This window comes from Equus asinus, chromosome 7, assembly GCF_041296235.1.
Source record: "Equus asinus isolate D_3611 breed Donkey chromosome 7, EquAss-T2T_v2, whole genome shotgun sequence".
Taxonomy (NCBI): Eukaryota; Metazoa; Chordata; class Mammalia; order Perissodactyla; family Equidae; genus Equus; species Equus asinus.
In genome coordinates, this window is record NC_091796.1 from 91123823 (window position 1) to 91268001 (window position 144179).

Consider the following 144179-nt stretch of genomic DNA (forward strand, 5'->3'; position numbering starts at 1 on the left):
ATTTCCCTAAGCCATAAGGAGTCATTTTGAAAATTCCATTTTCTTTTAAGATGTAAATAAAAGACTAACTAAAGTTGTCAAACCAGGCTATTGCCAAGAACGTTTTCTAATATGATATATTTAAGAAGTGTGAGAGCGAGTAATAAAATTCCTTACTTTTATTTTTGAAAGGTCTGGGAAAAATTATATCCCAAATTCATATTTTGGTCATTATTTATGAAAACTAAGAAATGAGATCTATTTTCTTTTCTAGTTGTAAATGCAAGCACACATATTCCGTTACATAAAGTTACGGTGTCTAAACACAAAACTTTAAAATATGCATTGGAATCAATTTATAATAATTAGGAGTTTGAGTAGGAAGCAATGTCTTTCTGGTGTCGTTTTTCTGAAAATACCAGTCTTTTTTATTATTTAATCATAACCACAAGTTGTTTGATTTTCAGGGTAAAGTACCCAGTATTATTTTGCTCCCTGTGTGAATGTTCTCCAAGTTTATTTATTCTTGTCCTAACTTTCACCCTAATGAATGCATTATCTGTTCTTTCCTAATCCTGCTGCACGGAAGAGTAAAGGGTATCCGGCATGAGGGCCTTTTGACCTTAATCTTAAGTGCATTGCAACATTCCTGAAAGTCAAACCAGCGTGCCTTTTCACTTCTCCGTTCCTGAAATCTCATACTTAAAGTGTGTTGTGTTTGTCTGCTTTATTTGCCTCAGGACAGAAATCCTGACCTTCTGGGCCATTCACTCTACCATGTCCCTTTGTGGTTCCTGAAAGCTATTTTACTCTGGGGAAAATTAGATAGAGCAAGAAAAATGAGAACACAGATTATTTTATGAATGAAGGAAAGGCAGATTGATAAGACTCAATCATTCAGGCTATCTTTGAATTTTTCTATCTCTCTCTATATATGTGTTTTTTAATCCTTAATATTTATATTTGTATATATTTATATATTTTGCATATTTATATACCATTTCTCATGTAAGTTTCTATTGACGCCTATATTAAGACAAGGAGTTGGTGCTATGACCAGGTCACATGATTAAAAAGCCAAATCTGGATGCATCATGATGGATAAATACTACAAGCATAATATAGAGCCAAAGGAGTTAGAGGTAAAAGAGTACATTAGTTATGATCCCATTTTGCACCAATGTATGCTGTTGGGGGTCATGCTAGTAGTTAGCTTTGGCAAGGCAGTAATAATTGGACAAGAGTATGAGAGGTATTTCTAGATATGGGTCCTTGGATATGCGTGTGGTCACTGTGAAAATTCATCAAGTTGTACCATTATGGCATAGTCCTTTATGTACATTTCAATTTAACAAAATGTTATAGAAAGTATTTCATCTAGAGAATCAAATGTACAACTCTCATTCATAGAGGTGCAGGTTTTTTTTATTTTACCTCTTTTGAAAGGCACAGACAATTGCATTTTATGAAAAGACCATTTCAATACGATATAAGGTAAGGGAACAAGATTTAGCATAAAACAATGAAAAATTCCTAATTATTCTTCAAATGTTTCTTAATATTTGGTATTTGTATAACAATATCCTGCCAGGTTTGGGAAACACAGAAGTGCATAAAAGGGAGTCCTTCCTGCAAGGAGCTTCTAATCTAGTGGAAAAGACAAGAGTACAAACCAAGGGGGAATTAATACTTTTAGTATGATACAACTAATAAGATTGTATTGCATGTGGCAATATTGGAATTGTGAGGAGAAACACATAGAGCTGCACACAAATAAGCCTGAGTGGAACAAAAACATTTCAAAAAGAGCTGATCTTTGAGTTGCCTGTTGGAAAGAGTCTGAGTTAGCCAAGCAGACAAAGGGCGCTCTAAACATCCTGCAGGTATCCAATTGGTAACACGTGATAGATATCTAAATACAGTCCCCAAAAGGCATTACTCTCAATATTTTCTCCATTGAACTCCAGATAGGAGCCTAATGAGTCTTCCTAAAGATAAGGACAAAAAAAGAGAATGTGTGTGCCTTCTCGGTGTCCCAAATGATGGTGACCAGTAGGACATGAGTGTGAGAGAAGGATAAAATGAAGAGCCCCAAGGAAGGTATTTTAAAGGCAATTAATTCCTACCCTAATGGAAGCATACTGTGGCACATGTGGAATGGAATATCAAGGAATGGGGAGGGGGGCAGAAGAGCCGCTCCTCAAAGAGCCATTCTTCTACATATTCCAGTCATGAAGTTTCTAGCATTTGGATCAACACCATCACCAGTATATAGGAATCTCAATTCACCATCTACATGTACCTAACATAAAACTAGCTCAGACCCTCGAAGTAATTGAGACAGCAGGAATTCTAAAGCATGACACTTGAAGCTAAGAATTTTAGCTTTTCAGCCTTGGCTATTGGCCAAATTAGGATCAGAGTGACTCATTAGCAGAGTTTCAGAAGTAGCCTCAAAAAATGTTTCTTCTTTTCTAGGCAAACACAAAGAAAACCTGTCAATACTTGTGGTACGTGAGAAAAAATTTAAAAGCAAACAAACTAACTAAACGAAAAAACTTCTCTGGAGAGACGTGTTTCAAAAATACTCAGTATTATGCCAGGGCTTCAACAGGTAGATACACATGTTTAAATCAACTCCCTAAAAAAATTATCACTGGAAGTAGGACTTTCCTTGAGGGTCCAGTGGGCTGAAAGTTTAGTTGAATAATTAGAAGAGCAGTTCTCATGAAAATGTTTTAGTTAATCTTAAATTATATCACACTGCAAATATACCAGCTCCCTCCAGAAGGCTTCCATTTGTATACATAACAAAGTGAAACTTTTTATTATGGCATGCAGAAATCTTCATCATCTGAATCCTGTCTGTCCAGCCTGTATTTTCCCTATCCCCCAACACTAATTTAGTATATTTCCACTGTGGTGACCCCCTTGAAATTCCAAATTCATTGAGCTTTGTCATATGTCCACATCTTTAAATATGCTCTTTGCTTTACCAAGAATGGTGATCTCAATAGAGATAATACATCCCAACACATTCACAGTGCCCAACACAATGAAAGCTTTCCATAAACATTGGTGAAATGGAAAAATGAGACAGCATTAGATTTTATTTGTGAGTTTAAGGGTGTTGTTGAAGGTCATTAAAAGATGCCAAATTTAAATAATCCCTGGACTTGCAGTCATGACTGCCTCCTCCGCTGTGCTGAATCTTCATCAGACACAGCTCATTTATTCTCCCTGGGGGCCTAATAAGAGAAAGTTTCAGGAGAGGAGAGCCTGAGGTGAAATGTAGTAGATCTTGCTAACAGTTTTCAGACAGAGACTTTACGTCTGGGGTGAAGTGGAAGTATATATATTTTTTTCCTAATTTGGAGCTTGAAGTTGCAAACTTCTCACTTTCTATTCCAATTGTCTATGCTTATTGTCTATTCCAATATCACTGCATATTTGTAAAATTTTCTTGACTGTAACAATAGTAACAGATCGAAATTATCAGAATTTTACAGTATGCCAGGTACTGACATATACTATCTCATTTAGTATTTCCAAAAATGCCAACAATTAGGTTCTAATAGATGCACACTTTATAGATGAGGAAGTTAAGGCAAGAGGTTTTAAATTTATTGCCCAAGAGCATGCATCTGATAAGAGATGGAATCAGGATTTTGAAGCAAGAAGAGCCCAGAGTCCTTGTTCTTAGTTACTGTGGCAATAATATTTCTATGTTTCTACTGTACTAATATCTATATACCACTGTGCACGAGGCTCAAAACCCAGTAATTTCTATTAATATTACCTCATTTGAAGTTTACTAGAATTTTGTTTACTATATAAACGTTAAAAACACAACTCAGATTGAAAAAGACCCTTGCCCTAAATCATGAAATTATTTAGTTAATTGTCAAAATTAAATTTCAGATCTATTTACTCTAATTTAGAAAACAAAATAAATTAAAGATTATGCTTTGGAAGAAGGAGCAAGTTATTTCAAAAATGCTTTTAAATATGACAATAGCATGGGAATACAAAAATAACAAAGAAAAAGCTAAAGAAACATGGGGAAAACAGGAGTACCTTCAAGGAGTTATGATGACAGGCGGATGCCCTGATAGCTTCTATGCACTTTTCACTACTTAGGTTAAAAAGATTAGGGCTTTACCAAAAGTGCGAAGACAACTATGGACCTAGAATGCCTTCAACCATTTATAATGTGATTTTAGAAGGATGATCACACATTGCCCTGCCCTCTAAGGAGATTCTTCCATTTTACATGCAAAACATGTCTGTCTTCTTTCTCCTCATCCCTGTTTATATTGTCCCTCATCATGGACCATGCTTATTTTGAATACTATATGAGATTACAGGAAAGCCTTTGACTGTGTGGATAATGAAAAGCTCTGGGCTGCTTTGAAAGAAATGGTTGTGCCTCAGCACTTGATTCTCCTGATGTATAACCTGTATTGTGGACAAGAAGCCACTGTCAGGACAGACTATGAAGAGAACGAATGTTTTCCTACAGGCAAAGGCTTCAGACAGGGATGCATTTTATCTCCCTCCTTTTCGAATCTGTGCACAGAATGCATCATACGAAAAACTCAGGTTCGATTCAGATAAAGAAGGAGTGAGAATTGGTGGAAGAAATATCAACAATCCAAGATATGCAGATGACACCATCTTACTGGCAAAAAGCAGCAACGACGTGAAACTTCTGAGGAAAGTGAAAGAAGAAAGTCCAAAGCAGGACTGCAGTTGAATATCAAGAAGACAAAAATCATGACCACATAAGAACTACACAACTTTAATGTAAACAATGAAGACATTGACATCTTTAAAGATTTCGTTTACCTTGGTTGAGTCATCAGTCTAAATGAAGACTGCAGCTAAGAAATCAAAAGAAGACTGAAACTTGGAGGGGTAGCACCGAGAGAATTGGAAAGATCAACAAGAGCAAGGAAGTGTCATTAGAGACTAAGGTCAAGATTGTCCACAACTTCATATTCCCAATTACTATGCACGGATGTGAAAGCTGGATAGTGAAGAAGGTAGATGGCAAAAAATTTGATTTATTTGAAATATGGATACCCTGGACTGCCAGAAAGATGAACAAATGGGTCCTAGATCAAATTAAGCCTAAGCTGTCACTGGGGACAAAAATGATAACACTGAGGCTGTCCTACTTTGGGCACATTATGAGAAGGCAGGATTCTTTGGAAAAGACAATAATGCTGGGAAAAGTAGAAGGCAGCAGGAAAAGAGGAAGATGAAATATGAGATGGATTGACTCCATAAAGGAAGCCACAGGCATGAGTCTACGGGAGCTGAGTAGGGCTGTTGAGGACAGGACATTGTGGAACTCACTCATTTATAGGGTCACCAGGAGTCAGAGTCAACTTGATGGCACATAACAACAATATGAGAATATGGAATTATGACTCCAAACACCACCAAGTTAGTGGCATTGACAGTTTAAGTACCCAGATCTTCCAATTCATTCCTTTCAATGAATGCCAATATATGCAATTTAATTTTTATTAATTCATTCTCCGGACTCAGGGCAAAACCACCGCTCCTACAGAAAAGAGTTCACTGTCAATAGAAGAAAGAAAATTGAAAATAGTGGTAAGATACAAGATAGGTTAAATAATGTAGATATGAAGCACTTTGAGCCCACAAGAGTAAATTAATAATTTAGCCCAAAGAAATCAAGAAAGACTTTGTAGCATTGGAGCTGTCACCAGTGCCCTTCTGGAGGTTTAGGGTAGGACATCTGGACCTGTGACTGTTAATACTTCGCTTTTAAAATTTGCCATGTAATTACTCATTTCATTTTAAATTTAATGCAGCAGCTTTCCTATTATCGATAATTTATATGTATTTCACTTCAGGTATAAAATTATCTAAATCCTCTAGTAAAATTAGGAGACCAAGAAGAAGGGCTGTCATATATACACTCAAGTTTGAAAATCAAAGCTGAAGTAGAAGATTGCACCCAGGTAAGCGGAGGCCTGTGTGTGGGCAGAGGCCCAACAGGACGTGGCTCAGGTGTGCAAGAGCCTCAGATTACAGAAAGCTAAGAGGGCTCGTGTGTTTGGTGAACGGTAGGAAGTTCAGGAAGGTGAATGTACAGGGCGAGCAAACGGTGAATTCTACCAGCAGTGTGAGTTGTCATTAGCTTTCTGGGTGTTGGATAAAATAGGAATAATTAAAAATTACTATTGGGAGATGTTATCAGGCATTTTTACCGTATGTTGTGTTCCCAGATAGCTTCTACAACAGGCTGTCCTCTTTTGTTCTGTGATGTCTTTTGCTATTGGGAAGGAGAAGGGAGAGCTATGCTTTAAGTTCATGCACTAACCTCATCCTCAATTTCCACTCTATTCATTCATCAGGCCACAGAAAAGCAGAAAGTAATGCCTGGAATTTCGTTCATCAAATACTAGTATCTAAACACTGGTGGAATATGAAACACAAAGTTTTTGTGAGAGGAACTTTAGTGATGTTATTATTGTTTTTTAATTTTAATTATCACTTTCAATTATTATTATGACATTTTTCTAGAAGATAACTCATTCTACATTTCCTGCTTAAACCTCTTGCTTATTTATAAAGTTTTCTGTCACTGAAAAGTCAGTGCTCCATATAGAAATATGTTACCCACTTTTTTATGTGCTAAATTAAACTCCTGCGTTCACCCTTCCCTGAGAAGCCAACACCGCCTCGCACAGACATGCACTTCAGGTCTTTAGATCATTCTCTTCATTTAAAGTCATTGCTCTGACGTATTGCAGGCTGTAATTGCTTCTAGCAATATAATGCCTCACCCCACTAACATAATCATAATACAGTTACTAAATATTTTTTACATGGCAGTATCTGTCTTTGGGTAACTATTATGTTGGGTATTATTATAACTCTCTCTTTATACCATTGTAGTTTGAAAATATGTAGAATAGAACTGGCTTCTATTTGCTGAGCTATAAATGAAATATTTAAAACAGGATAGCCTATCAATGAAGCCTGACTGTTTACTTGCTGAATTAGTGTTCACCAGAAAAGGTGCAGCCCTGAGTGCTCTAGGAAAGGACACATTTCATCTAAAATAATGCAGGCAGCATACATCCTTCTTGAGGTCTGAAACTCAACTTCCTCTGTTATTAGAAGGTGACCATAGGACAGCCAATCCAGCAAAGTTTGACTGCATAAGAAAATGAGAAAGCATATCAAAACATCACCTCTTCAGCTCACACTAGAATGATAATAAAAACTGGCATTTAGATTATGACTTTCATCCCAAGACCTCAGCCCATGCAGAAATCATTTCTCCCTTTTCTCTAATATGATCATCATCACTGGAGTAGGAGTCAATTACCTTTACGGAGCCCAGCCACTTAGCCAAATATATTTGTACTGTATTCTCATTCATCTAACAATCCGTAGGTGTATAATATAATCAACAAATAAGGATTGTTCCAAGATCTGAAGTTCCTTTCCAGTCTTCTTTTTATAAGACTTGTGCTAACTAAAATGATTATGAGTTCTATTTTCACATCTTAACTTATCATGGTCCAATATTGGTCATTAGGGTAATACACCCCAAAAATTATCATGGAAAGATGTCACCAAGTTTCTATCTACATTTCCTTGAGATGAAATAAGACACTTATCTGTCTTAGATAGCCCGATCTAAGTATATTTCTCCCTTTCTGAATTCTTATAGCATTCATATCAATTTCTTGTCTCTTTATGTGTTGTCATGAGCTTTATTTATTTTAATCTCCCACTAAGAATAAAACTGTTTGAGATATAAGACTGCATCCCTTTCACTTCGCACCTATGAGAGTTTAGAATTTAGTAGGTTTTCAATTGATAATCAAAATTAATAAATTAGATGCTCTGAGGAAGTGTGCTATACCAGATGGCTTTCCTATTCCTTTGAAATATATTATTCTATTTTTGTATTTCAAGGCATAGCAAATGTGGGTTATTTCGAAAAAGAATGTGTTTCTCTGGAAGTGATGGACTCTTCAGATTAAATCATATATGTGGGCTACTTGAATTTAAGACTTCTGGATAACCATAGTTTATTCCACACTGTAGTTGCTTTATGACTGGGTAGGCAAAATTTAATTCAAAAGACCTCTAGACCAAATTCATTTATTTTAGGAGTGGAGCCAAATGTACCTGTAAAATCGAGAGTAGTAAAACTAAATAAATTTGTAAAGTTAAATAGAGAATTATCTACAGCAAAAGAATATAATTTCTCTTCCAGTGACTTTGCTGTCATGGAATTGAACCTAATCTTTGTTGCAAAGGTAAGACCCCAACTTTCACATCCAGACTGTTATGATGGCAGACAGGAGGAAAGAGAGAGAGGGTGAATCATTAGTAACAGTTGTTAAATTTAAGCAAATTAATCCTGCCACCTTAGACCAAAAAATAAACAAGGTTTTGAGGGAAAGGTAAGTGCTTCTTAAATTATTTAAGTCTGTACCATAATTAATACACAATGCTATTGATTTAATTAAACTAAGTTGCCTCCTTACCAAGAAAGGCCCAAAGTTAATTAGCACCATAGCCCTAAGCATTTCAAATACACTGAGAAAGTAATTTAGTGGTAAAATGTGTGTTTGTTTATTGTAATTTCAAAGACCTTACCTACGGGAACGATCTCTTATCATGAGCAGCTTTTTTTGCCTCCCCACTGTATTCCTCTTCTATCTAGCTATACTAAGTTAGGGTGTATTATAAACATCATCTACACCAAGAGTAATGCCAATTCTACAGACATGTCCACTTAATATGATTTTAGAGCTCCATGGAGAATTGGCAGGACTTTCTTTTTTTTCTTTTTAAAGATTTTATTTTTTTCCTTTTTCTCCCCAAAGACCCCCAGTACATAGTTGTATATTGTTTGTTGTAGGTCCTTCTAGTTGTGGCATGTGGGACGCTGCCTCAGCGTGTTTTGATGAGCAGTGCCATGTCCGTGCCCAGGACTCGAACCAACGAAACACTGGGCTGCCTGCAGCGGAGCTCGTGAATTTAACCACTCGGCCACGAGGCCAGGCCCTGGCAGGACTTTCTAAGTTCAACATCCCTGGGGATGAAAAGGATTCTTCTGCCCACTCTCCTCCTTTTTATCTTCCACATTTATTGAGCCTCTACTTATTGAAAGGTAGCAAGAACATAACAGGCAACCTAAATGTGAGAACTGAGAGCTATCTGCCATTCTTCATCCTCCTACGTCCAAGAAATAATCATTAATTACTAATTCTGCCTCCTAAAGACCATCATTATAGGCACAAGTGAAGAAAAAGATTCCAGAACAGACTTTTCTAAAAACATGCTCTTTCTCTACCTGAAGCTCCATTCACTTGGACTGCTACTCTTGCTTTCTAACCAACCTGCCTTCACAACCCATTGTTAATTCTTCATGCAGTTTATTTCTTAAAACCAATCTGTCCAAGTGACTCCCTTCCCCTGCTTAATCACTCCAACGACTTCTCATTGTATATGAAGTAAAATCCAAACTCCTTAATATGGAAACCAAAAGTCTCGCTTATAAGTGAAAATGAATCTGCAACACATCCTGGCTTGCAGGTTACACATTTGGAATAGTTAATTGCAATAGTTAATTACTTGCAATCTCTTGTGCTTTTCTCAATGTGTTCTGTCAGCCTGGGTTGCCCTCTCCACTGCCCACCTCTCTTTCACCACACTGACTCATTTTATTCAGTGGTCACCAATCTCATTCCTCAGCCTACCCTGAATCTCCCTCACTGAGTCACGTGAGTTTTTGAGACTCCATAATACGTTATTAATACCTCTGACCTTGTTCTTTGACACAATGGTGCATACCTGTGTAAGGTGTGTCTGCCTCACTAGACAATGAGCTTTTTGAGAAGAGAGAATGTGCTTAATTTGTTTTTATATCTGTAGTGTCTAACACATTGACTGGCTCATCACATGGTTTTAAGAAATGCATTGTTCACATACTTAAGAGGATAAGATATATTCGAGATACATAATAATAACCTGTTATTGTATACTGTCTAAACACTAGGCACCTTGCATGTATTACTGCATATAATTTTCCAAGTCATCATGAAATATTTATTGTACATGACACCTAGGAAATTAAAGTTCAGAAGGTTTCAGAGACTTAACTATGTGTTTAGAGTGGAAGTTTGAACTCAGGCAGTCCATGGTTCCTGAGTAATGCTCTTAATCACTACCCTGTAAAAAGAGGTAACCTGGATGATATAACTTAACAGTCTGGGCTGTTATTGGCTTACCACACAGAAATACAGTTAATATTCAAAGGATCAAAGCTACACTACAGCCCGGAGGCTCAGGTGATATTTCATGAGAGAGTTTAGGCTTGAGTCTGATTTTTACTTCTAGGTCCAGATTTTCTCTTAGTTCTCCCAACTGACTCCTTCTACCCCTCTCCATGCAGTGTTAACTTACCCTTTTATGGCTCCATTGTGGGTATTCTCTTATGCAGCAAACATCTGAGTGTTTTCTTTTTACATCTCTTTGCATATAATCTTTGAAGATAGAAATGGCTTGATCTTCAAAGATGCGGAAAATTTTGGTGACCTTGACCTCACTCTGAGAGTATGCATTATCTTTTGGAGAAAATTAACCAGATAAACATATGTTCTCATAAAATCAATAGCTGACATATCACATCTTATAGTGTCTTGTCAAAAGGAACAGCTACTATAAATCCAAGCATCTGTAAAATGTAAATTTAAAGGACATAAAAAGCCTGTATGATAATATAAAGCAGAATCTAGTCAAAGGCATATAGGGAAGATAGAAGGGATTTATGCACTAACTATAAACTTGAATACACTAAGAGTAAAGCACCTGATTAAAGTACTGCTTCCTCTCTCCTTTGTTTATTGTCTAGTACATCTTTTAAAGGCAAGCAAAAGCAAATGAATGATGTTTGTTTAGAAATTGGAAAGGCCCTTCATATCTTGCCTACAATTGGTGCATGAAAGGGCAAAATGTACTTTTTTCTACTCTCAGGATCTGGGATCCAGAAAACCTCAACTCCTTTCTTCTCCCTGACAAGATTCAGTGTCCTCCCTCTCCATTAGAATGCACTGAAGAGAAATCTTACACTTATCTGTATCTCAGTGTTAGTATTTAGGTATTTTATCGCTTAGATGGGTGTTTGCCTTTCTAGGCTACTCTCTCAGCTGAGTAGGAAAATGTATTCCCAGTGTCCAGCTTCTCCACATATATTATTCTAGAAATGCTTTCAAAATCAGTTGTGCCTTATTGTCAAATCCAATATTTAGTTATTTCTTTTCTTACGGAAATTCTCTAGCCTTATTCGTTGTTGGCTGAATTCTTTTCTTTCTTTCTTCTTCTTTTTTAATTCTGGTACTCTTGTATGTTTAATAATTTCCACTCTGATTTCTTCCTGTGATTCTGTTCCTCAGCTTACTCCTCCTAAACATCAGGGTCTCTCAGGCATCTTTTCTCAGATGTTTTATCATTCTATACATTTCCTTTGGATGATGTTGTCTAAGTATATGCTGTCTATCAGTATCTGTGTTATCAATGATCCTAAAATATAAATCCCTATCCCAAACTCTTCTCTTTATCTGCAGATACGCATGCCTCCTGGACTTGCTAGTCCAATTTTCTGTACCTATTCCAGCTGTTCCAGCTGAATGTCACCAGAGTGTAACACATGGTCACCCGCCAATTCCTTCTCACCCTATTGTATTTTCTGACCCAGGAAGGTGACTCATCTCTCTCCAGGCTTTCAAAAAAAGGCTGTTCTGTAACTTATACATTATAGACTTTATGTTGAACTTCCCCAACATTTGAAGCTCTCTCAGAGAAACAGCACCAAGATATTCGGGTCAACATTGTAGACACCCGAGGGGCACAAAGTTCTTTGATAAAACACACAACTGCTCAAACTTGCAGTGGTTTAGCTCTTATGTGGAGGCTGCCAAAATCAACTTGGCAGCCCTTCTGACTGAATGACCCCAAGTGAAATACAAGAGAGTCACCTAATAATAAGAATTCTTATGGAGCCAAGAGATGTTTACTTTTCAAGGCAAATGAGAGGACATCCTTGGAGTTTGAAGTTGCATTTCACTATAGCGTCTAAACACATTTAACTGAAAGTCTTTAGGTATACTGAACACCAGAGAGACAGAAAGATTGACAAAGAAAGGAAGGGAGAATTGACTCTGCCTACACAGCTGGCACCATGGGGATTTCTTGTGTGCATTTTTGAATATATTCCAAGGCTTTAAAATGGGATTTCCTGAATCTAAAATGCCAGGTGCCTATAAACCATTTTGTTTGTCAGAGTTTAATGGCCTCCCTCTGTGTGAAGGTAAGGTAAAGGAAGTGAGCTCTCTGAACTTTTGATCGTTCATTTTGAGTTGGCTCCCCTTATTATGGCCTTGCCCTTTCTGAAATACCTGCCCTGACAGCTCCATGGCCCCTAACATGCAGAAGTAACGCTAGGGATTTACAGTGTGCCTTCTTTTGGTATTGCTCTGGGGATTGGAAGGCAAGCAGCAGGTAAGTAGAATAAAGGGAGTTTTCTACGACCCCAGACTTGTTGTATGTTCTCAAATTTATAAAGAAGTTATATAAAATGGCCCTTGGCTCTTTCCCTACATTATAGAAGTCCCAGTGCCTGCCTAGATCAGCTATGGATCATTTAAAGTTATTTTTTGAAGCCCACTGTGTTAAATACCATACCTAAGCAGAACTAAAAGTTTTTGATTCCTTTTAATTAAAATCCAGATTTATAAATTATTTACTGATCAAGGGTGATATTTACAAAGTTTAATGAGAGACGTTGATCTTCAAACAGTAGTCTCCTATTAAGTTGATTCATTATCTAACATTTAAAAGATTCCACTATTATTTACCTTACCAGCAGACTGTATCATCCTCAGTTAGCCCTAAAATAAAAGGTAAGAGCAAGAATATTTAAAAAACATTTTAATAATGGTTTAATATAGAAACTAGCAGAATACTTCAGCTATGCTACTAGCTATTGAATGTCTAAGCATAGTGGGAACTGCTGAGGAATTTTTAAGTATGGAAGGCTGGTGTGCCAACTTAGGATGGCACAGATGTTGTCAGGTCCAGTTATTACATGCATTCTTTATTTTGATGAAACTATGGTTCTTATACCATTTGTTTTCCACCACTGTGTTCAGACTGTTTGAGGCTGGGTTTTGAATTCCACTGTCTTCTCATTTCAGAAGTTGTTTCATTAGCGATTCTTTTTTTACTATTACCGCTTCTAAACACCTGTCTGTACTTATTTTATCCATCCATTCAGCTATACTCCTCTTACCGGGATGGGGAGGGAAAAACCCCAAATGTGATGCTTAATTAGTTCTGCATTCCTTCCAGTGTTATTCCTAACTTAAAACACCATAAAAAGTAATTTCTTGTCAGATTGCATTTTTATTGAATTTCCTCCTATGTTTAACTTCAGTGGCAATGCCTAATCTCAGAGTCTTGCTTCAATGTCTACTCACTCGCACCAATTATTTGTATTGCATTTCAGGAAACCATCGGTGGAGCTCTCTTGCCTCCTTCGATTAGAGAGTCAAATCTGTGAGCCAGATCTTAAGTGCTAGGGCTGTACAAATAGATGTTGCATTTTTGGTAAGTGAAACATACATTTCTTGTATCGGATGCTGTCTTCATTTCATTCCTTCGCTTCAGTTTTAAAGAAGTGCAGGAAATTGTGTTTCTGGAGGGTAACCTTCGTAGGGCTTTGATGCTGTTACTTTGAAATAAAGACGTCTATAGACTGTTCGTAAACATCTGATTCTCCATAATTACTACCAGAGAAGGGAAAACAAGATCCTGTTTATATAGTAGATAAAATAAATATTAAGTGCTTCTGAGGCCAATATCAAGTTGTTTACAATTCATCAACCAGGACATCCACATCTTATGTCAATAGATCAATCCTGCTATTAAATAACACATCAAATCATACTTAAATGACTGCGCTTTCTAAATATCTCAAAATAATCTTCTAAAACTAGATTAGAAATAATACCACTAGCTAATTGAGACCTAATAGGAAGAGTCTGTTTTTCTGAGGCTCGCTTATGTTTGAATTGTACCGGTCACCCCTTCTCTGTTTTTAAGACATAGCTAGCTGTGAGTATACAAAGCAAAGCGACTATATGATGTCAAAGATTTTTGATAATTCCTTCCATCCTGATTATTTGACCATAAGAGTGTGTAGTTTATTGAAATAGGTGTTTTGATTATTCAATATTATTAATGTTTAATTTAATTAATAGGATATTTCAATAAACTCTTACCTTTCTGATTCAGGGGTCTGAGAATGTTTAAATATATTATGATAAGTCAATGAAAAACACAATTATAAGAACAAGTAAAACTAGGAATATGTAATTGCTTGGATTAAGCAAATATGCCAAGTATATTGTACAAACTATCAGAAATCTGAAGGAACTAAAAGATGGGGTCATTTCTGCCTCAAAGAAGTCAAAATGGTGTAAAAATAAAAACTTGACAAAATAGGAAAGTACAAGAGAGAAATATAGCATAGTATAGTATCACATGGGGACATATTTTCGGCACCACACTTCAGAGGAGAAAGAGAGCTGCAGTCACTCGGGGGAATCTTCTCCCACAATGGCTTTCAAGGATGGTAGGATATTGACAGTCAGAGAGGTAAGGGAAAACCATTCCTGATTGGAAGGATTTATAAGCAAGAGAATGAAGTCAGGGCTAAGCCTTGTACTTAGATGGCAAGAAGGACACTGGAACAGAGAATTAGGATGCATGACCGTGGGTTCTACACTCAATGCCAGATTATGGAAGAACTTCATTGTTACATCACTATCGTACATAAAAATAGGAATAAAATTCAATAAACATTTTACACTCAGAACCACTGCATTATATAATTTGGAAAAATCAGAAGACAAAACAAATAAACAAAAACACCTTAGCATAATATGTTAGTTGCAGAGTCTTGACTTGAAAACTCCAGAAATGTGTGCTTTAAATATTTACCTCCCTCTCTACTCCACTGATGCTTTTACTCCCAGTTCTTTCCTGGTCTGCCCATCCTGACTACTTAGTAAACTCTGAATCACTGAGGCAGCATTTTATAAAGGATTTCAATGGTTTCCTTCAGTGCTCAGGGCCACTCTTGTCCTAAATTAGCTTGTGGAGCTTCAAAAAGCAGTGTGCAATGTCTTAAGAGCCTTTTCTCGGCCATTTTTCTCAGCCTCACCACACTTGCTTGGTAAAATGCGGATTTGTGGTAAAGTGGTAAAATGCAGCTGTGTCTCCAGAGATTCTGATTCAATGAATCCACTATGGAACCTAGGAAACTGCTTAAAATCAAAATGGGACAGAGTCCACTTTCTTACCCACACCCTTTCTGTTTGGTTATTCTTTGTCCCTTACAGCTAATTTACCAAAATGTAAGTGCGTTATCATTGCCGAGTTGGAAATGACTTGAGACATCTCTTAGAAAAAGGAAAAAGTCAATAAGATCCTGCTAATATGTTCTGAGTTTGTTTAAGATGTGGTAACAGTGTCTTGCCTGCTCATACAATGCCTGGCACACGAGCAACCACTGCATAAAAAGGCATCAAATCAATGATTGCATCAATAATTTATATTTTTCCACATTAATGTTAATGACACTAAAAAATAAAGAAGGATACTTGGTATCCCCATTCATCAAAACTCTTTTATAGCTGAAAACACCAGTCCCACTGGCATCTTTCCAGAATAAAGTTTAATTCTTAGATAAAGTGGTTTGCGGATCAATAATCCTTATCATCCTATTATGCCTAGTGAGATTATTGGTCTAGACTCACTTTTTAAAGACGGTAGAATAGTATTATGAAAATAAAACTAATATATATTAATACATTGTGGATCCTGTGATGCTTAATTCCTGGCCTCATTGAGTCCTTGGCCTAAGGGGAAAGACAGATATTAATCAAATAATCACAATCACAAATATGAAATTATATAATTATGAAAGAGATATTATTCTCATTTCATGGGCACTCCCATATGTCCACTCACATCCCCCAAGTCCTCCTCATCTCCATCTTTTCATGAGGAAATTTTTTCACAATGAAGACTTTTCTATGTGCATTGCATTCATGGGGCTTGTCCCTAGTATGGATTCCCTCATTTTAGAAAAGCTGCTTCTTTTGATTTAGGGCTTACCCGTTTTCATGGCATTCATAACATTTATCCCCAGTACGGATCCTCTGATGTTGTAAGGCATGAATTCTTGGTGAGAGAGTTCCCACATTCATTATTTCCACGCAATTTTGCCTACATAGATGCTCTGATGTTTAGTTTGACATGAAATGTGTTTAACGTGCTTTTCCATGTGTCTCACATATGTAGGACTTCTTTCTTGTAGCAACTGTCTCCTTTGTAAGAGAAATTGATCTGACTCTGAAATTGATCTCATGTTTCCAAAGGTTTCTTTCTTCTGGGGAATTGCGATTTGCTTCAAGTTTATGAGCAATAAGCACATCCCCAGAATTCTCCTAATCTAAAGAACTCACTTTGTGAATATTTCCCCTAGTGCTCATTTTCCAGAAATTCCATACTTTGTTAAGAGTGTCTTAGTTTCAGATAACTTCTTGTTATGAAATGGAATGATTGCATTTAACTTTCAGCTGAGATCTGAGGATTCAATAGTTGTGGATACCAAATTTAGGTGCCAGAACAAAATACAAATATTCAAAGCAAAAGACACATTAATGGCTTCAAATATATTAATGCCTCTTGATCACCTGAAAAATATACAAAAAAGTCTGATAAATTTGTGACTGTTATCTTCTGGAAGAAAATTCTTCTTCCAAAAGAAGGAGAGGATGACATATCTACTATTGCAACGTAAGCCTGGTGATTGGACCTTCATTATAAGGATTAGGAAAATTAATAGATTTTTGCACTTGACAAGACATAGGACATTTTAATTATTGCATGGAACTAGGCATTCCAATAGAGACTTTAATTGCAATTGAAAGTCCACTTAAATCTTTACCAGAGAATGTGCAGAACAAATGTGAGTCTTTGGGTTTTCATCTAGCAAACGAAAAGAATACCCTTAATAAGGGAAAATTTCAGAGGACTGGTAAGAAAGAAAATAAAATTGCATATTGATCACCTCTTTTACGTTTTTCATGATCAATAAATGTTCTGTGAATTTCGGATGCATCTTTTTTCATCATCTGTAACAATGTCTTGCTGTGATTTGATGATAAAATCCGTCATCAGGGAAATGTACAAAGTCTATTAAGCAGACTGCACATGGCTCTTCTTCCTGGGTGAATTCCACAGACAGATTTTAACAATACTGAGTTTCAAAACTTACCAGCATGCTTCTCTTTTCTGTACTAGGTCTTAAGGTTTTACTTGTAGAGAAGGAAATCTTAAGACATCCAGGAGAAAAAATCAACCCAAAGTATTTTGCTGCCCTTTTATCTTTGAAAATGCAAGGTAAATGTTAACGCTTATAGATTCTAGACTCTGCCTAAAAACTGAAGTCTTAATTGGTTCTGTGAAGACTGGTTTTTTATCCCAGTTCTAATTCCATTCTTTTAGTCGTCAAGGGCAGTGTGCAGAATGGGGGTCCATATCTGCCTATTTGTAACCAGTCTCTACCAGGTCAAGTGGCAGTATTCACCGAAACATTGTTTCATTTTGAACTTGAGGGACAATTACTTTCCTGTTATTACTGAAGCATAGGAAATAAGCCATATAATTTTCTAACCAAAGAGAAACTTCATAGGATATGTTTTCCTTTGTTACTACAAATATACAAAATCCCTTCGCAGAAAAGATCCACAAAAACTTGTAGCGCATATTGAACAAGAATAAGAGATAGTAACAGTCTGTTAATTCCTTCTGTTTCCTCTGAGCAAGGAAGACATGAGTACATGTTGCTACCAGAGGATTTTCAGATTTAGTGATCATTTTCTCTTTCTCTTTTTTCTTCATAGGAAAAGTTGGCTTCCTGAAAAGATCTCCATCTTCAGATATTGTCGTCAAAACTTGTGCTCAGGATAACCACATCTTCATTGTACTCTGAGTATTTTGACTTTATCCAATCCTGTATAGTCCTGGTCTGATGGTCAAAATCTATGGTATAATACGAGCTGGGAGAAATTGCCTATGTTATAGGAATAGATATATGATACAGTGCTGCAAATTGCACCATCTATTTGTTGAAATTAAGTTTGTGAGAACTAATCTTTATGTCTGCTCTACTGCATGAATATCAGTCGAGTCATTAAAAGTAAAACTACTGATGTCATTTCATATTTCAAAGGCCAAATAACTTCCAAAAATTGAAAAGTTGCCCAAGTATATTAAAATAGTGTTATTAGCCAAAGCTCGGTTTCAGGAGGATTTCTGGCTTCCTGGGTCACAGCCTTACAAATCATCTCGTTCAAACCACCTTTTTACCCAAACATGAATCTGAGGAGATAGAGCTATGTTCAAGAGCAGGTCCTGAAAATGAGGATTTCTGCTGGACTTGAGAACACGATCTCCATCAGGAAGTCAAATACCTTTAAATTAAATTGGAAGATGACTTTGTCTAAACCTATCAATAGTGTTAAGAGATTCTGTTTCATAAACTCATTATATTAGTCAGGGTTCTCCAGAAAAACAGAACCGATAGGATATTGGGATAGTTAATTTTATGTGTCAACTTGACTGGATCACAGAATGCCTAGATATCTAGTTAACATTATTTCCGGGTGCATATGAAATCAGTAAACAGATTAAAGAGGATTGCCTTCCCTGCTGTGGATGGGCATCATCCAATCTGTAGAGGACCTGAACAGAACAAAAAGGTCGGGGAAGGGAGGATTCTTTTACTCTCTGCCTAACTACTTGAGCTGAAACACCAATCTCTTCTTGCCCCAGCACTTCTGGTGCTCAGGATTTCAGAATAGACTGGAATCTATACCATTGTTTCTCTAACTCTCAGAACTTCAAACAACACTGCTGGCTTTCATGGGTCTCCAGCTTTCAGAGAGCAGATTGTAGGACTTCTCAGCCTCCATAATCACGATACTTTATAATAAATCTCATAAATCTCATATATACTATAATTATATATATTACTTATATATATTATATATGATATATTATATAAGCATATATATATATATATATACATATATAAGTATACTAGAAACCAAGTAGAACCAATGTTCCAATTCTAGTCCAAAGAATGGAAAGATGGAGAACTCCATCTTGCTCTAGATGGTCTATATTTTTAGGCCATCAACTGATTGGATGTGACCCACCCACATTATGGAGGGCAATTTGCTTTATCCAGAGTTCACTGATTTAAATGCTTATTTTGTCCCAAAACACCCTTCAAATTGACAAATAAAATTAGCTATCACACTTAACAGAGACAGAAAATTATCATTAGAACATAAAACAGAAAAATACATGGAAAAATTTGAGAGTAGAAAAACTAAATTTTCATGCACAGGATCTGTGACTATTGTTAATTTTGTTTATTGTTTAAGGAGAAATTTGAATTGAATGATTAGTAAAATCTTTTTCAGCTCTAAAATTCTGAATGGTAATAAGTTCAGTGACTATAAATAATATAACAGTAGGAAAAAATACAGAAGATAATTTTCATATAGTCAACATTGAATTACTTGGGAACTAGTGATTCAATTTGCAAATTATACAAAATGCTTCCTTTCTACCTTTTGAATATGGTAGACAATATCTGAAAAAGATCTTGACCAACTTTCAGTCCTTTCTTATAAATGAAGAATTGGCTGAGAGGTAAAATTATAATCAATCAATTTTTCTGTTGATGATTTTTTATGTTGTCTATGGATTTCAATTACACAATCTTGAGTTCCCCATTATCATAGACAATCAGTGGTTTATATAATCTACAGGGAGTGCAGAAAATGTTGAATTCCAGAAACTATGAGAATATCAAAGACATTGACACTATCTAGTGATTCAAAAATGTTAGATAATGAATCTGTTTTTTTTAAGGCTTGGATGATTGGCAAAGAAAAGGCTCTTGTACTTTCCATTTCCAGCAATATTCATTCATTTTCAGTATAAAACGTTTTTATGAACCATATTAGTATTGCAGTAGGATATTAGATAGCCTAAAGGAGACAATTTTGATTTATACCTGAGTACTCACTTTGACTAATGTGTCCTTTTGGAACATTTGAGTAAATCTTGAAAATAATAGATACTAATGCAGAAAGAGCCCATAAACCAATTTTTTTTCTTATTTTCTTGGAAGCTCCCCTGTGCTGAATAAATCTTAAAAGCGATGGCAGTTTCAGCCTGCTGTTCCTTAACTGATGGAATTTCTAGCTTGTACTTGTTAACTATTATTTTATAAATTAATTATTACTTTCCAGATTACATAAAATACAGTTTCATAGAACAGAGATAGTTACTGATTTCATCAATATGTTAAGATAAAACTGCAACAGCAACAACTAATCTGGCGTTCCTTGATCAATAAAACAGCTAAAGTCTAAAAGTACATTGTATATAATTCCTTTTAAAATATATTTTGGTTATTTTTGCTGATTCGCAGTTAATGTTCAGCAAGTTAGATAAGATGTTAAGGAGGGGGAGCATGATTTATTAATATCACAAGACATACAAAATAATCAGTAAATATTTAGAAATTCATGTACAAAAGGACACATTTCAAAATCTTCTAAAATTTATTTTCAAATATGATTTAACTAAATATACAGACATATTCCAATCATAGCTGAAGATTTTAACAAACCATCTCTCAGTAACTGATATAAAAAGTGGACAAAAAAATGAGTAATGCTATCAGATATGTAAACAATAACCACCTTGACTGTTTAACATGTTCGAACATTACATCCAACCACTGAAGAGTACATATTCTTTCCAAGTGCACATGGAACATTCCCTAAGATAGACAGACCATATGCTGGGCCACAAAATGTCTCAAAATTAATTTAGATATCAATGACAATAAGATATTAAAAGGAGATGAGGATATTTGAAATTTTAATAACGCTTCTAAGTAGCTGATGACACAGTCATATCACAAGGGAAGTTCTGAACTGTAGTATAATGTAGATATGACATACACAATTTTTTAGGCACGGGTAATTTAGGGAAAATTATAACCTCAAAATGTCTATATTAGAAAAGAAAAGACATTAAAATCAATTATTTAAACTTCTATTCTAAAAAGCCAGAAAAAATTTTAGAATAACTAAAACCAAAGTAAGTAGAAGATGGAAAATAACAAAATAAAAGCGGAAATCAATGAAATCTAGAGTAAACAATACAGAAAATTAACAAAACTCACAATTCATTTTTCACTCACAATTTTGAAAATTTTCAAAATTAGGAAACCCTACCAGACCAATTAAAGAAAAGAAGGAAGAACGGAAAGAAGAAAGGGAAAGAAAGAAAAAAGTGTTACCATATCAGGAGTCAAAGAGGAAGTGTCATTATATCATCTTCAGAAATTAAAGAGTAAGTAAATAGTATTAGCAACTTTATTCCAATTATTTCAACAATTCTGATGAAATGGACATTTGTTTAAAAGCTTAAGTTACCAAAACTAACTCAAGACAAAATATCTAATCTGAATAGCTCCTATATTATACAAAAATGATTTGCAGTCAATAACCTTTTGATAAAAAACACTCTAGGTCTAGCTGGTTTTGCTTGTAAATTCTGTCAAACATTTAAGTGTAAAATAATACCCCCCAAAAAAAGAGGAGATAATATTTCATGATTTATTTCTTTAGCTAGAATAACTGTGACTCCAAAACCTGACAAAGATGTAAGTACAGACCAATAAAACTGAATGCACACACCTTTAAAAAAATATTAGACTACAATAAACTTCTGTTCTTTTGAAATAATATTGAAAAGTGATCTGTCTTCCTTTGATGAAGGTCATCAAGGTCTTGCTCTGTACCTCATTAATTGTGAATCTCAGTGTCTAATTAGCAGCCTTCCAAATCATCATGGATTAGCATGGAATTAATCTTTACTGACTCAATCATTTCTCCTGATGGTACTTCCTTGAATGTATTGCTTTTATTTCATTGTTTACTCAACATTCCAACCTACTACACTGAAATGACATGACAAAAATCAGTTGGAACTTCCCAACTTTCAAGATCCCAGAGAGATAGGAAATTCTATTAATTTTAACCAGACATGATTTTGCTACATAATGAGACTCTTATTTTCCAGTTGAAGTCAGAATCGTTATTTTTACTTCTCAAGTTTAGATTGAACTCCATGGACTTAAGTCAATGTTCAGGTTGACTAGGAATGAAGGCAATTCATATTTAAATGACCTTCTTTTATTTTCTTAAAGATTGGCACCTAAGCTAACAACTGTTGCCAATCTCCTTTTTCTTTTTTCTGCTTTATCACCCCAAATCCCCCCCACCCCCGTACATAGTTGTATATCTTGGTTGCAGTTTTTTCTGGTTGTGGCATGTAGGATGCCTGACGAGCGGTGCCATTTCTGCACCCAGGACCCGAATCAGCAAAACCCTGGGCCGCTGCAACGGAGCATGACGACCTAACCACTCAACCACGGGGCCAGCCCCTAAATGATCTTCTATAAGCGATAGTTAATAAGGAAGTCAACTCTCTAGATGCCTTGGGACTCACATTTCTTCCAGAATGGAACAAAGATAATGAGAATACTTTGCTATGTGTCATTCCTCTTTGGGTCAAATGAACAGAGATGTTTAATTAGTAAAGAAATAGAGAATTATTTTCAATTAATTTTTGACAAAAGTTAACAATTGTTATCTGTTTCATGGAGTTAGAAACTGTCAGAGAATTTGAATAACAACACTCCCTTCACACAATGCACAAATGCACACAGATGAAATAAAATGAAGATCATTTCAGGCATCCTGAAGTTCATCCATGGAAGAGCCCAAACCCTCAAATTAAGACGTAGTAATCTAGGGCTTCCTTTCCACATTTTGAAAGGCTATTAATATAGGGTTTTAATTGAAGTAAACAGTAAAAATAAAGATTACATTTCCAAGAAATACTATGACTCAAGAACTTAAAGCCAATTCTCAGTTTGATTAGGAAATGATCAGAACAGTAAACTTAGGAAAATAACATTTTGATAGCAGACCTAGTCCAAGTACAAGTTTGCTGTGTGACCTTGGACAAAGTGTTCATCCTGTTCAAGGCTGTTTCTGAATCTTTAGCTCAGAAAACAGCAATGCCACCTCTCACACAGTGTTGTTATAAGAAATGAGTGACAAAATTCTCCTGAAACATCTCGCACTCTGACTGGCATGATGACTATTTCCATAAATATTCGTGGAACCCACATAAAGCAGATTAGAGGGCTCAGGTGGTAATGGTCAACAATTCTCCAGGAGAGCTGCCTTCAAGTTCACAATTTGACTCTCAGAGAAGTCCCTCAAGGAACTCTCTCAGAGGTGCTGACACATTGCATCACTGAAACAAGAAGAAGTGCAAAAGTGTAAACAAACAAAGCTAAGGCCCATGAAATTTAAGAAACCCAATAGACTTATATAATCATTTTCAAACCTACCCACGCCCAAAGCACAAAATTCTCTGGTCGCATACTGAAAACATTTGGAAACAGAACCTAAAGGTTACAACTGATCAATAGAGCTGAGGAAAACGTGTACCCATGATTGTGGTGCCCACCCCACCAGACATTCAATGATTTAGAGCCAAGACATGGCTGTGTTTCCTACAAAAACATTTTGATGGCCCTACAGTTTCCAGATGCTTCTTCTTTACATATTAGTAGTCAAAATTCAGGAGATATACCAGTTTAAATCCCCATCGAGCATCTTGGGTTCTGATAGTGGTTACTTCTTTGATCCTTTGCTATTTATCCTCTGAACGATATGCTGGGGCTGGCCATGTCTCTGAGCTGATTTCACCTATTCTGCTTGGGAAAGCAAAGTAAGAGATACTTTAAAAAGAACAGTGATCTGCTTTCCTTTTATCTATATAAAGTGATTTATGCCAGGCCAGTTCTTTGCTACTGCCTGTTAAGATTTTCCCATTTTCCTTGTGATTCTGGTAGAAGCATGTTGCCACATGCTGGCAAATTATAAGCCTCTCGCCTCCACCCTCAGCTGTACACATACACACAAGTACAGGCTTCACGTTACTCCTCAGTCTGATTCCCTTTAGAAAGCACCAGGCACTATGCTAAGCATTTTACAAACATTGCCCAATTTATTTTTTTCAGACATTGCTGACATTTTACTGAGGAAGAAAGTATCTTTGTTTCTTTCCCAATATCACGTCCTATATAGTGGTAGAGTCACAATAATTTTTAATATCAAAGCCCCAAGCTTTTCATCATGAAGTTACACACATCCCCACACACCTAGAATACCTGTGTGTGGACACACACAGGTGTTTCACAAACCTGGAACTCTATACAATTCAGGAACACATGGACTTTGATAAATAGCTTCAACAAAACCAGCACTGAATTACTCAAAAGGAGCAATGTTCTCTGTTTTCTCAAAAGTTTGGTGCAACTCTCAGCTGGGTGATAGCAATGCAGGAGAGACGGCCTGCTAGAGGACAAAGCTAAATATTTAAGTCATTACGGTCAAGGACCCATGATAGTTCAAATTCTTTCCTGTCCAGCCAATCATCCCTTCACCTCTCCTGATGTCCCAAGGAATCCAAATGCAAAGAACAATGGCAAAACAAGAAACCGAGAGCTGCTTCATTACTAGCTGTAGAGCTCGGATACCAGGTTTCTTAATGCTACGCCTGATGTTCCAGCCTAAATGGGTGTCAAACTTCACCCTGACCCCAGTCCCAATTCTAACCTTTTCCTTAGCCCCAATCTAAACACTTGTTAAGACTTAGAATAAGTGTAGTGCCTGAAGGTTAGTGCTCAAGTACACTCACCTTCATAATGACATGGAATCAACAGAGACAAAGAAAAGAGGATCCAAAGAGCCTCTGATCCATCTGACTTATTAGTGCATACAATGCATGAGGAAGTGAGAAAGAGCGAAGATTCCCCCTTAATAATAATCTGTTATTTAATATGTCAAGTTCTGGCCAATCCTGATATCAAGAATTCCTCTTTTGCATGTACCTTGGGCATGTGAAGAGGTATCTGGCAGAGGTGGTATAAGCTCCCTTATAAAGAGAGAGAAGCCTGAAAATACCTCCCCACACAGACACACTCTATAGTTTACTTATTTATTCACTCTACAAATATTTATATGACAGGCACTGTTTGAGTTCCTATGGATATTTCAGTGAACAAGACAGGCACATGTCATGCCATCATCAAGATTACATCTTAATGGAGATGTGGGGGCAACAGACATTATGATATAAAAAGTAATTTCACAGAACGATAATTGCTATTAAAACAAAAATGGAAATTCAACAAAATTTTACCCAGTGAGGGAAGAACACAGGCTTTGAAGTCAAAAAGCCTTAGTTGTTCAGATACACATTATCACTCAATGTGTTGTTGCAAAATTGATGTAGGCTCCTTCATATTTTCATCTGTAAAATGGAGAAATCAAAATTATGTGAAAGCATAATATTCATGAGAAACAAATATAAATTATACCTAATACCAGTTGAATTCTTATTTCGTGTAGGCACTGCTCTAAACACATTACTGTGATATTAATTTTAATGCTTACAGCAATCCTAGGAGGTAAATGCTATCGCTATGCCTATCTCACAAATGATAAAACTGAAGAAGAGAGAAGTGAGATAATGTACCCAAGAGCGTGTATCTAGAAGCTGAAGTTTCAGAAATTGAACCAAGGTAATCTTCTGTTAAATTTGAGCATACTAGAATACTACAGTTGCTTTTGTTCTTAAAAAATCTATGAAACTGTATAAGATGATTCTCGAAATTGCTGTATTTGATTAATTTTATGGAGGCAATTATTTTTCTCCAGGGCAGGAGAAGTCCAAGTGGAGATCCATGAAGTCTCAGGGTAGTTATAAGTCCTTGTCTCTCTTAGCAAAGATTCTCTTATCTAGTAGATTCAAGAGTTGGTCCCTAAATATGTAAATGTATTTTCCTTAGGACATCAATCCTACCGGGATGAGAGGATGGTAAGTAAAGTCAACACATTTCAAAGTTTTGTTGCTGCTTTTTTCTCCTTACATTTTCCCCTGGTTAAAAATCTGCTTTTAATGATATGGAATTTGAAGTCATTGCATGCTGTAGAGAATCGAGACAAAGACACGGGGGGATATTAGGAGACAGAAAAGAAAATCAACACTTGATAATGTTGGCCTAAGGGTTTCCCAGTTACCAGGAGTATATAAAGTGTAGTGTGGGAATATGAAAATCAGAAAAGGCAGACACTGCTTTTCAAGGAGACTCAGTCTTGTTGCAGAGACCAAGCATGGATATAAAACCCATGGTCCTATCATAAGTAGAGAGCTTCATGGGATTAAATACACGAAGAGTGAAAACGACATTCTAGAATTTAGAGAAGGGAGATAGCTGAGTTGAAGTTGTCAACTTTACATACTTTTATTTGCCTTCTTACTTAGCCCTTCCAGGTTAACATACAGTAACACCACCAGGTTAACATTCCAAAGGGGGGCATGGTGGTTATAGATCAGTGCAAGGAATGCCAGGGAACACCATCAGTGTCATGTTAGAAATAATCTTTGGGGCCATCTAACAAAACTCACACTGACTGCAGGAATATTATAAAGGAGCAACATGAGATGGAGAGGCAAGGATGAGAAACTGTGAGGTGAAAGGAATAATGATAAAGTCACATGGAGTAGGGGATTCTGGGTGAGAGAGACACAAAGTGTAGTTGGACAGATTGTGAAGGGCTTTAAATTCCAGACAAAGTAGCATCAACCCTAGTCTCATCATCTGCAGTCCTTGCCTTGGCCAAAATGAACATCTTCCAAGAGAGGTGAGCTCAGCATCTGGGCATAACAGCACCGTGTTGTTTTGCCTTGCCTTAGATACTTCCCTAGCCCTGTACTGAGTCAAGTTAAGGGACTTACAGTCTTAGTTTTATAGACAGTGCTATCATTAAGAGGCAAAGCACCACAGAGATTTAAAATGAACAGATTTAACATGCCTGTCACTCAGCCCGGCTGTGTGTGGTGGCTAATGCGGACGGCTCCGCTCTATTTGAGCCGCGTCTCTTGGGAACAATTTAAAAAGTGTGACTTAAATGGAGTCACTGTAAATGAGTCTGTACAGGGCAGGCTCTGAATATGTCATACGGGAATCAGGCTGTTTGTGTCAGAGAATAGATGACAACCTGAGAGCTGGAGGGAATGTTGCATTTTAAAAGGAGGGCATTCAGTCTTTAAAGCGTTTAACATTCCTCAGCAACACTTCAGAAGTGAAAGTAGCCTCTACTTCCAAGACTGAAGATATTTTTATATTAAATCTATGTTCTAATTTCCAACATTCGTTATGTATCTCATTTAGAAATACGGAAGAAAACTTACAAACGCATGGGAAAAAGAAGTGGGAAGGTAAATCTTGTAGCCCTAGGTTCTGGAGTAACCTTTATATATGGCACGAGCGCAAAGTAATGAACTTTCAAAAAGTGAACTTGCCAGAACATCTATATATGTAAATAAGCTCTTGTTACATCTTAAACAGCAAGTATGATAAAAAAATGAGTTCATGATTTGGAATCAGATAGTCCTGAATTCCAACATCAAAGGCTGTCATGGGCCAACATGTACAACCTTCAACAAACCATTTCACTTTTATAAACCTTAGTTTATATTTAGTATTATATAAACCTTAGTTTATATCTAGTATTACTAAATAATTATAATAATACATACCTGCAATGTTACTGAGAGGATTAAATAAGAAAGCACGTGGAGCAACAGTCAGTGGTACATGATAGGTCCACATCAAATAACTCTTAGTATATCTGCTTATTCCAATGAGCTGTCATTACTTTAACCTCATTTTGAAATTTTCCTAATCTAGGTCTTTCTCAAAGAAAAGACCTCAGTATAATAAATCAGGAAATGACTTACCAAATTTATTGCCTAAATAATAATCTTCTTCTTAAACTGTAGTCAGATTATATGTTTGAAAAAAGAAATTTACCATTAGTATACGCAACAAGTCAATTAAAAATCTCAGCACATCTTTCCTGAGCCCTTCTTCTATACAGGTGAATGTTCTTAGAATTGATTGCTCACCTTATTCCACAGCCTTTACTCCTAATGATTTTTCACCACCTCCCAAATTCAAATCTCAGACACAAATCACAGGCAGGCAGGTTGTCAAATCTGTCACCCCATTTATGGCCAGGCTTGACTTGAATGATCCATCCACTAAGTGGATATTACCTTCCTACATGACGACTCAACAGGCATCCCTCCTAAAGATGCAGGATCTAAAACGCTGATCTTGATGATCTGTTCAGAAAGGGGAGGTGACACAGCCCATCAATAGTTTGCAGCAGGTAGCTGACCTCTGCCAGAGTCTCCAAACACTTATGAAAGCCTATTTATAGGGGAAAATTAAATTTAACTTTGAAGAACAGAGATCAGACATGATGACAGAGATCCATATAAGTGTAGTCCCCAAGATCTGAGGGAAATATCAAAAACTGAATCCTGGAAATATTTCAGGCAGTGACAACAGCCATTCCCAGGGAAATGCTTAGCCTCACAAGTGATTGTAAGGGACAATTTTTATCTGATTCACTATTTTTTGTTGCTGTTGTTGTTGTTGAGAAATAATCTTCCTCTCTTTGCTTGTGAAAGATTGTTGCTGAGCTAACATCCATGCCAATCCTCCTCTACTTTGCATGTGGGATGCTGCCACAGTGTGGCTGGATAAGTCGTATGTAGGTCAGTGCCCGGGATCTGAACCTGTGAACCCCTGTCTGCCAAAATGGAGCACGGGAACTTAACCACAACACCACAAGGCCAGTCCTTATTCAGTAATTTTTGAATCCCAAACTCCTAGTACCTGCTTGGTCCATTGCTGAGACCATTGTAATGAGTCAATAAACATCTAGGTGAAATAATTTGGATTTGCAGTTTTCTGTTTGGCTGGTTTTTTTTTAATTGCATGCCATTGCTTTGAAACCATAGATCTCCTAGGATTCTTTTGAATCACGGCATATTGCACGAAGATTACTGTATAGAGTCTGCTTCCAAAGTCACTGATAGGAACACATTGTAACCAAGAAATGTTTGGAATGCTAACTTCAACCATCTGAGGCTAAGATGCAGTAAGAATATTTCCATAAATTTTAATAAACATTCACTATTGTCACATCTGTGATAGAACGCCCGACTTGAACAACTATTTAGTTGATCCAATTTGTAATCCAGATTTTCAGATTTGTTTTTACATTTTAGGAAAACCAAATATATCTCATTACTTAGAAGTTTTTAATTGTGAGATTCCTTCCAGCATTGTTTCTAAGCAGCCCATTGAAAATAAAGTCAACTTTACCCTCACTATAATAAAGATAACTATAAAAATATCCAATTACATCATCGTTGAGCACAGGTGTTGCATGAATGGAAGTGAAGCTGAGTGGAAAGAAAACAGGCTGGTGTCAGGAATTGCGATCCCACCTGTACCCTTGATTAGCTTAGGACCTTGTCCAGGATGCCTAACATCTTTTGGCTCCAGTTTCTCTTTGCATAAAACTATATGCAATAATTTATACCTCCAGGGATTGTTGCAATGATTATGTGATACCAAATAAGTGATTACATATTAAAGGTCTTGGTACATAGTCATTCTCAAATCAATGTATAGCCACAGGGGGTTAGTAGGAGTGGACCTCAGATTATAATGTAGGGTTATTTAGAGGGATGGGCTATTTAGGGAATTTTAAAGGGTCTTAAAAGATGAGCTAAAGCCAAATTCGATATGCATTCTTATCCAAGTCTATATATGAAATATTTATGTCAGATAAAATCCCTGGACATCTATATAAAAAGAAATTTTAAAGCGGGATAGTTATTTTGAGAAGACGGACTTGGATTTGGTACCTAGGAGTTAATGCGTGTGCAGATGACTTGATTCAAAATGTTGTCATGAAAAAAGGGTCACCGAACACTCCCAGGCAGGATTTGGATCCATTTAGCAAACTCTTAATGTAAGAGCTCCCCAGAGTGCATACTATCATTCTATTTTAAGGGGAATTCCTGATGAAGGGAAGAGAACCATGCAAATCTTTGCTAAATTCAAGAATTTCAATAAAGTTCAAGTTCTCTCCCTCCAATAAAGGAATATGGTAAAAATGTTGCTTTTGCTAGATCATCACAAAATGGCAGTAACTCTGAAAATGAAGCACTGCTTTTCAGCAAGGGTCTTGGAGGTAGATGCGAGGCTTTCCCTTTGGAACAAGGGGTTATCACTATCAAGAACAACAGAAGAGAAAGTCAGTGCCAAGCTTTCCTGTCTTGGCTGGTAAAGATACCAGCTATTTTTACATTGAGATAGTTCCTCACCTACTGTTAAGGGAAGAATACACAAAGGTGCCAGCTTCCCAGTCTTCGTGCCACCTACCTAAAAGGAAGACACGGGATGACCACAGTGTGAGATATGGGATATATGCCTCTGCTAAGAAGCCACATCTAGACTGCAGCTAAGTGGGTTATATATCCTGCAGTTCTATTCTGAGGGAGGTGAGGTAGAAAACCCCTTACTCATCAGTACCCAGGAGCCAATGAGAAAGTATCATACCACGCTGCCCAGGGGAGACAGGGAGGCGAGTAGCAGATGGCTCCTCACAAGCGTCCCATGCTTTCGAGATCTGGAAGGATCACAAGGATTTCCTCCAAGACTTTCCAGATAAGCTGCCCTTCCAGTCTTTGCCTGGGTGCTCTGTGTGAATGTGTGCAAGGTCACTAGGGCACAATGGCAGAGATATTCTTCCACAATCACACTTGTCTCAATCTTTCACAGTAAGAGAAATACATTATTTTGCATTCCCCACCCAAAATATCAAAAGTAACTAATATCAGGAATAAAGGTTAAAATCATAGAATTTTCACAAAAAGTTTCTAATCCATAATTTGACTCTCATAGGCTAGGAATGAAAGCTGAAAATTTTAGAATTTCAAAAATGCGCTAAAATAGTTTTCATTTTTGTCACTGTAAAACTTTATTTCCTTATAAAGCCATGCTTCCTGATCCACATCACAATTCATCTTGAAATCTAACTGCAAGAAGCAGGGAGAGAATAAAACCTCCAAAACTCTCAAGCAAGGTTGACCTACGAGGTCCAAACATGAGGACAAATAAGTCATATGAGAATCATTGGGAGTTAATTAGGAGTAAGTTCTAGGCTTTTATCCATGTGCCTAGGAGCTACTCTTCGTCATTCTGCTCATCCAGCTACAACTTTGGTAAGGTAGGGCAGGAGAAAGTAGAGTAACCCTAACTCAGATCTGACTGAGTCCTCTTCAACATTTATTTACATGGGCCACCCCATGATGAGAAGCAGCCTTATGTGGGGAAGAATTTCAGTTTCCAGAAGGAGAAAACCTCTGATATTTCTTAGCTTTGTAATAGCAGATAAATTGATAAGAATACCTCTGCCTGGGTTTTCTTATCAGCCAAACTACTGTGATGAATTTCAAGAAAATATTATTGACCAGCATTCCTCATGGGGAGAGCATGACATTTGTTTGAAAAATTCTTTTGGTGAGGAAATAAACTCCAAATGAACTCAGAAAAAAGTAATTTAAAAAAAGGGAGATAGCATTAAATCTGATAGCATGAGTAAAAAGAAGTTATTCTGTTTTAGAGAAATAGGGGGATCAAATCAATAAAGAGAAGAACTGGGAAGAAGGGAGAGGAGAGGAAAAAAGAGATCAGAGTTTCTATACCTTCCACAATATGACCCTGCTAATGACTTCCAAATTTTCATTTAAATATTTTAAGCTCACAAAGTGTTCGCTGTGAAAGACTGCTTTTTTAACTCATATAAGGGGTATGTTATGTTTAGATATCAATCTTACTCTTTTAATAAGTTAAAAAATAAATCTCATGGCTGTCCCGGTGGTCCAGTGGTTAAGTGCACACATTCCGCTTCAGTGGCCCGGGGTTCACTGGTTTGGATTCCGGGTGCAGAAATGGCACCACTTGGCAAGTTATGCTGGGTTAGGAGTCCCACACATAAAGTAGAGGAAGATGGGCACGGATGTTAGCTCTGGGCCAGTCTTCCTCAGCAAAAAGAAGAGGATTGGCAGCAGATGTTAGCTCAGGGCTAGTCTTCTGCAAAAAAACAAACAAACAAACAAAACCTTTCACGCTAAACATACCTCATCAGACTCATCAGAACCCAGGAGGCAGTAAGAAAGTACCCATATCATCATCCAGATGCTCTCTATATTTACTTCTACATGCTGACATTGTACACACTTACAACCTGTGCCAGAAGGAATTTTACTGGCTTCAGGGACATTGTCAACCAGTGTGTACAGTGGACTGAAAGTTTGGGAGAGTTAATACCTTTGGAAGTAGCCCAGGGTCTTAGCCGTCTTATCATTCACTGGAATGTCAACTCTTAGGCATATTCTAAATGTGTCCAAGGGTTCCCCAGAAGAACTGAGCTCCAGTTGTCCACAGTGGTAACTGGTTTGATTTCATAAACTTTATTGGCTTTTTCCTTCCCTGCCTTATTTTTTCACTCCTTTACCAGTGTTCTCTTAGAAAAACTCCCGCATAAATTATTTGCACTTAGACTCTTGTCTCATCGTCTGCTTCTGGGAAAATCTAAACCAAGATATGAGTTCATAAGGTGAAACTCGGAAAATAATATATACACGCCAAGAGTCCAGGATTCAAATGCCACCATAGGTGAATAAGTTGCTTGGAATTTTCAGAAAATTAGAAGCCAAGCTTTGTGCTTACACAAGATATACAAATTAGTGGCTTCTTAGCAAGTTACAACTAGGTTTATGGGTGGAGTACCCCTCATGTCACTTATATTTGTATAATAAGCCCTATCAAATTAGGTGGTCATGAGGTTTAAAATAAATGGGATAATACACGTTTAACTGTGCTGTAAACAATTAAGTTCATGAGAAATGTATATCATTTCTCAAGCTTGTGATTTTGATATATCAGTGAAATTAATTTTGATCAGATATACTGTATAGCTTTGACCTGCTTTGTCAAGTTCACTTATCTTTATCACAGGTCAGAAAGAGAACACTCATTGTGACTCCTTCTCCTCCTGATTCCCAGTCGACAGTCTATCTTTTCTCTTATCAGATGAGATCTGCAGCTACAGCAGTTTTGTGTGAAATCCCTGTGCTAAAGTATTCAGATTGGGGATAGGTCACATAGGTGATTCTTTGCATAGTGAAAGTGGAATGTTCCAGAATCTAACAGAAGACTGATCTCCGGCCTGAATAGTTGTGAAAGAGAAAAGTTTGACTTTGTCATGCATATTGTGTGTGATAGGGTTTAGTTCTCTGAACCAGTCTTGGCACAGTCAGACTCTTAATACTGTTTGTATTTATTAGTTTTGTTACCTGAGCCATATTTCTTCATTGATGACTGCTGTCCTTTGGTGTTCAAGCCTCATGGTATGGACGTGCTAATGCTACACAGTAATCTTGCTTTTTGACATTGAGACTCTTGGAGTATCATGGTGAGAGCAGGATTTTGTTACAAAAACAACTTGCAAACTTGTTCAAGGAGTACGAATGACAGCTTTGAGACATATATATTGTGGATCTTTTTTCAGAGGTATTGTGGACCCATCACTCTAGACATCCAAAATAATTCCAGGTCAGGATGAAAAAGGAGGGATTTGTTGCTACCACGATTCACTTTTATCACTGCCTAGCTCACCACAGCTTTGTTATTTGTTGATTGGCAGCATTGTCCAGAGCATTTTCACAAACTTAAAAGAAAATCATCGCTAAAAAGAATATCCAGTGGGTAAATGCCTGAGTTATCAGATTTAAGCCAGGCCATCATACAGAATGTGACCCAGAGAGTTCACATAGATGTTAGAAAAAGGTTTGTCCCTTGACTCATTTCAATTCCCAAAAAGGAAAGATGAGAATTGAGATCTTGGCCTTTCGATATTTTGTTGTATAAATTCACTGTTGCACGTGGACTTCTATAAGAGAGCTCATGTGCTGGTCAGTATCAGAAGTGCATTCACTAGGATGCTCTCCCAGGAGCACAGGGGAAATGGAAGAATGGCACCAGGCTGAACTCACTCACTCTGCCCCTCGTGTGAATAACAGCTGCTGAAGTTGAGGATCCGAGAATTGCTAATTGACCATAAAACATCGAAATCATGACACCCTACACACTACACTAACCAATTGACACACCTGGGTCACACGTGTACAAAAAGAAAGAAACAAACAAATGGAGTGAAAGAGCCATTAAGAAGAATTAGATTGCTACAGTAGAGTCTAGTACAGTTCCTTGAATAATGCTTGTGTAATTATTCAATAAGTAATAAATACTTAAATAATGCTGCTTCTGTGAAGTATGTTGGAGTAGAAAAAACGTGGGTTTAGGATTAAGACAACGTTTGAGTTCCCGCTAAGTGATACCTTTGGTTTCAACACCTGTAAAACAGGAATGTCTGCTATCTACCTACAATTTATTTACTTGTTTACTTTTTTTACATAAAACACTAAATCGGAAAAGTTGCAATAATTAAAGTCTATGTTTGAAAAGTGTTTACCAGAATATCTAGAAAAAGAGAGATCCTGCATCCATGGTGAATATCAGTATGATTGCTCAATGTTTCTCAATGAAGGAAATCTAAATTGTTCTCTAAATTGTTTACATTTTCATAAAGTCACCTCTTAGGCACCATGTTGTTGTAGAAATAGAAGTGTAAATAATCTAAAACTTCAAATAAACTAGAAGTCATGTGTTTGCAAAAGCTATACAGTGCTGATTTTGATATGAGTCTGTGCTTATGAACCTGAATTCAAAATGAATATGGCGGAGAATGAAGAAGTGTAAAGGAATCGGGTTTTTATCCCTAATAACTGAGCCTAAATAATAACAATGCTATCAACACCCCAATATCACCATAGCTCTCTTATAATATACTTTGTAACTTTGAATATTTCCATAGATGACGTTGCACAAAGACATTCATTAGCTGATTTCAGCCTTAATTTCTTCATCAGGTAATGAAGATGTTGAATAAGACACTTGGTACATGCCAAATCTAAAATTGCATGATTGTAGAAAATTCAATAATTTTGTGAACTAAAAAATGATTTTCCTGAATCATAAACCAGCACTTTTTTTCAAAGAAGTGCCTAGATTTAGAAATTTATTCAAAGTTAAATTTAGAATACATTATATATTGAGACATTGAATATCACCACTGCGAAGTTTTAGTTTAGGTGGTCACTACCTTGACACTCTCTGTATTTTTGCTTCTCAATCTCCACCTTGAGGTCAGGGCGTGACGTTGGACTGGGAGGGAAAAGAGAAGTGGAGATGCCTACTCTGCTGAACACTGGGAATTTAAATTTGCCACAGATTATCCAAAAGATAAATATTCCATAGGCCAATTATAGTAAAGAAGGATACAGAAAAATATAGATATGCTATGCTAAGGAGAAACGACTGAAATTTCCTTCTCCTGACTATTCTAAAGAGTGAATTCAAAATTACAGAATACAGTTAAATTTTGTAGTTTTACATTGCATGAGCTTTTATGATACTCACAGAAATTGAAATGGAAATCAGGCCAGCCACTAGAAGTATAAACACACAAGATGCTTTAATAGAGTGCATGAGCCGGCAGTGTGGAGCCCATTTAAGTTTATGTGTTTGATGGAGGTAATATTCTTTAGGCCTTAATGTCTTTATCCAGGCTACAGTGAAACAAGCTGTGCCTCATGAGTCTTCTCTCCTGTGCTCCCGTAGCCTCTCAATTAGTCTAAGGATTGGTATCCATATGCATAAAAGTCTGTTCTTTTTGCTATACAACAAGGATATGTGGTATTTATGCAGTTTGGGGTGTTTGAAAAAGTGGGTTATTTCAAATGCTCACATAGGAAAACAAACCAACACTGTTCCTCAGAGAACGAAGCTCACTAAATGTTTGCTGCTGGCAAACGGATATGCTCTGAAACCAGCCCAAGTGTTTGCTTTGACAGATGTCAGCTGATGGACATTTGCACAAAAGTCTCTGAAATGCCTTATATTACACCCAGTGTCAGTTGGCACATTACTTTCTTGTACATTCTGTGTTTCCATTAAATTAGGTCGGAAACAAAGCGTCCTATTTACTGAGCAAATTCTTTTCTATGTGAAATGGTGAACAATTACAGCCATTACCCTGTCACCATTTCCATCAGTTTAATTAAAAACGCCTACACACTGCATTTTGAATCATAGTCACTCTGAGTGGAGCCTGACTCTGGCATTCACGACTGGTGAAAAGTCTCTGATCACATTGGGGTGATGGTGGAAGGTTCTTTGATTTGTAGCCTTCTTATGGATTCTGAGAAAGTTAACCATGTTCTATAAACTGTTGGCAGGGAGTCATGTCCCCGCTCAAAAGAAGAACTTTCCATGACTTACCAAAAAGCCATTATGAACATCAAAGAGATACTACAAAAGCATATTTTGATGAATTCAATATAAATGAAGGCAAAATATACTAGTTGAAGAGTGTACGTTTTTAACCATGAGTTGATTGCCTATGTTTTCCAGACATTGTCAAATTCAAAAACACAGGAAAATGGAAAAGAGTGAGTAATTTTAAAACGCCAAAATATTGTCATATGCTCTGTGTTTCTACCAGTACTCCTATAATTACCATATGCCAAACCTTATATCAATATGATCATATACAATTGCAGCAAATATTTCTGAGATAATACCTCACCTTGCATTCATAGAAAGTTTGTCATAAAATTTTTAAGCATAATGATTCATTTATTGTTCATTTCTCCTATACATCATTCATTAAATAATAGTTTACTGAGTGACCATAAAGTGCACAACACTTTACTAGATCATGAAAGAAATTTAGTTGACAACAACTCTAGCCATCTGGATATTATACACGTTGGTGGTGAGCAAAATATTCATTCAAAAAACAGTATATAGTAATACAAGTTAACATATCATTACAAACACAGATGAGTGTATCAGAGGATGCTTTAACTGGCTTTAAGAGGCATGAAGAGAGAGTGACTTTGGAAATGCATGGTAATAGACACTCTAAGATTTAAGATTAACAATATTTTTACAGAATTAACATAGATGTTTCCATCCATAGTTGACCAAAAGAGGTTACAAAAACCACTGGATATTTTAGAAGAAAATGCTTTCAGATTCAATCACAATTCAGTCAGTGTCCATATTTGTTGATATTTTAAGTTTTTGGTAACAATCAGTTTTCAGGTGGAAAACATATTGTGGATCAAAATAAAGTGTCATTGTTTGCTGCACTGAGAAAAAAAAATGAAAACTATATCACAGATTGATTCCATGCTACTTCTAACACCATAAACTCTATCTTTCTATAACATTTTCTGACACATTGGACGTCGAACTAGATCCCAACAACTTCCTGGCTTACAATTCAGAGCATACCTTTTAAAAAGAAATTAAGAAAAGAGTTTGAACTGCTCTCTGAATAATTAAGTTCCATGATTCATTGATACTGTCTCTTTAAATTATTTCTTTGAAACTCTCTTCTTTACTTGCCTTCGAGTTGTAATCAACATTTGCAAAGTTTCTATTAGAAATGTTCCTAAGGGGGCCAGCCTGGTGGCTCAGCTGCTTCTTGACCACCTGGGGTTCACCAGTTCTGATCCTGGGTGCTGACGGACATGGCACCACTTGGCAAGCCATGCTGTGGTAGGCGTCCCACATATAAAGTAGAGGAAGATGGGCACGATGTTAGCTTAGGGCCAGGCTTCCTCAGCAAAAAGAGGAGGACTGGCAGTAGTTAGCTCAGGGCTAATCTTTCTCAAAATAAATAAATAAATGTTCCTAAGTTTATTTATCAAATAACAGTTTGAATTAGAAATACAAACCAAATTTGACCAAATGATTCTTTGTTAGAAATATCCTCATCAAGATTTTTCTATTAGACCAGGAGTACTGGCCCATTTCCCAAAAGAGAAATAATACCAGAATTTATTTCTCATATGTTTACAAATCCGATTTCTAAAGTTTTTCAAATTTCATGTATTCAGTTATCTTCATGCAACAAATATCCACTCTATTTAGAAATGGCATATACATATATAAAGTAACCCAAAAAAATGGCAGAACAATATATGAATAAGGATGTGACAATGCCATAAAGAGGTAGGGAACTTAAAGTGAGCAGTGGTCAGAAAGGGATAGAGGTAATGAGGAAATTTTTATAAGAGAAAATGTTGGCAAAATTGAGATTCTCTTTTATCAAGAAGAAGAAATATATGAAGGCTTATGGATTCTGAGACACAAAACATGGTTTCTGATCAGGTTCTGCCATGTGTTCGCTATGATTCTGGAAAAGTCTTCTAGTCCCATTTATATACCAGGAGAAAGAAACTTGCATGTTTCAAGGGATAGTGAAACCCAAGTTTAATAACATGCTGAAAACATTTGTAAACTATAATGCAATATAGGATATTAGGAATAATTATAATTATAGCCAAGGTCGAGGATGGGGACTTCTTATTGTCTGCCTGCCATAAGAAGTGGGGCACGCTATAGGAGCTCAGGGGGAACAGAAAGAGAGCACGTTAGAACTCCAGCTATCTTTAACCTAGACTCTAGCACTGCACTAGAGGAGTCATGGGTCACAAGTGGCCATTTAATCTAACACCTAAATTAATAAAATTAAATATATTAGTTTCATTTTTATGCAAAAGTAGCCACATTTCAAGTTCTTAATAGTCACATATGGCTAATAGCTATCATACTGGACTACCCAGATACAGGTCATTTCCATTATCACAGAAAGATTTTTTTTTTTCAAGATTGGCACTTGGGCTAACAACTGTTGCCAATCTTCTTTTTTTTTTTCCTGCTTTATCTCCCCAAACTCCCCCTGTTCATAGTTGTATATCATAGTTGCAGGTCCTTCTAGTTGTGGGAAGAAAGATTTTTTATAAATTCTACTTTAGAACTGTACTTCTTAACTGGGGGCAATTTTGGTCTCCAGGGTATATTTGGCAACGTCTGGAGACAATTTTGGTTGTCACATCTGGAGTGGTAGAGGCCAAGGATGCTGCTTAATACCCTACAATGCACAGAGAAGCCTTCCACAGCAAAGATTATCTGGTTCAATGTGTCAGTAGCGTTGAGACTGAGAACCTCTGCTCCAGGACAGACAGGGCTAAGTTTCAAACCCGAATTCCCCAGATGTGCAGTTTGGGCAAGGAATTACTAAGAGGAAAGAGTCACCTCTGCTTGTAACATTGGTCAGCTTTTTGAAAGAAGCTCTAAGTGTGATATCTATTTGTCACCTGACATGGCCATGAAGGAATTTATTCTAAGTTCCTAGGAGCGGAGACCCCTGGACGATGAAGGATAATGAAATGAAAGACAACACTACCAGGGGGAGCTAGGACCATGCTTGTGGACATGTCATTAAGTTTAGGAAGTAAACATCAATGTTACTACTGTCTTTGGACTATGAAGGGTGCAGCAAATACAAGGAATGAAAGAGGAACGTGATGCCTAAGGAGCCCAGGAGACTAGGAGAAGAAGGCATTAATAGAGCCAACATTTAGAAGCCTGTAATTTCTGCTCATAATGAAGAACAATGCAATGTGCGTCCACTGGTGTATTAGAGATTATCTTCTTCAGATATTAAGCTATTTTTTCACCTTAAAAAAGGAGTATAATCCATATAAAGTGTAGCAGACACGGCCCATATTACTTTGGACTTATCAGTTCAGTGCCCCATGCCCGAATAGTCAAATAGTTGATGACTGACCGTGAGACATGAGAGCCCAGCTCCCTGGCCTGGAGGGAGAGCAAGCTCTGAGTGGAATGCATGCTCCAGAACTCCCTGCAGGCCCAGGTTGAAGTTAGAATTTTGCCTGAAAATACATCTTTGTTTTCCTTCTTGCCCTTCCCTGTCCTTCTCCCCACTCCACAGCTTTCTCTTTCATACGTTTTTGCATTTTCTTAATTCCTCATTTCCACGATGCTTCAGGATCAGCTTCTGGAAAACCTGTCCTAAGATGGTAATGTTCAGAGGTCATTCATTCTTTCTTTTGTTTTCAAATTCATTTATCTCTGCTCTTACCATGATTATTCTCTTCCTTCCCCTTGATTTGTGTTTATATTCCTCTTTTTACTTAATTTCTTCAGTTGAAAATTTACATCACTGATTTGAGATCTTTCTCTTTTCTCTAATGTATGCATTTAATGCCCTATTTCCCTCAAAGCCCTTCTTCAGCTCATTCCACAAATTATATGCTGTGCTTTGATTTGTATTGAATTCAAAATACTTTCTAATTTAGCTTGTGACTACGTTGTTGAGTGTCCTCCTGTCCGGTTTAATTTATACATATTTGAGGATTTTCCAGATATCTATATGTTATTATTTTCTAGTTTAATTCTGTTGTGGGGTAAAAAAAAATTGTGTATGATTTCAATTCTTTTAAATGTATGGACATTTCTTCTATCATGTATTTTGATAAATTTTCTAAGGACACTTGAAATTATTTGTATTCTAATTGTATGTGGAATGTTCCATTAGTGCCAAATGGTTCAGGTGGGTTGATACTGTTAGTCAGATCTTAAATATCCTTTACTGATTTTTATATCTGTTTTTTTCATCAATTACTGAGAGAAAAGTTTTGATGTCTCTAACTATGACTGCAGATTTGTCTATTTTTCCTTTATTTTCTAATAGTCTTTGTTTCATGTATTTTAAAACTTTGTTGTGGGTGCATTCACATTTAGGGCTGTTGTGACTTCTAGGGAAAATTGACTTCTTTTTCATTATACACTCTCTCTCTTTATTGTGGGTAGAATTTCTTGTTCTGAAGTCTATTTTTCTGACATTAATATAACCATTCCAGATTTCTTTTGAGTAAGGTTGCATGGCATAAACTTTCCCATCCTTTTATTTTATCCTAGATACGTCTTAGAGATACATATATAAAGCCGATTTCTTGTATACAGCACACAGAGTTTTAAAAATAGAGCCTGACAAGCTGTACTTTTATTTGCTGTGTTTAAACAACTTATAGTCGGGTTTGGGTTGGGTTGTTCTTTTGGTTCTCTTCACTGCACCACCAGAATCAAATTCTGCTCACTTTACTTTGTGCTTAGAGCAGAGGCTGGCGCGCCTGAGGGTTTTCCTCAATGATCCTGCTCCATCCTTAGCTTCAGTTTACCAGTGCCCTCGAGGCACAAAGAAGTGTTCTCTCCATGTCCAGGCACCTCACCCAGACTCAGACTGATTTACTGCTTGTTACATTGGCATGTCCTGTTTGGCTCCATGTCAGGGACAGAGGTTTCTCAGTGGTGTTGCCCATCTTGTGGCTTGCATCTTTGACAAGTCTGTCCAGAAACAATTTCCTGATCCTCCCTAGTGGCAGGAGACCTCTAATGGCATTGGCATCAAATCCTAGCCCAGGGTTCTTGCCTGCTCTTTCCCTGGAGGTACAGGTCTTTTTTAAAAATTTTTTGTCTATTCTCCCAATTGCAAAGATTCTTCACCTGAGCCCAGGAGTTAATAGAATTTACTACCCTCCATTAGAGGCTTACAACCTTTTTCTGTAGAGAGCTAAGATCCAGTAGGATTTTCTACCTTTCCTGCAGTGGTAGCCAATCCATTTTTTTGGGGGGGGGGGATTAGACTAAGCTAACATCTGCTGCCAATCTCCTCTTTTTGCTGAGGAAGATTGGGACTGAGCTAACATCCATGCCCATCTTCCTCTATTTTATATGTGGGACAAGTGCCACAGCATGGCTTGATAAGTGGTATGTAGTTCTGCATCTGGCATCCGAACCAGCAAACCCCAGGCTGCCAAAGTGGAACTTGCAAACTTAACATCTGTGCCACCAGGCTGGCCCCCCAATCTGCTTTTTGATGTCAGCTCTACCAAGGAAAGTCTTTTCTGGTCTCTCACCCTATTTTTAATTTTTCTTGTGAGCGCCCAGTTGAATTTATGGAGACGACACAGCGAGTGTTGGCAAACCTCCTTGTTTCTGGATCCTTGTGGTTCTGTACTATCAGGGGGCCCTACACAAGGGTGTTAGCAATTTATTAAAAAATTTCACTATGTTTTTAAACCTTCTTGTATTACATGAAGTGTCTTTTCCTCCTGTGCTCTGCCACATAGCTTGGTCACATCTCCCATCTCATTCTTCTTTAGGGGGCTTTGCCTTTCCTTGGCTCTGTTTTTGCCCTACAATCTCAGCTTTAGGGTGGGTTAAAAAGAAGGTAGTCCTGATAGTTTGTTTTTTTATTCTTGTCACTAAGGTAGGAGTGATGCTTTTCCAGCTTTCTATAGCCTAGGGAATGTGGAACCTATTCTCTATACGTTTAACCCATATATATTTTTATTTATAAGGTGGGTTTTTTTAGATAGCGTATGATTGGCCCTTGCTTTTTATGCATCCTAGCGATTTATCTTCCATTTTGGATACTTAGACCATTTATGTTTAACATAATTATTATTGTTGTTAGATTTAAATCTACTATCTTGCCAATGGTTTTCTATTTTTCACATCTGGTTATTTTTTTTCTTTCATTTTTTCTTCTTTATCTGCCTGCTTTTGGATTAGTTTTAGTTGAGCATTTCTTAATGACTCCATTTTATCTTCATTTTTGGCTTAATTGTTATCCCCTTCTGCTATTTTATTTTAGTGATTGCCCTAGGTTTTACAACATACATCTTAACTTATCACCGTTTACCTTCAAGTATTAAATATATCAGTTCCTCCCTTCCATGCTTTGTGTCACCTTCCTAATGTGTTTCATTTTTACATATGTAAATGTATCCTGCTTAGGGTTCTCTGAGTTTCTCAGATCTCAGATCTTTGATTGTTTTAAAACTTTTGGGCAATTATTTTTGTAAATATTTTTTGAGCTCTGCTCTTTCTCTCTTCCTCTTCTGGGATTTCAGTGACGTATTTAAATAGACTATATGAAATTGTCTCACTGCTCTTGGATGCTCCATTCTCATCGCTCTTTGTGTTTCAGTCTGGTTGATTTTTCTTTTATTTATTTATGTATTTATTTTTGCTGAGGAAGATTGTCCCTGAGCTAACATCTGTGGCAATCTTCCTCTATTTTGTTTGTGGGTTGCTGCCATAAAATGGCTTGATGAGTGGTGTTAGGTCCGTACCCAGGATCCAAACCCACGGACCCCAGGCCACCAAAGCAGAGCTGTCAACTTAACTACTATGCCACCAGGACAGACCCTGGATGATTTTTATTGACTGAAATTCAAATTCACTGACTATTTCTTTATAGTCAGTAGATTAGACATTGCCAAGAAACAGTCTTTCTCAACCATCTAAAAGCCATTTCTTTAAATGTAATTATCAGAAAGGATGGAGCCTCCAATTCCCACCCTCTGTGAGGGACAGAATCCTAACTTTGGTCATTGCTAGCTTGCAGACACAGAGCAGCATTTACACGGACCAAGTTTTCATAATTTTCCACTTCCCTCACTCTACTGACCTCTACTTGCCCTCTTCCCTACTGCCTCATTCTTCCTTTAAAACTCTTAGCCATTTTGTTCAAATCAAAGCTGAATTCAGTTCATGCTGTACCCTCTTCCTTATTCCAATAGTGTATTACCGATTAAAATATGTACTTAGGAGTTGGACTAGTGTCCAGCTTCATCTTTGGCAGTTTCTTTCTCTCCTTTGAAATCTCCCATCACTTCACACAATTAACTTTTTCCACTAGATCTTATTTTTGTGTGTGTGAGGAAGATTGGCCCTGAGCTAACATCTGTTGCCAATCTTCCTCTTTCTTTTGCTTGAGGAAGATTGTTGCTGAGTTAACGTCTGTGTCCATCTTCTTCTATTTTTTTTTCTATTTTTTTTTTGAGGAAGATTACCCCTGAGCTAACTACTGCCAATTCTCCTCTTTTTGCTAAGGAAGACTGGCCCTGAACTAACATCCATGCTCATCTTCCTCCACTTTATACGTGGGATGCCTGCCACAGCATGGCTTTTGCCAAGCAGTGCCGTGTCCGTACCCGGGATCCGAACTGGCGCACCCCGGGCTGCTGAGAAGTGGAATGTGCGCACTTAACCACCCCACAACCATGCCGGCCCCCATCTACCTCTATTTTGTATGTGGGACGCTGCCACAGCCTCGGTTAATGAGAGGTGTGTAGGTCCGCACCGGGGATCCAAACCTGCAAACCCTGGACAGCCAAAGTGTAGCATAGGAATTTATCCACTATGCCACCAGGTTGACCCTCCACCAGATCTTTTAACATGCTAATCACAGTCATATAAAATTCTTTGTGTGGTAATTCCAACACTGTTTTATCTGAGTCTAGTTCTATTATTGCTTTGAATATTGACAGTGAGTTGTTTTTTCTTGATTTTTTTGTGTGTGTGCGTGTGTTTAATATTTTTTGTGTCTTAGATATCTTATAGAAAAGGAGACACTGAGGTAAACAGGATTCACATGTGGAAATGAATACACCTCTTCTCAGGCAGTTAGCGTGGGGGACGAGTCAATCTTGTTAGTTGAGCTGACTTGGGGTTTTGTCGTTGCTATACATACCTTGGTACACCAGAGAATTCAAATTCTTCTAACAATGCCTTCTCCTTAGGTCAGGACTGGTATCCCAGAGAGTATTCTCAGTATTTGCTCTCCACTCTCAGTTCTCAGACAATCCTGTGCACCATGGAGAGAACCTAGCTTCATGCTCTTGTCCTGTTGTTTTCACCCATCCTCAGTTTTAAATAGGCCTTGCATTCCTGGGCCTCAGAATAGGATTTTATCAGCGTAGAATGGAATTTAAAGGGGAATTTTGATGCTTAAAATATTATTAGAAAAGCTGGAGGAGCTATTTCCATAGAATCTTCAGGAAACTGTTCCTCAAATAGCATTCATAATTGCCCTATCAAGGCCCTGCTGCCTCTGCCACACTGAGGAGGCTGGGAGATGAAGAAGCCAGTGTCCTAGATGTTGGTCCAGGATCGCATCTTAACTCTGGTGCAGAGGTCAGGAAGCAGCTTCTGGGTCTATTGGTTCCAGAGCCACGCTTGCTAACTCCACATCAGCAAAATGTATGCTTCATTTGCACTGCCCTTCCTGTCAATTAACTTACTTCCAAATTTAATTTGATAAGGCATGTGTCTTGTTGATAAAGCTGAATTATTCCCAGGACAGTAATGGCAAAGGATTTCAGGGAAATATAGTTTCTTTGTGAAATACAGTTTATTTGTAGTAGAGACCAGTGTTCTGAAAGGTTAGAACAGGGGTTGAGCGAGCCTTTCCATCATATCTACTACTGATATCAATTCTACCCACGTTGATCAATGAAATGTTAATCAAAATCCCAAAGGAGTTTTTCAGGGACCTTCATATGGATTACGAAATTTATGTGGAATTGCACAGGAGCTCTTTTAGGGAACATATTACTGAAGAACAAAATGAGAATGGTAGACTTCCTCTATTAGAAAATAGTATTTATTATGTAGTAATATTACTAGGACAACCGGGACTGGCAGAAGCATAAACTAATAAGTGAATGACACAGAATAGAATTTTTTAAAAAATAGAAAATTTTATTTGAGAGATACATATATAGTTTACACACACACATATATATATATATTCAAATAAATTGTTGACTTGACATGTGGAAGGCAGAACTCTAAACTTAGGAAAAGGAATAGGAGAATATCTTTCCATCTTTGTTATGATAAAAATAGAAAAAGATTTTTTAAACCAAAAAGTAATACTAAAGGAAATTATAAATCCATGTCCTTTAAAATTAGCATTGTCTATTTCTCGTTCAACACCACAAATAAAATAAAAAGACAAAACATTTATAGCATATGTAATTAACAAAAGATTGTATGTAACATATATAAAGAAACCATTAAGAAAACATTTTAAGAAAAAAATAGAAAAATGGGAAAAATACGTAAACTTGATTTGACAAAGGAAGAAAGACTAATGGTCATAGACATGGAAATCTTTTACTTCACTAGCAAGGAGTGGAATGCAAATTAAAATAATGAGGTCTCATTTTTACTTATCAGATAGGTCAAAAAAAATCTGACAGCATCGAGTCATGGAAATAATATAGATTGATAAGAAGATTGGAACCCATGTACTCATAGAAGGAAAATACATTGCTGCAACTTACATTGAAACATAATCATATTATCTAATAAAATAGAAGATGCGTATATCTTGTGACTCAACAGTACTACTCTTAGGTACATATCTCAGAGAAATTCTCATACCTGTGCACCAAAAAGCACAAAAAGACTTTTAGCAGCTCTCTTTCTGAAAGCAACTAAATGCCCATCAATAAGAAAAATGTTAAATAAATTAGAATATATTTACACAATGTAATACTATAGAGAAGAGGGCCATAGCTAAACATATTAATGTGGTTGCTTCCAACAAACTTAATTTTGAATAAAATTGAGAAACTCACAGAAGGATACGTACAGAATTAAATTAGTTGCATAATGTTCAAGAACATAAAACATAAGTATCTAAGCAATATGTAGTATATGCATAAATGCATATGTGATAAAACTACTAAGACATCCAAGGGAAGGATAAACAAAACTTGGAATAGTGTTTTTCTATTAGAGGGAGGGAAAGAAATGTGATCAATTTGGCATGTAGATTATTCTAGTCCTAATCAGGGTGATGGGCAAAGACATATTTGTTTGTTACTATTGTATAGCTACAAATTGTGTAGATTTATATGTATCTATATATTATATCTATTTACATGTATTAATTACCTCATAATAGTAACAAAAAATCATTTTGCAGCAAAATCATTTGCAAGAAAGGAAAACCTTTATTAAAGTTACTACAGGAGAGATTAAGGAAGGTTTTTCATTGTACACATTAAACACACTTCTATTTTGCATGTTACCCCCATGTGTCAGTCAACCAGAAAGTCTCCTATTTTTTTCTCTTACATCTTCTTTTTGTATTAATTACAATGTAGTCAGCAAAAAAGGAAAATGAACATCTCAAATAGAAGTGACGTAGTATGAAGATTGATTACAGAGGTGGGGCGAAACTTGAAGAGAAAATAGAGGAAAAGGAGGTGAACCAAATATTATTAATTCCAGCAAGACTGGAGAACAAAAGGAAAAGGTGTTGGGACCAGCAGAAGAAGATCCCCAGTTTAAGGTCTGCCACCACCTCCGTCGCTGAGATCTGGGAGGAATGGCCACTCCTCCCGATGATGCTGGGACTGAAGAAGTCGTGTACCATTTGCAGAGACTCTAAGAAAGAAAGGAAAGGAGAATGAGGAAGTGGACAAAAATATTTCTCCCTCTTCTTGCCTTCTAATCTGCCCCCAGTACCTCTTGCTGATAGAATCTAACAATAAGCTGACTGATAAAGGAAAGTGGAAAACATAGTTTGCAGACTCCTAATTCTCCATCGTAGTTCCTCAACATCTGCAGAGCCATATCAAGTTCTCATACAAAACCCATCCTCTGTGTGAGACTCAGTGTGAAATTACACACAAATACACAAAAATATTTTTCGCTGGTATTTCTACATCTTTTCCTCCTATGTAAGGTTATGTGTCTGAACAAGTGATAATTTGATTGTCATTTCCTATGATTGAATCTTAGGATAAATGAAACAGGATCTCATTCCAAGGACCAGGCGCTGAGAGTGGAAGGGAGTGCTGTATTATAAATGAAGGAAGCTGGCGGGTCTGCCGACGGGAGATGGAGCTGCTGTGATGCTTTGTGATCAATTCCACTCTAAGAGTGCCTCCCTGTAAGGCAAACCCAAACAAAAATACGGAGACCTAACAAGAGCCCACTCATGCTGCTGGAGGTGCCATGAAGTTCAGATCCACAGCCAGTGCCCTCCATCCTGATCTCATCCCCTGAGCTGAGGAACATGTTGTTTGGGGTGAGGGACTGGCACCATTTGCTTTTGCCCCTGTATTTAATAATTTTTAAAAATAAGTGTTTTTCTTAACCCAGTAATTGGTATTAATGAGTGGCTGTTTTAAAACCCCAGCACTATTGACATCAATCTTTCATATTACTATAACTCATGTTACAAGATTAATTGATTCTCCTTATAATGCTCCCTCTTCAAAAGACATCATCTTTATTTACTCTTTATTTCTTTAAAGGACATATCCTGGGCAAATATTACCCCAAGCATAGCATCACTAAGAGCAAAGTTAAGTCAGAAAGCTTCCCCTCTATGCTTTAGCAAGTGAATGTGCCCAGAGTTGACTCTCAATTTGTTGGAAGTAATTTATCTCTCTGGTCTCTCTTAACTGCTGCCTTTATTTTGTTTCCTTGACAGAAGTTTGAGAATTCCTTAGACCTTGAGGCCAAGCCTGCCATGCTAACCAAGATAAAAGGAGATAGGGGTGGGGATGGGTTGAAGGAGATTTGAAAGCTCAGCCAAGGGCTCAATTCAAATGACTTGCCAAAGAACTGTTAGATAATTGCACATTTTGATTTTCTGGAGACGAGATTGGAATATTGCGAATATGAGAAAAGAATGAATGATGCATTATTTCTTTAAAATATTTGAATGGGATGTAAGAATAACAGGCAAAATCTTCTGGGTTTAGCAGAATGATTAGTGTGAAATACTGTACCTGACTCCAAAAGTACGTCAAAAAGCAATATAGACTATAAGCCAATTCCCAGCAGTTTGAATTTATTATTTATGATGCCAGTTAAACAAGGCTAATGTGCTCTGCAAAAGTGGTTATAGCTGCTCTGCAGTATTAGTAGAAATTAGTCAGATGTTACCAGCTCAATACAAAGTAAATTTGCAAAGGTTTCTGCAAATGACAGTTTGGCTGAGTGAACATGACAGTGGAGAGCATCTAAGCTGTTTCAGTATTGGCAAGTGGGTTTAGAACCAAAGTCAGCATTTATCAGTGCAGAAAACAAATTAACCCAAAGAGGGGGAGGAGCAGTCACGAGCTCCAGCACTTTACCCACCATGCAGAAAGACTCCGTAACATCCTCCTCCTCTGTAATGCTGCTCTTACGAGTTTCGAAGAAAAGCTGTAAGGGTCACCTTCTTCATGTTGTCAGGCTACTTCTCTCTGCAGCCTCCTCTCATAAAACTGTGTGCCCTAGGAATATCCTCTAGCAATGAGTTCTGCCCTTCAGGCCTGTAATTAAGTCGGTTGGCTGTTCCTCAGAGAAACGGTACAGGGGGATCTTGTTTTGCGATATTGGGTTGATGAGTAAAATCGTTGAGCTAATCAAAATACATGTAATCGTAATACTTTAGTTTTAATTTATGAAGACTTTGTCATAAATATATTGATGACGTCTTTTAGTAAGAATCTTAAGGCAATAAAATATTGGCTCCTTTTGAAAACTTATACATCTAATCAAGCACTGGAGAATATTCATACATTCAAATTTCTCAATCTGAGCGAGGAAATGGTAGTCTGCACATTTGAAACTTCTTGTTGGGAAGAATGCATAACTGATTTTTAGTGGCACTTTGAGTAATTCTTGAAGATTGGGGAAGAAAGCAATAGTGCTTGAGTGGAAATGTGGGTTGAGAAAATCTGTCTGAAGATTGAGTTTAAATAATTCCTGCTTTCCCTTCCCTTCTCTTCTTTTCTGTTCTTTCCTTTGATGGGCATGTACTGAGCTCTCATTATACATGCATTCTCCTCCCTTGGGGTGAAAAAGAGGCAATGTTTTATTCCCCATGGAGTTTCCTCCAATCGTTGGATAGGTAAACTGTAGGAGCTTTCAAAATACTTCGTGCATTTCAGTGAGTAGAAAGAAAACCAGTGTTATTTTCCTGACTAATTTTAGACTTGGAATATGGGACTCTACGCAAATATGTGTGAATTAGATCCAGGTATAGATTTGAATCAAGAACAAGGCTCTTTTTGTTCTTTCTTTTTTTTTTTTTTTTTTTGAGGACGATCAGCCCTGAGCTAACATTGGCTGCCAATCTTCCTCTTTTTGCTGAGGAAGACTGGCCCTGAGCTAACATCCAGGCCCATCTTCCACTAATTTATATGTGGGACACCTTCCACAGCGTGGCTTGATGAGCAATGCCATGTCCGCCCCCGGGATCCGAACTGGCAGACCCCTGGCAGCCGAAGCAGAACGTGGGAACTTAACTGCTGCACCACTGGTCTGGCCCAAGAACCAGGTTCTTAAACACAAGGTTGTTCAAATTACTTTCATGATAATTAACTTTCCTCTCTCCATTATTTGTTGAAGGTTCTGTCACTACTATTCTGAAATGACTGTATCCATTATTCTATTTCAGTTCACATTTCTCTCTCTAGAGTACTGCCATGGCCTCCAAACTATTCCTAGTGCCATTCTGAAGATCATCTGTAGTTTAACAAGGTCTCTAGACCATAGAAAAAAATAATACAAAATTTCAGATACTTAGGTAGTACAATGATAATCTTGAACACCATCCAATTTTACTCATAAAAACACTTCCTTGTAACACTTGCCTCATGTAGTATACACAGTAGCATGCATTTGCAGGTATTTCTATAGCCATTACCTTATTATCTTTCAACTAGATGAAGCAGGTATAATTATGCTATAGTACATTTAAGTAAGGAAGGGCCCAGAGGCAAGAAGTGGCATGTCCCAGTCTTCCCAAGAAATAACTGATAGTTCTGTTTCTTACTTTGCCTAGGGCTGCTGTAGTAACGTACCACAAACTGGATGGCATAGACAACAGAAATTTATCGTCTTACATTTCTCGAGGTTGGAAGTCTGAAATCAAGGTGTTGGCAGGGTTGGTTCCTTCTGAGGGCCACAAAGGAAGAATCTGTTCCAGGCCTCACTCTTTGACTTTTAGATGGCTGCCTTCATGTTCCAATGGCATTCTGCCCAAATGCATGCCTGTGTCCAAATATCACTTTCTTATGAGAACACCAGTCATATTGGATTAGTGTTCCCCCTAATGACCTCACTTTAAGTCAATAACTTCTATAGAGACCCTATGTCCAAATAAAGTCACATTCTGAAGTACTGGAGGTTAAGACTTCAACGTGCAAATTTAGGGGGACACAATTCAACCCAAAACATAAAAATCCACAGCTCTCGACTTTACTACAGTCATGAGTTGATTAACAACAGGGAGGTGTCCTGAGAAACGCATCGTTAGGAGAGTGCATCATTATGTGAACATCATCGAATGTACTTTCAGAATCCTAGACGGTATAGCCTACTACACTCCTGGGCTATATGGTGCTAATCTTACGAGACCATCATCCTACATGCGGTCCATCACTGACTGAAACACTGTAATGCGATGCATGACTGCATTCAGTGTCTTTTTTGCCATACCAGGCTGCTAGGGAAAGATGGGAAAGTGTTAACAGGCATGAGTCAAAGAGAGCTGAATGATGGAGAAATAAGGACAAAGTGGGCAATCGTGGCGAAAGCTAAAAGAAAAATCAAGTACCACAGATTGAATACAGCTCATAAAATTACCCCAAGATGGTTGTAAACTTACTAATACATAGATTTTCTTCTATACTTTCATAGGATTAACTACAACAAAAGAAAAGTTTAAGAAGGAGTAAGAAAGCACTTGCCTGTTCTATTTAGTTTATGGTAATAAATTCCAATTATTTTGAATTGACATTGTTCTGCACAGCCTAAAGTTGACTCCAAGAACTTCCTTCTCTGCTCTGTTTAAGTACCAAAGACAAATGACTACACTGAATTCTTTGGCACGGCTCCATTTATTTAAAGCTCAGCTATGCTTTCCTTTCTCTCTCTGGAGACCTTTGAGGGAAGAAAACACACAGGGACCAAATGCTGAGCCTGTTGTGGATTCCGTGATTTGAGAAGAGAAGTGATGTCAGTCTGAGGTTTAGATCCTCTGTTTACCAGCTTCTGTAGAGAAATTATCGTAATAAAATGGATAACAGTTTATTGTGTAAACCTGGGAGGGGACGCTGTGCCCACCTTTTTCCACCTATCTCCCTGCTCCTCCAACCACCTAAAATACTGAAGCTATTAATTCAAAAGATATATTCACAGATCTGTTTCATTCTTCCCCTAATCTTGCTCTCATAAATATTTGAAAACTACGGTTAAAGCTAAATTGTCCTTCTCACATAATAGAACTGCAGGCTAGTACAACAGTGCACCGCTTTCAAGTTCCGGGAGGAGGGAAGTGAGAGATGATGAGATCTGGGGACAGTTTATGTAAGCAATTTGTTATGCATGCAGGAGGAATGGCAACTTGATGACAGATTCCCTTCTTGGTCCTGAACCTTAATTAACAAGGCCCTCTGAGAAACAATAGGAAAATTCTTCTGAGCATTTCACAGATTATTCACTTATAATCTTTGGGGATTTATTTTATTATTATTTGTCTTTCTTTGTGAGCTGCAGCTTTGTTGCCTTGACATCCACACTCAAGAGTTATTGGTATCAAACCAAGCTATATAAAAAGCTATCAAGAACTTCTCAGATTTTCCACTGTTCAAAGCAGTATTGGCAGGCTGCCAGGCGTGAAAGATGAGCTGAGCCCCAATGTGGTGAGTGTGGCTGCACGTGCAAAAAAGAGCACGGAGGTGAGGTAGGAAAAGCTGACAACTTTGAGGGCCCTGGAGAAAAGAAAGCTGGATGCTTCCTCATATACCTGAGGGTCACATTCTCCCCCTGCAGCGAGTAAATGGAATTTAAATGTTATTGACTGAATGCAACCACAGTAGAAACATCACACTCTTGGAGAAGGAATTTTATTTTTTAAGGAAAGAGGAAATCTAGTAATGTTAGCCAAAAAACATATTAAAGAGGATTTCATTTATTTTGGCCCCAGATAGACCAGAGACCTTAAGGTTCAGGAATCTGCTGAGACCAAAATGCCAATGGCTAGAGCTGTGATGATAATACTCTCTTATCACAGTCAGCAAATAGGAAATTTTGAATTTTTAAGAAAATTTGTGACCTTCTGTTAACCCTGGTTCTGTCCAGGGCACAAGTTTCAAATGTACTTTTAATTTTGTGGTCTATATTTTCCAATACCAATGGGTAAATGGAGGAGGAAATATGAGGCACACCATAGTTCCTTTTTATCTTATCAAAACACAAGTATGTTTGGCATCATTTTAGGGAAAGATGGTGGGCAGTGCTGTTGATATTTCACAGATGAGGACGTTAAGACCCAGAGGTGTTCACTGTTTGTCAAAGTCCAGGTAGCCAGCAAGCAGCAGAATTGGAAATCAGGGTCTGCTTTCTACGCTCCCATCTCATCCTCTTGTTGTAGGAATATCTTCCCCAGCTCAAGAGCATATTCACCCATAAATACAAGTATCTACAAGGCTAATGGAGAGGATTCTGTTGGTGCCCCACACATCTCCCTGGCCAGTTGTCTGTGACATTTTGTGGTGCACAGGTTGGAAGTAAAAGTTAACAATCCAGGAGTGACCCTCAACCAGTGAAGGATAGAAATTGGTGGACAGATACCACGGTTTCATCACCTTTCAGTGGTACAATTCCAATGCATGTTCAACACAGTTTCTCAAAGGGTCTCTATTGGACTGAGCCTCAGCTGTACACAGCAGTGGCCCACTCATTAGAGCACCCTTTCCTTGTCTCAATTCTCCTCTCCCTCACCTGCAAATATACTACTTGAACCCAAATCAATTTGCACAGTTAAGTTGAGTATTTCTCACATGCTATACCTATCAACTGACCCTGAATCCAAAGATTCCACAGCAAGCAGAAAGATCCAGCCGGATCCATGGCTTCTGCTCCAACTGTATCTTTACCTGTGACTTCATTGCTACTTTTTAAAGTATTTTGGTACCATAACATTTTAAGAATAGTACAAGTTCATTGTAAGATATATTGAAATAAAGGCAAGAAGAAAAAAATAACTATCAACCTCTAAATTTTACCAACTAGAAATAACCATTATTTACATATTGGTGAACATAGATATAGATACACATATATGTTTGCAAAATAAAACCATTATACATACTAGTCTTTTATACTGTTTTTACTTAATATGTTATAAGCATCCTTTAGAGTCTTCAAATACTATTTTGTAATATTGCTTTTCTAACTGCAATTTAACCTGCTCTATATACAGAACTTTAGTCAGTAATATAAGACTGTTTTTTTTCTGTTTTCAACTACAAGAAACATTCTTGAACCTAAGAAATGTTCTTATTGAAATTCCAACTAGCAGTTAGTAAAACCACCAATGGCTTCTTCATAACTCAGCATTACATCCTTAAAAATTTTGCTAATTTGTGACAGTTGGATTTTATGACTTTCAAACATGGTTTCTTTCTTATCCAGTGATCTCTTCTTTATATGGTTATTAGAAGTATAGTGGTCTCTCTCTTTGAGAATGGGAGAAATTTTGCTGTGAACTTTTCAACTCACATTTCTTTGTGGTTGAAAACTATCCCCAACAGCTGTCTGAGAATTTCAGTCAATTCCATCCTAAGCAGCTGTTGGTTTTCTGTGGCTATTGGGGTGGTAAGAATGTGCCAAGGGATTGAAGCAGTAAGGAGTTAGGACTTTCTGAGGTATTGGGAATTGAACTTCAACAAGATATTTTCTTGTGGGTTTTTTAATGTGTGGGAGACAGACTTTCAACATGTGACCTTCCCATAATATCCAATCAACAATATCCTGTCTGTCTCTGGCTTTAAAAGCAAAGCTCCCTAAAAGAATGCAATAGAGCTGTATATGAATCTGATTTTATTTAATCTCTAACTTCCCCTATCAGGAACATTGCACTATGATTCTCATAGTTTTTAGATGGTTATGAGATTGGTGTCTGCCAGGAAATCTTGAGTGATTTTTGAGGTTTTCATAGTTCTTGATGCATCAGTTCCACTAAGAAATTTAGACAGGAAAAAAAATCTCTCTTCTGAGCATCTGTGCAGCCCAGCAGCAGATTCCCAAAATGTGAGAAAGCTAATCACAATGGCAGAAAAAATTTGTTTTAGTGAAAGAGAAGGAGAAGGAGGAAGAGAGAAAAAACAGAAAGAAAGGGAGAGAATGAGACAGAGAGAAGGAAAAAGCAGGGAGGTGCTGAAGGAATGCAGAAAAAAAGAAGGAAGGAAGGAGGGAGGGAGGGAAGGGAGGAAGAAGGGAGGGTAGGAAGGAAGAAAGGAAGGGAAAGAGCTACATTTAGTGGCAGGCCAGTTATACTACAGCATAATTTGCAATACCACAGTATTCCCCTAGGAGCAATTTTTAATGTCATTTACATCCCTGGATAATAAATATTTTTAATGGGTAGGAAGGGGGCTTATATGACCCCTAACTATTTCCGTGAATTCTGCTATTCTGCCACGATTAACATTGTTTCTAGGTGTGCATGGCATGCTTCCGTGATTTGGGCTGATGAGATTGCTCCCCAGACAGATTCAGCTACACACATTTCCGCCAATGCTGCCCAGTGTCTTCTACTTGCTTTCTTGTAAGCTATAGACATCCCTCCACCCCTGTGCTGGATAAAAGGAGACTGAAAAATATAGTTTTTGATCTAGCCCATTACTAGATCTCTTTTCACTAAATCCACAGCTCTGCATAGATAGAACATATTAATTCAACTGCCATTCCGTGCAGCTGCTGTCACTCCAAAATGTGTCTCCTTACAACCGACTTCCCCATTTCTCTCCATTTTTTCTCTCCAACCATTCAACTTAGGCTTGATTTCAACTCTTCTACTGCCTTGCTCCTAGGAGAGCCAACAGGGCAATTTTCATTCTGTGTCCATAAACACATTTATTATTATACCCATATTGCAGATTAATAAATTGTGGTTCAGAAACTTAGATCTCTTGCCCCATATCAATTAGTTGATAAATATCAGTAGAAGAACTGAAGCAATTTAACTGATTCTTCAGTATGTGCCTTGATATGCCTACACTCAGAATCAAAGAATTGCTTTCTATACTTTTTTTTTTTGAGGAAGATTAGCCCTGAGCTAACCTGCCACCAATACTACTCTTTTTTCCTGAGGAAGATTGGCCCAGAGCTAAAATCCGTGCCCATCTTCCTCTACTTTATGTGTGAGAGGCCTGCTACAGCACGGCGTGCCAAGCGGTGCCATGTCTGCTGCCGGGATCTGAACCAGGGAACCCTGGGCCACAGAAGGGGAATGTGCGAACTTAACTGCTGTGCCACTGGCCGGTCCCTTGATACTTTTTTTAAAGTCAGCTTCTATATCAAATTGGAGACCTGGAAGAAATTATGCCACACCTCTCTCCCTTCCCCCTGTCTTCTCTTCCCTTCCCTTCCCATCTTTTCCTATCATATATTATTATTTTTTTGTCTCCCAGATATTGTCCTCACAGTGAGAGAGGTAGTATTATCTATTTTCTTCAAGGAGCATGAAAAAGTGAGGATTAAGCTACAGGAAATACTTTAATTTTCTTTTAGTCTCCAGGTTAAAGTTCTCATTTTAAAATTGCCTTTATGTTCAGTAAAAATATAAAGTTACAGGAGTTGAACAGAGTATGAAAGAGTATCATGAGTATGAAAGAGTATCATTTTAGTTTGTGAAGTTGCAAAGCAATACAAGTCGATTAGGTAGAAATGCATTGTGTATAAACAGGGGTTGTTGGGTGGGGAATAAGGGGATTTCATAATCATGCAGAGAAATAATTATTTTGACTTTGCTGAAGTGTTAATATTTTAACTACAGTAGAGATTTGTTTTTTCAAGAGGATATAGCAAAATACTCCAGCATTTCAAGTGATTGAGATAAATATTTTATACGTCTCATAAATCAAGAAGGATGTTTATATTTTTGAAGACATTCTGTTACAGTTTTCTTCTTGAATGATAAGCTTCTATAAGAGTGTTAGATTTGGACCGCAAAAACAGGCGCTCTTTGTTTTGGTTAGAAAATCACCATCTTTGAAATAGAATGTGCCTTACTATTCTAGGAACTGTTTTTAAATGATTTCTTAGAAAACGTGATAAAGGATTCTTCTCAAGACGTAGAAATCTGCTCTAGAAGGATCAGACTGGAGGAGGAGATATATGGAAAACAAAAAACACAGCTTCAGCATCATGCCTTCAAAAAGTGGAGATGAAGGTGTCACAGTTTATAGGGGTGACTGTTTGCTTTTTACTTTTTTATTCAGGTGGTATTTGGGCTCTGTAAATTTGGTTTGCTGTATAAATCCTGTCCTTGTTCTTTTTGTGTAGTTTTTGTTTTTAAGATCAACAAATAAACTAACTTACATACCTTTGCTTTACGTGACCATTTCATAAAAGGTGCAGTAGAATAAGCAGACACACAACACACACACACACAATTCTATCACCCGGGTTAGTGAAGAAACTATGCTGTAAGCCTTCATTGTGTCCATGTTGGCTCTGCTGTAGATGTGATGCAGAACAATGAAGCACTCAGGGTGTCAGATCACTTATTAGGGACGCATAAAGCATTTAACGGACCATGGGGTACATTTCACTTGGAATTACAGGAAAGTGGTGTGAATGCACAAGATTTCTTTTTACCTAACACAGCACTGGATCATATCCTGAGGGATTGTTGCTGTGTTAGGCACTTCATTTCAACTTCTTTTTAAAATTTCATTTACTTATTTGAAGATATGAAGTACAGTAGTTAAAAGGATAAGCTTTGAAATCAGTTACGCATATTTATACATTTTAAAATTTTCTCTTATAATCGGTATCCATATGTCCTGGTTAGGTTTTCCATCACTAATTTAAGCTTTCTCATTTGTAAAAAAAAAAAAGAAACCACTACTTAAATTACAGGGTTACTAATGTATTCCAATGAGTTAACAAATATCAGATGTCAATAACACAGATATCTAGAAATTCTCTTCACTTTTGAGGTTTCAGTAACCTTGATTCAAGCTCACAATTTCGTTAAAGATGAGAGTGCAGAAATCATTGCATAATTCCAGAACATTTCTGATAGCTTACTTCTTCATGGCTTTTGCTTTCTCAGCTGCTTTATCCTTACGTGCTTTCTCAGATTTGTTCTTGGTCAAATGGGTACCAAGTTCATTGACTTTTACACAGAGAATTCTACACACAAAAGTCTCAATGAATTTAATGACAGATTACCTATCTTACGTCATTTTGCTAATTCTTGTGACTACAGCCATGTGGTCTTCTACACGTTGGCAATGGCAGACTAAAAATCCTTTTTTTTTTTTGGCTCAAGCAATTTAATTTTACTCATAGGCAAGCTCCTTAGGTTTTCAGTTTCAGCTCCAAGTTCTTAATCAATAATTTTCTTAATATTTTATATAGGAAGATATCTATCTAAGAAGAGTTCATTTTACAAAAGAAAAAGTATGCTGTATATTTTTTACACCATAAATAGTTTAATATTTGTTGAGTTGGGAGAAATGGTTCCTGCTCATTACTGATAATACTTTAATGTGGGACTAACAAACCTGCATGCTTAGTCAGATAATCCTTGCTCTTGAGTCTTGGTGGCTCGTAGAGAATTTGTATCCTGCTCTGCTTACTGCCATTCACTCGGTACATATTGAGCACCAACTGTGTGCCTGGTACTGTTTTAGACATCACAGAGACAGCTCGTGGTTGTGAAGGGATGTCTAGTATTGGGTAGATAAGCAGCCTACTTTTGGGGTTTAAGTTTAGGGATCCATTTTATCAGACATAAAGTTGATATTTTGACGTCTGTATGTCTTACTCCTTGTTTATTTTTATTTAGTTCAGTGATTGGGCAGGATATACTGTTCTAATTTGAGGGAAAAGCCCAATATCATTATTATGGTTAATATGTGACAATGTGTTGTCTTTCATTTCTTGGATCTTAGCGACTTTTGATCCCAAGGTACTTTTGTTTTTCATTTGAGATTGTTGTAAAGCAGACAGTCACTAGCTCAGAAAGAGCCAGTATACTTTTCCAGGTCCCCTTAGTGAGTTTTTGTACAAATCAAAAGAGTGTTGCTGCCTTTCTTCAATATAAAATGAGGATCTGGGGCCGGCCTGGTGGCGCAGTGATTAGGTGCGCACGTTCTGCTGCGGTGGCCTGGGGTTCGCTGCTTCGGATCCCGGGTGCAAACATGGCACTGCTTGGCAAGCCATGCTGTGGTAGGCGTCCCACGTATAAAGTAGAGGAAGATGGGCATGGATGTTAGCTCAGGGCCAGTCTTCCTCAGCAAAAAGAGGAGGATTGCAGCAGATGTTAGCTCAGGGCTAATCTTCCTAGAAAAACAAACAAAAAAACAAACAAGCGAAAAAAATGAGGATCTGCTACATGTCACTCTCAGCTGAAATATTTCCAGTTCACCCACACCAAACTTTTATAAGTGGTTATTTTTAATAGAATCTTTGAAATGTGAATTTATGCCAGTAGAGAATGCTTTTTATTACACTCCCACACCTTCACTTGTGAGCACATCCACACATATACCACCGCTCTGGCAAACACTGCTGATAGTTGAGTTATGTGTCCTTTTGGATTATCATGGATGATCTTCTTGATCAATTGGTACCATCAATTGTTTAGCATATTTTGGAGGATTGATATATACTTATTGATGATGAGAACACTGATGTGACAATATAAGAGAAAATAGAGAAAATAACTTTGTATAGCACAGAAATTATGGCAACAAAAAGGGAAAAGAGGCTGAATGCAAAAGCCGTGGGTTAGCTCCTTTGGATCTGGGTGTTAGTCAGAGGCTAGGAGAACAATTATAGGAATTCTGCAGCCCCTCAGAATGAGCAGAGGACACTAGCCAGTCAGGCAACATATCAGGGTCCTGGCTAAGTAGTCTGAGCTGCAAAGCATTGCGCTTGTCCTCGAAGAGGAATGTGGTGCTGACCATAATTTACAGACTCAGAGCTGAGTCATACAATGGGCTTACCTGGTCCACAAGTGTCCAGAGATAAGTTTAGACACATACAATACGAGGCTCATAGCTATATATCAGTCACAAATAGTACTGAGTTCATTGCCATAATTTCCAACTCTGCTGTCTGGTGGCTGTAAGCCTGCTAATATATTCACCCACCTGGATAGAGTTGTCCTCAGCTTCGCCAAGCTGAAACTTTTGCACTAGTGCTTATACCTAAGAAGGGAAAAAAAACTTTATTATTTTATAAGGACTGTTGACAGTGTCCTTCCAAAAAATCATGAATCACTGAGAAACTACGTCTAAATTAATTAAATAATACTTTATACTGTTCGCTGCATTTAATTCAATAGGCAAAATAATTTTTTAATCAATAAAACAGCAACAATATAGAAAAATGTGGAAGTGAAAGAACTTTCTAAACTTAAAAGCAATGGAAACAAATCACAATTATAAAATTGGCTTTTTACAGATTTAAAAGCAACCATTCCTCAAAGCATCATAAAATTAAAAGGTGAATAATATCTGCAGGAAAGACATTCTTACAAATAAGACACACAGGTTCAGTATTAATAACCTGTACTAAAATCTTAGTAGGCAATAGATAAGAAAATGATCAGACAATTCACAGAACAAAAAAAAAATGCCTCAAAAAAGTGAAAATTTCAGGTTCATCAGTGATCAAAGAGAAGGGTTTTAAAATGACAAAATATAAGCGGTTTCCTACTAAAAGGGTAAAATTTTGTGAAGTCTGTGATTCCATGTAGGTAGGTGAGGAAATGACTTCAGTTTTCTGAGTTGCAATTCGCCGGTCCTGATCAAAGTGTTAATAAATTCATTAACTTGTTCTCCCTCTTTCTTGGATGTCTCATAGGAATTTCAAGCATAAAATACCTAAAATTGAGCTCCCTTTCCCCTACAACACACACACCTTTTAAAATATCCCTTATATCAATAAATGTCAGCATACGTCTTCTAGTTATCCATGTCACCTAATCCACAGGCAAATTTTGTGTCTTGTATCTGTTATGACAACATCTGTCTTCCCGATGGCCACTGCCCTAGTGCAGGCAACACCATCTGCACCATACCTTGGCACTTATGATAACCATTTAATTGGAAGGAAACACATTGGGCTCCTCTACTATCAATTTCCAACCAGCAACAAAGCCATCTTTTAAAAATTCAAGCCAGACCATACGATCTCTGTATTCAGAATCTGTCTGTGGCTTTACATCATGATAAGCATGAAATCTCAAGTTGTACCCTAACCTGTAAGGCTCTGCATGATCCAGTACTGATTTTTTTTTTCTTTCTTTCTTTCTTTTTTTTTTTTTTGAGGAAGATTAGCCCTGAGCTAACATCTGCTGCCAATCCTCCTCTTTTTGCTGAGGAAGACTGGCCCTGAGCTAACATCCATGCCCATCTTCCTCTGCTTTATATGTGGGACGCCTGCCACAGTATGACTTGCCAAGTGGGCACAGGTCCACACCGGGGATCTGAACCTGAGAACCCCGGGTTACTGAAGTGGAACGTGCGAACTTAACCGCCTCACCACCAGGGCGGCCCCAATCCAGTCCTGACTTTCCTGTGGACCCCATCTAAAGTTTCTTTCCCTTGCTTATTACTCTGGCTCCAGCACTCTTCCTACACACCTTTAAGCATGACGTTAGAGTAGTTTTTGTTTTTATTCTTTCAGTCTGGAGGACTTTCCCCCTGTATATATTTGTCCCTCACTCTCTTAATATATTCACCTCTCTGATCACAAATACCCTGCTCAGAGAGGCGTGTCTGTCCTGCTCTGTCTCCTTATACAGTTTTAATATTTTTTCTGGCATTCACCATAATCTTACATTATAATATATATGCCAGTTTACTTCTTTATTGTCTGTCTCTCTCACTAGAGTCTAAGATCAATGAAGGCAGGTATTTTTCCTTCCTTTTCTATGTACTTGATAAATATTGATTAAGTAAATAAGTGAATTAGTTAATACAGAAAGATAAGAATTAACCTAAATAAGCAAAACTAAAAATAATTAAATTGAATGAAATATTACAAATTATATTTTCAAAGATATTTACTAATATAAATAATCAATTGTTTAATATTAGCTGTATTATCATAATTTAATATGCTTATAGTAGTTGATTCAATTTAGAACTATTCTCATACCAACACACAAAACTTTGTAGTGATTATTTCTGAGCTATATTATGAGTGACTTTGGTTTCTTTTGTATAAACTTCTTTATCATGCAAAATTTCTATTATCCTTTAATGCTAAGTAAAAAAAAAAATCCTCAGTCAGAGATCTGAAATGAAGTTTAGTCCTGACCAGCTTTCCATCCGTAGAACTGGTCAAGACTATTCAAGATTGATGCAAACACGGCCATTCAGTCAAATGCCCACGTTGAATCATTGCGCCAGAGATCTGTAGTTTGCTCTTCCAGGTCTATTCTTCTTGCTTCTCCACCTTGCTCTCTTCCTCAGAAGGCTGAGGTATAGAGACCACATCAACCAGCGTCCATGCCATTTTGTGCTTAGTTTCAGTGAAGGGGAATCCCAGTAGCACACTGAGGGTCAGAGGAGAGCTATCCATTCCCTGGGCTGCCCCCTGTCTAGTAGCGTATTCCGGGCCGCCCTCCATTGGAAGGTCACTGCTTCTCTAGAGAAAGCGGAGCCTACTCATCTCTGCCTGGGTTCCAGTATCTGCTCATTTCCTGATCTTGTTCAGTAAGCAAGAGCTCAACTGTCACTAAGTCCTCATTACTAGTCCATCCATGTGGTCCTCCTATATCAAATCTTGGTAAATGGAATATTTTCAAATTATTATATCCCATCTATGTTATCTGTTTCTTATAATGACCCTGAATGAGACCACTCTGGTGCCCAGCCTCACATCCCCTCAGCCCACCCATTTACTGCAAGCATTCCTGAGGCAATAAGCTACCCTATGGTAAACTTGCATCACTTCACATGAGTTGCACCACATGCTTCCTTCCTTCAGCCCCTGGGCTCTGGACTTTCATGGAATGGAATGTGTTTAGGAATCTACTCAATAATTCTGATGCATGAATAAATTTGGAATTGAGAAGGAGTTAACAAACCAAGAGGTAATCTCTGACCAATAAGGAACAGGAGCTGGTGAAAAATACTTCTTCTTCCTTTCTTTCGAATCAACAATTCTGAAGCACAAATTTTACTTAGATCTTGCAGTGTCCTGGCAGGATTAAACCCTGGTTGTCCATGGCAGTGAATTAGCTCAATAATGCATCTTTGGATTGGCTTCCCTCCATCTTTGTTTCATTCTTCCAGGTCCCTAAACCCTGTACTTTGAAAGCATCCCTAAATAAACTCCCTCTTGCAAACACCTGTTTCAGGCTCTGTTTTCTAGAGAGATCCTGAGCTTAGAGATACCATGGTTGATACAGTGATATATATGTGCATGTGTATATATATATATATATATGCACGTGTGTGTATATATACACATATACATGCATTGTATATATACACACATGCATACTACATATGCGTACACACATGCACACATATATAATTTTCATTTCATTCCAAAATGCTTGTTGCATAGAATTATTAAGAATTATTAACAATTGAGAATTGTTCAATGTGTTGCTTTCCATTTACTGAAAGCATTTCTAACATTCCCCCATTCCAACCCTCCATCCACCATCGCCATCCTCCAACCTCCCTCCCCGCCATCTTCACATGAACGGGAACACATATAGCTCAGTGCACATTGAGTAATCCATCAGTACATTTTTCCAGTGTGCTTCCTGACAGGTCTCAAAGAGGTTCATAATAGCATTTCCCCTGAGGGCACCAACACCATTAGTTAGAAGTAATAAAACCTTTCAGAGAAAGGGAAAGCAAGAAACCTTCAGGTTCTCTGTACAGTTTCAAAAGTGGGTAAATTTAAACTCAAGTTTCCAGACTTATAGAAAAAATTCCTGGCTTAATTTCCATAGCAAAGCCATAGGCAAACAGGTGCTGGAAAGAATTCTAAACCCTCTGCTCCATAACCTGGTCTACAGGAGCCCTAGCCTGTTAGTGAATAGCATCTGAGCCAAGGCTGTGCCGGCTGGGTTTGCAGGCGGTGCTACTTCCTCTATAGAGCAGCTGGAGATTTCCTCTGCCCCAGCCTGACTTCAGAGGACAGGCGTTTGAAGTGTTTCTCGCATAGAGAAATGACTGGGCAAGCACACCAGACTAAACATCACAGCTGGGATTGGGCGCACACAGCTCTGTGAACATACTCAAGTGTGAACTCTTACAAAGACAGAACAGTGGGTAAAAATATCAGTGGGAGAGAAGATTTGCATTGAATTATACCTATAGTTTTAATTGTTCTTTTTTCATAAATTAGTTTCTATGGATTCTGGTTTTACAGATAGGAAGTGGAGAAACAGAAGTACTGGAACCACAAGAGAAATCTGTTCTTGGGCCATTTCCAGTGCCCGAATGGGAGCTCCCAGAGAGGAGGCAAGAAAGCCTGCACTCTAGAGATTTCCAGAGAGGCTTTGCATCTGAAAGAGGCCTTAGTTTGCAGAAGATGCCAATTAATAGTGCTGCTTCGGTGCACTAATGTAAACCTCAGATCATCTGAGGTTTGCCCTTCTCTCTTGAAAAATGCATCTCATGCTACAGATGAGTGTAAACATCAAAGGTCATTTTCTCGCTCCCTTCTTAATTCTGATTTACATTTATAGGAAAGTCAAGTGGAAAACCATGAACTGGGAAATGCTGCTCGTTTGCAAAGAGGCATTACTGTTCCAGGCCTGTGGGCTGAATCATGCAGTTCAAAGTTCTGGGTGCCAACGTCCCCAATACCCCATCCCTGCCCACACCACACACAGAGCCTTGGCCCAGAGCCCTTTCACAGATCTATCTGACTTTCCAAAGAAACTGGTTTAGTGGAGCCCTCCTGTACCAGATGTGAGACTCATCTGTGAAGCTCAGAAGATCAGCCAGAACAACACTCACTTCTGTCCACAAGATAGCTCAAAGATTATCTACATGTGTGATCCTTGGCCACAGACTTTACGTACTGACTGGGGAAGTTGGTTTCAATTGGTAAGCAGTTAATTGAACTCATCCTTGCTCACATTTGTTGACCTTCTTTTTAACCTCTCTGACCAGAAAACTCCCAAGATATAAAATACAGCCTACATTCTGGGTTCTGCTTTCTAGTCCATTTCATTCATTATTTTCTCTCAATGAGCACTGGTTATATTACCCTTCTGTCCATGTAAGGGATTTTTATGCACATGTGCGTTAAAAATACATCAGAAATATGTTTATAGTTATAAATTCTCCTTTGAAATTCCTGTTTCTTCTTGGAAAAATACCACTGAACATTTGAAATGTGTTTTCTACCCATTTCCAAATTGTCTTGTAGTCAGCAACTTAGCACTTGCAGTTAGAAATGTTATTGAAAAGTTGCTAAATAATATTTGTTAGAGTCCCTAGTTTTTCATCAGTTGTAACCATATCAATAAAGAGTGGTTTTGTTTCCTGGTAAAAATTTTGTTTTTCTGACCCAAAGTTCTTTGGAGTAGGAAAATGGGAATGTGTCAACAGAGATAAATGAAATGTGTTCAATTGTTCAATTACAATATTTAGAAAATAGAAACATTTTCCCCACCTTTTAAAGCAGAAGCCTTGTTGTCAGTATGTTTATGATGCTGAATATAATTATTCTCTTTAATTAAGAAAAGCCATAGAACACACAAATTTGAGTCCAGAATATTGTGTGGAGGAAAGCTTATTATTTGGAAATAGCATAGACGGGGATTTAATTGTTTTGGTTATTATTTTTTTTTCTTTTGTAACCTATAGTTGCAACTTACTGGAGGAGGTGTTTAAGCTATAATCGTTTCTGTTATTAACATGCTTCATTATTTTGCAGCTCTGTTATTTAGGTTATAATGATAAGAAGACTAAGATCACGTGTTATATTATATGACATAATCAAGCTAACAAATTATATTGGACATTTGTTGATTTTCTTTCCAACATACATTTTTCTTTTTTCTTAAGCAGTGCATTAATTTCTGTCTAGCATCTACCTCCAATGCCTTGACCCATACTCAGTCTTGCTTTGATGAGACCACCACTATTTCCTTATCTCGGTCTGGAGAATATGATTTAAGTCAGAATAGTCCATTCCCCTGGCCACAGGGACTGGTTCAAGGACAGATACTTGATCTAAGTCAACCAGAGAGGGTCAATGAGACTTGATTCTGGGATGTTTCTTTGAGCTACACAGTGACGATAAAGTCACTTTCACTACACTTGGTTTAGTAATAATTTGAGCCTGAAGGTTCCAAGAATATAGTGTTGAATCTGAAAATGAAGCCCACACTTTAAAAAAGAATGTTGGTAAGTGCAAATCCTTTATTACCCGTGGCAGACAACTCAAACCAGGGGTCGACAGCATCTCTTTTACATTTTAACTTCAAATTACAAATATGTGTTATCTTTTTTGAAAAGATAGAGGCAATTCCATGGGATTAGAACTATTCTCACATATCCATACAACTCAGTGATTCCTGAAGGGATCCTGGGACAAATCTGCAGGTTTTCCATTTAGAGAAAATTTTAGTTGAGTAGCTTCATCTAATCTTTTGGAACAATTTCACTTTATATACATATATTTATATTTAATATTAATTTAATACAAATATAATATTAAATATAATTTATTAATTGATATTTAATATAATATATTTATACATTTAATTATATATTACATATTTATACACACATATACATGCACACATATACAGACAAAACTACACAACTAACTCTTCTCTTCCTGGGTTTCTATTAGTAACAGATCTGTTGTGCTCTAGCTGTAAGAAAATCCTCCAACTTCTCCAACTAAAATAAAAAGTAGAATAAGCTAAGTGTTCTGGAACAAGATCAAGAGATGCACGAAAGCTTTCAAAGACCATTAAGTCAAATTGAATTGAATTATACAAACAATATTACCAAAAAATCAATATGATTTTTTTTTAAATACACTTTAATATTCACTCAAATGTCTACCATATCATAAAAGTTGGTCAATAAGAATAAGCAATAAACCCTACAGGAGATTCGTAAATTTTTCTTCATGATGTGATTTTCTGAGTGATCACTCTATGATCAGTCTGTTCCAAACAAAACTTCCTTTGAGCGTTTTAGCATTCTATAGTTTAAGGCATGGGAGACTATGGATTAAATGTAGCTATAAGTTGAGTATGATAATATATTGACTGTTACAAAAATACTAATTAACAACATGTATTTGGAATCATTTTGTTAGCTTGTGTTTTTGTTATATCAAAGCAGTTCAAAAAGGCGACGATCTTATGGAAATTAGAACACATATATTTCGATTAGAGGAGAGAAGCTTTAGGTGTAGAATCTGAAGAATTGTGAAGCATCTTCCAAACTAGCCTGCTTAGCAAATAAATTTCACAAGGACACTGAACAAGCAATGGACAGATGCAAAATGGAAGCAGAGGAATGATGCAAACATATTTAGGAAAGAAAAAGCACCGAAACGAAACTTGGTATACTTTTATAGTTCTCTCCCAGTTGAAGTATTTGGAAATTTATTTATAAGGATGTGTGTGACTCTAGCTTAAAGAAACCAGCTTTTTCATCTTATAAAGAACTTTCTAAAATATAACGTGATCTACCATATCCTGTGACCTGAATCACCAGAGGCTAAAGCATAGGCTTTACCAATAAGAAAATTCATTTTACAATTGAGAGAATTAGAACACAGAGGCCAAAGTCTGTTCAAAGGAATCTGGGTCCTGAATCACTGCTCAGAGAATAGACAAAGACCTGAATCATCATGGTGGACTGTTATTTGAGTGAGAAAAAAAACATCTATTATTTTTGAGCCATAATATATACAATCTACTGTAATTAATACCTAAGAAAAAGTTAAGTATTTTTGGCTAAGAGTCCTTTGAGTTTCCAAAAAACTCCGTTATCCTTCAAGATTTAGCTCAAATGAAAACATGCCATAATCCTCCACAATTAATTACATTCTCCTTTGCACTCACTCAGTATTTTGTATATACCTCTATTGTATGTAACTGATAAACAAATTATTGCTGTTTAGTTTCATAACTACCGACCAGATCCTGAGATCCATAAAGAGGGAAGATGTTTTCATCATTTAACTGCATATCTTCCTGTATATTATTGATGCTTAACAAATGCTTTTTAAAAGAACGCATGGTTGTGTAGTTCGTTAAATATAATCCATTGCACAAGGTTTGGGTAGTTTGTTTTATTATTTACCACACCTCTTCTTTAATAGTCATTACTAAATTCCAAAGCTTTGATCCAGTTTCTTTCATGTACATTCACGAGTTGATAGCAACCCGAGCTGCTACAAATAGAAGATCTAAGTACTTATCCTTGTTTTTTTCCTTAAGAGTGTTTTAGTTTTTGGAGTGACTTGTATGTAACATTTTTTGTTTATTTGCTTATGTTTTTTTGTCCATAGTTGAGAATTAGAAAGGAGGCATTTAATTCCCCCAAAAATGTTTGAGATAATGATTGATGGATATAAATTATGGTATATTTTCTAGTCATATTCATCCTCCTGTTGGGGAGGGGAGAGGAAACAATCTATTTGCTTCTATTTATTCCATTAGCATCATAAGACCTCATTACGTCTAACTCTGTATTCAAGTTGACACCATGACTCAGAATTAAACTAAAACCTCCAAGAAAGAACCCCTCAGAATGTTATTCTTGAGTGTCATGTGAACAGTACACATTTTAAATACAATCATTAGAAAAGATTGAGCAGATAAGGAGCTTCCTCGCCTACAGATGAAATTCTTACAGAGGCATCTGCAATATATAGGACCATTTACACACAGCCACTGAGGCTCCGCGATGTGGAGAATTCTCTTCCTAGGTAAAGACCAACAAAATTGAACCTTCTGTTTATTTATTTGTTTATTTAATTGGTTATTGAGACCATTTCTGATGGAGAAGAGAGTAGTCAGTTTTAAGACACCAGACTCCAGACTTACATAACTTCTTTCATTGTTTATATAACTCTTTTGTCCATTATGAGCACTTCTCCTGTACTTCTGTCATTAGAGGTGAAATCTCTTCTAAACCTGATAATTACAAAAATGCTATAGTTTGCATTTATTTCTAAGTTGACCATTATAAACGTAATATACACTATTTGACCTGAAACTTCTGTAGTTGTGGGTCACTGTAGAACTGATGGTGTCACACGGAGAATCAACTAGGTTAGAATTGCAGTGAATTTTCTTCCTGTGTTGAGACTCTAAGCTTCTGAATTTTAGCTGTGAGGTATTGTTTAGAAATTATTCCAGGGTCCGGCCCAGTGGCACAGTGGTTAAGTGTGCATGTTCTGCTTCGGTGGCCGGGGGTTCTCTAGTTCGGATCCAGGGTGCGGACATGGCACCACTTGGCAAGCCATGCTGTGGTAGGCATCCCACATATAAAGTGGAGGAACATGGTCACGGATGTGAGCTCAGGGCCAGTCTTCCTCAGCAAAAAGAGGAGGATTGGCAGCAGATGTTAGCTCAGGGCTAACATTCCTCAAAAAAAAACCAAAGAAATAAAAAGAAATTGTTCCAGGGCTGGCCCCGTGGCCGAGTGGTTAAGTTCACGCGCTCCGCTGCAAGCGGCCCAGTGTTTCGTTGGTTCGAATCCTGGGCGCGGACATGGCACTGCTCATCAAACCACGCTGAGGCAGCGTCCCACATGCCACAACTGGAAGGACCCACAACGAAGAATATACAACTATGTACTGGGGGGCTTTGGGGAGAAAAAGGAAAAAATAAAATCTTTAAAAACAAAAAAACAAAAAAACAAAAAAAACAAAAATAAGAAATTGTTCCAGATCAGTTGTGGTTAACTAATGTGTTTGTGATTTATATATGTCCTGTCTTGTCCTGCTCGTGAGAAATTTCACTCTGCTTCCCATATTTCCAGAGCACATGTTTCACAAACAAGGCTTTACATGGTCATCTGTAGGACTCAGTTTTATTTATTTGTTTTGTTTTGTTTTAGTTTGCTTTGTGCACATGTGTGAACATATGTGCACACACGTGTGTGTGTGCCCTTCCCCCAACAGGTAACACTTTTTTCCCCCGCAATTAAAGAGCATTTGTTTTATCTGGCCACTGGATGGCGGTTAAGTGTTTTCTCCCTGAGCAGGTAGATGATTAAGGAGCTGGTAGCCAGTGCAGATTGTTTTTGATTCATTGATTCATTGACAGGATTCCTAAGGACTTTATTAACGAGAAGACAGAGACACAGTTCACCTTGTCTTCATCAATGAAATGATTTATTCACAAAGCTTGCAACTATGCTTGATTATTACCAAATGCAATAGTGGATAATTTACACAATATTTTTAGTTCAAACAGGAATGCTTACATTTCTGTTATGAAGTGTCTGGTTGCACCTATGAAATAACCTTGTAGCTTTCTCTCTTGAAAACCCCTACATTCAATACTTCTCTTAGGATCTACTCTTTTTCTGCTGAATCTCAACCTAAAGGAAACCTTTCTGGAAATGTGTTGAGAAATGTTCATAATCTCCCACAATGTTGTATTGTAATTGCTGAATTTATGTGTAAGATCTAATAGTTTTGTTCTTCACCGGATCTTGAGTGCTATGTAATCTGGTAGTTAGTACACTCTAGTTGAGTGAATGGAAGCAACACATGTCTACCCTTGGACTCTGGTTATCTTTACCTATCTGGGAGATAAGATGGAGCTCAACTCTACAAAATGGAACTGTTCTGCAAATAAGATTATCTAGGCATCGGAGGAGAGGAGAGTATATCCTATACTTTCCTCTCATAGCTAACTAACTAATCTATATATTCTCCCCCTACTTGAAGAGTGCTCCCTCTCTTAAGGGAGAGTTGGACTGAGTTCCCCTAAGCTGAGTTTCAGAAAAGCTTGCTTCCTCCCTGGTCTAACCATCCTGAGCTGTACTAGTCTTTAGCTAATAAAACCAATACTTTGAAAAATTCAACTTGCTGGGGCCAGCCTGGTGGCATAGTGGTTAAGTGCAGTGTGCTCCACCTCAGCATCCCAGGGTTCACAGGTTCGGATCCCGGGCATGGACCTACACCACTCATCAAACCATGCTGTGGCAGTGGCTCACATACAAAATAGAGGGAGATGGGCACAGATGTTAGCTCAGGGCCACTCTTCCTCAAGCAAAAAGAGGAAGATTGGCAATAGGCATTAGGGCCAATTTTTCTCACCAAAAAAAAATAAATAAACTTGCTTATGAAGAAATGTATATGGTTTAAAAGCCTATGTTTTTGTTATGTTAGCTATGGCCACAAATTTAACTGAGATGATTTTTTCCATTTTTTTAAAAACTCTGGATATTTATTTGAGAATACTGTAGTTCATTTATCAATTGAAACAGGATTAATACAAATTTTTCAGAGTCCATGTGCTCATCTTTTTCTCAAAAGCCTAGCTATTGATTTGCTTAAACTCCTGGCATGAACAGTAATGTAGTGCAGAAAGGAGAGAAAAGCAGCAGCAGTAGATGAAGGTACATGTTACTGATGCAGAGGAGAATGGAGTAAGGGTGGAAGCATACGTGAAATTCCTAGGGAGATTATTGCAGTGAGCCATGGGAGCACTGAAAGAAATTGGGGACCATCCAAAGTCTTTTTGCCCACCAATGAAACAGAGCATCCACGGAATGCATTCAATTAAAATACATTTATTTATTTATTTACTTACTATTTATTTGTGTGTGAAGAAGATTGGCACTAGGCTAACATCTGTTGCCAGTCTTCCTCTACTTTGTATATAGGACACTGCCACAGCATGGCTTGATGACTGGTGTGTAGGTCGGTGCCTGGGATCTGAATGTGTCAACCCCGGACCACTGAAGCAGAGTGTGCAAACAAAACCACTATGCTACTGGGCCAGCCCCTAAAAATACATTTATTAAGAGAAAGTACATCAGCTTCCTCTGCTATGATATTTCTGATCCCAAAGCCTATGCTGGGCTCCTGAGTGCAGAATACTTTGTTCTGAATTGAATTGTTCCTTTTTCACTTCTCACTAGGAGAATGAAAATGGTGCCTTCGTATGATCATTTGTATTAGTTTGCTAAGGTTGTCGTACACAAACTGGGTGGCTTAAACAACAAGGGTTTATTCTCTGACAGTTCTTGAGTCTAGAAGTCTCAGATCAAGGAGTCAGTTGGGTTGATTCCTTCTGAGAGCTGTGATGGAGGATCTGTCCCAGGCCTCTATCTTTGGTTGGAGATGGCCATCTTCTCCCTGTGTTTTCACATTGTCTTTTCTCTATCTGTGTCTTTTTCTCTTCATATACCAATCTTTTTATAATTTCACTAGTAATATTGGATTAGGGCCCACCCTAATGACCTCACTTAAATTTAATTAATTACATCTGCAAGGATCCTATTTCCAAATCAGGTCATATTCTGAAGTACTGAGTGGTTAGGATTTTCAACATAGGAATTTGGCAGGGGCCATAACATGATCCATTTCCTCCATATCATGCTGCCTTTCCTCCCCTATTTTTCTATTACTAAAAGATAAATTAGTTCAACTCTACCTAATGGAGTAGAACTCCTGGGGCATAGAACTTAGAGGTTTTACTTATTGGTTCTGGGGGCATACCACCTGGATTTGCATCCTGGTGTTGGCACTTCCTAGCTCTGTGACCTGTGTTTCCTCAACTATAAAAAGGAAATAATAGCATCTGCCATCTTAAGTGCTTAGCCACTTTGCAAATATACATATATATATTTATTATAAAACATTATTGAAGAAATAAATTGCCTTCCAAATAGACGTAGTAGTCCATACACTTTGACTATGAATGCTTACAATTCCAACGAAGAACACACAGCAAATTTGGAAAATATTGAGACACAGATTCACCTTTGTTTGAAATATGAGGATAATCCTGCCAAAGAGGGCAAGGATTCAAGTTGTGCAGATGCTCCAGGTGATCATAAAAGACTTTCAAATTCCAACTGCTTTTTATCTCTGAAATGAGGTATCAGCCTCATCAGAGAGTCATTTGGACCCTCTACTTTCATCTCTCTAACCCAGTCTCATGGAACAACCCAGATACAAAGTAAAGGAACCAATCCTTAAAAAGAGAATAGAGGTGGGACACATTGCACTATGTGTCCCCTCAAAGTTCAAAGTCCCTGCTTTCATACCTAACTACTTCAAAAACATTTTATAGATGCCAACTCGACCTAATAATTTCTTTCCCAAGTTTTTGCACTGGGAATGCACTCATTTATGCTTGCCTCAACTCTTACGGCACTTTCTCTATAATCAATCAGTACTGATTATCTCTGGTCCTGACAAAAAGCTAGATGATCCCAGGTCTGGCTCCTCCAAGTCATATTAATAACACTTCAGGTTCTGATCTAAGTATTTCATGTGTACTATCAGATTTAATACCCAGAGCAACTCTTTTAGGTAAGTATTAAGATTATTATTAAAACCTAAGGGGAAAAAAAAAGAGGTTTGGGAAGGTTCATACTGTCCAATGTCTCAAAGTAAATAGTTGGAATAAAATTTGAACCCAGATCAGTATGACTCTAATGCCTCAGCTTATTGACGAATGTTTTCTCCTGCACAGAAAGAGATGGAAATCAGATATCCAATAGTGCCCTTTATTACAATGTGGTGAAACCCAGATTGACTACTGAACAGTTTTGATAATTAGATTGTCTCAGCTTAACTTCTAGTCTTGGATTCTGTTAATCCAGAACGGTCTCAAGTCAGACATATATATGTGACTTTCAAACCAGTGGATCAACAGATGGTTACTTTTCATACATTTGAAATTCAGTGTAAATTTCATTAAAAAGCAGAAAGATAACTTTTGTGAACAAGTCTTAGAAGTCTTTTCACATATATTCCAAAGATATCAATGACAAACTACACAAACATAAAATCATTCCCTCAGGTTCTGGCATAACTTGCTTTTAGAACTAAAAGCTCAAATGACACTGAGCTTTTTGTAAGTTCTCAAATGTACTTGACCTATCCCAATAAGTTGCCTTTAAATTGAATTTTAAAAATCTAGTCATATATTTTGTTTACAGAAAGGTTCTCCAATTCTGAATCTTTGTACCCTTTGAATAGTGTACCCTAATTTAATTTCTATAATTTCATATGTTTGAATTCAAGTTTTATAAGTGGGACTTAGATTTAAAATGCAACCAGAAAGATAAGATTGGATTCAAATAAACAAATATACATTGAGGAAAAACCATGTGCCAGGTGTTGAAGATACGCAGATGGATAGATATATTATATAGACGTATGCATATACATAGTTTGTCCATCCATCTACTTGGCATTGCACGTTGGGCAAATGTGATGATCTTCCAATTATATAATAGGAGATTAGGATTGTGTGAGGGACAATCTTTAAATATTGTCTTTAAGCCTATAATAATATAGGGCCCAGAACCAGGAAGTCCTGGGCAAGTTGAAAGCAAAGTGAGATTTCAATGGAAATCTAAGCTCCTTTTACTTCTACTATTTTCTTTTGAAAAGCCATATGCATTAATAAAATAAAAGCATTATGTTGATGAGAATGTAATCAAGGGTTATTATGAATCAGAATTTTGGTTTGCTTTTTGAGGAAATAAGAGAATGAAAGTGGTAATGGAAAGTAGAAGTTAATCTTGGCATCATCTTCCCCAAAACTTTATATAACGTTTCTTTTTATTTTTCTCTAATAAGATTGTACTAAACTAAAATATAATATTAGTTCTTAAATAATGGCAAACTGTAGATATAAAACACACCTAGAATATGATTTCCCTATCTTTTTGCCTTTGGTCTTATTTATAGTTTTCACTTCCTAAGCTACGAAGACATATTTATAATTAAGAATCTCAATCTTCAGAGCTTAATCAACACATTTGACATATTTCATGTCTGAGTTGTCTTCTCTGTCTGACTTAGATTGTATGCCTTTAGAGTAGGAATTGTCTGTGATGATTTATATAGTGCTGCAGACTTGGTGTTCAATAAATAATAAACAGTGGAGAAAGATTGCCAGCAAAGACACCACTCTCATGCTAAGGACGAATTGGCTAAATGATTTGGAATTATTTTTCTTTTATATTGGAAAGCAATGACCACATATCTTCTTTGAATGGGGTAGCATTTTCCATTTTAATTTCTCAAATTAATCAAGTTGTGTGTGCTTTCTCTTGTTCTCATCTGAAGCTTTAAATTTAGTTGTACATACATTTTTTAAATGCTATCATGTTATTGAATATACACTGTTGAATAAGATTTAGTAAGAATATCAATGAATTGGCAAATGATATACCCCATTTCATCCACTGAGCACAGTATATGCAACATTTAGAGCCATTCCAACTTATGTAATGAAGGTGAAAATAGTTCATTTGCTTTTACATTTATTTCTGGCTTTCATCCACCATTGCCTTTGAGATCATGAACTGTTTAATCTTCTGCATTGTTCTCAGTGCTCAATTCTCCGGCATGCCATACATCCTACAGGAAGTCAAATTAGAGAAAAACATCCCTCTGTTTCTTGCTTCACTGTGACATCCATCTAGGCTTGAGTCTGGTAGAAAAAGAAACTCCTGAAGTTGCACATTGCCTTGTTCAACCCCACCCCAGGGCCTCTGGCACGTGTTTTCTGCATGGAACACTCTTTCCACTCCTCCCTCATATATGGTTCTCTCATCTTTTCCCCAGTGGCTTATTAATCATCATTCGAGTTTCAAAAATAAATCATCTCCCTAGGGAGAACCTTCTCTTCTACTTCCTACTCAACTAAGTTGGTATCTTGATATTAATATCTCTAATTCCTGTACTTCCCTTAACATTTCGTTTATTAGATTAGTCTTTACTTATTTGACATGCATCTTCTTGACTAGATAAAAAAATCCATAAACGAATGAAGTTCCTGAATTAGTCACTGTTGCACTCAGAACACCAATCTCAGTGGCTGGTACATAGCAATCACTGAATAAAAATTTGCTGAATAATTGAAAGACCATTGTTTGATCTTTCAAGACTACTACACAGGAAGATCACATTCCCTTGAAGCAAAGTAGTTCAGGTTTACATTTGAATTTGGCATGTAAATCATGGAGCGCATTTCACTCTCACAAATAGCTTTGAGACTCAATCAGTATTTGATAAAAATCATGTGCTTTCCTTGAACAAAGGTAATATGCCAAAGCAAAATGTTCTATGAACTTTCATACAGGCTAGCATTTCTAGGATTGTAATCTGCTGTTGGTTGATCTGGTAAGGCTAAATTTGATTTTGTCTTAAAAGTGATATGAGATTATAATGTATTCACATCCTCTGCAGGGGAAAAAAAAGACCCATTAACTATCTCCATTTAAACTTAGTGCAGACTGAGAGCAATCCATTGGCAAGTTTTATTTTTATTCTCTTGGGAAACCCCTAGAAGAGGATTGTGAAGGTTGAGAGGCAGGACTATGAGGATAAGAAGAAAAAGTGCAGAAAGTTTGGGAGCGAGAGTGGAACCTAAAGTCAGAAGCTGGTGTAACTCAAGAGGAAAGAGCTGTTCAGTCTGAGGAAAGAATCTGAGCTATGATATTGAAGCACACGGGCTCATGCTCAATAATCCATCAGAAGACAGACTCACTACCAAGAGGGACCCAGAATGCCAGTGCAATAAAAACATGTGTATAATTGGCAGAGCCATGTGTAAATTGCGCTGTCTTTGTTTTAGGTTTGTTTTGGTGAATCAATAAATTTTTGTATTATTAGTCCACAGGAAGTTCCCAAATAGTTCTGAATACTTCATAAGGAGAAGAAAGTTGCAATACTAATTGATATTTCAGGATGAAACAAGAGCAGGGTTCTCTCACTCCCCATCCAGCCCTGCAGATTTTCAGGAATTTAATTTAATTTGCTGATTTTTAATTTTTTTTCCAGGGGCCAAAATTTAATATGAAAGATCAAGTAAGCACATTGTCTCAGGGGATATGAGAAACTGTCCATATATTTTTAAAAATCTTATGTCTACCTATAAGAAATCTAATTTAATTTATTTACCTTAAAGGAAGATTAAATTATTGCAGGGCTTTCTGTAATTCAAACCACCTGTTAAAAAAAATGCTAAGTACAGCTTTAACAAGAAAAAGCTTTCACTAATGTGAAAGTATGAATAATCCATAGATTTAAGCTATCTGAAAATAATATGCATCTTGCACTTAGCCCCATTTTAGCCCATCAAACAGTTATTTTAGAAGAGGAATTCATGCTTGATTTATGGACCATCATGAATTAGTAAGGAAATCAAATTTGAAAGTTTAACAAAAAAACTGGAAAACAACTGGCTGGTCCAAGTATTAGAACTATTTGCTCTTTCTTTCCCATCCTAAAATGTTAGTCTTAATTGTAATAAGTAGAGAATTTCATCCCTCTCCTCTATTTCATTCATTCACTCACAAATTTCGTCTGAAAATATTTCCGCAAAAATAGTGTAGGGTTAATGCTTTTAGAGTTGCATTTGAATGGCAATATTAGTTTAGGCATTTATCTTGTTTTCGTGAACACTAGCTATTCTGCGAAAAACTCAAAGGGTAAGATCTTTAATTATCTTTAGACAGTCGCTGTTCTCTGTTGATTTTTTATCTCATTAAATGTCAAACATTTGTGGTAACAATTCCAGTGCTTTTTGAGAACATTATGAATATAAAGTATCTAAGGGCCTAAAGTTGGGCATACACATTTTCAAAATATGAAATGTAACCTTGAATTTAGCTTTATTGTGCAATCTCTGTACCATTTCACATTATTTCACAATGTTCACAATATTTAATATTGTGTGTTTGCAAAACAAAGACTACTTCTGAATAATCCTATAATTCCAGTTTCAGAGTGAGATGCAGTTGGAAGAAAACCTAAAGCTTATACTAATTACTTTGAGGCATAGCAGTAGTTTAGATTGTTCCAAGAAAAGGATTATTCTCCTGAGGAGTAACAGCTTCCAAAACGTTGGATACAAGGCTAACCAAGCATAAAGCCTTTTATTTTTGGTCTTCTGTGCACTTGGGAAATGGAACCAGTTGCTTTAGCAGTAAAGTCCTTTTTAAACAAATCAACTCTGAAGGAAATTGAGAGACCCAAATGCTGTAGAGGGAATCTATGAAGAATGTTCGAGCTCAGGGGCACTGGAATTCTTAGCGTGAAATCCATTATTCTACCATGATTAAGGCAGTTCATCACCAATTACAGGAGCGTGTTCTTAGGTGATCAGTGGAGGTTAAAGAGTTCTTTTTTCTTTCTAGAATTAGCTTCCTAATTAATAAAACTGAATTTCAAATTGGCTTTCTGAGGAACAGATGTGTTATCTATTGTTTATGGAACAGCCTTGCAGACATGCTTGTTTTTTGGCATTGAAATAGAAATGAGAGTGATTTGCATAAGTGGAATATTAGTTGCTCTGTTGATTATTTGTCTCCCTTTTCCCTTTCTGTGTATCATTCATTTCTATTACTTTAATGATAAGTGACTTTTAGACAGAAAACAACTGTCTGCTATTTTTTGACCTCACAAAACAGGCTAAAAATATGTTCAGATAAAATTAGTATTAGATCAGCCTTTGTTTTAAATTAACTAAATTATATCCTTTGAACAAGAGTTAAATTCAGCCCAAATAAATCTAAGATATACAAATAATATATAGCGTTGATATACAAAGAGTTACATCCTCATTTGAAAATAGATAGACTTTACTGAGCAGTTTTTAATGGCAAAATATGATTTTTTGAGGGACTTAAGTTTCTAAACTACTTTCAGTTTTAAATAGTGCTCATTGAAAATTTCATTTAGCCTGGTTTCTTAAATGTGGTGAATATTCCCTTTAAAAGAAACAAAAATCCAAATATAAATGTCACTACTATACAGTTTCTTTTTAATCCATAACAATGGTTCTGAGTTGAATTGTTTCCCCCAAGATTCATATGTTAAATGCTTAGCCTCCAGTACCTCAGACCTTATTTGCAGATGGGATCTCTAAAGAGGTAATCAACTTGAAGTGAGGTCTTTAGAGTGGATCCTAATCCAATATGAGTGGTGTCCTTACAGAAAGGGGAATTAAGACACAGAGAGATACACATAGAGGAAAGACCATCTGAAGACACAGGGAGAAGATGGTCATTTAAAGAGAGATGCCTGGGACAGATGCTTCCCTCATAACCCTCAGGAGAAACCAACACTGCCCACACTTTGATCTCAGACGTCCAGCTTCCAGAACTACGAGACAACAATATTCTATTGTTTAAGCCTCCCAATTGTGGTACTTTCTTATGACAGTCTTAGCAAACTAATAAAGAAATGTATTTAGTGCCACACAGTGTATTTTCAATCACAATGTTTTAAAACTGTCCCTTAATTGCCAGTTAATTATGCTGTTGAGAATGCATAATATGCTTCAGAGGTAGAGTATAAGCACTAAGAGTATTGGGCTTTAGGATCCCACACGCTTGTCCTGTGGCTGCGAAACACTGGACAGTTTGGTCAACTTCCGTGTGCCTCAGATTTATCATTAATAAAATAGAAATGATAGTACTTCCCGACTCACAAGAGTGGTTGTGAGGATTAAAATAGATGAAATATATAAAGTGCTGGTACAAGTGCATGGCCTCTAGTTAGCACTCCATAAATTTTAGTGGCCATAAAGTTGAAAATTTATCCATACAAATTACTATTGAAGTTTTAACCATTGTGAAAGATAGCCAGGGATCTGCTTGCCAGATTTCTAAAAGTTAAGACTTGCAGGTAAACCACTTCTCATGGGGAGACTTTACCAACACTTGGCCCCATGTTATTTACTTCAACGACAACTCTCTCAGTGCCTTCTTCATTAAACAATACGTGTGAACCATGCATTGTCCTTCCTTCTCTCAAGGAAAAGATGCATTAGTTAATCATCTTAGTGATGAGATACTGAGGTCTAGTTACAGAGTTAGCACATGTATACACACAGATCTAACACAAACAAATAATTCCTACTACAAGAGAACTGCTGTTGCAGATGAATCCCACATCTGGATTGGACACCTGTCTCTCACCTGTGCCTGCATTCTGACTTCCCCACTCCACCTGTGCTCCTCAGAGGAAGCTTTTCTAAATCATGTGACCTGCATGCTTAGATCCTTTAACAAGTGATCGCTTTTTGAATTAATATATTAAATCACCACATCTTTATTTACAGCTTCATGTATGTCAGGTTTGATATAAGACTCCCCATTTAGGCATGTGAATGGAAGAGCAATGGATGAAGCTGTGGTTAGTACTGTCCTCTTGAGTAATTTTCGTATACTTCCCCTGTTTAATCACTGTGGAAATATTGGGACGTAGAAGAGTGCTTTCTGGGTGCCTCCAGACAGAATTAGTCCCACTTGTTTATATTTGCATAGAAGCTGTGCTTACCTTAGTCATTTCACTTAATCATCCCATGTAATGATTACTGTCTTCTCTGCCACATTTTCCAATATGTGAATTCTTACAAGAATTGTGTTTTCTTTTTCATATGATCAGAACCTAGCACAGTGGTCAGCATGAGTCAGATGCAATATAAATAAAATAGTGAATTAGTTATTCTAAATGAAAGAAGGTGAATAGTAGGTAAAAATCATGAAGAACTCAGTATTCATGCAGAGCTTTGCATAAGGGGAGGGTATAGACAAGAAAATATGATGAGAAGAGAAAATACCAGGCAGATGGAAAATTAAGACTAAAGCACACATGTGAGGAAAGGAATATGTGCTGAAATTGCAAACAAGCCCATTTAGCTAAGGTCTAGTATATACGAACATGAATACATTAGAATTTTAACAGGCAAGTCCCGTTTACATTGTGGAGGCTCATAAATGCAAGGCTAGGGAATCTCAACCTTAATCGTTACAGCTCTGAAACAACACTCTATGATTCTCCATGGCCTCCGGCATAATCTGTTAACTGTGTGTAATTTGGAAAAGGCATAGGAGAGAATCTTGTTGATGTCCAGATATATTAGCTCAAATGATTATGTTTAAATAAACTTGAATAGACTTAATTGACTAAGAGAATTTTTTTCTTACTTTGATATATTTTGAAGATACCATTTAGTTAAATATATTAAGTATCATATCTTCGGTTCTTTTCTCTTAAATGTACAGTGAAATTTACCTGTTCTATCCCATAGATGCTGATAACTTTGATCTATTTATACACATTGAAGTCTCTGGGAAAATGTGAGACTTATGAAATATAAATACATAACAAATAACAAAGCAGGATCATTAGATGTTACTCATGAGGTCAAGAATATTGTTTCCTCACCTAAATATTCATCTAATTCTCTGTAAAGATGGAAGTAAAATGAAATCAGAAAGTGAGGCTTGAGCTAAAGCTACCTAGTGACAAGAAAATTTCAAGAAGGTAATACAGAAACTCAAACTACAGTTTTTCAGTTAATGGTGGGAATTTGATTGAAAGATATGCCTCAAATATGTTAGTAAGAAAAAAAGTTTCTTTGAAACAACAACATGCTTTGTGATTCAGACAGTTAACAATACATATATTGTGTATGCTTGTGTAGAATAAATTTTTGAGGACTGTCATGGGAAAGTACTCATAAAACCTTATCTATTTGTGTCAACATAGATAAACTTCAAAATCGCAATGTTGCATGAAGAAAAAGTTGAAAATTATTCTTCAACTTGGCTGTCATCTAAGGTGTCATCTAAATTTTAATATGCCCAAAGCAAAATGTATATTATTTATTGATACAGACATATGTACTAAAATTACATAGTACTCCTTGGGAATGATGTACGCCAAACTCAGGATCTTAAATTTCTATGAGAAAGGTGGGAAATATTGTAGAAGGAGCTGGGCTTTTAGCCATATTGCTATGTACTGTTCTTAAAGCGAATATCTCCATTTGTTATTTGAAAAAACAAAATAAAATATTTGAGGCTAATATAAGTCACTGAGAGGATCATCTTTGTAAAAGCAAAACATTTTCTCTTACTGCTCTTTTGACCCTATAAGCAGATACCCATTGCCTTAGATGAAGGGGCATCTCAAGAAGCTTTATCCACAGGCAAACATTTCTAGGTTACATGATGTCTTTGTCTCCAGAAACAGAAGAAGCTAGACATGTTTATATCAAGAAGGCAGGAAGGTAGAAATGAAAAAATACAGACAAGAAAGTTAGTTTTGCCTCTGAAGGTAATATATAGTATGTTTTAAAAACGTAGTATGTTTTTAAGATGTTTCTAACATGTTAGAAATTATCTCTAAGTGTTAGTATTATAGCACATTTTAACACGGCTTTCATCCTTTTGTATATTATCTAAAATATCTAAAATGAGTATTATAACTTTCATGCTCAGAAAAGAAGAAATCACTTCAAACATGTGTAAGAAGATTAAATGTTAATATAGGCAAAACAAAGAAATCATGGAACCTACAAAAACTCTTAAAACACAACAATAAGAAAACAAACAACTTGATTAAAAAATAGAGGAAAACCTTGAACTGACACCTCATGGAAAAAGATTGACAGATGGAAAGCAAGCAAAGCAAACAAGAAAAGAGGCTCAACATCATTTGTCATTAGGAAATTGCAAATTAAAACAACAATGACATTCTACTACATACCTATTAGAATGGTCAAAATTCAAAACACTGACAACAGCAAATGCTGGAGAGGATGTGGAGCAACAGGAAATCTCATTCATTGCTGGTGGGAATGCAAAATGGCACAGGCACTTGGAGGACGGTTTGGCAGATTCTTACAAAACTAAATGTACTTTTACCATATGATCCCCAATTGCACTCCTTCGTGTTTCCTTGGTGTGAAAACTCATGTCCCTGCAAAACTGGCCTATGGATGCTTATAGCAGCTTTATTCACAATCACCAAAACTCAGAAGCAATTAGCATATTCTGAATGGATAAAAAAACTGTGGTACATCCAGACAATGGAATATTATTCAGCACTAAAAGGAAATGAGCTATCAAACCATAGAAAGACATGGAGGAAACTTACATATTACTAAGTGAGAAAAGCCAATCAGAAGAGGCTGCATATATATGACATTATAGTAAAGACAAAACAATGGAGACAGTAGAAGATTTGTGGCTTCCAAGATTAGGGGAAAGGAAGGGATAAATAGGCAGAATACAGGGTATTTTTAGGGCAGTCAACTATTCTGTAGGAGACTGAAATGGTGGATAAATATCATTAAATATTCATCAAAACTCAGAATGCACAACACCATGAGAGAACCCTAATGTAAACTACAAATTGTGAGTGATAATGAAGTATCAATGCAGGTTCATTGATTGTAATAAATGTATCACTGTGGTGAGGGATGTTGCTAGTAGGGTAGGTTGTAAGTATGTGGGGGCAGGCAGTACATGAGAAATCTCTGTAATTTATGCTCTATTTTTCTGTGAACCTAAAAGTGCTCTAAAACATTATTTTTACAAATAGGGGCCGGCTCTGTGGCCGAGTGTTTCTCGGGCTCCACTGCGGTGGCCTAGGGTTCAGATCCTGGGCACAGACATGGCACCGCGTGTCAGGCCACGTTGAGGCGGCATCCCACATCCCACAACTAGAAGGACCTACAACTAAGATATACAGCTGTGTACAGGGGGGGTTTGGGGAGATAAAGCAGAAAAAAAACAGATTGGCAACAGTTGTTAGCCCAGGTGCCAATCCTTAAAAAAAAAAAAAGGAAGATTGGCAACAGTTGTTAGCCCAGATGCCAATCTTTAAAAAATAAAAAATTGTTTTTACAAATAAATAAATATTTGAAAAATTATGGAACCCATAAACATCACTGTTTTTATTCTCCCTTGTGAAACAATATTTTAAATGATCTCAAATAAAAAATTGAATGTTTATTAATTGTATATATTTTATTGGGATTGATTCCTATAATTTTGAAGCCGAGGTATAATCTCAAATCATTTGAATTAATCTCACAAATTTCAAAGTGCTGTTAATCCATAGACTGTGATATAATGGTAAATGTGACAGAATCCTTTTCCTGAACAAGCTCATAATGTAGTAGGGGAGACTAAAATATACACAAATGAATTACAATGTAATGGAATTTATACAGTAATAAAAGCTTTACCCATGAATGGAGGCTACCTAAATGCGTCGGTGGGGATAAATAAAGCCTTCAAACCAATTTAAAATACAAATGTGGCAATGTCAGAGAATACCCTTCTAACAAAAACCTTGTTTCTGCATAAACTACTCTCTATATGTTTAACATCTCTCACTTTCCAGAGGTAGACGATTTTGGGAGTACTGAATGCTTATCCATCTATGTATGTATGTATGTATGTATGTATCTATCTGTCTATCTATTTGGTGGGAGAACAGCTTAAGCAAGAAAGGATTTTTTTTTTCTCTTGTGTAAAACTATGGGGTAGCCAAGGCAAGTTCAGAGGACCCACAATGTCCTCGTTGCCCTGAGTTCATTCTGTCTTTTCATTTCGTCACCTTTTACCTGTGGCTCACATGTTCAGGATCATCTCATGGTTGCCAAATAGTTCCTATAGCTCCAGCCATCATATTCTGTCTCTGGGCAGAAAGAAAGAGAATATGGGTAGCCAAAAAGCTTTCTTTTTAAGTAAACTGTTTACTGAAGCATATCATACAAGTATAAAAAGTGTACAAATTAAGTATACCACATCAATTAGTTTTCCAAAGTGATATTATTCGTGTAACCAGCCTTCAGATCAATAAACAGAATATTATCAGGACCCGGAAGACCTCCATTCCCTTTCCAAGTAACTACCTCTAAGGGGAACCACTATACTGACTTCTAAACACACAAATTAATTTTGCCTATTTTAAAAATTTAAATAAATGAAATTTTACAATATATGCTCATTTGTGCCATCTTTTTTGTTTTTGTTTTATTTTTGCTGAGGAAGATTGGCCCTGAGCGAACATCTGTGCCAATCTTCCTCTATTTTTTTATGTGAGCCACTGCCACAGCATGGCCACTGATGAGTGGTGTAGGTCCATGCCCAGCATCTGAACCTGGGCCACCAAAGCAGAGCGTACTGAACTTAACCACTAGACCGTGGGGTTGCCCCCATCATTTGATCCTGCTTTTATGTAACATTATGGTGGTGTGACTCAGTCATGTTATTGAGTAGGGCATTTGCTATTTTTTTTTGCCATAATTGTGTAATATTCTACAGTGTGATGCAAAATTTAATCACTTGACCATTGATAGAAATTTGGCTAGTTTCCACTTTTAGACTATGAACGTTTTTGTCCATGTCTTTTAGCGAACCTATATACTTATTTCTGTTTAACATGTGCCCACAAGTGAAATTCCTGAGCCATAGTCATATGTCAATTTTCTCAAGAGACTGCACCAATTCACACTCTCACCAGCAGTAGAGAGTTCCAGTTGCTCCACATTCTCATCAACACTTTGTATTATCTATTTTTCATTTTAGCCTTCTGGTGGAGGTGTGATAATATCCCATTATGATTTTAAACTCTTATTTCCTGATGATTAATGATATCAAGCATCTGTTTTATGTTCAATGGTCATTTCTACACTCTCTTTTGTAAAGTAATACCATATTTTGCCTATTTTCTGTTAAGCTGTCTAATTTTTCTTGTTGATCTGTAGGTGTTTTTTAAAAAAATGTTCTGCATATGAATCATCAGATATAAATGTTGCAAATGTTTCTCCCAGATTATGGGTTACTTTTTTACCCTCTTACTTGTACTGGGCCTTCAAAAAAAACCCTATTTTTCTAAAATAAGGCAATACATATAAAATAAAAATAAATATAGTGAAAACAGGTTTCATAATTGGAAAACCTAATATCATTAATCAAAAATTATATATTTTCTGCAATTTATAAAAGCAAACATTTAAAACATTTAAATGGAATAACTAAAGAGTCATAGTCTGGCTGAAAGTAGAAACAAAGTAATCAATGCCTACACAGCAATGTGAGTTTGGCTAGATCCATCTCTCTCTACGTAACTGTTACACAAATTTGGTTAAGGTAGCAATAAGGAGATAAAAGAATCTGATTAAAGTTACGTACTGTCTTTCCATAAAAACTATATGCATATGGACACATAAGCACACATTTTGGTGTGTAATTTTAGAGATTTTGCCTATCTTTTGAAACCTGGAGATGCCATGGATACTGTAGCAAATCCTGCAAATCTAGTAGATCCCTGTTCAAGCCATCTTCCCACCTCTCCAAAAAAAAAAAGTACTTTTGCAATTCTACACAGATGGTTCCTCTTTGATTACAATTTCTGTCCATCTGTGTTGTTTACTAGATAACTTGAAACCAATTATCTTAAGCCTATGGCAAAGCACATACGTATAAAACCATTTCATGGGTAAACAGGGATAAGAATATCATTCAAGAAATTCGGAAATATTTTTTCTTCACTTTTTTTTTCCTTTTGTTTTTCGGAAGTTTAGCCCTGAGCTAGCATCTGCTGCAAATCCTCCTCTTATGTTTTGCTGAGGAAGACTGGCCTTGAGCTAACATCCATGTCCATCTTCCTCTACTTTATATGTGGGATGCCTACCACAGCATGGCTTGCCAAGAGGTGCCATGTCCACACCCAGGATCTGAACTGGTGAACTCTGGGACCCCAAAGTGGAATGTGTGCACTTAACTGCTGGGCCACTGGGTTGGCCCTTTGCTCCACTTTTTACTCAGGTTATTTATTTTCTCTTTTTCTCTGCTCCCTCCTATTCTAGCCTCCCTTATAAAATCATTGAAAGAAAGGAGAAAATGTCTTTCCTGGAAATTGTGTTCTTGAGTGATTATCCTGTACATTTCCCTCCCTGTCTGTAAATTGTATATTCTAGGCAATGAAATATTCAACAAACACAATTTTGATGCCCTCTCTTCTAGAGATCTCAATTTTACAAAACAGATTGTGTACAACTGTACTCCCCTTCTGCCTAATGGGTACCCTGGGGGAATGTTGTTGGCTTTGAGATTCAACCACATGTTTTCAACAAACAGCAGTGTTGAAGCCAATGAAATCTGATAGTAGCAAACGTTATTCAGTGATCTCTGAATAAAAGAGGTTCATATTTCTCTTCCCTTTGGGGTATGACGGAAAAGGACACACTTAAATGTGTGAACTGCAACCACATATAAGCAAATGATTTCAAAAAGTAGTGGAGCATTTCATGTTCTTTGGAGTCAAATGGGAGCCCTAAACTGTCAAGTTTAGCTGCAGTGGAAATGGGTTTCTCTTTGGGGACGAAAATATACATTCATTTGCTTCCCATTTGGGTTGCTGATACAGCAGCCATATCCTAGCAGGTGTTGCCTGGGACTGCCAGAGGAATGAAAGCGGAAATAAATCACATTACTCTATTGGGTTCTCAGACCAATAGCAAGAATTAATGTTGCTCCATGAAGACCAAAGCACTTCCTAGGAACCTGGGAGAACCAACATATCACTGACGGTGCCAGCTAGTTTTCTGGATGAAAACAAAACTTAGCGAGTAGCATGATGAGAGGGAGTGAGGAAGAAAACTGGTAATAAGACTCCAGAACTGTCTTGAAACTAAAATGAACAATTTTACCCATGCTAATTTAACTATTTTAGGATAGATTTACATTTGGTTCTATGTCATTTTTTTTAACAACATCTATATACTGTGCACCTGCTATGTGACACAACTTAGGAATATAGTGCACAAAACACAGTTTCTGACATCTAAATCTTGAAGTTCATTTTGGAAAAACAAATGAATAAATAATAGTTTCCAGATGGTGCATTTGATGGTAAGTTAAGCAAAGTATGCTGTGAGAGCAACAAGAGGGGCACTTCTCACAGTCTCAAGGGAGTTCATAGAAGAGACCCAAGAGAGGTGACTGGTAAGTCAAGTTCCAATGGATGATCAGGGCTAAGCCAGATAAAGTGGTAGGCAGAAGTGGGGTGATCATGGAAACATTTAAGAGTTATTATAATAGTTGAATTGATAGAGTATGTGACATGATTGGATATTGAAGGGGGCAGGGAAAGGTGAATTCAAGAATGACTTAGCTGAGGGATATGGTCTAAAGTTAAAGCTCCATATTATGTATGCCTTGACATCTGGGGAAGATGGAGAGGAACTTGAATGTCGTAACTGCAAGTTCATCTCACCATTGTACTCTTGTGGATAAGGTCCTATAGCCAAACAAACTTCCTTATCATGGAGATCAAGCACAGTGCCTGCTTGTCTTTGTGCAGAAGTCTTTGGTTTCCTACCAGCCCACGGAATTGTTCCAACAAGCCAATCACGTCTTCTCACAGGAACTAAGGGTTCCATTTGGGCAGCACAAAAAGAATACCATAGACTAGGTAGCTTATACAACATTTTTTTCTCACAATCCTGGAGCCTGTGAAGTCCAAGATCAAGGCACTTGCAGATTCAGTGTCTGGTGAGGCATGCTTCCTGCTTCATAGATGGCCATTTTCCTGCTGTGTCCTCACATGCTAGAAGGAAATTAGCTAGAGAAATTTCTGGGGTCCCTTTTATAAGGGCACTAATCCCACTCATGAGGGCTCCACCTTCATGATCTACTCATTTCCCAAAGGTCCCACTTCCTAATATTATTAAATTGGTTGTTAGGATTTCAACATGTGATTTTGGGCGGGACACAACATTCAGTTTATAACATTCTTCCCCTGCCCCCCCCAAACTTGTATTCTCATAAGCGAAGTACTTTCATCCCATTCCCATAGCCCCCCAAAATACTAACTCATTCCAGCATCAATTCTAAAGTCTATGTCTAAAGTCTCATCTAAGCATGTAAATCAGATATAGGTGAAACTTGAGGCACTAGGTAATAGTTTTTCCCATTATTGATCAAGAAAAAACTCAAGGAAAAATGGATTTGTTTTATGCTTTTTTATTTGTTTGGTGATGGTAAGGGTGAGGGTAGGTGAGGAAGGAAACAAATTTAATTTTGGAGAAAATGAAAAAATGTAGGCACTCTGCTATACGGATATGAGATGGGGAAGGATAAAGAGAAGGGAGCATGCGCATGAATGTAAAAACATTTGCAGGTTGCTTGTCATGAAATTGAGCAAGTTCCTTCCTAACAACTTTCATTTTCTACTTGAGGTGGGAACATTGAAGTCCCTGAGAATGATGGAGGATGTGGCTAGGTAGGAGACTGGGGAGAATGGAGCAAGTTGGAAACAGCTAAACAACTATGGTGAAGAATAAAAATGTGCATCACTCAGGGCAGCTGAGTTATCATTGCTGAAATCTTTTACTCTACCTGATTTAAAATTAACATAGATTACTCACATTATATATGAAATAACAAATTCCAGCTTCAGAATCTTTGTATGATAAATCAGCAGGATGCTAAGGCAGTTGATGAAAATTGCTCCATCCAAGCAATTTGGAATTGTATATTGCATTGGAATTACATGTGTCTGTGCATCTATGTTTATATTTCTCCTTTGCATGGTAGTTTATTTGTTAACTTGTAAAAGATTTTCTACTTAAATATTTGGCAGAAATGCTAAATTGTGTTTCTATAAAGGCTAACTCTTGGAAAATTGCTTGGAGGTAGGAGTTGAGTAATGGAGAAAGAATAAGGGGAAAAAAGAAAATGTGCACTTTATTAAAATGTAGAAAATGTCTAGAAGCATAAACAAGATGAGGAATGGTAAGACCTACAATGGTAGAAAGCCTTGGGATGGAGGAAAAAAAGTTAAATGTGATGTAAAAGAAAGAGATACGCTTCAGGTTTCCAATAAGTTTTGTCTTAATTTGTCACTTTCAAAAGAAAAGTTGCTTATCTAGTGACTCACGTCCTTATAAAATTGAAGAAATTTGCCACAGAACGCACACAGAGAGAAAGTTCCGTGATGACAGAGGCAGAAATTGGAGTGATGTTTCTACAAGCCAAGGAACCGCAGGGATTTCTGGAACCCCCCAGAAAGTATGAAGAGGTAAGGAAGGATTCTCCCTTAGAGCTTTCAGAGCGTGTCCCTGAGACAGCTTGATTTCTTGCTTCGAGAACTGTCAGAGGATAAAATTCTGTTGTTAAGCCACCTAGTTACAATAGCCCCTGGAAACTAATGCACCAGGTGAAACATTCAAAAATGCTTTCAGGAAGCCCGACAGTGGCAGAAAAGTCCTTTTCTGAGCTGCTTATTTGTTAAACCAGATGTCCTTGTTTTCTGACTCAATCCTGTTTTTGCTGAACTTTTCATCACCAAGGGTCTCACCATTCCTTTTTATTTAGAAATACCTCACTACCAAAGTCTATAATCAGAGCACTCCAGGAGTAGGCCAGTATACAAATCATCTCTACAGACTCAGGAATTTGTGTGTCTGGATTCAATGGGCTCTTACTAAGAACTAATTGGAGCTCCTTGGAAAGTATTTCCATCCAACGGATCTACTCAATTACCATTCAACACATTTTGCTTCCTGTTTTCTACACTCCTTTCCCATTGGTTTACATTTCTGTGACAGCTCTACACAGGAAAAAGGAAAAATGGATAGGAGTAGAGCGTGAGGGAGAGCCACAGGGAAGGTGGGAGACAGCGAAGGAAGGAGAGAAGAGTTGCCTTTCAAAAAATAATGGACAATTTTGGCTGAAATCAAAACCTTTTATAAACTTTAATCGGTAAGACTACAATATCTGTCCTTTTAGAACTGGAAGATGATGGAGAATAAAGATGGAACAGGAGACAGAAAATAAATTAACTCCTCATGTACCACAGCAAAGCTTTAAAAGAAAAAATAGCTTTGTTTTTGGTAATCAGATGCATAAAAGTAAAACCAGAGAGTTGCTTCCAATGTAGGCATTGCCTGAGGTTCCCAGTAGTAGTTTAGCCACTATATTGCAACTCTGCAGTATTTCCTTGGATTCAAAAATACCTGGGTTTAAATATTCTAAAATGTCTCATTCCCCTTTTTCTCCTATAAATTGCCAGCTATATGTCTCTCATACGTTGAAATTCTTCAGCCAAAATATAGAAATTGCCTTTGATAAATAAACAACATAGTAATTAAAAAATCCCTAAGTCTATCAACAGAGGAAGGCTACAAAATGCAATATTCGCTGAGTGTCTATTACATCCTGGGTGAATAGGAATGTGTGCCCTGTGAAAGAATACAAGATGAATATAAAAGAGGTTTTGAAAACTCTCACTTTGTCTGGGGATCTCCTCTCACTATGTACATTCCTATTCGTGTTTCCCCTTTCTTTTCACTCAAGCAAGCTATCCTAAGGCATCATCTTTAGGCCAAACCAAGTTATTTTAATGAAATGAGAATTTTTTAAATAACATATATTAAATGCCTAAGGATACAACATTTCCCCAAGAATGCAGGGTCATTATTCTATTTTTACTTGAGTTTTAAGGTGTTTCTAGATGATCCATACATCATCAATCACAACTCTGGATTAAATTGTTGATAACAAAGCTAAAACTTCTTAGAACGATTAGATGCAATTTAATTTAGTTTTTCCTACTCAGCTCCTTGACCCCTACTGAGAGATGTGTTTGCCTTTTAAAATGAGCCTAAATTCATGAATCACTCACTTGACACTTAATCATGCAAATTAATGACACTTGATAAATATGCCTTTTGCAATTGCAATGATGACTAAACTGTGTGTTTTGTTAACTGTGCCATTTATAGCTCTCTGATTTTGGAATGGGAAGAATACAAGTTCATTTGTTCTGTAAGTGTTTACAATGCCGTTGCTCTGTCTTTGATTTTAAAATAACTTTGTCTATTCAAAGGACTTCTTTATTGAACACTATTTTAATCCCTCATCAAATGTCTCATCTACTTATAATATAATTTATCTGTACTGCTCAGCGCAGACACAGCCAGACAAGTCAGGACAGGAAGTCTGTCAGCTACATCTAGCCTCTGACTGCTTTGTCATAACTCCAGTTTTCCTCCCTACAGAATAAACAAAACAATAATAGCTGAAATACCACCATCAGATCTGGTGGACTCTTTCTCTACTCTCATAGGGAAAGCTCTTATTCCTTTGGATTCAAGTTCAGTCAACCAACATTCAATATCTGTTCACTTGTTACTTCCTAAGATCCTGGCTATTTCCTCCCACTAATCAACTGGCTTTGCTTCTAGGATGACCTTCCCCATAACCACTATTGCTTGTTCCATCTCTAAACCCTCAATCTCATTCTTTGACCACGATCACTTATCATTCCACTCTATCCTTCATCTTAAATTTTCTTTGATATCGATATTTCTGATACCTTCATTTTATACCACTTTTATTTGTAACCATTCTTCTTCTCATTGAGTCAGTGCCCTGATGCCAATATTTTACCCTTAGGTAGCTGGGTCCAAAGTTTAATATTCTGAAAATTTTACTAACTCCACCAAATCCTGAGTTTCATTTATTCTGTCTCAAAATTTCTGTTCTTCAATAGACTATAAAATTTAATTCCTCTCTCTCTCTCTCCCTGGGAGCTAGTTGAGGGGAAAGTACCACACACATCACAGAAAAAGTTTATTATCTAATCGCAGCTGGATCTTCATTGTTATCTGGCAAGATTCTTACATAGTCCTGGTCAATTCTCCCATTCTTCTCAAAAGATAAATTTTTGTCACACTCTTAAAAACTCCCATCCTAAAACTTAGCACATTGATAAAAAATTTATCTGTGAGGGATGATGAAAACATCAGGATATTATACACTCATCTTCCTGTCATTACCTACAAACTCATTTTCATCTACACTTACCATGTTATCCTCCAAGATCTCAATAGAACCATTAACCTCTCTCTTTCCTCTGTAACCCTCTTCTATTTGTCTCTTCACTACTTTCTGAACATAAAAGCAGGTTCATATCCTTTGAATACAAGAATAAGAAGCCTCCTTTTAAAACCATGCATCTCTATGTGTACTGCTATTTTTCTTGTCTTTAAAATCAAGATTCTTAATAGTTTAAGCCAATCTTCATTTCATTATTTCTTTGACAGTATCCTTTCCCAAGCCCTGTTGGAATCAGATTTTTGTCATTCCTATTGCTCCCAGGAAAACAATGAAATGTCACTAGAGATTTTAAAATTCTTTGAGCTGACAGATGTCCACATGTCATTTCCATGTCCTTCGACACAACTGACATTTCATTTCTCCTTAAAATTCTCTTTGATCTTCAACAGTCGGCTTTTTTGGAGTTTGCTTCTATTTTAGTGATTATTACTTTTTAATATGCTTGTGAGATTTTCTGTCTCTATTCATTGACTTTGTGGGATTGGTTTTAGGGTTCTAAATAGGATTCTTTTTTCTATTCATTTGCGCTTTATTACCCTTCCAAACTTTAACTACCTTTTGCCAAACATCTTATTTTTGATCCAAATCCTTATATCCACCTAACTACTGCATATCTTTACTTGAATATGTACATCTCAGTCAGAACTTTATCATCTCTCCATGCTAGCACCTTCTTCCCAAACCCATTGCGAAGAAAAAATCTTCCACCTGCTGTATTCCACGTGAAAGTGTTTGACACAATCATGTCATTGCCATGTTAACCTAGGTGGTAATATCTTGAGAAATATCTACCTCAATGATGGGAGAAGGAAGGGACTGGAAGTGATTGGAAAGCAGCCACTTCCCAATCATCTGTAATAAGAGATGTCAAGCTTCAGGTTCTTTCAAGTATGACTAACTGTTCAATAATTTCTTGTTTGGGCTGTAGAAATCATATCTCAACACCTTTGGATAAGAGAGAAGAATAAAGGGACTTCCACCTACAATCAATCAGAGGCTCTTTAACCAAGGAGTTAACTATTCTATATTTTAGTGCTGTCTGTGATGAGCATGGCCATGAAGGAGGGTAGACCCGTAGTGATATCAATGCAAAGCCTTTGTGCTGGAGGTTAGAACCATCCTCTGCAAGCAGGAAGCAAGTTTCTGTCAGTTTAGTCTTGATTGAAATCAATCAGACAAAGCACACAGATGATGAGGCCAAGAGTATCTGAAGTGCTGCAATAGAGTGGTCTGCATCAGCTATCTGTACCCAACTTGAGTACCCGTCATTATAGACTTCTCCTATGTTATAGCACATGAAGAAGAAGAGGGAAGAGGAGCAGGAACGATCTTTCCTGACTGTAAGACTGTGATAACTTAGCATTGGTACACCCTGGAGCTGGCAGTTATAATAAAGAAACTTTTAGATTCTACTATAAACACTATAGAGATTAAAAGGGTTAAAAAGAAATACCATCAATGATTTTATGCTAGCAATTTTACTACATAGATAAAATAGAAAAATTTTGAAATACTCATATTACCAGAAGTGACATAAAAAGAAAGAGGAAATCTGAAAATCACTTTATCTGTAAGAAATTCAATTCTATAATATGAACCTTTCCACAACTAAAAGTTCCAGGTCTAGATAGACTGACTGCAAAAATCTACCAAATATTTTAAAGAAGAAATAACATCAATATTAAACAAACTCATTTTTTCCTCATATAAGCTTATAGATATCTAACTTTCCCCCTAGGAATTGCTTTATAATTATTCTAAAATTTTTGATATGTTGTGTTTTAATTATAATTTAATTCAAAATATTTTCTAATTTCCCTTGTGATTTCTTCTTTGATTTGGGGATCATTTAGAAGTGTAATTTTCAAATATTTTGGAAGATATTCCAGAAGATTGGTTCATAATTTTTTTCCCTAATTTAATTCTGTTATGGTAAAAAAAAAATACTCTTGATTATTTAATTCTCTTGAAATTTATCAGACACTTTATGGCCCAGTATATAGTCTGCCTTGGTGGGTTTTCCACGTGTACTTGAAAAGACTGAGTATACTGTGGATGTGGGGTGTAGTGTCCTATAAATGTCAATTAGGTTAAATTGTAGGAGAGCGTTGCCCAAATTTTCTATTATTGATTTTTAAGTTTTTTTCTATAAAATATTGAGAAAAGGGGACTAACATTTCAAATATAATTCTGTATATGTCCTTTTCTCCCTTTAGTTCTGCCCTTTTTTTGCTTCTTATATCTCTAGACTCTGTTTTTTGTACATAAATGTTTTAGCTCATTATGTCTTTCTGATGACTTGAACTTTTCTCATTAGGAGAGTGCTGTTCTTTATCTCTGGCACTATTCCTTATCTTGAAAATATGCTCTGTTGTAAATTTATAAAGCTATTCCACCCTTATTAACCTGTTGCCATTGTATATCATTTTTCTTTCTTTGTACTTTCAACCAATCATTTTATTTACACTTAAATTGTCTTCCTTAAAAACAGTATTTATCTGTGTCTTGTTTTTGGGGTTTTTTTTTTTTTTTTTGGTAAGGAAGATTGGCCCAGAACTAACATCTGTGCCAATCTTCCTCTATTTTCTATGTGGGATGCCGCCACAGTGTGGCTTGATTAGCAGTGTGTAGGTCCATGCCCAGGATCCAAACCCACGAACTTAACTTCCTGGGTTAAATTCTAAATGCCGTGTGCAAACTTAACCACTACAGCACTTGGCTGGCCTCTCTTGCTTTTTATTCTTCTAAACATTTGTGTATAATTCCTTTGCCATGCAAACAAAATTTATACCTGCAAATATCTTCAAAACACACATCTCTCTACTTTCAGCTGAAAGTCAGGGTCCTTTGGGACAATGCCTTAAAAAATCTTAGAAGCCCAATTAACCAGCCAAGTGATAGAAAAAGAAATATCTGAAGATTTTTAGAAGACTTTATATTGAGTGGGGAGGGTCTATAGGGCCCTAATTTAAATCTTTCTGGGATTTTAACAAAAGGTCTTATACCTGCACCCTGGAAATCTTGACCCTGAAATCAAGTTTTTACTATTTATGCCCTGGATTTGAACTTTGCCCTGAAGCCATTTCTTCTGCCTGAAAAGCTGAAACTAAGAAGTAGTTTTAGACTTTCAACTCAGTAAATCCTCCTTTAACGATATTTTGTCTACATTCAGTTGTAAACTGAACAATCCCTTCTTTGCTTCAACTCTCTATGTCTATACTTCATCACATGCCACTAACATAAACCAGTTGCCACTTTCTTCCTGGAAATCTCTTTAGCCACATCTCCAATTTTGTTGTCTATCTGCCCTTAATCACACACCCCTGACAACATCCACCATCACATAAAACAAGCAGCCTTTTTTCCCTAGCCTCCAACAAAAATATTTTCTCTTTCCAAACCATCACTAAGAATCTCAAGATCTTCCAGCTTCTTTCCATTGCCCAGCCCCAAAGCCAATAGCACATATTTTAGTTTTTTTATTATGATAACATCCATTTCCTAATACGTATTTATTTCCTATTTTACTCATCTCTTGTTGTGAAAAACAAACAAACAAAACCACCATAAAACTTTAGTGGCTTTGTCAGAATAAAAAATGTTTCTAATAAGGTTAAGCAGGGAAAGAAGATTTTATTCAAGACTATTGCAATAAGCAAGAGATACGAAACTCAATTCCCTTGAAACAAAGATCAAGAGAGTTAAGGATTGGGAAAAGGATGGAGGATGGTGGTAGTGTTGTAGGCCACCTGTGTTTGCTCATTGGACTTGTCCAAGGGGAAAGTCAACTTTCTCCTATCTTCTAACTTCACAGCAGGAGGTAGTTTTACAACTTGGAGCAAGATACCTACAGAAGTCAGGCTCCTTCCTGCAAACTGGGATACAGGGGTGTTGTCTTCCTTGATGATGATATTATTAAAGGACTTGGATCCTTGAGAAAGACCTTCCCTAGTTTTAAACCGGCAAGAGGCTTTCAAGGAGATTGATATACATTTCAAATGGGTAGAAAGAGAATTTGCAATTACAAGTTTTCTAACATAAATATTCTAAGAAAAGAGAAGTCAGAAGCTCACAGTCTGGAAGAAACCTATCTAAAATTTAGTCAAGCTAAGGAAAATGTTAAGGCTGTCTTGATCTGATTACAACAACAAGCTTTTCCTTTTCTCTCACTATGTGGGTTGACTTAGATCAGCTGGGTGGCTCTCCTGTTACATATATTGTTGGATAGCGATGCAATTTTCTGGTGACTTGACTGTACTAGAATCATGCCCAAGATGTCATATCTGCCTGGCTGATTCTTCAGTGGGATGACTAGAAGGCGGGGCTCAGCTGGGTAGCTGGGACAGCTGGGCCTCACAATTTCGTTATGCACTCTTGGGTGTTCCTTCTCTTCATGCAGTTTGCTTGCATAATCTCTTCAGCAGAGGGGCCAGAATTCCTGCCTCGTGGCTCCAGGCCTTCTTAAGACTTAGATCTAGAATGTCACTGCATTGCTTCCGCCAATTCTACTGTTAGCTGGACACACTATCACAAAATCAACGTGGGAATGAGTGCGAAAACCAGGAAGCTCAGTTTATTGAGGGTCACCTTTCAAGACAAGCTACAGCACAGATATTAAGGAAATATCCTACCGTGAACAATTACAATTATGATAGACGTGATAAGTAGTAAGTATCTGAAAACAAAAAGACTTTGGGACTTTTTTTCCAATTCTCAATTTAGTAGTACATGTGCCAATGAGGTAAAATAACTTATTCACTTTCACCTCAGCAGTGTTATAAACATTGATGTTTGATCTCAGTCCTTTTAACTCTGAAATGTTCTTTTCATTGTACGAAGTTTCCTCTATCTGCAATTCTATGTGTCACTTTAGTCTGTCTTACTGGTCAGCTACTTCGGATTCATGGAATTAGATTCCTACCCAGAATCCCAGATTGCTTGGGTGGGGCCCCCAAAATTTTTCTAACTCTTGCCAACTTTTTTATTTCTTTGACACTGGGTCTTGTTTAGACTGATTGTCAGCTGAGTACCTTTGAGCCAATACCAAATATGAGGCATAAATTCTAGGCTTCACCTGCTGGTGGACAAGAAGCTTTTAAAATATTTTCAGGTTTGTTTTTTCTGGCTTAGGTACCAGTTCAGCCTAGGATACTTGCTGAAAACCTTCAGTAAGCAGTAACTGGATATCTAGGAAAATATCAGCTCTTGTGTTTGGCTTATCCACTTGGTCCACGCAGCAAGCGATGCTCTATAAAATTATTGACTGGGTGAGTAATAAGAGGTACAATCCTTGAGCAGCTTGAAGGCATTTAGCAATTCTGTAAATGTGTCTTCTTGATGACACTTCAATATTGTTGATGCTTAACATGAAAGCGTTCAGATTTAAGAAAATAAAAGTTAAGCCCATGAAAATTTGGTCTGAGAAAATGTTTTGTGGAAGAAGAGTTAGAAATTTTAATTTAAAAATAAAATTTTGATCATAGGGTATTTCTATTTTTAACTTTTTGAGAAATCTCCATACTGTTTTCCATAGTGGCTGTACCAGTTTGCATTCTCACCAACAGTGTATGAGGGTTCCTTTTTCTCCACAACCATACCCTGTGACCCAGCCATCCCATTACTGGGTATCTATCCTAAGAACCTGAAATCAGAAATCCCAAGAGTCCCTTGCACCCCTATATTCATCGCAGCATTATTTACAATAGCCAAGACGTGGAACCAACCTACACGCCCAGAAACTGATGATTGGATAAAGAAGATATGGTATAGATACACAATGGAATACTACTCAGCCATTAAAAAAGACAAAATTGGCCCATTCTCAGCAACGTGGATGGACCTCGAGGGTATTATGTTAAGCAAAATAAGCCAGTCAGAGAAAGACGAACTCTATATGACTCCACTCATAGGCGGAAGTTAACATATTGACAAGGAGATCTGATGGGTGGTTACCAGGGAAAAGGGGGGGAGGGGTGAGGGCACAAAGGGGGAAGAGTTGTACCCACAACATGACTAACAATAATGTACAACTGAAATCTTACAAGGTTGTAATCTATCATAACATTAATAAAAAAAATATATAATTTTGATTGCCAAATCATTTCGTCTGTCGTTAGCATCTGTATCTCTCAAGATTCCTCAAAGATAATCAATACAAAATGAGAATACGCAGTTGATATCATCTCCATCTCATGACTATGGAAATTAAAACTAATCCTTGATCAGCTACCATTAAAATTTATCTGGTCCATCTTTTCAGTTAATATTCATTTTAAATTGATATTCAATATGCATTCGGTAAAACACACACACAAATGCACGCACACAATCATATAGTACAATATAAAGGCAATGCTTTTAGAAAGGACTAATTTGTTCATAACCACATTTGTACTTTGGAATAAAAAAACAACACAAATAAAAAACATTTTCCCTTTCATTATGAACTTGCCACATGTTATACTTTAATGCCAGATCTGGTATTACCCTATAAACAGACCACAGCATGACATTGGCATTACCTGCTGTCTGGAATAAAGCAACCACCAAGAGAGATCTGAGATTAGAACGCCTGTGTGTGACAAAGTGGAATTCTGGTATAGAGTCATGGAAGAAATATTATTTCATGATCAGAGGTCTGCAATTAAAATCTCTGTTCTTTTTCAAGTTTGGCACTAGAATATTTGTGATATTTTGGGCATATCATTAAAAACTATCTTTCCTAGAATTTTATTTAACACCCTTCAGTATAGTCAGAATAGTATAACCATAGCTGGGTCTTAAGAAGCTTAATGAATGTAGTTGTACATTATTTGATCAGAAGACCACAACCATGCTTTCAAACAATTATAGTCCATCATATTAATCTTTCTTTTGGATGCCCTTCAGCTTCAAGGCTCTTTGAGCCATTTGATGTAACTTATGAACTCAAGATAAATTTCTTAAGGAATGAGATAACTGTACACATTGGTCTAGAAAAACCCAACTAAAATAATTGTATTAAATGATTTCTTGCCTTTTCTATTAAAGAAAACATTCCCCCTTCCCCTCCCTAAAAATGAATAAACCATGGACTATAGTAATATTATTTATAATAACCTTAAATTTCTTGTCATGTAATAGCTATTGAAATTACATGAACCAAACAGTCAAAATCTAATCAACCAATAGACAACAAAAATTTTCCAAGGTCTTTTGCAATTAAATAAGAAGTAGACATGTTTGTAAACATGTTTGAACAAATCTTTAAAAATGCATTTTCACCTAATTGACTGTAATGCTATTTTTGGAGTGCCTGGATCTATTTTTTAAATAGACCTGAAACGAATTCAAAAGTTGATCTGAAATAATTATTACGATCCATGAAACAATAACTTTTCATGTTAAAACCCTCAGGTTATTTTGATTAAAAAAGAGTGAAATGTACACATATATTGGAGGGTGAATTTTAAGTAAATAACTTAGTTGATGACTGCTTCTCTAAAAACATCCCAAAGGTACAAATGCACGTTATGCAATCTGGAAATTGCCATTTTGAACAATGGAGTAATTTGTGAGTTCATGGAGTGCCTAAAAATGGGGAAAAAATGATAGAGTAAAAATGGCAAACAAATAAACAAAAACTCAACATAATACACACTTGCTAAGTCAACTTATTTTTTAAAGATTTTATTTTTTTTTTCTTTTTCTCCCCAAAGCCCCCTGGTACCTAATTGTATATTCTTCGTTGTGGGTCTTTCCAGTTGTGGCATGTGGGACACCACCTCAGCGTGGTTTGATGAACAGTGCCATGTCTGCGCCCAGCATTCGAACCAAGGAAACCCTGGGCCACCTGCAGCAGAGAGCGAGAACTTAACCACTCGGCCACGGGCCAGCACCTTGCCAAGTCAACTTTTTAAAGTACAAATGGAGGCCTACCAGTGCCATTACGGAATAGCAAAAATTTATAAAGAAATTTAAGCACTGACAATTCAACAGACTCATGAAAAATTTTAAGGAAATAGTTGCTGAATTTTTTATCCTTGCTGGATTCACCTTTTGATGTCTTAACAATAGATCAGCCCCACCTTTTTCTTGACTCCCTACTCTACTGTTATTATTGCGATCTAACCATTAACTCATCTTTCATAGGTAATGCTTGGCAGTTTTTGTAAAATACAGTATCTTTTATAGAAGCTTTTATTCATTTACATAGCTCATTATGTTTATTAAATATTTTTACACACCAGATTATTTAACTCCTTGTTCCGATTTCTATTTCTGCCTAGATTACCAATATTTTTCCAGTTTTTCAATGAAAACTTGGATTGACTTATATATTGACCTATATATCATTTTAAAACAAAGCTTGCTACTCTTTACTTAAAATGTCTTTTATAATTTGCTTTTTTTTCTCCAGTTGACCCGTCATCACCATAAACTCCATCATCACTACAATTGTCATAACAGCAGCCATGAGTTATTAAGAACTTTCTAGCACTTTAGAAGTAATGAAAGAGAGTCAGGAAGCTTGGGTGGAATCTGTGCAACCTCTGGTAAATTGCTTAAACTTTTTGCACTTCAATTTTCTTATCTGTAAAATAAAGGTAACTGCAACCACCTGTTAAGGCTGCTTTGAGAATTAAAAATTAATTCATGTAAATTAATTCATGTAAAGTGCTTAGAACATTGGCACATAGTAAGAATTCAATTTATATTTATTTTGGGTTTTTTTGCTGGAGATTTTGCTAAGAATAGCAAATTTATCATCTAATCCAATCAACAATACAATTTGATGAGATTGATATTATTTCTATATTTTACAAATGATAAAACTTAGAATTAGAAAAGTACTTTGCTCAATGACCCAATTTGGAGACAGGATTCATATCTGGATCTGTGCAACTGCAAAGTCTAAACTCTTACACACCTTCACTAATTCATCTGCATCACAATTGGTTTACTTAGCCTTGACACCTGGGTTACTGCAAAGGCCATAGTCCTAAATGGTTTTTCTCTTTCCACTATCTGTCTTTTTAATCATTCCTCATACCATTATTAAATAACTTTGCATCAAAGCTGCTCCACCATATGACTTCCATGCTCAGGACTCTCAAATACGTATTAGTCACTATCTCATTTTAATGCTCACTGTAATCTCATTTTAATGCTCACTCTAATCTCATTTTAAAAACATTAGAGTAGGTAAGCTGGCAACTAAGCACCGCTTTATCTTGAAAAATTGCTTAGCATCCCTGACCCTGAGCCTCAGTTTTCTCATGTATAAAATATGAGTAGTCCTCTAGAATTATTGAGATTGTTCAAGTAACTACTTAGGAAAAGTGCCTAGCACAGTGTCTGACACATAGGAGAAGGGAATTAAAGGCCATTAGCTTTCCCCTCTACTTTCAGCTGATCAATTTCATCCACCCACATGAGTCAGGTCTAATGATACCAATATATTATCATCTCTTCGGCTTTGATAATTATTTGTTGAAAAAACACTTATTGATCAGTTATCGTTCTAGTAACTATGAATATGTAGATATTTCCTATGTACCACTTCCTTGCACTTAACACTGTTAATATTCAGGAGTATATTTTTCTAGATAATTTTTCAATTCATGTACTGCTATGTCATGGATATATTGAGTACACAATTTTTCTACAGAAGTATGATTATACTATAATCATGTGAAACATGCCTAATTAAAAGAAAAACTTGAGCAAGGATATCTATTCATGTCAATACATTCAGATGTATCGCTTTTCAAGATAGGTGCATAATACTTGTTTACATTAAAATTTTATAATATTTTAGCCAACCCAGGTACTTATTTATTATGGCGAACAAGGATAGTAAATGTGTACATCTTTGTGTTTGTGTATGTATATCTATAGGAGGAAGGAAGCCCCTGACCTCTGAGCTACATTCATCGGGATATATCTTCTTCAACTCAGAGTTTGAGTGAGAAATACTGACTACCTGCCCCTTGCAGTGAGAATCCATATCCCTTGATTGGAGCTGAGAGGAGAGGAAGTCCAGTCTTCTTAGCAAAACCTTCTCAGACGGGAGCTTCTGTCATTCTGAGCTGGGCGGTGGGGAGGGAGCAGGCTGTCGCTCAAGCACCACAGACATGGTATTCTCACTGAGATTTAGTAAATTTTCTTAAATACATGTTTCTTCCTGCCTTAGGACAATTGTCAGAGATTTTTAATGATTGTTTTTGTTTTCATTTTTTAAAATAATTTTCACCTTGTTGTGGTTATTTAACTGGGACAAGGGTCTACGGATCTCCTCACATTACCATTCCAGTTGTACATATAGTTGTGAGTTATGCAAATATGACTGTAGAAATGGAATTTCTGCACAAAAATAATGATAAGTTTACATTTTAATAGTTCTGTTCAGATTATCCTCCAAAAAGTTGAAGAGATGGAGACTTATATGGAGAGGAGAGAAGAAAGGATTTTTTCAGGTTTGTTTTTTTGTTTTGTGTTGAAAATAGAACCATTTCTAAGTTGTGGGAAAGAGAACAAGTAAAGAGGAGCTACTTGAAGAAATATAAGCAAAGATCATGCATGAAGCATCTTGCGGAGAAGTTTGAGGCCGAGTCCTAAGCGTTAAATAAGTAATGAGACTCGGGTTGGAAGGATGAAGGTGTAGAGAAAAGATGGTGGTCAATAAATAACTATCTTATTAAATTAAGTTCTAAACATTTCCATCCCACAGATTGGGCACTTTTTCTCAGAAAAACAATTTGTCTGGAGTTTTTAATTTTGCTTTAGTGTGTTTCTGTCAAGCCTTCTCTTCCATCTGTACTGGTAGAATATTGAAGTGAATGCATGATGTTGTGGTCTGAAACACTATTGGGCAGTTTGCAGAAGAAATATGCATGGACGTCTGCATTTTGCACAATAGGAATTAAATCTGCTACTAATATGTGCTGGGCAACCTTGTGTTCCTTTTTTTTTTTTTTGAGGAAGATTAGCCCTCAGCTAACTCCTGCCAATCCTCCTCTTTTTGCTGAAGAAGACTGGCCCTGAGGTAACATCCATGCCCATCTTCCTCTACTTTACCTGTGGGACGCCTGCCACAGCATGGCTTTTGCCATGTCCACACCCAGGATCCAAACTGGTGAACCCCAGGCCGCCAAGAAGTGGAAACTGTGAACTCAACCGCTGCACCACCAGGCCGGCCCCCCTATTTTTCAAAAAGTTTTTGTTTAACACTTAATGTTCTGCTTTCAAATATATTATGCATTTCAGTTGGGTAATCACCACCTGGAGAACACCCAGAGAAAGGCAATCAGAAGAGTGAATGATCTGGAAATGATCTCTTAAGAGTAAAATTTAAGAAATAGCAAATATGTATTCTGAAGAAGAGCAGGTTAATGGGGAACATTAAAATGGTATTAGATGTTATGGGGTAAAAGTTATCTGATTTAGTCTTTATAGAAACAGAAGATTGGCAAAGTTATTGAAAGAACATTTTATTCTAAGTTAAAACATTTCTAGATGTATATCTTTTACTAAATAGCTCTTTGCCCTTGGCCAAATGTATTAAGTCTGAACTTCTGTATCCCTTTCACTCTGCCCATTTTGTTGCATCCAAAGGCATGTGCAGCTCTAAAATGTTCTATTTCTGTAAAGGCTTTCATTATGTAATAATGAAAATAATATGATTATGTATTCTTCCTTACTTGATGCAGTACTTCAGTGAAGCAAAATGTTGGGCCTGCCCAAGACTGAGTAAAGTTCCCACACCCTCTGCTTCATCATCCAGGGTTCACTTGTTCTGGTACTGGCACAGACTTACTCCATTCATCAGCCATGCTGTGGAGGCACCCCACGTTCAAATAGAGGAAGACTGTCCTGGATGTTGGGGATAATCTTCTTCAAGCCAAAAAAAAAAAGGAGGAAGATTGTCAACTTGCCAACTGATGTTAGCTCAGGGGGACTCCTCCTCACTGAAAAAAAAAAAAAAAAGAAAAAAGAAAATGAAGGTAAAATGTCCTGTAAATCATCTATTCTACTTGCCTCCACTTCCCACTCAACTTGAAACTAAAAGCAATAGCAAATGCAGCAAGAGCAATGACAAGCTAGTCTTTTATTTAATTCCACATTTAATTTTATCCCCCTGCTCGACTTCTTGCCAACTAGCTGCCTTTCTGAATAATTGGTTATGCATTTAATGAGGCACTGATGAAGCATATTATTACCAAATTATTAATTTAACCAATACTAAGGAACTATATATATATGGATTAATGTCTAACAGAATGAACATTAATAGTAATAAATATAAATCCTGAGTGTTATTTAAAAAAATCTTCATAGGTACAGGATGAGGGAGATATTATTTATTAACAGCCTATGAGGAGAAGACCTAAGGGCATTAACTAACGATGAAATCAATGGGAATCCACAGTAAAGTGTGGTAACCAGTGTAATTAATCTTAGATTTTACTCATGCTCCAAGAGTATAGAGTTTAAAACAAGAAAAATGCTGGTTGCCTTTTACCTTTAATTTTCTGGACCAATTTGGATTGTTACAAGCAATTTAGGGCACTTTTCTTTAAAAGGGATATAAACAAGTGTATTTAGAAAAAGGCAATGGAGAGTCAATACAAAACCATGTTTCACAAGAACTATTGAGGGATATAAGATCGTTTGTCTCCAAAGGAGAAGACTTTGGTAGGAAAGAAAGGGAGAAGAGCATAATAGCTGTGGCAAAGTAAATTGTTCTATAAGGCCTTCAAGAATAGAATTCTGCTCATTTAATATTTCTGGAATGATTTGACTTTAATTCCACAAAACTCAAGTGTGTAGGGAAAAAAAACTTTTATTTCCCTTAATGTCCATATTAAGCCCTTAATCATAAAGAGTAGGAGAAATTTATTTTCATTCAATTCGAAAAACCATAATACATCCCACATTTGTCAAGATCTTTGTTTAAATTCTAGGAGCTTTCATGGTTTTAGGGTCCTGTAGGAGGTGAAGCATTTTGCAGTGTGATTCTTGAGTGATCTGTCCATCCAGGCAGCCCCTGGAACTTCTCTTGTCCCACCTGATCTTTGATCTGAAGGCATGATGGACCACAACTGAGCTGTGGTTCTTTCCCACCTGCTTGGCCCTCTTAGCTCAGCTAGCTCTTTCTAGTGCATCCTTAACAATCTGAAGAGGCAGCTGTATCTCTCTAAGGCATCTATGCTAAGCAGTAACACAAAGGTTTCTGCAAGACTATCTTTCTAGTTACACCAGGCAATTATTCTCTCTCTGTAATCTTCTTACTTCTATGTACTCTTATCCCAGAATTAAACAAGACATTGATTCTCCTCTACTTTTCTGCTGTGAGATACCTTAAACATCCCTGGCAGCATGCAGCCTGACAGGGTCTCAAGCATAGTGGTATCTTTCATAAACTCTCATCTCTTCTCTACCTGCAATTTGGAGAAAGTTTTTCTATTCCTACCAGGGAAATCTCTTCTCTTATTCTTTAGAATTATCCCTTAGAGACATTCCCTTTGGCATAATGTTTTATGCCTTAGAGATAATGAGATATTCAAGGATCATGCCTGATTTTTGAATGAACAGAGAAATGAAGGGCAGATGGAGAGTTGAAATATGCCCATTATTACCAATAAAGGCTAAATAGAAGGACATAGCTTCATGAAGAGATAAACGGTTTGCTAATTTAATCCCAAATTAGACTGTTACAAGCTAATCAAAGTCACATTGGACAGCAGAAGGGCCCCACTTGAGGACTTACCAAGGAGAGACTTGAGAACGCGGAGAAGCAGGGAGCAATGCCAGCTTCCTGTTAGCATACTCAGTTGCAAGAGAAGCATAGATAAACATCTTGGTTTTACTCTGACCAGGATGCATGCCATTCTCTGCTGATTATCTGGGAAGTAATGACTGAATTTAAATTTAACTGGGGAAAACCTCCACAAAAGAGAGTAATTTGGGCGCAATATTTTTTCATTGTCTGAGTCTAAGAATTACACGTAAAATCTTAATTTCTGTTTCTCTTTTTTATCTCCATTTCCAGTTCCCTCATATTAACTGAAATATATGTTCTACCTAGTGACAAAGCGTCATGGTTCTGTTGTGAGCAGGCATTTTCAGTTTTGTCACAATGGCTGCCCCCATTGCTTCTCTCTATGGCATTACTTAGACCTAAGGAGCCTGACTTTTAGGTAAGATCACCTCTTAATGTGAGGTTAATACCACCAGAAAGCATATTTGATCTTTGTGGGACAGAAGTCTCTTAATCCTGGAGACAAACAGATCAATCTAGTATAATTTTCTCCATAGTTCCCTCCTTGATCCCGAATGCAGAAAGGTGTTTGGGGAACAGATCTACAGCAGCCTATCTAGGATCATGCGAACTAAGAAGGCAAGCTAAATCCTCTTTGATCTGAACATGAGCATAAAGTTCTCATCACCATTCAAATGGAGATTGTACGTCTGGACAAATACCAGCCTTTGGATATAAACTTACCGAGATGTGAAATAGAGAGTCCTGAAATGGCTGGTCTGAGCAAGGAAATGTCTCTCTGTGATTTGAGAAGTAAAATATTAAGCTAAAAGACAAAAGATTGGTTGTCATTCTGGGAGATGAACAGCAATTAGAGGTCCTGAAATATGCACTTGTTTTAAATAAGTGGCAGCTCCAAAATACAGACTGTTTTTAAAATAGATTTTATCTTTTAGAGCAGTTTTAGGTTCACAGCAAAACTGAGTGGAAGGTACAGAGATTTCCCACATACTCTCTGTCCCCACACGCCAACCACATTCCCCACTATCAACATCCCTCAGCTGAGTGGCACATTTGTTACAGTCTGTGAAGCTACATGGACACATCATTGTCATTCAAAGCCCATAGTTTACATTAGGGTTCACTCTTGGTATTGTCCGCTTTATGAGTATCATCAAATGTATCATCAAATGTATCCACCATTATGCATCCTATAGAATAGTTTCTTTGCTCTAAAAATCCTCTGTGCTCTGCTTCTTCATCCCTCTTTCCCCACTAACTCCTGCTAACCCCTGAATCTTTTATCATCTCCATACTTTTGCCTTTTCCAGAAAGTCATATGGTTAGAATTATACAGTAGGTAGCCTGCTCATATTGACTTCTTTCACTTTCACCGTTGCATTTAAGTTTCCTCCATGTTTTTTCATGGAGTTTCTGTTTTGGGTTTTTTTTAAAGCATTGAGCAATATTCTATTACCCAGATGTGCCACATTTTATTTATCCATTCACCTACTGAAGGACATCTTGGTTTCTTCCAAGTTTTGACACTTATGGATAAAGCTGCTATAAACATCCACGTGTAAGTTTTTGCATGGACATGTTTTCAACTCCTTTAGATAAACACCAAGGAGTGTGATTGCTGGGTTGTATGCCAAGAGTATGTTTAGTTTTGTAGGAAACTGCCAAACTGTCTTCCAAAGTGGCTGTACCATGTTGCACTCCCTCCAGCAGTAAACGAGAGTTCCCGTCGCTCCACAGCTTCACCAAAATTTGATGTTGTCACTACTTTGGATTTTGGTCATTCTAATAGATGTGTAGGGATATCTTATTATTATTTGAATGTACATAGACTTTTAATTTCCAAATACAAACCAAAGCCTACAATAAAAGTCAGCTTTAGAGCATTTAATTACAACATGCTATCATATAGGCAATGAACAAATAAAATGCGAAAATTTACATGACAACATATTTTTTTAGATAACGTCAGTTTGAAAAGTGAATGATGTATGTAATTGCCAGACATTATGCACATCTTCTTTGCAATGCTATAATATTTTTGGGCTGTTAGCTTTAGAAATAAATATAACTTGTAGAATTTTAACATTGGTATGTTTTTTGCTGGTTATGATGCTTGAAAATTCAATGGACTATGTAAATTTAAAGGAACAGACTATTAATTTGATATCGCATTTTGTTGTTTGTTACAGATATAAATACAAAGGAAAGGAATTAACATGTTTAAAAAAATAGAAAGAAACAAAGGCTACTACTTTTCCTAAAATAATATGCTACACTCTCCACAATTCTGTGAGGTGAGCAGAAAAGGTAATTTTTCCCTGTTTAATGACCAAGAAGAGTTAGATGATTTGTCTATAATCAAATACCTATTAATTGATATTTTAAAAGTAATCTTATTTTTTTCTAGGCATTTGAAACACAGCTATTTGTTTATCTACTTAATCTTGTGTTTGATATTTAAAGTAATGGTTCTTTCCAACTTTCTTACTTAACATAAATAATCTTACTTATTAACTTAAACTGAGATTTCCTTGATGTACATAAAATTGTTGATCTTTAGAGACAGAAGTGCCCAGTCTAAACAAATTTCTCTTTGTTTTTAGTTTACAAAAGTAAGATCTATTTGAAGGAAATTTGGTGACAAACTCAGTTTCCAAAAACTTTATTACTCATTCCTTTATGGCTATTTTTACGGTTTTGAAAACAGAGTAGTTCAAGCAAATATTCTAATGGCAATGTTAGATTAAAGAGTTCACTTTAGCCCGTCTACTTTGTGATTTGATTGGAGCACCTGAAAGACTGAATTTTGCTGACCTTGACATTGACCCCAAATGCCACACTTTGAGAACAAGTGTGATGAAAATGGCAAAACTATTTTGCTGCAGAGCTTAATAAATAAATTGACCACTTTCTTCCAAAAGAGTGTTTCATGAATGTGAGTACTAATGACGTCATTTATTATAACCTAAAATCAATTGGTTATAAAATTTATTACTCAGTAAATGTGTGGTAATTTAGTTATGTTTATATTCTCCAAAGTGGATTGATCAATTGTAACAGTACAATAAGAAATGCCTTGGACAAAGTTGGATAAGCATGGTAAGTTACAAATTCAATGAACATCCCTGCTAACCCAAAACGAGATAGAGATAGAGCCAGGATCAATAAGATGTAACCGCGAGTAAGCAAAGATTGGCAATATTGTTTCAGTCTTAACATTTATTCCCTTGAAGATGGCATGTAGTAAACTCTTACTTTAGTGGTACTGTTTGCGCTGAGATTTGGGAAAGAGGCCTATGCAAAGGACCAACGCTAATGATAACATTGCACAGCAAAAGAAGAGGAGAGCATTTGCAAGTCATTCATGGTCAAAAAATTTGAGTCACCCCATGTACACATTCCAGCTGAAGTGAAACAGGGTTGTGCTCTGTCTTCTTATTTCAGTTCTCATCCTGTAAACAGGTGCCCTTTTCACAGTTTATTTAGTGCAGAATTTTTGGCATTTTTGCACCTTTTGCTGTTTAAAATGACCCCAAGTGTAGTGCTGAAGTGTTGACTAGTGTTCATTAGCTCAAGAAGGCTGTGATGCCTTGCAGAGAAAGTATGAGAAAGTACGTGCGTTAAGTAAGCTTCCTTCAGTGACAGGTTGTCGTCTTGGCCATGAGTTCGGTGTTAATGAATCAACAAAATGAATTAAATGAAGTGTCTTTAAACAAAACACACAAAAAAAGATTATGTGTTGATCAATTGATGAAAAGATTGTGACTAGAGGCTCTCAGGAAGGTAACTCTGTATTTCCCCCAGAGTAATAGTTGAGAATATGTTTACATACATGTGGTATGTGCATATAGCAGTTAATCTGTGTTCTCATATTTTTTCCAATTATTTCTCACTTTTCCAGCTTTTTTATTCTTTATAGTTTATTCTTTGATGAATAGAAAAACTCTTTTCTGAATTTTTCCATTTACTTTATATATTGGAAACTTCCCTCTGCCCCATGAACTAATACAAGTGTGCCCATATTTTCTTATGGCTGAATGATTTATTACATTGAACTCTTTAATACATCTGGATTTTATATTTCATGAGGTGCATAACACTCTTGTTCAAGAAACCTGCTCTGTAATTAAAGTGTTTCCTTTTGTTTCACATGCCAAAGGCAAATGGAAGTAATACCCATGGGTCCTGTCACATATATTATTCCTTTTGAAGATATGTCTCTGTTAATTAAATAAATATACCATGATTGGTAAAATATGGCTTCCTGGCTCTCTCTTTCTTGAATAGTTTAGATTGGGAGTTAACATGAATTTTAAAGCAACCAGGTAAAATATTTTAGTTTTAGTCAGTTGTTTTGTGTGAAGATATTTTGATTGTTGTTTGTTTTTCCTTGGGACATTTCGCTTGTTATTCCATGGCATGGCAAATTCTCAGGGCATCCTTTGCATTGTAATGATGAGACTAAGTTCTCAGCAGCTGACTGCAGGCTTTTTGCCTGGGTGGTCCCTGGAATGTGACACCAGTGCATTGCCCCAGACATCAAAGTGTCCCTGGCAGGCAAGGCAGGAATTGACATTAGCTACATTCCTTGGGTTTGGCTCAGAGCATGGGCAAGATTTATTCCAACTCATCTGCCTAGTGCATGGATCTCTCCATCAAAATTCTGAGTTTGTTGCTTGAAATAAACAACCTAATCCACTTAATCCTTGTATCTTCCTCCTCTACTGACGCCTTCCTTCAGAACACCAGAAACAAGATGCAAAAGTGCTTGAGAGAAGTCTTTGAGACATGCTGCCCAAGCACAATAGTCAAAGAAACACTGGAGTCTCCTTTTGAATGGATACGTCCACTTGCATTTGGCTTTCATTATACGCAGCTCTGTGTGCCAGGAACCCAGCCTTAGGAGAACAGCATGAGCATCAGTATAAATGCTTTTGTAGGACATGAAAGTCCTCCTGCAATGCACAATATTGTCAATATCTATCTAGAAATTTTTCACACATTCAAGCATTCCTACTTTAGAATGTTTTAGACTTGTTGTAGTATGAAAGGATTCTCCTTTTGTTGTTCTTAATCCTTTTGTTCTTATCATAAACAAGGAAAAAGAAAAGAAAAATGTGCTTCATCTTTTTTTTGGTGATGAAGATTGGCCCTGAGCTAACATCTGTTGCCAATCTTCCTCTTTTTGCTTTGAGGAAGATTGTCCCTCAGGTAACATCTGTGCCAATCCTTCTCTATTTTTCGTATATGGGATGCCACCAAAGCACGGCTTGACTAGTGGTGTGTAAGTCCATGCCTGGGATCCGAACCGGCAAACCCCAGGCCAGCAAGCAGAGCATGCAAACGTAATGGCTATGCCACCAGGCAGCCCCTGTCTCACATTTTTAAACTACATAAGATAACAAATCCTAAATAGGAATTGAAGACTCTATGAATACACAAAACACAATTCTAGTACCAAATCTGTATTTCTTAGAGGAAAAAAGTCACCAAATAATTAGACTAGAGTATCAGTAGTAGATTTTAGCAGGATAACTAATAAAGAATCAATAAGAAACTATCTGCTACCTTTGAACACTCTCAAGCCAGTTGTCATGACGTGGAAAGGAAACATATTTGAATTTTGTTTTTTTCTGCATTTCTTCAAACTGAGCTTACCTCCAGCAGCTTTCTTGCTGGCCTACATCATTTAAACTCTTTCTCCCTCAGACTACCAGACTATTTACTGAACATCACATTCCTCATGCTGTTCCACTACTCAAAAAATCTATGACAGACGCCAATTACTGAAGGGGTTAATTCTAAAATCTTCTGACTGTATGTCACCACACATCATAGTACAGACCCACTTACCTGGCCATTCTAATTTTGCACACCTTCAAAACTATATTCTCTCACTTTGTCTCCTGTTCCATCTGCCTGCTGTACTCATTTATTTATTCTGATCCCTGTAATCTGATTCACCATTTTAGTGAGTGTACCATCTCCATTTCTCTGCGCCTATTTGCCATCCATACACTAATAGCATTACAATTTAGTAATTATGTGATTTGTTATTGTTATAAGAATTAGGTGTGTTTCTCCAAATAAATTAAATGCCTTGAAGGTATGAATCACATACTGTAATTTCTCATTTCTAAAACACATTGCATAAGACAACTTGCATTTAGCAAAGTGGAAAAGAGAATACATGAGAATTGATGATGATGGTGCAATTGACGAAGAAATGTTACTTTTGTCATAAGGTAATGATCAGTAACAAAAAATCATTGTGGCAACAGTTTTTCAAAACTCAATTTTGATATTTTAAAATCTTACTTTTCTGCATGCTATCAAAGGAACTTTGAACAGAGTTAGCATATGGTGTAAAGAGCTTATTAAGAAAGATTATATGGTGAGGTGAACTAGAGGAAGTCTTATTATTTTTTTCCCTGACTCATTGTATTGCTGTTTTTCACTAATAAAAATGCATAGATATTTAGTAAGGACATGAGATTACTTCAAGCCAAAAGAATAGATTGCAAAATGTTTGTCTTTGGCTGATTGGAGCAGCGATTGCAGGACTAAAATAGGGGCTGAGAGCATGTGAGCAGGGCAGAAGACTCATCCCGCAGAGTCTCTCTCTTATACCACTTGAATCCATTTTTGCCCCTCATAAAGTCCAAACTTTCACAGAGCTTTCAAGGTGATGATGGTGATATTCAGCACAAAAGAATTCATACAGGAGAGTTAATGAAAGAAGCTCCTATCCTAGCTGTAATCAGCTTGAAGTCATAGTTGATATTCATCCTTTCACTCCTCCATCAGCTACCACTTACCCAATGGGATCACTCTAGACTTGCATCATCAAGTATTACAAGTCCTTAGGTGTTTGCTCTTGTTGGCTGTGGTTATTGCAATTGATTAGTTCGTTGTTACAGGACATTGAGGCAACAATAGATATTTCATGAATTCCAGACGAACTCCTTTTAGCCCCCATGTGTAGGAACAATAATAGATTCTTATGGTAACGGGGATCGTGACTCCCTTCAGTTTTCCTATTGCTCTACTGACATGAAGAAACCAAAATGAGCTGATAGTGACCTTACCTACAAGTTCACTGGAATTTTTCCTGCATTACTTCTTGAAAATATTTCATCTATGGGAACCAGGATATCAAAATCAGTTGATTTGAAGGTCACAGAAATCAACAGTACAAATTCTGAAAATGAAACTCTGAGAGTGCTGGTGAGAATGCCCAATCCTACTTCAAACCCTTCGTTTACAGACCTGTGTATTCTGGCTATTGAAGACAGAGAATCATATATTAGACATTGGTTCAATGCATATAGTGCACCCCAGAGGAGACTGCCCAGATTATACTGGATTATGAAAGACCATCTTGTACATCTCTTCTCAACTCTCAGAATCTTTTCCCAACCAATGACTTTTAGTGACATAATATTGGTGATCTGAAATCAGCCATGATGGGATGATTTACACCATGAAAACTGGCAAATGTACAAATCAAGGCTTGTTTATTTATGTATTTATTTATTTATTGGAATTAAATAAATACCAGCATATCACTGGCACTGCCCCAATTGTGAGGAGTTGTCCTGAAGCTAGCAATTTATGTGATCTTTATTCCATCATTATACAAAACTTTCAGCTTCTGGATGATATGACATATAATAGGAGCAGTGGATCCCATGGTAAAATACATTTTGTCATGTCTCTTTTTCTATAAAAGCGTCATAAGGCCTCTGTGAAAATGATGTGCAGAGTCTAACTCTAAAAAACCAGAAATTTTATAAGCTGTCAGACAGTGGTACTGCCACATATCCAGACAGTTATTAATTCTGGTAAGGACAAATTACTGTTTCTTCTTGAATAGAAAGTGTGCAATGTAATCAACCTGCCATTAAGTGACTAGTTGAACTTTGTGCAATGCTTCCTTATCGAGTACACAGCTTTGGCTTCTGCTGTGAGCAGGCTGGGAATTCAGCTGTGGTAGTAGCTTGGCTAACCTTAATGAAGGTGAATCCATGCTTTGGGCTGATGCATATCCATCTTTCCCATTATAGCCATTTTATTTCTGGCCCCAATATCTCCTTCTTATACCTAGGAAAGAGGCTAGTTGACCTCCCCTGGAGTCATCTTGTTTTCCTGGCTTTTGAGCATACTTCTGCTGTGGATCTGCTTTGAAGGTTATTCATATGAGACCTAAAGATCTGCATACACTGCACTGATGCCCACATGCCCCTTCCCAAAACTTCCTTGCCTCTGATCTGTCAACTTGTTCCTTCCAGAGTCCTAAAGAAGCTAAGCTTTTTTCTACTACCTAGGATTCTGTGTTTATCCACACTTCAAGCTACTTCTATCTTTCTCTACAGCACATATAACTAAGTACATTGTATCTCAGCCAAAGGAAAAATCCCCCTTCATCACTGTCCTTAGGACAAAGGCCCCAGGAATGAAGAATGATCAAATAGTCAAACAACAAAAAAGCCAGTTGTGGTAAGAGCTAAGTTATCAGAAAGAGGAAGAGAAGTGGAAAACATGGTCAGACAAGTGGCAGGTCCCCAGATTACAAACAGTCTAAAACACTATGGGTATTTTTAAAAATTTTAAATATTAAAATGACAGTTTAGTGATTGTTTGTAATACCATTTTGTTTACTCCTTCTTTTATTGCTCTTGTGTTTAGAATACTTTCTCTCCTTTATTTTTCCCTCCTTCCTCTCTTCTTTTTTCCTTTCTTTTATGTTCGTCCCTTCCCTCCTTCCTTCCTTTTCTCCTGCCTTCCTCTCCAACCCTCTATCTTTTCTTTTTCTTTCCTTTTCTTCCTTCCGTCCTTCTTTCCTTCCTTCCTTCCTCCATTCCTTTCTTTCTTTCTTTTTCTTTCTTTCTTTCTTTCTTTTCTCCTTTGAAATGTGTTTGTTAAACTTGATATTGAAAAAGAGTATGAACATCAGATACTTCCTTAGCTGGCCACTGCATTGGTTGCTTTAAGAGTTATAAGCAATATTGAGTCACACTGCTGGAATGAACTAGACCAATCTAAGTATCACACGCATCTCACAGCCAAAAGAACCTGTAGAGAGAACCTTCTCCATTTTCTCATCTAATGCTAAAATCTCAAACAGATGGATGGTCAACTCTGCATGGAATTAAACAATGGAAATCCTACTGCTTTATTGAAACACTATTTTCAATGTTTTATTCAAACATGATTGCACTTGGGAATTGCTTTGGTTGCTCTAAAATTCTTGTTCTGACTTGAAATCTACCTTCTCAAAACTTTCATCCATTGATATTATTCATGTTCTATGGAAAAAAGAAAGTTTGCTCCCAAATCAAGTGATACTTCAGATATTTCCTCATCTTTCTCATTCAATATGAATTAAGAAAAACACTGCCACTTATACCAACCTTCTTGCAAATATTTTGCGGTCTCCTTGAAAGTTGGTGATAAACATGTATAAAGAAGTTGAAATATCTCTAACTATATAAAACTGCACCTCCCCCCAACTCCTGTTTCTAGAAGAAGCCTTGGCTCCAGATCTTAATGTCCTATGAAGTATATCCTGATTTGTTCAGATGAATTGTCACTTGCCAAATGAAGGACTCAAAATCACATGTAGTAAAGCTTTCCCAACCTTTCTAGTTGACTTGATTCCTCAATAGAAAGAACAATATCATGGTATCTTAAAACAGGGGAATCCTTTAATGATCACTGAAGACACGTTTAGAAATTACTGTCATAAATATGGTGTTGAAGCATACCAGTGGTCCAATGGACAAAAACAATTGGACCCATACGATTACATGCTTAAAGTAAGTCCATTAGAATGTTCATCTTTTATTTCTCTATTCATAAAATGGTAAATTTATACGTTCATTAATTTTCTTCTAACCTAATTATTCACTTGCGTCTATTAAGTTCTGATTTTTCAGACTCAGGCTTTAAAGAAGAAGATGAAAGAGACCAACACTTATTTTTATCCCTCCAGAGATTTAATAAATCATTGAAAATATATCCATCAACTTTGTTCCAGGCACTGTGTTATGCACTAGAGGGAGGTGCTCAACAAGACCCAAAGGTATCATGGTAAGTGATGTCTAATGACCAATAGATTATACACCTCTAGAGTTTTGCTCAGAGGTAAGAGCTGGAGTTAAAAACGTGAGTCTTTGAAGCTGACAAGTGCTTCTTACTTTCGAAAACACTTTCCAGACTGTATTCTGGAGAACTCTAGATTTTTGAGACCTTACTCTGTATTCTACCTTAAAGCGCCGAGAAAACTTGCAGAAAATAAACCAGCTGACCATGTTAACACAACATTTGCCAAATTATTTACTATGAGCCCTCTTCTCACAGAAGGCCTGACAATATCTCACAGAATTGGTTTTCCAGAAAATAGAATTAGAAGACCATGATTTATATTATACGTCCTTATTCAAACAACTTCCCTGGAATGTTAATAATACCAACATATTCCTGAATGGTCATATATTTTACCATTAAAGCATGAAATACAGAGCAAATATGACCATTACAAAAGTTTGGGATTACTAGAATTTTGTAAAGATGATCCTTGCCATCTACCAGGTTTTCTTTAACTTTTTTGAAGGATTTGATGCTTTATCTGCAGAGATAAATGCTAAGGACACCAGCATACTCTTCCTTAAATCTTTCCTAGCAAAAACTAGAAGCAGTTTTTAGCAGTGCATTCTTCCACCTCTTAGTTCTCTGAATATTTCCCTTTGCATCACATAGGCAAAAAATAAAATAAAATAGAAAATAATGTGGTCTAAGCAGGTGTGAAAGGCACTTGGATGCATGTGAGCATGTGTGGGTTCATTTGTATGATCTCAGTTTCTCTATTTTTCCCGCCCTTTCTGATCCCTTCAGACACAACATGTAGCAATCTTCGAGTTGTCAGGACAAATCCCTTGTGGTCACCAGCTTCTTTGTAAAATTTGGAGGTTTTGAGAAAACACGGTCAAGTGATTATGAAAAAAATGCATTCAGCTGTTCCGACCCGCCAGACTTATGAGCACAATGGTTGTAGCAGAAAAGAAGTGGAGGCCAAGAGCTGCCGAGCAATGCCTGCTGTGAGCACAAGTCCTTTTCTGGATTGCTAACAACGGGGACCGCACTGAGGCGTGGGGGCTTTTTACGGCCACTATTCTATCTCTGGCTTTATAAAAATGTGTTTTGCAGGTGAATCAAAGTTTTTAAATGAAAAAGAAGGTATGAAGAGGAGCTGATATGGAATACTTCAGCAGTATTCAAGTAAGAATAAAGAAAACAAATGAGAAACCTATGCTTTTTACTTATAGGCAAATGGGGAAAAACATCAATGTTATTGGCCAACTCTGCCTGCTGGTAATAATTAGGTCAGGCTGCTGAGAAAATGAAGCACTGTGTTTTTTAAATTTATATTTCTTAATTTTTCGTGGAATTGGGCACTAAGCATGTGCTTCCATCTAGCTTGTGGCTGCCACGTGCCAGGATTTTGCACAGGAATGTTGCACCTCTGAGCACACGGGGATGCTGGGTTTCATGGTGACTTCTGGGCTCTGGTTCCTCCCTCCTGCTGGTTCTAGGTAAGTGCTTATTGGCCTCAATCTGATTTGGCCACCTGCAGCATGTGCTAGACCAAGAGAATGAGGGAGCTCAGATACAAAGGCGAATTATTTGGTTCCCCCAAATACTGACCTGAAATAGAATTTAATAACATGTATATTGGGGTAGAAATCAGTTCTAAACCAAGTGGAGAAAGAGGGCAGACATGGAAATTTCTCATTTCTTTAAAGGAACATCTATCTAAAGATAGTAAAATATAAAAATCTTAAAAAAAAAAAATCCACTCCAAAACCAAGTCCTTACCTATCTCACCAGTCTTCTCTTTCCAAATGCATTGAAGAACTACAATTTCCCATACGTCTCTCTGACTTTGCAGGGCTCTTTTTCCTCTCTCACGTTTTCCACTTTGTCCCTGTTCTCACTGAAAGATGGCACTCAGAATTGAATGTGGTACCCAAGAAATGGCCTAGAATGGTCTTCTCTCTCCTGGTTAATTGGTACATACCTTTATCTTTTCTTATTCTCTACATATTCCTAAGTAGGTAACATTAACCTATCGACCCACCAATAGGTATGCAAGTCTATTGTAAATCTTGTGAAATTTTATTGCAAATATTTGTAATGAATCTAAAATTTCTGGAGGAGTGAGACTACCTTGCTCACATTTATTCAGCTTCTGTCATGGTGACTGGCACATTTTAGCCTCTGAGTATTTATTGATTAAATCATAAATGCCACTCTCTTTTTGAAAAAGTGTCCTTGCCTCCTCAGTAACTACAGAATAGAAGCCAAAGTCTTTCAAGAAGGCTGGTATAAGATTTCGTTCATCCCCAGGCCACATCCTCTCAGGTTAACCATAGCATTTTCCCATCTTCTTCAAGAAAGAAGTGTAGGGGGCAAGCAAGGGGCATAAGCACTCTCATTTATATGTGTGTATATGCCTCAGTTACATATTAGAGAGATTTATTAAAAGGAAGTGGATTAAAGCAAACATAGGGGCTGGCTAAAACCAAGGATCACAAAGTGGGCAGTCAGGAAAGCAAGATCATGAACAGCCTAGAACACTGTGGGTGCAAGCCAGAGCTGTTGTCTACAGGTGGGATTTCTTCTCTCTCTGGGAAATCTCAGCCTAAGTTTTAAAGTCTTGCACTGGATTCAGTCAGGTCCACACAGATTATTCAGGACAATCTTCCCTACACAAAGTCAACTGATTAGAAGCTTTAATTACATCTGCAAAATCCCTGTATAACAACACTTAGATTAGTCTTTGATTGAATAACTGGGGATTGTAGCCCAGCCAAGCTGACACCTTAAGAAAGCCATCATAATTTCCCAAATTAACCACTTTTCATTCATTTCCAGTCTTAGCGTCAGCTTGGTGACCCAATGACAATTTGCTCTTTACATATGTTTCTCCCACCACATTTATTCTCACACCTTAACTTTTAGTCATGCACAAATATTTGCCACTTACGAAATAAAATTGCTTTCAACTGTTTCCTTGTTTTATTTTCCACTATTTTGAATGTTCTGACCCAGGCATAATTTCCACCTTCTAAAATTCTTCCCCTCAGGGCCGGCCCTATGGCTGAGTGGTTAAGTTCACATACTCCACTTCGGCAGCCCAGGCTCTCGCCAGTTTGGATCCTGGGTGCTGACCTAGCACTGCCCATAAAGCCATGCTGAGGCAGCGTCCCACAAAGTAGAGCCAGAAGGACCTATAACCAGAATATACAATGATGTACTGGGGGGTTTTGAGGAGAAGAAGAAGGAAAAAACAAAGATTGGCAACAGATGTTAGTTCAGGTGCTAATCTTTTAAAAAATTAAATAAAAAACAAAATAAAATAAAGTTCTTCTTCTCATGTTGCAAGTGACAACAGTGATAGCCATTTGGATGTCTGCAAATATCTCAGCATTCTCCAACTTCTGGACACACTATAACATTATACTTCTTACACTTCCAACCCTTTCCGCTCAGACACTTTATATTTTTTCACGGCCTCATGAGTTGATTTGACCAGCGAAATTTGAGCAGAAGTGATATGGGTCCTTCTGGATGGAAGCTTGAAGAGCCATTAAATCATTTTTCACATTTTTCTTTTTTGAGTCTCAGTGGTCGTGAAAGCATGTAAGTGCTGTGATGAATACCAGCCTCCTCCCCAGCTGAACCACGCTGAACATGTATCATGAATGAGAACAGGGGCCGGTTCTGTGGCCGAGTGGTTAAGTTTGTGCACTCTGCTGCAGAGGCCCAGGGTTCAGATCCTGGGCATGGACATGGCACCGCTCGTCAGGCCACGTTGAGGCAGCGTCCCACATCCCACAACTAGAAGGACCTGCAACTAAGATATACAACTATGTACAGGGGTGGTTTTGGGAGATAAAGCAGAAAAAAAAGAAAATTGGCAACAATTGTTAGCCCAGGTGCCAATCTTAAAAAAAAAAAAATGAGTACAAACATCCGTGTGTGTGTTCTACTACCAAGCTATGGGAGTAGCTTGGTAGCCTAGCCTGACCTATCCTAACTGGCACACCTTCCAATTCTCTGATCCATCCAGTGCGAATTAAGCTCTCCTTGCCTTTGTTCAGTGTCTGTGCCTTTGTATTATGAGTATAGCATTTATTATAGGCTACTTTAAAAAGTTAATTCTACATGTATCTATGAATTTATAATTTATGGAAATTGTTCTTTATAACTCCAGTCTAAAATAATGTCTTGAGTATAATAAAGTAGATAAATTATGATTAGAATTATCTAATGTGGAACAGTCCAAATTTTCTAGGACTTCTTGGGACTTCTGTCGGGCCCTAAACAAAAGTAAATACTTTCTCTTATGTTGATTTTTTTTATTGTCAAAAAATACTTAGAGCATCATAGAGTTGACCCAGCACTTGGACATTTTAAGTAAATTCTCTCATGATTAGACTAATAGGAAATTACAACAACATTTAGTCATAACCCACCACTAGCCAAGTGGATTATCTGCAAAGAAATGAGAAGATAAAATGAACTCCAGAAATATAAAAATGTAACATTTCTTAGTAAAACCTGAACTCTGCCCTTTGTCTCCCTAAGTAACGTAAATGCATAATGATCTCTCTTGTTCCAGTGAAGCACCCTGACATCTTTATTGTATTTCCCTTTATCTGGCATTCGATCTGTTCAGACCAACAACGTCTCTATTTAATACTTCAGTCAAGCCAATTAAACTCTATACTGACCTTCTAAAACAAGGCCGTCTTGACTGATTCCAAAACTAAGAGCATTATATAAGGTGACTTTTTTTCTTATCTCCCCATGGTTTGAGAAAATTTGAGTTAGAGAATATTCTCCTAGAAAGAAATCTCAAGCTTAAATGTTTAGGATGGGTTCCATATTGCTATGGACCACCCCTACAGAGTTACAACAAGAAACTACTTTTGCTTAAATTTTTAAAAAGACAATCTATCAAGGTATAGTTATTGAATTTATCAACATATAGTTATTGAACCTATCAATGTATAGTTATTGCCCAACTTCTTGTAAAGCAACATTATATGCAGTTATACATACTACTTGTTCACTACTTGGTATGGACTGAATTGTGTCCCTCCCAAAAAAGGTATGTGGCAGTTCTAACCCCCGGTACCTCAGAAAGTGACCGTATTTGGAAATACATTTATTTGTTGTTATAGGTGCAATTAGTTAAGATGAGGTCATACTGGAAGAAGGTGGGCCGCTCTTCAAATATGACTTGTGCCCTTATAAGTAGACCACAATATGAAGACAGAGACACGCAGGGAGAATGCCTTATGACAACAAAGGCAGAGATTGGAGTATTGGAGTATGCAGCTGTAAGCCAAGGAATACCAAAGATTGCCAGCAAACCACGAGAAGCTGGGAAGAGGCAGGAAGTAATTGCCTAGGGGTTTCAGCTGGAGTATCGCCCTACGGACAATATGGTTTCAGACTCATAGCCTCAGAACTGTGACACAATAAAGTTCTGTTGTTTTAAGTCACTCAATTTGTGGTACTTTGTGACAGAAGCCCCAGAAATAGAATACACTCCCTAACCGTCTAACGTACCCGCACTGAGATGACGCGAGTGAGAAATAACCAGGCAGGAGAGGAGAGCAAGAAGATGTGATAGCTGCCTAATGCATGACAGTTTGAAATCATTAGGAGGGAATAGTGGTTGTGGTGCTTCTGCCTGATAAGGTGTTGGAAAGGTTTGGACTCAGAGTCACTATGAAAACAGGAAACCATGGAGAAAAGGGCTCTGTGACAATGAGGCTAGAACCCTTAATCGTAAGGACTGGACTGCCTCTCAGTAGCTATGTGCAGCCCCTCTATGTGTTTATCTCCTCCATGTGTAGGATTATCACATAATATTTATAGCCTATTCTTCAAAGCAAAAGCAGCATTCGTTAAGCAAAGTAAATATTCAAGGAGGACTTGGAAGCACAAGTTCTTTTGTATTTTTACAAGAAACGAATTCCTTTTTTCCTGTTTTTTAGCTTTTAAGAAAATTGCAAACACATACAATCTAAACATTATCTGCATTAAAAAAACTGACCTCTCATCTCCCATTTGGTCTCGGCCAGTCCTAATCAGCTCAATGCATTAATTTCCAGAGAACATTTCTTAAAATGATCTTAACTGGAACATGAACATCTTTAAGAATCATAAGAAACTGGGAAGAAAAAGAGGTCAGATTTGGATAAAATATAAACCTAAAAAGTAAGACCAGATGAGCTATGAAAAGTTTACTTTAAACAAATGTATTATTAAAGGAAATTGCTTAATATTCAAACTCACTAAATGAAGGTCAATAATTATTTTTTCCTCCTTAAATAAACAACTCTTTTCTGAATCAATGCAAACCACACTTGAGCTGTTTCATCAGAGTATGTTTGATTTGTAAATACAGGGCAAAGGAATAAAAACAACAAAAACATTCTATTAAAAATCAGACTAATTGGCAAAATGCCCTTTTAGCTCTTTCAACAGATTTAAAAATCTCAGCCAAGCATCTGAATTTATGGTAGTTTTATCTTTCATCGCTGTTGTCAAGTGACCTTCATCTGTTCACCCAGAATTTAGTTCTCTGCAAACTTCCAAAGTGTAAATCAGCCCTTGAACTTGGTCATGAAAGGATATTTGACACAGAGTGTTATAGAGAGACTAAAGTACAGTATGTCCCTTTATGGAAATGTTTACCCTGAATTGATTTTTAATTCTTCATCTTCCAATTACTCACACGTTAATTTCAACTTTGTTTTTCTAGTCTCCTCCACCTCGCCCTTGAATGACAGGTATATTAGCTAAGTTTGTCAGGCTGGTTGCCTGTCCCCCAGAGAAAACCCAGGAAGGGCTGACCTCATGCTCACAGTATGCAAGGCCATTTCAGACTTCTCTATCAGTCAGCGCCTGTGAAGACCAGGCGGGGTCTCAGCTGCCTTCCTGAGTGAGTTTGATGATAAAGTTTATCCCACCAGGAAGGAGAGTATTGGTCAGGGTCCAGTTGCATGGCTTATGTTGAGAGTGAACTTTTCGATATTTCAAATCTGCCATATCAAATTAAGCAGAATAAAGCCGGCTGTTTGCCTGATTATTTATAACATCACAGGAAACTTGGAATGACATTAAAAAATGGAAATATTTCTCTTTCCTAAGAAAGAAGCTTGCTTCTGCCAAGATATACAGTAACTGGCTGGGTATGGGAATGGTGCAAAAGAGTTCCCATTTCCAAGGTTATTAAAACATACCTGGCCTCATTAAAACCCAAACCCAGCATGAGGATGAACAGTGTGGGAACAGCCTGGGATGACATACTAAGCTGCTTGGGCAGCCCTTATTTCACACACATAAAAACAAAAGTAACAGGAGCATTTGATTTGCTGAGAATGCTGCTGACCATAAGCTTTGGCCAAAGGTGTTTATCACCTTAATAAGCCCAAAGGAATGCACCCTGAAGGGTGACTTTGAAATTGGTTTCAAGATTCTTGCTCATTTACTGAACTGCACTGAATCCAGAAATCACTGATAAAAGCTGGCAGTGGATTTTGGAAACATAAATGCTGTATACGTGAGGGGGTTTTTGGTCTAGTTTTACTTTTCCATTACAAGACAACGTGGGATCTATGTAAATAACTTTAGAATGTGGAAAGATAGGAAGTTTTTAGTTACCCAGAATCTCGTGATCCAGAGATATCAATTATTAGCATTTTGGTGTATTTCTTATCAAATTTTTTCTATTGAAAATAATGTTCACACTCACAAATTGAAGAGTTACATTAAGTAATGTGTATTTTAACTAAACCAATATATTTATATATACTAATGCACACACACATAATAATACACACATCTGTATATCTATTTTATATTCTCAGTTATCTTTGAAAACCTGGTATTTAATGGCAGCATAATAGTCAATCACTTGGATGTTCCCTGATTTAGCTAAAATATCCTTTTTTGTTGACTATTTAAGTTGTTTACAATTAATCCTTTTTTTGCTATTACCCAAAATGCTACAATGAAAATCCTCATATAGAAATTTTCCTACTTTGAATATTGCTTTAGGGTAAATTTTAAAAAGTGGATTTAATTGGGTCAAAGAAAATCAACACCTTTAGGACTCCTAATTCATATTTCCCAGCTGCTTTCCAGAAAGTTTGTACAAATTAACACTCTCCTCGGGGTATATGTAGTTACCCTGAACAGCAATTCTCAAGGTTATGAATCAAGATTCCCATGTCATCTCCTTAAATTATTTGAACTCAGTTTTTTTCTAGCATCTTCTTCCTGTGCAAACCTCAATCTAGTTTGTAAGACAAGTTGTTATTCTTTGTTCGGTGCTGATATAAGGAATACGATTATGTTATACCAGATATGCATATTCATGTTCATAGCTATCCATTTATATTTTTGATACCCAAAATAAGTTTTTATAGTTACGACATTTCTTGCCTCTCTGATAATGTAATAGTGGTGATTGTTTAAAATTAAATATACACGTCTTAAAACTGTACATTAAAACAACTTGTGTGTTTATTATTTTGACTACTCACAATATTTGTTGATATAGATCATGCACACATTTGTATGAAAAGCAGGACGGTGTGTTGATGGCTGAGTTTTATGTTACTTACCTTCCATGTATAATCCTTACTGAGCAAGTATGCCTACTCTAGGTAAGGAGGCTAGAAAACCCCATTACAACTTCATCCCACCTACAGAGTCAGACCAAAGGCGGAGGAGAGCTGAGCACAAAGAAGTACATATATAAATAGACAGACAGATGATAGATAGACAGATAGATAGATAGAGAGACAGACAGATAAATAGATAGTTGGATGAGACACAAAGATGGTGGAAGAAGATAAAAGAGGACTGAAATAACGAGCAAAGGGTAGCAGATGGATAGAGAGAAGGAATAAATGGGGGGGGGGCATTGTGCTCTGCAAGATGTTTTTCAATATTTCCTTGTGACAAATTTGCTCTTACCTGTCTTCCCTCACCTCTTAGAGACAGCGATATGGATCAGGAGACAAAGACAAGGGCATAATTATCTATCAGAAATAATTCTGGGTGATTTTAAGAACTTTTCTTTCTTTCTTTTGTTTTTTTCCCCTCCCTCAGCCCTATTTCTCCCAGGGCAGAAAGGAAGCATGTGTATTAGTTCATCAGGATTTCACAGCATCACTTTCAGAACAATAAGGTAACAGAGCTGAGGAATCAACTTTTGAACAGGTATTAGTTTCGGTACACTTTCAACATCTGGATTCTTTACTTTTTCCTAAAAGATAATGTTGGAACAGGCACAGGATATATACAACATGTTTAAGGCATTTTAAGTATTGTGGTAAAAAATAAGACATTTGGAAAATAACTTTTTTTCTTGTAAGTTTACCAAGCTCATCATCTTGTATTTAGAAAGAATATAATTCTGTAGTCTGAGGAAGGAGAATCTATTTCTTTGGTGTCTGGAACGAAACAGATACACAACTTGCTTCATTCTCTATGTATCTATATACACACACACACACACACGTATATACACACATACATAATGAATATATATACAAATATATACACATATGAACATATATACATATGAAAATAATTTGTATCTGTATACATACGTATATATGCATATATTTTGTTCATAGGTAAGTTATATTTGTCTAATAAAATCTAATGAGGATTTGTTGTTAAAATATCACCATTAAACATTCACACATTTGATTCTTTTAAGTTCTAGGCAAAAGCTTATAAAACAATATTGCGTTTTTTAACATTTTTCCACATTTTACATTAAAAGTTTGATTGCCTGGAAAAAACATTATAAAATAGAGTCACTGTAGAGTTAATAAGAAGTTTGCTGCCCATTTAGTTTTCTTAAAAAGAATATACACTATTAACTGAAAAGGGCTTTAAAATGTCTCCCTTTTCTTAGCTTCATATCTGTATGATGTCCAATTTTCTTCATACGCCTCAACCAAAACAACATATTAAAACTTTAAATGCAGAAGAACATATGACAATCCAGTTGTCTTTATTAAAACATACATTAATTTTCAAAACTTTAAAGAAAAACTATAAAGCAATTCTCATTAAATTATTTTTTATTTTGGAAAATACAGTATTTTATAAAGATATGCCTCCTTTCTTACATCAATGATCTTACTGTTACTTCAAATAAATTATTAAATAATTTTTTCTCTTTTGATTTATAATACAAGAAGTATTGATAGATTATAGCACCACTTTACTGACTTGGGCATATTATTTTTTTTTAATTGAGGTAACATTGATTTGTAACATTATATTGCTTTTAGGTACACAACATTGTAATTTGACATGTGTATACACTACAGCACGCTCACCATCAAAAATCTAGTTTTCATCCATCACTAGACAATAGACCTCCCTTTACCTCTTTTTGCCCTCCTCCCCCTTCCCCTCTGGTAACCACCAATCTGTTGTACTTGGAGTGCTTGTTAAATTATAGGTACTGAGACTTGCCCCAGACTCACGCAGTCAGAATCTATGAAAGAGGAGGCTCTCATACGAGGGACCTTGGGAATTTTTTAGATGCCAATAAAATTTGAGTGCTATCTATTAGATGACCTCTATTGCCTTGACTTCATTCCCTGCTCCAGGTGAGTAACCACTAGAATCTCTGAACCCTCAGCTATTGTAGGACAAGCTGGGTTCCTGGATTACCTGGGCCCCAAGTCCATCTACACATGTCTCCTTTTAGGAGAAAATAGAGGATACCCAGTTAAATTTGAATTTCAGATAAACAATTATTTTTAGTGTAAAAATGCTCCACACTATATTTAGGACATTATATACATATATATTAAATAGTATATTCATTGTTTATCCAAATACCATGTGGAACGTATTTGTCCTGTTTTCTGTTTGCTTGCACGCTTTGTTTTCCTAAACCTGTCAGGCCTGTCACTTCTCATGCAGTCCACCATTGCTTCCAGGTGGTAATATCCATAAATAGACCAACTGAGACATTATGTATAGGTCTTACTTACAGGATTTATTAATTCCAATAGACTTAAGGTCTGAGGGGAGATAGATGATTCCAGAAACTGTCTTATAATCACTGTCAAGACTTTATCCATGATCTCACACCATTATAAGGCAAATTCCTCTAAACTTTCCTCAGAATTTCTTCCAGAAAGAATCTCCGTAGAACTCACATGGCTCTGCTTCCAACGCCTAATTTCAACGTAGTTTTTCTCATTTTAAAGTGTTTAGCACGTTGGAAACGACCTCATTACCAGGGCAACTTGGAGTAGAGAAAGTGCAATTTAATCTCTATTGAAGCCTTTGTTCCATTATGTCAAAATTCAACTCTGCTTTTTGCTGCCCTTACATGTGTGGTTGTAAGAATGTAAACATTCTTTGGGTTCTTCCACTTTATTTTGTCTCTCTCTCTGGAAGGTCTGAGTGACCTCTGCTCAGGCTGCAACCTTTACTGGGCTCTTGCTTGATTTCTACCAACCCAATATCCTCTCCGCTTCCAATAATACAGATTTCCCTCTGGGCAGTATTGCCCACTCAACTATCTTTCTAATCTTCTCTGATTCTACTGCTGTCTGAATCTACTTGCTGCACATGAAAAGTCTGTTCCCAAATTTCTTTGTCAAAGTGGAAGGGTTCTGTTTTTAAGAGGATTGTCAAGAATAAGACACAGAAATATATTAATATCAACTACAGTTAATATTTGCTTTTTTTTACTGACCTGCACTACAACTGAGCAACCTGCAAAAATAATTCTTCATTTTTATTTATTCTTGTGTGATTAGAGGGTGGTTGTGATTTTCTAATATCTGGCATTCTCCTCAAATCACTTTCATAGTTCATTTCCACTTTGGCAATTGTCACGGCCAGGTTTTCACATAAAATGTGATGTCTGGCCTTGTTGAAGGTCCAAATGAGAAACAAGATTCTGACTTCAAAAGCCGAAGTTGCACCGTATGCCAAATAGAGATATTCTCTTGAATTCCAAAGGTTAAGTGCTCCTTTTTCCATTCAATCTAGTGGTTTAGGCTAGGACATGAATTCAGGAAATACCTTACTAGAAAACCTAGTAAATAACGAGTAAAAGATATGCTTATGATAGGTGAATTGTTTTAGATTTTTTTCAGGCTATTAATTACCTCCCCAAAAAAACCCTTCGATGTTTTCTCATCTTTTTTTAACTGATGGTTTCAATTAATGAAAAAAAAATCAAGCTCTCATACCCAACTAGGTTGCAGAAAGAAAAATTAAATGGCCATTTATACTTGTCTATATTGTATAAGATGATTCTTTAACAAAGCTATGTTATTTTCTCTAAACAAAAGAGAGTTTTCTTCTTTTTATTATTTATACTCTAGTTATTTGTGTCTGCTGTCATTACTCATGCTTATCTGGTTACCATTTAAGACCCTATAAGAACAGTATTTTTACCAGTTGTGTACTTCTCTAGACATTTTCTTTTCTTATATTGTAAAAATAAAATGAGAAGAATATTAAAGGGCATTTTGAAAGAGAAAATAGCACATTGTTAGCATCACGAACAAAGCTATTTGTATTTACCTAGATTGCTTTGGAGCCCTTTTTTCAAACAAATATGTACATAACGTTTGTCATAGTTTACAATAAAATTTAGTGCATGTTTTAGTTTTTTGAAAATGTTTACCTTATATGATTATTTTAGGAATCACCTGAGAATACAAATGTGAATGTATTTAGCATAAGACTAACAGATAGGTACTTAAATGATCTTTGAATCTACAGCTCTAAATAAACTTTTATTTCCATGTTGTCAAGTGCATAATATCTAATCAAGATGATGGCTCAAAACTCATATAAACATTGTCATTATAGATTTTTTCCTTTCCTTTTTTTCTTTTTCTTTTTTTATTATAATAATAAGTGATGTAATGAATGTTAGAATTTTTTTCTTTCTATGAATTTTTTGGTACTGGGATTTCTATATTAGAAGATCTGAACACTGGGCTATTGCAAGATTATACCAATTCCCACTGCCATGAAAATAGCTATAGCACGCATATTCATCATCAAATTATCAGGATTGTTTCTTATTAAACTAAAAATTGATCTAAAAAATAACTGTGAAATAGTGTTTATTTTGTTTATTTTTGTAAGTGTGTCTTTCATCTCTTGCGTTACTATAGAGGCTAAACCTTTTCCAAAATTCTATGTGCTATTCATTTTTTTACTTTTTTTCAGGGTAAGATGCTTCCTGAGCTAACATCTGTTGCCAATCTTCTACTTGTTTCTTTTTCTCCCCAAAGCCCCAGTGCATGGTTTTATATACCTACTAGAAGTTGTAAGTCCTTCTAGTTCTTCTGTGTGAGCCGCTGCCACAGCACGGCAGCTTACAGACAAGTGGTGTGGTTCTGCAACCAGGAAATGAACCCCGGCCACTGAACTAGTGAGAGTGCTGAACTTTAACCACTAGACAATCAGGGCTGACTCCTATTTAAGTTTTATTACTTATTATCTATGTCTGTTATCTATTTTCACTTTCTTTAAAGTTTAAGTTACACACTACCAGGATTTTTTATGGGAGTAGAGAAATAACACAGTTTAGTGGATCCTAGAGAGGCTGGGCAGGACCGAGAGCTCCAGTAGAAGGGGTTCAGGGAATTACGGGGCACTTAGAGGTTAATGGGTTCCTGAGTGAAGGCAGAGGTTGCCAAGGATTTTACCAAAAGGGGCAGATGAGTAAAAAAATTTAGGAGGGATGACAATAAAGTAACCATTCCCATCCTAAAAATGTTTCTCTAGACACATTAACGCATTCATTTCCTGATGTCCATGATTTTTTTTCAGAACTTGGATCATTTAGGAAAGCTATCATATTGTCAAAATTACTTTTGTCTAAGGTTTTTCAGACCACGCTTCATTGAAAGATCCTTGGTTGAAAGCAAGGAAAGCAAAAACCTAAATTTGATGTGGTTGGACACTAATTTTAGCCTAAGAATATTAACAATTACTTTGGCTTCAAAAAGGAAAATGAAGAAACAAATAAACAGATAAATAAATGAATATGCATTTTATGATTCCCTTGGTGGGAGGGTGTGGTTGTGGAATCCTTAGGAATTAAAAACACAGACGATTTTAGATATTAACTTCCTCCTAGTGTCTCTTCCCCTTTTTTATTACCATCAATTAAAAGACTCAGAAGATAAGAAAGAAATATATATGCATAAAATCTATTTCAGATGTTTATCAGAAATGATTGATACCTGTTACCTGTGCCGAGAGAGAGAGAAAGAGATTGAAACCTGAATACTTCACAACTGAACTTAAGGAAATGATAGCAGTTTACTATTTTGAACAGAAGGAATATGCTGAGTGAAGCTACCAGAAAGATACAGATATTTCCAGGAATTACTATATTGACACACCAAACATTACCTTATAATTAATTAACATCTGTTTGATGCCCACACTCAATCTGTGAGCATATTAATAAGCTCATTCTGTATTCCTACATATGAAAAGAAGGTGATGCAAAGTGGATTTTTTTCTTTCTTTGGACTTCTAACCAGGCATGACTAGTAACGTCCAAAAACTGAACTTTCCAAATATGTCCTGGTGCATTGAGAAAAAAAAAAAATCAGCATTGGGTGAAATAAACGTATTTAAGATGGAAGGGGAATTGGTTGCAAAATAAGGTGTAAAACTTTACTTAAAAGCTATTTCTACTCACAGCGCTTTCTCTGCATTCTATAATAGAGTTATACTGCAGTAATGGTTTGCTTACGGGCAAGCAATTAAGCACCTGCAGTTACTCCACAGGATGTAGATTTCACATGAATAGCTATTTTATAAATAAACAAATAGAAACTCATATATGTAATAGCAAAGGCAGACACTACTTGGAATTTAAGTTTTAAACAGACAGTTCCACACATTTTTGAAAATCATTTGTTTCCATATATAACTGGATTCAACTTAGCCTTTTCATTTCCCAGATGAATAATTAATAATATCATTATTATCCTTACCGTCCTTCACAGCAATTTAACCATAACAGGGTTCTAATGAGGATAGTAACTGCATCAGGGTAAATATAATATAAATATAAGCAATATATAAGCAGTGTACATGGTAAATAAAAGCGTGTGATTTCTCAGATGAAGGTGAGAGTTTCTTTTTGATCATCTATTCCGTCTGCATAGGTTTAGTGGTCTATCCTGGGAGAGCAGGATTACTGCCTCGAGCCCTCTCATATGTTCTCTGGATCTCGAGTTGCTCCTTGTTTTAATACGTCTTGTGTGGAGTATGGAGCTCTCCAATTTATTTAAATTGAGAGATCAATGATAGAGAATCTCAACTTTGCCATGTACCACCTAAGGGACCCTACATGAGCTGCGTTTTCTTTCTCTACGTGAAAACGAAGATGGAAATAATCATTACCTCATAGGTGAGTCTGAAGAATCTCGGCTCAGACAGTGAGGAAATGGGTTTCACAAGCAGGATATTTTCTCTGAGATTCAGCTACCACTTAAAGATCATCATCAGTTAACAGTGATCTTCCCTCCCCCTGACTTGGGGAGGCTGTTTCTTCCGTATTTGTGCCCTGGACCAAAATTCCCTGGGCCTCAACTTTCTCCAGCAAACCTGGAAAACTGGACCAGAACTTACAAAGGGTTTCACCAAACCTGTGGGTAATGGAGGAAATTAGTCCATGAGGTTTACCTGACACAGTCTTGTAAGCCTTAAGAAGAGCCAAATGGTGCGAGGAGGGGAGATAGTGTAAAGTGACCCAGTAAAAGAAAGAGGATGATGATGATTTCATTAACTTATAAAACATGACATATACTTCAGAGCAAATTAAGGTGTCCAAGTTGTCTTATTTGGAGAGTTCTCAGATTTTAAGCAGATGGTGCATTAAAATAAGACTGAACCATTAACAGGTAGAATCGTACAACAGTAAGAGCCTCGGTTTTGGCAACAGATATATCTAAGCTTGAGTCTCTGATTCTCCATTAGCTTTGAGATTTTAGGGAAGTTGCTTAACTTCTCAAAGACCACTGTCCTCACTGGTAAAAGGATGATAATGATAGTACCTACTTCAGGGTCTTGGGAGCAGCAACCAATTGCTTAGCAGTCTATCCCGCATGGAGTTAAGGTCTCAGTAAATATTAGGTATAATATCGAGACAGGCAGGATATGAAGTTAAGAGCATGGGAAAGCATGGGAGATGAAATTGAAGGTCTCTAGAAAAGTAGACATTGCTTTCTAAAGATAATTTATAGTAACCCAGAGAAGGAATCAATTCACACCATTTTCTTTTCTTTCTTTTAAAGATTGGCACCTGAGCTAACACCTGTTGTCAATCTTCTTTTTTTTCCCTTCTTCTCCCCAGAGCCCCCCAGTACACAGTTGTATGTATTATGTATTAGTTGCAAGTCCTTCTGGTTGTGCTATGTGGGACGCTGCCTCAGCATGGCTTGATGAGTGGTGCTAGGTCTGCACTCAGGATCCAAACCAGTGAAACTCTGGGCTGCTGAAGCGGAACATGTGAACTTAACCACTTGGCCACTCGGCCATCCCCAGACCATTTTCTTATAAAGGGTTGGAGTGCTCTTAAATCTACACAACTTTTCCCAAAGATATTTATCAAAATCCTACCCAAGAAAATTTTTCTGAATTTCTTAACCCTAATAAAAGAATTCATCTGGCTTACTGTGTTAAAATTAAGGTCAGATTTATGAATGAATAAGAATTTTGTATCATAAACCATAAACGGTCTCACATTAAAATAAAGTTTCTGGTTGGTGACTGTTGTACCTTGTTTAATAGATTAATTTCACATTATATATTTGCTATATAGTATGAAAATCTGGTTTTGAGATGAATATGTCATAAGATCTATACTATGTGTCGTAACATCTATACTGAATACCAGGTCTTTGTTCCTGTTTCTGTTAAAATGTAAAATTATTTCTAAAGGAAATCCTAGGTATAGGTTCATATGACCCATTGTGAATTTCAAGCATACAACCAAAAGCAGACAAGGGATACTATTTCTTTCAGAAGCCCGAGTTTCAGCTGTGAAAATCCAAACTCTATGCTGAGACATTTTCATGAAACGTAGCTCTATCACCTATCTTTTCTTTGACTGCATGTATACAATAATACAAGATGAAATGAAACAAGCCCTGGTGGTCTGGTTATTAAGATTCAGTGCTCTTACTGTGGCCTGGGTTTGTTTCCAGTCAGAGAACTATACCACCTGTCTGTTGGTTGTCATAACTGTGGTGGCTGTGTGTAGCTGTGATGCTGAAAGCTCTGCCACTGGTATTTCAAATACCAGCAGGGTCACCCATGGTGGACAGGTTTGAATGGAGTTTCCAGACTAAGACAGACTAGGGAGAAGGATCTGGCCACCACCTTCCTAAAAAATGGCCATGAAAACTCCATGAATAGCAGCAGAATATTGTCTGATATAGCGCCAGAAGGTGAGAGGATGGCGCAAAAAGACCGGGCAAGATTCCGTGAAGTCAAAATCAACTAGACGGCACCTACAACAAAGAAAAAATGAACTATTTTATTCAGAAAACATACAAACCGATAACTTTAACAACATTTTTGAGATTTACCTCCTACACACGGATTTTTCTTCACTGTTCCTCACCTAAGAGCTATATGGAGCTCGCTTCCAGCAAGAATCTGAGCAAATCTGTTGGCCACAAATAACAGCTCCAATGATGTTGATGCACCTCTCGTTGTCTTTGCTGCTTCCCAATGGAATTCAACAAAAGCAGGAGAGATTAATGAGGGAAGTTGAAGCTCATATTATATCACACGCACTAAAAAACTTGCCAAGTTTAAAGTCAAATTAGGAATTGATATTAAACCTTGAAAAGTTGGTTGTAAAGAATAGGATAGCAACTAAAATTTACAGCAGAATAAAATGTTAGAGTCCTAATAAATGTTCAAGGAGGATGTATACTCTAAGAGAGTAGACTCATTCCAAGGTTATCTTAGATTTCAAAGAAACATTTCTATTAAGTTCCTACATAAAAAGTGGAGAAAGAGAAGGATATTTTAACAATTCACAGAACAAATTTTATTTCTTTTAAATTACTGAAAAATTACCTATAATTTTTTTGTCAAGTATAATATTCTAATTATGAGATTCTGAGAAAAATTGTAGTGGAAATGGGATTGTGAAATGTTTAAAAACAACAAATAACATACTGTATCCAAAACAGTAGCACCATACCCAAAAAGAGACTTAGTGTTTTCCTGCTAGTTCACGTCCTGCCAACTCCCATGACATTTAAAATCCCAGAATACTAGAGCCATGCCTACCTCACCTATGGGCTATTAGCCACGATATGGTTAGGTGGGAACAACACAAGTTAAATGCAGCAAGAAAATATGTTTGATAGCATTGCATAGAAAGTTCATATTTCAATAATATCAAATTCAACAAAACAAAATAAGAAAACTTTATTAAGATGTCATAACAATTCAGAGAGTTACTCCAACACCATTCCCACCTCCCCAAATTCTAGAGCAATTTATTTCCTCCTGTAGTCAAAGCTAGAGTGGTTCATAGATACAGCAACACAACGTTAAAGGTGTGTTGAAATCCCATAATAAAGTAGCTGCCTCTGGCATTCTTCAGAGCGTGCTGCAAGGAAGCTTGCTATGCCCCTGCATTGTACAGATCTGTCTAAAGAAAAGTCGTAGGGGCAAGAGTTATAGAAATTGACTTGATGAGAACTGAGAAATATTTGAACTTTGAACTGTGAGCAATTGGATAAAGTTGGATAAAGAAGTTGAGAACCTCTGCAAGTAGTGATAAACATCCTGACTCAAGGATGTGGCCTTTCAGCATAGACAGACAGGGACAGACTTTAGCTCCTCAGCCAAGCAGTGAAAGGAACACAGAAAAACAGCAAGCTGGGGCCATTGTAGCTGTACCTGGCTGGTGATGAAAGTTAAAAACTGCATCACACTTACTAGTAATTCTGCAAGCATGTAGAGTTTGCTGTGCGGCAAGCACTAAACCAAGCTCATTAAAAATATAAGCTATAATCATCCTCATAACAACCTAGGTAGGATAGGAACTATAGTCACCATGATGGCAAATAAGGAAACTGAGGCATCGAGTGGGCAAGCAACTTGCCCAAGGACACAGAGTCGGTAAACGGTGTGCTCAGGGTTGGAAGTCTGGCACTATGTCTCCAGAGTTCGTGCCGTGCTGTCAACCACAACAATGTTAAGAGCTTGCAGAATGTAAAATAGGGCTCTTTACCTTAGTTTCAGTAGAGGCCTCAAAAGTCAGAGAAAAAAGAAGAAGTCAGTGTAAGTCCCCCTACATTCCAAAAAGAGGCCCTTTGCAAAAAGTTTAACTCAGTTGGAGTTTATCAGGTTACGCTGTACGCAGTAAAAAGTGACCTTCCTCCCAGTGGCACGACCCCAAAGGATGGTTTCTTGCTCAAGATGTATGGTATCAAATGTTGGCTGGCTTTTCTCCTTTAGAATCTCTGCTCTGAGATTCAGGCTGGGGGCAACGCCTTAATCTAGAACACTGCCAAATGTGGTGTCAGAGAGAAAGAAGGTCCTGGTAGGTTTTGCATATGCTTTATATGCTCCTATCTACATGTGACACTTCTCACTTCTACTTACAACTAGAGCTAGTTATGCAGCCCTACCAACCAACAAAGGAGCTAGGAGGACAACCCTACCATGTGTACAGGCACGCATGGGGGAGAAGGAACCATGTGGGAGAGTTGGAGAACCAGAATATTGTGCAAACACAGCAGTAACTACTAACACTGACAAGGCAGCTTACAATTCCCTTTTAAATATGAGACCCCTCACCTAGTCAATGATAGAAAAGTGTCCAAGTATAACGGCCAGGGAAATTGAGTTTGGTGAGAGAATATCCTTAGAAAAAGTTGTTGGGGTTATCTAGGCATTTCCCTTACCCTTCTCCCATGGGGAAAGGAAGATGATCACCCTTCTCACCTCAAGTGTAAGGGACAAATGGCAGAGCTTGGTTTGTGTCCTCTGCAGTTTGAGGACCTACTTAACTGAGGCCTTAGTCACAGCTGAACAATTATATAAGTGAGAGGCGTACTGCAGCTTCATTCTGCAGAGTAGATGGCATGTGCTTCAATTATGGGTCAAGATGAAAGATTCCTGTGGAATAGAGAGAAAAAAAAGGAGAAAGAGAGACAGAAAGAGAGGGAGATAGAGAGATAGAAAGAGAGACAGACAGACAGAAAAAGAGGAGTGCAGGAGCAAGTGAGTCATTCTAGAGTCTTCTTCAAGTGTCTTTGCACAAGAGAGCTGCCTGGAAAGGCAATAGACCTCCAGGAGAGCAAGACTGTGGAAATAATCTGAGAATCAAAATCACCAGGGGGCACCCTACGCAGCCAGTCAGAGGATGCGTCCCATCTGTAAAGGGTTCCCCAGAAATGGGAGGCGTTCTGTGGAAACAAAATAGCACCTCACAAAAAAGGGTCAACTTTAAACTCTACCTAGCCCAGAGAACACCATGCTTACGAAGTGTCAAGTGAATTCATTTTCCTCTCTTTGGCTTCTCTTCTGCACATCTCTCTCCTCCTACCATGGAGGGGTTGTAACACAGCTAAAGATTTGGAGTGAGGTGTGTGTCTGGAGCGAGTAGCTAGCAGGGTGAAAAACAAAGAAGGCAAGCTGCCCATGCCTGCCTTTCCCGTCTCAGGTCTCCCAACCTACAACAGGTCTGAGCTGTGGGAGGGATAGGCTGTGAGAGGGGAGAAGCCACGGGAAGGAGTGTTAACTCTGAATGAGTTTCAGAATTGTTTTTATAACCCTGAGCTAGACATATTAATTACGGAACTGAGGCTACTTGGTGACTAAAGTAACTGGGAAACATTTACAACATCTGAGAATGATCAGGTAACCTCCAGGCCTGTCTGTGATCTCATTCTCTGCCAGGGGAAGAAACGGCACTACAGGAAAGTTAGCGTTGCTCCTTGAGGGACTTTAGAACTTTCCTCCTTCAATCTACCAGCTTCAGAGACTGGCCTTGTTCTAGTATAAGTTAGACTGCTCTCAAATAATCCTTTGGTAATCTTTATATTAAATAGAAGAGCTAAATATCTTGACTATATAGACCCCAAGTCCAATCCAACACCACACGATGAACTAGCTTTTTATCTTTCCCCATGATAGACGCCCTTCTGCGGGGACGTTTTTCTCACCCATTTGGGTACCAAGAGTCTCTCAGAACACTCCTCTTTGAGGGCATACTCCTTACCCCACTCAGAGTCTAACACTGCGGGCCAGGCCATAGCTGCTGCTACCCGCTATACACACATGGACACTCTCCTCACCCTGCATGGGTTCTTACTAACCATATCAAGGTGCCCTCCCATGTGGATGTCTTCTTTACCACAAATGGGATCCAACACCATGTGCTGGGCTGCCACCATCCCCAAGTGGAGAACATTCTCACTCTTTTGGGCTTTATATTCCACTTTGGGCCATCATAGTGTCACTGTACGTTTGTACGTCTTCCTTGCCTGGCCAGACTTGATGGATTTTCAATGGGAATTGTTCAAGAAAAGAAAAGGAAAAGAAGAGAAGACGAAGAGGAATAAGAAGAAAGAAGGAATCCAACTGATTATTCTTAATTACCTTAACTGATTATTTTAAAATGAAAGTCTTATTGAAATAAAGAAAATAACCGTAGTTCGCATCTTGTTTATTTATTTATGGTTTCCATTCGTACGTACGTAAATCAATAGTATCTAGTCATGACATCTAGCTTTGCTTAGAAATTTGGAGAAGTGAGAAACAGTTGAAAAAGTAAATCAATTCCTACAGTCTGTTTCATAAACTCTTTCATTGTTCCTCTTAGGATATCATAATGCATGGTCAAGATGGTACACTTGGTAGGAGTCATGGTACGTCTCAAGGAAAAGTGATACCACTAGTTAAATGGACCCAACTAGTTCTGTGGTCTTATAGAGGAAAAGCTCCCCTCTCTGGTGTTTAATTTTAATATTTGTAGGGGAAACGTATTAGATTTGGTGATCTTAAAGACCTTTTCCATCATTAACATTCTTTGATTTGAGGATTAAATAAAAACCAATTTATTTTCCTCCTCTAGACTATTTCTTCTTTTTACAAATAAGTGCATTGTCCAGTAACAATGCATTCCTTGTCTTACTCTCTAAAACATCCATTAAAGAAAGCATTGTGACCCAGAACACAAGCCACCTTACAATTTCGTGAGAAAGCTTTTAAGTACTAAATTTCTACAAGCAGTATTTACTTTAACTTCCCATCTTTCATGGAACAAGACATGCCCTCTGTATCGTAACTTCTCCATCACCCATGAGAACACTTTTATCTGGTTAGATTTAACGTTTTAATGTAAGGAAATAAGGAAAGAGGTTTTTTTTTTTTTTAAGATCCTGGGATTGTTTTAAAGTTTGGGTTTCACTGTGACCTAACGTCAGGTTCATCCAAATTGCAAATCTAGCCACATTATTCATAGTGAGGAAATCCTCAATTATTTTTAAGATTTAGCTTCAAAGAAGCACGATTTTTTGACAGTGTAATGGAAATTAGAGGAAAGGCAAATCAAATTGTTTTTGAGAGGAAAGATATTTGTGGCACATATTTTGGTGGCAGAAAATATAGTTCTCTTCAGGATAAGAAATATCTACATTGCTTTGGATTGGGATTTTCAAACTAATAAACTGTTGTCTGTGTCTGTGGATAAGCATGAAGGGACATGAAGGAAGGAACAGAATTTATCATTCATATCTGAACAGGCTCATTTATAGAGTCAAACACGTGCAATTGGGGCACAGATAATCCAATGGAGAAAACATCCAGTGGCGCATACAACATCAAAGGGAGGCTAGAATCTGTTGTTGGATGTCCATATAGACTTGAATAAAGAGCTTCAGATCTTCAGTCCTTTCACTTAGAACGACATATTGTTTTGTTTTGCTTTTAGAGCATTTGTTTTCAGTCTATTTATTCACTAGATGTAAATCTGAATAAATACTTCAAGGGAAAAAATACGTCAGCACCTTCCTTCACCATGTGAGAGCTACAGAATTTGATATGACTTTAGCATCCCAAGCTGACAATGAGCCTCTTGAGTCTCCTGCACTGCAGCTTGGAATTTGGGAAATGTATGAAACTAAACAATATGTGATGGGGTCAGGCTTTCCAAATAATATCTGTATTTATTAGAACAAAGTGATGTTTCATATTATAAGGAGAGAAAATGTTTCCTTCTTCTTTCCTGCTCCAACTCCTCCACTGCCAATGTGAATGCCAACTCTTTGATATATTTAATGGAACAAAAGGCAACAGAAACCTGATCTCTGGAGACTCCCAAGGCCAGACTAGATAATTAACTACCCTGAATGCTTGAAGAATGTTGAAGTATATTTTATCCAATGATGCTTTTGATGACCCAGAATATCCTTTCTGACCTGTAAGTGGACACATTTGATTTCTGTGTGTGTGTGTGTTTTAAAACAAATGGAAATCTTATAGATTACAGCTTCAGCCTTTTGTATAAAAGACATTTATACATTTTTATCCTTAAAATGAATAATATATTGTGAATGCACCAATAGTCAAATATGAATTTACTAAGTTAGAACATCCTTGAATATTTCTCTACCTCAGAAAAACCAAGAAGCTTTTAACAGAACAGATCCCAAGCCCCAGACCCCACTTGAAATTGTTGTGTCATAATCTCTATTTATATCTCTTGGTATCTTGGTCTCTTCTCTGTCGCTCTCTCTGTTGATTCTGATGTTTAGCTATAGTTGGTTTTACTATGGATTGAATTACACTTAATTTCCCAGAAAGGAATATGAGATCATTTTAAAAGATATAAACTTACTTGACCAGAAAGGAAAATTTACTGCTTCATGTAGCTCCACCATGGGAAGTCCCAGGGAAAGCTGATCATAAACAATCAGAACAAGAGACACAAACATGCCACGATTTCACTCTTTCTCTCACCCCTGCTTTTTCCTGTGGTTTGGTTTAATTTCCCTCCCTTTCTTCCCCCACCAAGACAGGCTTCTTTCATTTTCTCAGATTCTCTGCTAAAGCCCCAAAGCTGAGAGACAGCACGTACATCTTCATGGAACTTGACAAGTGGTAGGAGAATCGTCATAACTGTGGGATTGGCATCTCTCTGCAGCTGCTAACTTGCTGAATTGAAAAGCATGGAGACCTACCTAACACTACCACCATAAACTCAGAAAGAGAGCTTTTAGGATATTGTGACATGTATCCCTAGATATGTTGTATACACACCAAAGTAGTGGCTCTTCCTTGGTGCCAGAAGACTACAGAAGGCCAGAGGCTGACTGAAACATCTGTGGTGGAATGGAGGAAAGTAAGACTAGTGGTAGCATATCTTCCACTCCCACAGCATAGCATGGGAGAGATAGATATTCTCCAGTCTGCGAGGAAACAGGTTGGAGCAAAGTTTCTGGTACCTTACCTTGGAGGACTGCTTGACCTGTAGGGAGAGGCTACAGGCATAGAAAGAGAAGAAAACTATCCTAAGTCAAAGAACTATACTCTTCCGAGGCCTGAGCACAACCCATACATGTGCCCAGGAGAAAGCTCATTAGACAGAGGGTGTTAACAGCCAAGAGAAGATGACAACGACACCAATGAAAGAAAAAGGCATTTGTCTCTTTCTCCACCTTTATCACCTGTCCTAAAATGGGAAGGGGTGGGAGAGGAAAGATTGTGGGTGAAACTTGACCTAACAGCAGAGAAGATCATTAAACAGAATATTAACAACTTTCAAGTGGACTTGGACAGAGTTTCTTTAAAATCAGCAGAAAACCATGGAGTTATAGAGTCTGCCTAAAATGTTGTAAAGGGGAAGAGAATGGATATTAGGCAGAGAATAGTTGAAGGCCGTGATTGAAAAGTAAATAAAACCACTTGGTGTGTGCATTCCATTGTGGTGACTGTCCAAGACACTGGCTTTATAAACACATGAATGATCCCCACCCTCATCCCTCAGATGCTTTGATGCTTAAATCTTTGATGGACCCCAGCAGAGAAAGTCTTGGCTTATTCCTTTAATTCCAACTAAGAAAATCCTTGATATGGACTCTGATTGGCCCACCTTCACTCAAAATCCACTTCAGTGCATTGCAAATCATGTGTGGATGAGCACCCCCCTTTACTCTCACTTATTTGGAATTAGTAGAACATCCTCAAAATGAAGAGACTGTCAATCCTCAAGAAACGAAGGGTTCTGAGCAGATGAATCAATAAATGCCTTCACCACATGCCCTAGAAGAAAAGACTATAACTTCCGTAAAGAAGAAATTTCAATATATAACACTCCTCTGTTCAAAAGTTTTCTTTTATTTCAGTTCAATCACACTTTCCTTGAGTCTTTCTTTCTAATCCTTTCTTCCAAGTCCTTTTGCTTGAATTCATGAGGCTTTATTTATTGAAAGAAATTGCGTTATTTAATTTGAATGAAATACATCTCAAGCAAACCATTTTCTTTTCCTTTAGGACTTGTCTTAATCCATGAAATTGTCCTTATGATTGATATGAATCTCTCTAATTTTTCTTGGGACATCTTTTTTCCTAGAATATTTAGTTTCCTATTAATCTGTAGAGTCATGACATAGATTATGCATAATGACAGTATGTATATATAAATGGATATATATATGCCTGTATATTTATACTCATATGATATATATTACTCACATACACGAACATTTATAGCACTGCATCTTCTACGTAACAAGCTGGCAGAGGAATTAGACTTCAGGGTTAGTATAGGTTGTGCAACACAGCAATAAATTTTTAGGTTTTCTATTTTCCATTTGCTGATGTCAGATAGAGAAGGTTTTCATGATTGCAGAAAGAGAATTGCTCAGAAATTTTTGCTTTCTTCGTTGTGCTATTACTTTACTTCATTTATTTATTCATTTGTTATATTATAGATCAGGTATTATGTTGAAAAAAATCTTTCGGTAGTTTCTCTAGTAATTTATGAAGGTCACTTTGAAATCTGGCATTACTGACCATGTGGGAACCATCTGAAAACAATGTCTATCTCCTAAATTCCAGTTCCCAATGCAGTGCTAGCATTGGGAGTGAGAATTCTCATCTGTCTTTATTTTATTCCATCCCAGACTCATCCATTCCTGTTTGGAAGACTTTCTTAATGTAACTGGACTTTACTGTTCCAGGTCACTTCCAGGGGCCATAGACTCTCCTAGTAAAAGCTCCTCCCTTACTGGCAAGCTCTCCCCTCATGAAAGCAGTTCTAGAACAATATTTGTCTCTCCGTACCGTTTCTCTCATTGTGACTGAAAAAAGAGAACGATTTTCTCAATTGCCACCTTGTCCCAACACATCATTTCAGGAACATTTCCACTTTGCTAGCTCACACCTCTTTGAGCTCATATCATGTGGGTTGTAATGATTCACAGTCAGCTGAATTTAATCAGTGTGCATTCTGTAACTGTCTCAACTTATGGCATATAGACTTTGATAGACACTGCCAACATGGATTAAATTCCTAGAACACAGGAAAGCAGGGACTTTTTACATCTTCTCATTGTTTTGATACACTTCCTAGCATACTTCCATGTCCAGAAAAATCCTTGATAAATGCTTGGAAATGTTCCTGGGCTCAGGGCTGTAAGTTCAGACAAGCAGAATCACAGAATGATAGATCTGGGTGTATCTTTAGCAATTAGACCTCAGCTCTTTCACTTTTCAGAAAAAAAACTAAGGATGCTACATGCTAACTCGCTTTTATAACAACTTTTGGAAACGACTTGCTGGCAGAAGCAGAACTAGGGCAAAGAGATATTTTCACTTTCATCCAAAATTCTCTTTCCTCCTCACTAAACTATGCTGCCTCTTCATTTTCTAGAGTCCTAGTTAATTCTGAATATAGCCAGTGGAGAAGAAAATGAGGCAATTTGTCGCTTGCCTTTGCTAGATTTAAAACGTAAACATCTTGATGCCATGGTTGAATCTGTAAGGTGGATAAAACTTCCAGGGGACACAACTCCATGGATGTGCATTGAATGAATTACAGTGAAAGAATGTTTATTTCATTAAATTCCTGAATTTATTTCCTTAATTGAACCATTCTCTTGGTAGTGTGTGCTCCAGACAGCCAATAGATCTTCAGCAATTTCGCTGTGCTGCCTCTCAGAGGACAGTCACAATGCAGCACAGAAGAGGAAGGTAATATTTAAGTGTCTTCAGAAGTAATATGGAGTGGCTCTACAAATGGCAAATTGTGCAGTGGTAAAGGTGTCTTCGGGACCTACTAAACCCACTCATTTTTGCTTCCAATCCTGCTCCTCTGTTGCCTCCTTCTTCC